Here is a 144,179-nt window from a genome sequence, read left to right as displayed (position 1 = left end):
TTCTTTTTTCAAAATTTATAAATTAACTTAAAATATTATTATATTTGGTGAGATTTTTCCAATGATATCCTAATATAAACCTCAATATGTAAAAATCTCCCCAGAAGTAGAAACCACACTACAAAAGATACGTTTTCTCACTTTCACGTACAAAAGCAAAAAAGAAAAGAATAGAAAAGAAAAAACTTAAACAGAACGTAGTGCAAAGATAGGAAACTGGCACACATGCAACATGCAAAATTGAAGAACTTGTGGCAAGCAAAAGTTCTCAAGCAGAGAGCACGCTTGATTCCCTTTCGACGGCTTTCTTGAAGAAGCTATCCTCTTCCAAAACCATCTGAACAGGCAAGAATCCCAGCCCATTTGCCATTGCAAGCATCATCTTCTTAGTCTCCGCCCGAAACTCTTCCAAGTCGACGGACCCGTTGCGGTCATGATCGAACTGGATGAAAAGGGAACGGTAGATGAGTGCAATCTCATCAGGATTCGATTCCACAACGTCAATGCCAAAGTGGGTCTCTAGGACCCTAAGACTCTTTAGCTCCTCCATCATCTCTGTGTAGGATAGGAGATCATCGTGGTCTGTGTCGAGGCTTCTGAAACGGTCATCAACGGAGACATTGAAGGCTTGCTCGTCCTCCACGAATGCGCGGATGGTGGCGCCATCTAACAGTTCTACACTCATCTTCTCTCTCTCTCTCTCTCTCTCTCTCTCTCTCTCTCTCTCTCTCTCTCTCTCTCTCTCTCAAATTGTAAGTTGATAGAAAACACTTAGCAAAGAAGATGGGAATGGAGATCTTTGTTTGAGAGAGGGGATTTTTGGTTTGTATTTATAAGTCTGTGTGTGTGTGTTGGAGAGAGAGAGAGAGAGAGAGAGAGAGAGAGAGAGAGAGAGAGAGAGAGAGAGATGTAAATCAGCTGGCTGGTTGCTAGTTGTTTGAACTTCTCAAATGGCCGCTTGTTTCGATCTTGGTCGGTACGTTATTACGGAAATTATAGGGTGGAGACGTTCATATCATAATATGGTATACAGATCCTTGTGCCATCTAACTGGAAGGGTCCACAGCCAATCCGGACTGTACATCTGGTGCACCCTACCATGGATGGCTCATGCGTAAAAAGGCCAAAAAAAAAAGAAAGAAAAGAGAGGATGTTTCCCGAACGTTTAATTGGTGGGCCTTCATATGCATAAGGAAAATTTGAGTAAGGGACGGCTCATATTTTTACAATAGTATGGTTTATGAGTCATAGGCATATAGTTGGACGGTCCTGATCCTTCATCTAACAGGCCAGGTGGATGGTAGATGGGGGATTTATAAACTTATTACGGTAGAAACGACTCTATCATAAGTCTTTTCAATTCAGTGGCAAAAAAGCGAACCGTGTTTTTACACCGTATGTTTCTTCCTTGTGTCACAGTAACATGGAAAATTACATGTATTTAGTCATTGATTCTTAAAACGCTCCTGTCTTGATAATTTGCGACAACATTATGGTGATGGTCATCTTATGTTGTTTAAACTATGGTGTCTCATCCATTCAACACACGTGGGAAACTTTAACGGCAATCCATGGCGTACAGTTGTGTGGTCCATTAATTGTTGATGGAGCAAATCCTGGAAGTGACTGATATGATAGATCAATCCCCACCATCCATCTGTGAGCTATCAATTGAAGAGTAGTTAAAAGTTAAATAATCACTATTTCAAATTCATCCTGTGAATCCATTGTCAATTTCGAGCTATGACCCATCCAAAGTGGGCCTCACAAAAGTCTGCCCTGCGTATGGTAGATGACACGTTGTGGCTTAAAATATGGTGGTGAAATATCACCATGGCCTAGCCCAATTATTTTGACCTCATCTTCAGAGAATATTTTGACCGAAGACCTCTATTATTAAAATCGGCTTATTAGCAACTTTTCTGTGGGTGTAAAATGGCTCATAGGACGCGTCTTAATTCTGGCTTAGAAACTAAGCTGATTCATTGCATAATGTCTGTATATCCTATTCTATGGGCCACCACTTGAATAAGCTCGAAACGGGCCACACCGGTTCTCCCCACTTGGAACGGCTGTTGGGCCGAACCATCCACAGAAATGGGTTGAGATCCGGGGAATGGCTTTTGGTGAAAATGGATAGCGATGGTCAAAGAATTCATATCGTTTGTTGGAGTGTTAAAGTCCCTTGATATACATTGATACACCATCCTCTAATGGCTCGAGCTTTTAGAGCAAGTCTGACATGGTAGCAAAGCAGAAGTTCTTGTGTTTGAATCCCAAGAATAATAAACATGCCTCAATTAATGTATCCTCTTCATATACAAGCATATCTTTAAGATTAAAAAAGAGAGAGACATTGGTAGCACAAATCCTTGCTAGATACTTGGTGAGTGTTGTTTATGTCTTAAATCTGTCAATTACAGAGTTTGTTTATGTCATTAACGGACCACTCGATGTCATTGATAGATACTCGATGTCATCGAAAAAATCAAAAAATCTAAAAATTTTATAGTAGTTACTGAAATATTCCAATGTTGCTACTCAATGTCATCACCGTAAGTTTGATGTCATTGATAGATTCGCAATACACAAACTTACGTAAGTATGAGACTTGGTTTCTATTCCAATTGTGATATTATATATATTAGGTATAATTAAGATTTTAGTGGTTAATATAACTAATGAGGATTTTTAATTTGTCCATCAGAGTTTGGAGTGCATATCTTAGGCTTGTGAAATATCTTTGAAGCTTGTTTGAAGGGCATACCTAGGACTTGTGAAGTGGATTGGAGGCTTGTTCGAATCAGTAACACTCTATCTCATTTAATTTATGCTTTCATAGTATATATCAGTCGCTTTATGCCATAGTTTTTTTCCGCAATGATTTTTCCACATAAAATTCAAATTGTTCTTGTTTGGACTTGATTGTGCAATTGTATCTACTTTGCTTGATTTGTTTCTTCATGCTGTCACGGTTCCTCAACAGTGAGTTGACACGTGGTGAGTGTCCACGTGTGTCTTGATCTTTATTTCTTGATTCTTGTGCTTCTATTTTCTAATGAATGAAAGGATAAGTGATAAAGGGTCGAAATTTAATGAATAACACGTCCGCTAATCACAGGTTAGGATCGTTTGATCATGAATTTTGAGTATAGGACCACTTTAAGGTGGGTCCACCAAACAGTTCCAGTTGGACCATCACCTGTTTCCTTATTTGATATTCTGTCAGTGGGATGAAAGATATGACAAAAATGTGTGGACAAGCCCTCGAGCAACCCAACACTTATTTCTCAAAGCATAGATTGAAATGGATACATATTATGAAAAATTAAAAATAAAAAACAAAAATGGAATTCCCTGAAGTAAAAGCGTTCAACACTAGTTTTGACTTAAGCAGCGACCATGTTAGATTCCCTTTCAACGGCTTTCTTGAGGAAGCTATCCTCTTCCAACACCATCTGAACAGGCAAGAATCCTAACCCATTCGCCATAGCAAGCATCATCTCTTTAGTCTCTGCCCGGAACTCTTCCAAGTCCACGGTCCCATTGTGGTCGTGATCGAACTGGAGGAAGAGGGAACGGTAGATGAGTGCAATCTCATCAGGACTCGACTCCACAAAGTCAATGCCGAAGTGGGTCTCTAGGACCCTAAGACTCTTTAGCTCTTTCATCATCTCTGTGTAGGATAGGAGACCGTCGTGGTCTATGTCGAGGCTTGCGAAATGGTTGTTGACGGAGACATTGAAGGCAAGCTCGTCCTCCACAAATGCACGGATGGTGGCGCCATCTAACACTTCTACACTCATCTTCTCTCTCTCTCTCTCTCTCTCTCTCTCTCTCTCTCTCTCTCTCTCTCTCTCTCTCCCCCAAATGTAAGTAGCTAAGAAGGTGAGAACGAAGATTTTGGTTTGAGGGAGGGGATTTTGGGTTCGTATTTATAAGGGGAGAGAGAGAGAGAGAGAGAGAGAGAGAGAGAGAGAGAGAGAGAGAGAGAGAGAGAGAGAGGACTCGGTACGTTGAAATCAGGTGGCACGTTGTTTAGATGGAGGTCGGTCTGGAGGTTCTTACAAATATTACAGGGTGCATGGTCATATCATAATATGGTAAACAGATCCTTGCATCATCTAAGTACAAGGTTCGACGGTTAATCAGGACTGTACACCTGGTGCATCCTTCCAATGATGGATTCTTCTTAAAAATTGACCATAAAAAGAATGTTTCCAACCCTTCGATTTGTGTCCTTAAGATGATTGGTTGAGAGAAATCTGAGAGAAAATGATGGGTTGGATATTCCTATTTATGGTTTCTAAATATCCATGTGGGCCGTCTAGTAAAATTCCACTATTGGACGGTCCAGGTCCTTGATATACCAGTCCATGTGGATTGTAGAAGGGAGAGCTGTACCTCTCTTACGATAGTGATGGCTCTATCATAAGTTTCTTCCCCTCAATTAAAGACAAGCAAACGGTCCCATGGAAAACCACACGCGTTGAGCTCCTGTGATAGTCAAAAGTCAAACAGCACTTCTCTCGCAGTTTGGTACACTACCACAACGATTGTCCGCGTATATTCTTTAAGCTGTGGTGTCTCATCCATTCTACACGTGCTAACCATTAACTTCAGCCCAAGGCGTCCTTTTATTGTAAGGTCCACTGTAGATGGAACACATCCGCAGATCACACTGATAGAAAAATCCTAACCATCCAATTGTTAGCTATCAATTGAAAAAGTTAAAAATAAAATAATCACTATTTCAAATTTAATTTGTGAATCAAGAGGACTACTTGCGTTTGATCATTGACGATTTCAGGCTGTGTTCCATCCATTGTGGGTTCCACAATTTGGGTGGACCGCATTGCCTTCAAAGTCTGCCCAGTGGTCAGTGGATGAGAAACATAACTTGAATAAATGGTGGCAAACTTTTACCATAGTCTACACGAACTATTTTGACCACAGATATTAATTGTTAATGGGCGTAATAGCATCCTGACCGTGCGTTTCTGTGGGCGTGAAATGGCCCAGTGGAGGCCATCTCATTCCTTGACAGAACCTATGTCGGTTCATTGCATAATCATTCCTTCCAATAATGGGCCTTAACCGGACACGAGGCACAAACCGTCTGATCGGTTGTAAAGGGCTATTGGACCCTACAGTCCCCTGTGTAAATTCATTTTATGACTCCTAATTTACTATTTGGATCAAACACTCAATGCAAATTTCATACAGGACATGTAATTCCTTTTTGTTGGTTATATTGTAGATGGATTATAATTCAGAATATTATAGAAGTACTGTCTTTACTCACCATGAACGCCGTCTAATCGTCAGTAAAAAGAAAAGCATCAAGAAGTCCAACCTCAAGAAACAAATGTCCATTAATCTAATATCAAGATGGTCTAGTCAATTTGATTTTGGTGGCATCACCTTATGTGCAACTGTCCCAATATTTAAATAATAGAATGTAATTCTAATTAACACCAGTAATGCAAATAAATTGAAACTTTTATAAAATAACAATACTTACTAAAAATAGAAAGTCCAAATAAGACTTCAGAAAAAAGAAAAAAGAAGCCCGTGATGGGCAAGTGGTCCATTCTTATGGACTATACAAATAGACACATCTCTGATTTGTTTGCTTTGCATATGCTTGGGTCAATTCCTACTCCTTGCACACGTGCCAACAATATATATGTGCAAGGGCCACAATGTCCATCAATTGGGCCCCACCATATGTGTGTTCTGCCAGAAGAATAGGCAAGTTTGGTCAGAAGGCAGCCCGTAAATGCTAACCATTCCAACACAAGAAGGAAAATAATCAAACACCTAAAATACAAGAGATACAATAACTTTTTAGGTGGAAAATCAAACACCTAAAATACGGGATGTGGTCCGCAAAATACACTACAATATAAGTAATGAAAATACAAGTTTTCTCTAGTCTTAATTAGAGAATTCCAATCATAAAAATTAAAAAAAATTTAAAAAAAACATTTTTTTGATACCCAAAATGCATCATCCAAAGATGAATTACAAATAACAATGTAGGAAAATATTTCTTGATCAACTAAAGATTGTATAAAACTCTCAACATAACTAGAGAAGATTGTACAAGGCTCTTGATCTTCTTCAAGAAAACCCATTCTCAAAATGTTGTAAGAATTCTCCAGGTCGAAAAAAAATAACTTTTGCTTAAAAAAAGAAGAAGATAAAACTAAAAGACCAAAATACACCCAGGGCCTCATGTGTTTCGCTCTTCAGGCCCACACGTGTGAGTCCCACCTTCACATGAGGAGGGAACCCCAACACTTCAAAGGATCTATTCTCAGCTTCCACTATTTATCACAGTTTTCTTTGCTTGGATAAAGGCATATTTTTAGGATGATAAGCCCCAAAACTTTATAAAGTGCCATTAGGATTTTCAGTTTACACAAGTTGGGGAAAGTGGGGTCCACGGCTCATTCATCCAAATAGAAATGGTCTCCACTGTGGATCGCATGCACCAATCATCCACCGGCCTGGAAGAATTGTAAACCTTCAATAGGTTGTCCACACATGGTGGTCGGGTTAAAATATGGCAGAGGTTTGCTCAACCAAACAAAAGGTTAATACAGCTAGGATCTGTATGATGGAATTTTGGTGTGTTGGCCATCCACTCTGCACATCGTCGTAGAAATGGGCTGGGATGGGCTTGGGCTTGGGCTTTCATTAAGAGCCCGTCAGTCTGTTCGTGTTGGATTTTTCAAGCTGGGATGGCCTTGGGCGTTGTTTAAGAGCCTGTCAGCCCAGCCTTTGTTAGATTCTAAGGGGATGTTTGGCGGATGGTATTAGATGGGATGAGGTAGGATAGAATTGCATTTGGTCCCAGCAAATTCCATTCAACATTTGGGGAGGATGAGAAAGGTTGGGATTAGGTGGGATGGAATTGCATTTGGTTCCATGCAAGATTTTCGTGAATTTTGAAATCCACAACACGTGGGCCCCATAGTGATTCATGCGTTTATCCATGTCGTTTATCCATATGCACCATTTACACGCGAAATTATGTTTATATATGTTTACAAGTGAACTACATCCGTTGTGAATTTGGCCTGTTAATTACAATTCCATGGTATACCAAACAGGATTTTTCTTAATCCATTGTTTATCCATGGCAAGAATTTTATCCCAAACATGGGATTGGATGGGTAAAATACCATGGTATTTCCAAACATGCAATCATTGTACAATAATGATGTTAATCCCATCTAATACAACTCAATACCATTTTATTCCATGGACCAAACACGCTCTAAGGGCATTTTTGTCATGTAACATGCATGATGTGGTATACTAAATGGACAGCCCAAATCTCCCACAAAAGTGAGCGACAGGTCTTGGGCTCAGACTTGCATAATCATCATGGGCCAGGCTAGGGCCTAGGTTTTACTTTGTGGGCAGGGCTTGGACAGACTTCAGCTGACTCCGCCCAGCACATTGACAGCCCTACTAAGAGCTGGAAAAATGAAAATCAAATTCCTGCGTCTATCTTTTTTTCTTCCTTTTTTTATTTAATCGAGGGTCACTACAATCCAAGCGTGAAATGACGGCCTACCCATTGCCAGCCCTGTCAATCCAACTGCTCTGCAATGATCATAACAACAATACCAATAAGTAAACAAAGGTTAGCTTTTATTTATTTATTGGGAGGTTTGCTAATGCCACGTGCATGTTGATGGCCGCCTACCCACATGCAAGCACATGTGCAATTATAGCACACGTTTTTTTTTTTTAGCTATAGCTAGCTAACCACATGAAAGGTTAAGTTGTCTTTGTTTTCTCCAGCCGCATGAGAACTAAAATGGGATAACATGTGGACAATGACATTACTTATATAAGCCTAACTAAACTTTTGCAGCAAGCAGATGATCTGTTACTCTTTCATGTCAAGTTTTCCTTTAATAAAGGCATTTTAAGAAAGTTCTGTGGGGGTAGGGAATCTGTGGGATCTACCGTGATGCATGCATTTTATACATATTGCTCATCCATTTTGAAAGATTATTTTAGAAGATGATTCCAAAAAGAAGGTAAATTGAAGGCTTAAGTAGACCATACCAAAGGAAACCCTGGGGATTGAACACCTATTGTTGAAAACTTCTTAGGGGGCCACAGAAGTTTCTGATCATGGATATTTATGTTTTTCCTTCTTCCATATCTATGTGACCTTAAGAAGCAGATTGGATTCAAATAAACATCACAATGGTCCTTGGAAGGATCGATGTAATGGTGGGCATCATTGTCACCTGATTCCTGTGTGGTCCACTTGAGCCTTTGATCTACCTACTTTTGAGCTCATCACCTAAAATGATCAGTCAAAATATACGGAGAACAACATGGATAAAACACATACATCACTATGGCCCCACATAGCCTCTTCTAGGACAGTCCATCTCTAGCTAGGTCTTGGTGGGGATAGTAATCAATCCCTGTTCATGTGGCACACACCACCGACCTTGGTGGTGTGTTAAAATGACAATTTTCTGTAAGCCCCACGGCATGTACACGTTCTACCTACACCATCCATGCATTCTACCATGTTAGGGAATGAACCCAAAAATAAGGTAAATCCAAATCCGCACCACATAAATCAGTGGGCGTCTACCACACCATGCAATCTGAGTCCTTACAATGGATCCATGTCATTTACTTCACACATGGCATGCCTGGTCTAGGTGAGAACCGTTCATTTGTAGGTCCAAAAGCGAACGGAGTGGAGATGAAAATAGCAATGGCTCACGTTCACATTCAATGGAAAAAAAAAAAAAACAGAAAAAAAGTCATGTATTTTAGATGGCTAGGTTGAGTTCCGTGAAGGTAAATTTTGGTTAATTTCCAATCGAATGGCAAAGCCCATGACATGTCTGGTTCAAATTATCACAAAGATATTGACTTGCTTTTATTGTTTTGTCCTTTTTGTGCCATGATTGCAGCTCCTTGTCTGTTGTCTTTATCTACTGCCTTCATTTAATATTATTTCTTACTTTTCTTTTTTTTAATTACTCCTCTTCCACGTGTTCGGAATGGCCATCCAATACATCCAAGCGATGTTTTGGATTGGTCGCATTCCGTGTTGTCTCTATTTCTCTTTATACCGTACCAGGGGAGGTGACATGTGCCACCAACACCAAAGCAAAAGACAAAAGGGTGGTCGACCCATCTTTATATTTTCCTAATCTATAGCATACTGGGACTTAAGACCTATCTCGTTTTTGGGTTAACATTTTAATATGAGCTGGAGTAACATATGGATAATATAAATTTCACACAATGATCGTTACAATGGGTCTCACAGAGCCTTTGTTTAAAACTCTCTATCGTGCAAGCTACATGCAAATTACTAATCTGTGACCTACTTAAGCTTCAAACCTATATCTCCTCAAAGAATGATACTTAATTACTATAAAATTTAAGCAATTTGTCGGCTTTTATAAGCGAAAAATAAACAATATGTCAGACAAATGCCTTTTCACAATTTTCATTTCTTAAAATTCTATTAATTTATTTTGAATATTCAATGTTTGCCACCCTATTAAATTAATTGGTGTAGCAAATAAAACAAAAAATTAGTACCATAGACGAGTCCGTACAATGTCTTTTTTTCTTCTTCGCTTAAAAACTTATCTGACCAAAACCAATTTTTAGGTTATGGACGTTGGTTTTCGAACGAAAATATCTCTGCTTGTTAGGGTAAAGCAACTGAAAAAAACAGGGGTATTTTTATTTTTCTGAATTCATTCATACAACTCGAGGTCTACTTTGATAATTAAGGTTTTTTTCCGTCCAATTGAAAAACATGAATGGTACCTTGGCTTTATATGACGCAAAATCCCCTAATAAAAATGTCCAAAAGCAAACAATGGGTGTAATATGTAGCATAGATTTATAATAGGGTGGCATATAATTGTTTGATATGTAAATGTGGATATACTAAGTTAATTAAACCAAGTTGTTGGAACTGCTAACACAAAATCTAAATGCCAAAACCAGATTGGTTGAATGATCCTAACTGCTAATTTGTTGACACTTTGATTTAATATGGACCATTCGATATTTCTCATTTTTAATTGTCCCATAAATGTCCACCAATCGGATAGCCAAATAATCAAATAAGCGTAAGTTTTAGATCATGATATATCTTAACTGGGAAAATCATAATTTGGACAGTTTAATTTGATTTACTTGATGCCACGTATGCAGTTTCAAAGTAATTTTTAAGTGCCTGTGCATTATCCATCGCACACTGTCAGAGTATTAAACTTTTTCTCATTTATTAAAGCTAAAAGAGAACTGGTGCGTCAGTGACCATATGTGGCATTATGCACCGACCACGCGTGGCATTCTGCATAATCATCCTCAAATGGGTAATTTAAAAGAACAAAAAAAAAAAGAATAAAAAAAAGAGTCTATATACTATATATAAAGAAAAAAATGGTCTATATACTATATGTAGTTGCCGTGCTCGTGCCTAATATTTAATTGTTTGGGATTGGCTTAATAACATGTCTTAATTAATCTGTAATGAGAAATGATCCATTACTTTTAGGAGACTATAATCTTGGTGGTGCAATTGATTAATCGGGACCGTCCATCCCATCAACATTTAATTTATCACCATGCAAAAATAATACCCATCGGAACGGTCTTAATCATTCAACCCATAGCCTATAAAATGGACGGCAGAAGTCATTTCCCTGGAAATATATATCCATTCTGAAATTTAAGCCATCTTGGATCACTTATGATTCTAATGAATCTCACTTATCAGGCAATCCTGATCATTCCATCCATGATCTAAAAACGATGGATATAATAATAATAATAATAATAATAATAATAATAAAAACCCACCTCAAGGATGGATTGGAGCATCAGATGGCTCTGATATTTGCATGGTGTGGGCTGGATAAAATGGATATAACCTGCATTAATCGATGGGACTGTCCAACTGTCCCTTTGCAATTAGGAGCACCAGATAGTTTGTCATCTGTAGTATATGTCGTTACTTCATTCCCAAATGACACAAGAAAAGAGAGTTAAAATATAGATAAAACCCTTGTGTCCTCCTAGACGTTTGCTAATGAAGGGTTATTTCTTAGGTTGGGACAGTCGCTAGTGGATCTGGTGCCCGTTTTCAAGGATCTAAACCGTTCATGTGATTGGATACACTATGGATGGATGATACACAGAATCTTCAAGATGAAAATCCAATAAATGACCCCCAAAACAACAGTCAAAGGAGAAAGGGGTTAAATAATCACAGGTTGAAGATATATATACTCATATTGAAGTTTTATGGGTGTCCCTCGTTCATGGTAGAGCCCATCATATGACGGTTTAGATCATTGAGAGTAGCTACAGTCGTCCCAACAAGAAATTGCAATACATCAGTGCATGTAAGGTAGCGAACCTCTTCATTAACGGAAGGGCTTATCTATAGTTTAATTCTCTTATTTAATAAACTTTATTTATGTTTTCATTAGGAAGGTTAGGCACACCAAAGTTTTGGGTGCGTCGTTTAAGGATAATAGTGACATTATATTATAGAGGAGAAACGATTCAGTGCTCTCATGGCACTCAAACTATACTATTCCTAATTGCATGGGACAGTTGGACGGCCCTGATTGTATCGATTGATGCAGTCTTTCCATAAAATCCAGCTCACATTTTTGTCCCGATGCAATTAGGAGATACACAAGTTATGAGAGCATTGCATCATTACTCGTCTGTAGTATATGTCATTTCCTCATCCTCATATGACAAAACGAAAATTAACCTGGTGTGCTTGGCCATCCTAATTAAAACACATGGAGTTATCTTAAAGAGAAATGTGATAATGCTCTCATAGAACTCCCGGGGAGAGTTCGCTGTCGGTTAAGCCTGGCATTTGTCTAGCACGGGAGAATTCGTTGTCGGTTAGGCCTGGCATTTGTCTAGAACTCCCGGGGAAAACAAAGCATAGGCAGCTTGGGTCTGGGACCCAAAAATTCATCCAAAATTATCTTTACTTACCTTGAAGATCATCTTTAAGGCCATTCCGGTGGATGCAAGGACCCAAGCCAAATGTATTCACATGGCTTCTAAATGTGAATGCTGTCGGGCCTTGTCCCGAGCCATGCATTATGAATCCATTGGCCACATCTTCTCCTCGGGAAGCTGTAGACACTGAAAATCGGGACCCACGCTAGTTTAAATTTTATGGTTTTGATGGTGGGGTGGTTAGGCTGATTTGTGGATATTGGAGTCGTCACTAGCCAATTAATCTCAAAATCCCGCAGTCGGCTAAAACCCACGGAATATATAAGATTGGAGAAATCCGAAGACTCTCCTACCTTAAATTGACTCCTGGTCTGGGATCTGTGATTCTAGGTAAGGGACCTCAGTTACAGAGAGGGAAAGTGTTAGGCACCCACTCTGCCCGTACAAATGTACGGTCTCTACTTAGTGTAGTAAAAATAATCTCAAGGGATAATGGATGCTGTGGTCGAGATGGGACTAGGCACACACACGGATTTCTGATGTAGCAAGATCCGAGATTTCGACAAGCCACAAAGCATACGTTCAACGGCATACTTAGAAAGCGGATGTGATGATGCTTATGTAAAAAAGGTAATGAAAAATGGACTAGATCACTAGAAATTTCTGATGTGACAGGATTCGGTGTACGGCAAGTCACAGAGCATACGTTCACGAGAGATCTATAGAAGCAGGGGGGTTGAGAAGGAAGTAGATGTCATGATGAATGCTTGTAGGATGATGGATCCTTGGCTTGATTTTTGAATAGGCTTAGACATAAACTGAACCATGACTAAATTTGGGTTAGGCTTATGGGTTGGAAAGGTTGAGAGGGTGGTTAGGGGGGTGGCTGAAAAATCAGAACTTTGAAGGTTTGAGAGCTCCTTCCCTTTCCCTCACTCTCTTCCTCACTTACTCTCTTACTCTCTCCCTTTCTCTCTCACTCTCTCCCTCTCTTGATTGTTGTGTTGAAATGAGAAGAGTAGAGGGCTATTTATAGCCTTCTCCAATGGCATTACTGTAATTTTTGGCTTTGGGAGGGGTAAATGTTGAGGTGGCAAGTAGTGGTTGGTGGAGAAGAGAGAGATGCCACATGGCATTCTCTCATTGGCTTATGGGGCTGGTAAATTGGTAAATAGTGAGGAGGGATAATTTTGAAGGAAAGTTGACTTTTGGACGCTGGGACAACTGTCCACACGCGGGCCGCGAGTGGCGGCAGTCGAAGTACTGCAAGAGGTAGTCAGGCTACCGCCTGCGATAGTCAGACTACCTCCTGGGCCACATTCGGGTCGGGCCCGAGCATGTGGGCTTTATGTGACGCGCTGGTTCGTCCGATGGTCCTTTCTGAGTTTTTTGCAGCTCGGATAAGTCGGTTTAGGTTCGGGTAAAGAGTTCTAACTAGGGCGTAGGGTAAAGGCAGGAGGTGGTTTGACCTGGATTGTCCAACACCTTGATTGGAAGTATAAGAGGTGGGCCACCAGATGAGCGGTCATGATCAACTTCAAGTCTCAAATCAGCTTCGATTTTCCTGATCTTGGCCCAGTTGTCTTCATCAGAGGGATTTGAACATTCTTGAGACTGATCCCAAATCCAATTAATGGGCCACAAACATCTCCCACTAAACGGACCAGCTACGAGAAGAAGATTCAAGAAGCCAACAATTTCAAATCTATCCAGAGACTTTCTTATCTGGAAAACATCACAGATATGCGAAGGATCCAAGATCAACAAGGAAACCCAATGAGGGTTTTTCCGCCTCGACAAGGTATAAAAGGAGCACATGAAGAAGAGCTCGATGCCCTACGCCAAACACATTTATCTATTTTTTAATTTATCTTAGTATAGCCTATCCTAGTTCTAACACATATCGCTATTACATAGTGGCTTCCACTACAATGCCTTAGGAGTAAATTAAATATTTACAACTTTAAGTTATTAGATCATGATTAACTGAGTTTCAATTTAGGTGATCATACCAATCTGGTCAGATTCTGCTAATTGATCGACTCAATCATCTATTCTGATTGTCGATTCAGGTATTTATTTCTCATTTATTTTATTTATTTTATGTGGTTGTTTGATACATTGTCTATTGTAATAGGTCATGCATTCAAATATTAATAAAATTGATTTTCTTTTATTTATTTGTTAATTCTTGGTCTTTTGAGAAATATTAAGCTAAAGTACTAATAAAAGAACTAGTCCTTAAGTCCATAAATGCAGGTCTATTGTCACAAGGCAAAAAGAATTCAATCGGAACGACTTACCCCTATACTTTCACAAATCGCCTGAACGTTGAGTACAACCGGTAGTTGAGAGGATAACTAGATCCTGTGTCCAGTTTCCAATTAGTCTGTTCAAAATAGGAAAACACTAACAGTTCAATCAAACCTTGAGTCGAGTAGACTCTGACACGCCCGCACATATCCACACACAAAAAATCGAATGCAAGCCTTCATTCACAAATATAGCCTTTTATTAGATTGAATTGGTAGCAATAAAGGCATTAAGCTCCACAGGGAGAGAGATAAAAAGAGAGGGAATTGTGGGTGACCAATCCTCACATTGTCCCTTAGTATGGTGCCCGATCCTTCTAATTGTTGAGTTGGTATCCTAGCTTGATCCAATACAATAAATGAATAGAGTTGATGACATGTAACCAACAGGCCTCTAGAGAGCCCTTGTTGCACAGTCCTTCATGCATACTACACTAGTGAAAGACTGTGGAGGAAATCTATACATTCCCTTGTGACCTTGTGCAGTAAAATCTCAGTCATTGGCAAGTAATTATATTTTTGTGACAAATTTACCCTCTCTTATCCAATGTTGTGAAGACTAATTGTAACTATACTCAGGGAGCACTTGATAGTTTGTGACGCAAGCACTCTCACGTGGAACCGACCGAATCACCTTCTCTAAGGTGAGGAAATGACATAGCCGTGCATGAAATCTACACCATCCATCAGGTACATCACCCTGTTGCTTATCCTTGGCTCAAAAAATGAAGCTGAAAATCAAGCTGATTCCACACTCCGGTGGGCCATCCCATAGAATTATACCTAAAAATATCTACATTCACAGGTATAGCTAGCCCACGTGAGTTTTGTAATACTGTGATTTGTTGGTAATTTTTTCATCCTAATGAGGCACATCAGATGAATGGATTAGATGAAAACTAATGGTTTGCATCCTCTCCTAACTTTTGTCCTAGGGTGTGCCTACCTAAGATCCGGATGATCTTGATTTTTCTTGCTCCAAGGTGAACATGAGGCAGCGACCCTGATGGATGGGGTGGATCTCATGAAAGTTCTTCCTGCATGGCCTGTTAGTGTGGCAGATGCTTAGGATAGGCTTATTCCAAAACTTAGGTGGGCCCTTGGATGTCTGCTCGTGCCTCACGAGAGCGGTGGAAGTAGACTTTAATATGAATTTTCAAAATCGTTTACACAAAAATAGGTCTAATCAACACTTTGATCCATCTATTTATAAAGACTTATCATAGATTGCACATGATTTTAAATAATCACTTTTGACAGGCAATCATAACCATCCCATATCCATGACTCTGAAAAGGGATGGCTACGGAAAATAAGGCCAAAGTAAAGATGGATCGGATCATTTGATGAGTGAAATTTTCACATGGCAGTCTATATAATGTGTTCTCGGGTGAATAGACAGTTCAGATCGACCCCTTGGAGTATCCAAGTGAATGGACGCAACTAAGAGCACAATAATGTTTAGTGCTACGTGAGCACTAGGGCATTTGTGTATGTTAACTGAGAGAATTAAACAATAGATAACCCTCCTACATCCAAATGCTTTGCTATATATTTCTAATGAGGGACAACAGCTAGTGGTTTTGGTGTCCGGTTTCAATGATCTAGTCTATCTATATGCGATGGTCTACACCGTAGATAGGTGATACTCAAAAGGTCTTCAAAGGCTGTAACTTGGAATAGTGCTAAGATGTTCAACCTCAAAAACCATCATGTACTTTGCACTCATGTGGGAAAGATTAATTACTTTTCTGCCTGCAACCCTACGGCTCAGTGGTAGACTTACACAAGTTTCAACACCAGGTCATTGGTTCAAACACTCATTATGGTGTGAGTATGTGGGCGTGTGGAATCTATTACCACGAGACTAGCGCGTTGTTTGTATTTCATTTTCTTCTAGCCCAATCCCTTCATCATTTATGGATCATTTACATGATCCCATGACCAGGTCATTGATACATATAATAACCAAATATCAAATCCATTCTCTCTTTGACCCATAATAAGGAGAAGAGGTTCTTTTGAAGATCAAAGAAAAAACTAGTTCTTCCTCTGTAAGTATTCCTCTTGCATGGGAAAAAGAAAATAAAAGTATTACTTTTCTAGTTATTCATTCATTTTCTATGCCATCAGGTGTGAAAACAGCCCCATTATTAGGCCAAAATATATTTTGAATATATGCGGAACATGCTCTAAAATAGAGGGAGAGCTGTCTACATCAATGGGTTAATATTCAATATTGTTCTACACTCTTGAAAAACTAATTAATTGCAAGGAATAATAATAATAAGTCCCCTGCTACTTAGTGTTATATATATATATATAGATGCATTTTTATTGAAGTGGTTGTAGTAGACCAAATCATGCAATTAATTGGGTGCAGAACCCACCATGGTTTGGGCAAACCACACAAAACCTCTAAAGTCACCTAGCGTTCATCTATGAATGTTCTGGATCTAACTAGTGGCATGAACTTTATGAAAAGCGAAAAGGGGCATCTAGAGTCTTGTCGTGCATTCATTGTGACAGCTAAAAGCAACTTATCGTTCTTATTTTCGCTCTTCAATAATCCTCTACAATGTAAGGAATAAGCTTAATTATCTAAAGCATGGTTTGTAGGGTCCACGGTGACATAGGGATAACATCTAATCCATCAAAAAGGTGTGCTCCATCGAGTTCTCCCTGAATCCCATATATCAGCGTAATCCAAAATGTAGTGGAGCTACACCAGCAGGAAGTGCTGAGATGGTGATGCGCACCTTTAAAAACTTCTAAATTGCATGTGGAGCCCATTGTCTTTCATATACATCGTACGTGAATCCAATTATAAGATTTGCCACACAAAAGAACCCAAAAAGCAGTCCACTCTAATAGGAAATATTAGCGTGCCTCACGTGAACTGAACAAGTCACCTTGTCTATGGTGGGGAAATGACCTAACGTACAATGACCCGTAATTTTGGAACGTATGCGTACCCGTGTATATGTATGCATTTGCATTTATCTAGACATTCATGCTTAATCTATATATTTATTTACCCAAGTATGCATGCTCGCATTCAATAAATTGCACTAGTATAGTACTCTCATGTATTGGCACCTCTAAATGAACTTCATTAGAACAGACTTTATCCTCCTTAGAAACCAAAATTTCAATATTGGTATGATAAAACATCTTTAGAGGAACCTATCTTATAGTTCGATCGTCAACTTAATCACCTTTCCTTATTCAATCTTGAACATTAAATCATAAATCAACCATGATATTCCATTTAGCAGATCGTCTAGGAGAGTAAATCTAACAGGGTGATTCTTTTTCATATCAAGCCTAATTCGATTGTTGACATCATGATTGCACACTTACATCGTCTTATAGGACACCCCTTAATTACATCAAGGGTGTAGATATACATGCACCTTGAAACCTTTCAAAAATATAGTTTCTAGACCTATGTTTTACCCAAAATTTTCTACCACGGCCTATCTAAACTAGACTAGCCACACATTATAATTTTTATCCCAAAATCATGTCATCTCATTGATTTTTATTTTTTTTTTAATTATGTTTTTAACCTGTGTGGTCCACTTATATGTGGAGGCCAATATTTTTAAAACAAATAATATTAATATCCCGACTTATCAATAGGATCTCATCTTAAAACGGGTCACACACAGAGTGTGGGGAACCATTGGCACATCAACTTAAAATTGGAGAAGATTTTCCTACACTTTCATCACCATTAATTTCCCTTCCTCACGATCAGATTGTATCCGTTTTTTAAATAGTAAATCCTTAGGTAGTATAGAACAATCATATGTATTTTCTTTTCGATAGACACTCTCATCATCGTCCATTGTATTTTTGGACCATGACTTTCAAGTGGGCCATCTTTTTTCAAAACTGACAGTCCATTTGCTAATCTATGTTTACCGGACATTTTAACCAGAAAATTTTGAAACCCAAATCATCAACCAAACTTGGAGACTTGATCAAAGTTCTATTTCTAGTCCCTAAATGTTAGTTCGTTTGTGATTTTTTAGAGAATTTATAACATGAGTCTCCCACCACTTTAGCACTATAATTGCATTGTCAATCATGATAGTTGGATAACCACTTTTTAATATTTATTTTTAAAAAATAAAAAATAAAGTCACACATCTGGAACATTTTGAGAATCATGCACACTACCCCTGGGTGGGGCCCACTTATAACATACACCACACACACGTTTCTCTAAAAAAGAAGTTTTTGAAAAAAAACAAATTTGAGAACAACCACGCTGCCCTCGAGGAGATATGGAGATCGGAGTTCACCTTGTAGGTCCGACCTAAAGAATGTAGGACCAATCAATAAAGGGATAATCAGACTATGTACACTTCAATTTTTAAGAATCTGATTAAGTATGATATTAAATGTATGATTTTATAATTCATTATCATTAATGGATCAATTAAATAATCATTGGTCTGATAAGGATTGATCGAGAAGGTACCACATTAGATTGTGAGATTATCAAGTGATGGAACTAAAGGAATCCAATTTGATTATGTCGTGGACCCCAACCATAATCTCCATCGATCAGATGTGGGGCCCACCATATGAATTAACATTAATTTGTCAAAAAAAAAAACAAAAAAAAAAAAAAAACAAAAACAAAAACATTGTTGTTGCGTATTGATTTTAGGAAATTCTTGAACCTTCTTAATTCGATTATTCTATATCAATAAATCTGACCAAATTCGAAGGTGAGTAATCCCAAGTTGTTTTTTCTTCATTAAGATTAAGATATGTTGCTCGTTACCTATTGTATTTGATTAATGTTCTGTCAAGATGCTTGTTTCATGTGATTGAAGTTAGAATTAGTGATTGTCTGTCAACCGATGTTTACATGTATAAATACTTGATTTATTAGGGTATTTGTACTATGATTTTCATACTTATATGTGCTAGGAAATACAATATAATGGTAAACCATTAACAAATGGTGAAACCTAATCATCATCCATCGCATAGTACATGCATAGTTTATCCCAGGGGACTTTCTTGGACGAAAAGTTTATCCCAGCATCTTTGCTTTTAGATGTGGGTCATGCCCATGCCTACTGAATGGTGGAAGCCTATCCAAGTGGTGATATGAGTTGATAATATTTCAACCCAAGTGGACGGATGTTAATCCCATCTGATGTACTGTTACATCTCATGCCTTAAACGAAACTAAGGAAAATTAAATGCACTCTGTATGTGGACCAACTAAGATGGGAACTCTCACTAGGCTTGGCTAGCTTACACTTTATTGGTGAAAAATAAATAGATGTAATGGAAGATGAGCCGTTGGCACACAAATGGAAAGATGCGGCTGAATAGGTAAACAATCCATAAGATATGTGGCCCTATTTGACTGAGGAAGAGCTTGATTTATTAGGCTAATTTTACTTCCATTCAATTTGCTTATTTAGGACGGGACAGTTTATGTTATTGGAGTAATTTCTGTTTTAGTTTGTTGATTTTTTATTTTTTTTTATATGACAATTGTTCATAATTTTGGGATGGTTATTTGTTTTATTTATTCCAGTACTTGGAGGCATGTTGTTGATTGAGATTTCGTTAGTTTGGTTTAGTGGACATGAAATTTACAGTCTTGACATGAGCGAGTAACATTGGTCATCCAATAGGCTATTTATGAGTAGGTTGCCAACAACCATGCTATGCAAATTACCCAATTACCCTTATCTTAAATCAAATGCCTTTTCCCTATCCTTTAAATATTCAATGTCCAGTACTTTCAAAAAACTAATTGCTTGGAAAAAATGCCCCCTACTACACCAGTTATATATAGAAATAGATGCGCAATTATGCATGCATTTTTAGTGAAGAGAGTCTCACAATTATCTGGCTCCGGTGGTAGACTCTCAGGAGTTTCAACACGGGGTCAAGGGTTCGAGTACCCATAGGTGTGGTGAAATTCCACTGCGGTGTGAGCGTGGGGGCGTGTGTGCATGCGTTAAAAATAGATAAAATCATGACATAGGTATAATATCTAATCCATCATAAAGGTGTGCCCCTTCAAGATCTCCCTGAATCCCAAATATCAGCGTAATCCATAATGTATCGAAGCTACACCATAGGGAACTGTTGAGATGATCACAGGCACCATTAAAACCTTTTAGATTGCATGCGGAGCACTTTATTTTTTGTACACATCATCACTCCAATTATAAGATGTGCCACACAAATAAAGGAACCTAAAAAAAAGTAGTCCACTAAAAAAGGTAAAAATTTGCATGCCTCACGTGGAACCGACCAAGTCACCATCTCCTAAGGTGTGGAAATGACCTGACATGCATGAAATCCACACCATCCAATCAGATGCATCACCCTGTTGTTTATCCTTGGTCCTAAAAATGGAGCTAAAAATGAAGTCGATTCAACACTTAGGTGGGCTACCCCATATAATTATATCTAAAAAGCTCTACATTCACATGGTATGGCCCACATGCGTTTTGAAATATTGTGATTTGTGGGTAATTCTTTCATCATATTGAGGTACATCAGACGAATGAATTGGATGGCATATAAACATCCCCGTTGGCTGAAAACTGACGGTTTTCATTCTCTCCATAGTTTTTGTCTACGGTGTGCCCTACCTAAGTTTTGGATGACCATGAGCTTCTGGTGCAAATGTGAATATGATGTAGCGTGCCTGATGGACGGGGTGGATCTCATGAAAGTTCTCCCCACATGGCCTCTTAGTGCGCCCAATATCTAGAATAGGCTCATTCCAAAACTTAGGTGGGCCCTTGGATGTCTGCTCGTGCTTCACGAGCAATATGGAATTGGACTTTAATATGGATTTTTAAGATTGTTTACACAAAAAAATAAGTCTAATCAACACTTTGATCCATCTATTTATGAGGACCCATCATAGATTGCTTATGATTTTAAATAATCATTTCAATCGTAACCACCCATCCATGAGTACAATTTTTGCATGGTAGTCTATATAATGTGTTCTGGGGTGAATAGATAATTCAGATAGATCGGTTGGACCGTCAAGTGAATGAATGCAAGGAGTAGCACTATAAATTTTATCGCTACATGAGCACTGCACCATTTGTCTACGTTAAATAAGAGAATTAAACATCAGATGACCCATGTTTCAGCTAGTGGATTCGGTGTCCGGTTTCAATGATCTAGGCTGTCTATGTGATGGGTCACACCCTTGATGGGTGATACCCAAAAGGTCTTCAAAGGCTGGAACTTCGAACAATGCGCGCTAAAATGTTCAAGGTGAGGAGCCATGTAGGAGGTACAAGTGATAGTTTTCTTGTTATTATTTTCTTTGATAAATGAGTAAAAGTGATTGTTAAGACATATAATACTTTTCTAGTTATTCATTCATTTTTCTATCCCGTGAGGCATGAAAACGGCCTTATTTTTAGGCCAAAATTAATAATGCATCCCTCCTGATGGAAAGATTTCATCAATATGTGGAATTAGATGAAACTTCTAAATTTTGAATTATTAATATATCGGGACAAAAAGTTGGACATCTAACTCTTACTTTTAAAAGGGATGTGGCACATGTAATGCTAAGCTTGGGAGGGGAAAAGGGTGCAGCAGAACATGCTGAATGAGAGAGAGAGAGAGGAGGAGGAGGACATAAAAAGGTGGAGCAACCCACGGGTCACAGCCTACTTACATGGAGTGATTGAGTGTTGGGGGACTTTAGAAGCACACATAGATGAATCAAGTGGAGTGATCTAATCACACTAAGCAAACACAACGCAAACACATCAAATTTAACGTAGAAAAAACCTCGCAGGAAAAAACCACAGCACAAAGCGACGGTTAACACTATGAAAGCATGAAATTATGAGAGATAGAATATCTTATTCGAACAAGTCTCAAATCTCCCTTACAAGCCTTTAAAACCCTATGTACGAATTAGAAAGCCCTAGATTATCTTTTAATCCCAATTACACCCAAATATATATCCTTCGGAAGAATTCCAATCAGATTTGAAAACAAATCATGCAAATTCGTAACTTTGCAAAAATTTACACGAAACTGAACATCCATTAATATTGAGCCGGTATAGTTCATCCATCAATGAGCTATTTAAGAGCAGCAAGTAGCCAATAGCAATGCTTTCCAAACTACCAAATTATCCTCATCCTAAATCAAATGTCTTTTCATATCTTTTAAATATTCAATGTTGAGTGATTTTGACCTGAGGAAAAAATATGTATCCTAGCATAATTATGCATACATTTTTAGTTGAGAAAGTAAATCATGCAATTAGATGGGTGTAGAACCCACCATGGCTTGGGCACTCAACCACACAAATCCTCTAAATTCACAGGGTCCATGTGATGAATGTTCATAATCTAACTAATGGAATGAGCGTTACCAAAAGTGAAAAGAGAACTCTAGAATCTAATCTCGCATCCATTACGGTAGGTACACGCAACCTATCGTTTTCCTTGGTACTCTTCAATAACCAAAAGTATAAAGAATAGCTACTCCGGGTAAGGGTTAAGCTTATTCTAAAATGTGGTGTGTAGGGCCCATACTAGTACAGGGAAAACATGTTAGCTGTCAAAAAGGTGTGGCTCTTCAAGTTATCCCTGAATTCCAAAAATGAGCCAGATCCAAAGTGCAATGGAGCTACATTAGACGTAACAGTCAGATGGTGACACCCACCATCAAAACCTTTTGAATTGCTTGTAAAGCTTATTTTTCTTTTGTATATATCATCACTCCATTTATATGACGCGTCACACCATGGCTAAAAGGAACCCAAAAAGAAGTTGCGTGGTTCACGTGAGCGACATATACATCACAATTATACATGGTTTGGTTGCCACATATTCACCACAATCTCATATAATTTAGAGGTCATTCACACATCACATATTCACACGATTAAAGGCCAAAAATACAATAAAAATCCATATAGGTAAACTGTCACACAAACGTTACAATCCCACATATATAAGTGGGCAACGTCGTATCACAAATTCACATGGTTAGGTGGGCCACACTATATCACAAAATCACTTGGTTAGGTAGGACCCACTGTCCAATGGACAATGGAAGCCAATCATAACATTAAGGTGGGTCCATTGTCCACTAGACAGCGCAGATGTCAAGTATACCCACAGCATATCCCACTATCCCCTGGACGGTAGGGATAATGTATACACATCAAGCTGGGTCCCACTGTAACGATTATGTGCCAATCCATACTATCCAAAAGTTCATTACATGTATGGAATCTACTCCATCCATCAGGTGCCTCACCCCCTTGTTTAGATTTGATCCAAAAATCAAGATGGTTCAACACTTGGGTGGGCCACTCTGTAAAATTATACCTTTAAAAAAAAAAAATCTAAATTCACATGGTATGGATCAACTCGAGTTTTGGAATACCTTGATTTTTAGGTAATTCTTTTATCCTGACAAGGCACATCAAATGAATAAATTGGTCCTTACTCTTGCTCCAGTGGTAGACTCTCAGGAGTTTCAACACCTGGTCAAGGGTTCGAGTACCCATAGGTGGGGAAATCCCACTAAGGTGTGAGTGTGTGGGGGTGTGTGGGCACGTTAAAAATAATAATAATAATAATAAATAAAAAATAAATGAATAGATTGGATGACATATAAACTATAGTTCTTATAGAAAACTAATGGGCAGCGTCGTCTCCCAACTTTTATCCTTGGGTGTGCCCTACCTAATTTCTAGACTATCATGATTTCTGGGTTCTGAGGTGAACATGAGGCAGCATCCCTGATGGATGGATGGATCTCATGAAAGTCCTACTCACATATTCTCTTAGTGCACTAAATACCTAGAACAGGCTCATTCCAAACTCAGTTGAGCCCTTGGACGTAAGTTGGTGCCTCACAAGCACTGTGAAAGTGGGTCAATAGGTCAGTTTCTTTTAATCATCCATTTTAAACGATTGTGTCCCACTCAATGTTTCAAATTTTGGCATATGTGTCGATTTGTTTTAGCAGTCCAATTTTTTTAAAATATAAAGGCCATTTAATGTTTTAAAAATTGGACAGGAGGCTTAAACTTCTCTTGTCATATTATTTTATATTATTTAGTTTGAGTTTAATTGTCGTTCCTTGGTTGAGGTCAAGTAATAATAACAAGAATATTTGTAGTGGACCATCTACTCCTTTTGTACCCTTTCCAGAACTTAGGCAAGTGAAATGTCTACTTCCAAGCCAGACGGACCCACAGGTCCATTTTATTTAAACACTAGGCCCACCACATGGGCTTTTTTTTTTTTCTTTTCTTAATTTTATTTTCTTTTGTAATCAAAGTATAATAGTCATAATCAACCTGGTAGAAGCGTAAGTACTACGGTGGGCCCTACACAATACTAATGGTGGGTGATGTGGCATTTTGAGCTGAAAATGAGGCAGTGTACCTGGTCGATCGACAGGTCGAATCACATGAAATTCCGCTGGCGTGGCTCTTGATGCACCGGCGGACCCACAGATCTTGTTGTTATTCTATAAATGCTCGTAAAAAGATGGCCGATCATTTAGCAACTAACTACTGCTCAGTTACAATGCCTTCGCTGCAAGGACGCGGATTGGATACTATCCCGGTCCCTAGCACAGAGGCTTTGAGGGGCCACCGTGATGTATGGGTTTCATCGACACCGTCCATCCATTTTTTTCATATCATTTTATGGAAAACCACTGAAAAAGAGACAGATCCAATGCTCAAATAGACCACACAATGGGGATTAAACACTTACTGTTGAAAACATTTTTGGGGGCCACAGAAGTTTTAGATCAGGCTGATATTTGATATTTGCGTTTATCCTTCATCCAGGTCCATGTGACCTTATGAACAGGTTGGATGGCAATTAACGATCATGGCGAGACCTAGAAAGGTTTCAACGGTGAGTGTCATTATCACTGCTGCTTCATGTGGTGTGGTACACTTCAGCCTTGGATCTGCCACATTTTGGGTATAAAGCCTAGAATGATATGGAAAAATGGATGGACGGTGTGGATAAAACCCATACATCACGGTGGTCTCTCTGTTCCTAGCTAGGGACCGGCGGGGTTGTACCCAATCCATGTTCACGCTACAAATCCCGCTAAACAGCATGAAAGCTCCGCATTCAAGGATTAGTAGCTACGGCTTTCGGCCATAGTACATAAATTCATTTTGGATTGATGACCGTCTAACCATGAGATTTTTGTTAAAGCTTGTGCACTCGATGGGGCACCATACAGCTAGAATAAGATGATCTGGATCGTTGGTCTTCTTGGCAATAGCGTGGTTGGGTGACCATCCAGGGAAGATGTGCTAAGAATATGATCGTCACCATTAATTGATGGTATGCAAGTCAGCATCCTACGGCATGGTGAAGAATCAATCTTCTTTATCTTCAAGTCCGTGATTTTATTTTATTTTTTATTTTTTGAATCATTTATTGCCAATGCAAGGCAGTGCGCTGCAAATGGATGGCCCCGATCATCCAATATAGGCTACAAGCATTCCCACCATGAAAATTTTCTTAGTGCATGTATACCAATCATCACAGTCCGCCACAGTATAATGACTCCTCCGAAACATATGCACGGCACAAGTAGCTTTTTTCAGTCACCCGTGGGGTCATCGGCCTTTAATTGGCACCTGCCATCACAATCTTCCTTCGAATCCTTGCTAGCAGTGCTCTGAGCTAGAGGCTCACCATATGACAATCCAGACCGTTCATCTAAAAGTCCCCACAGCAGATGGCTCAACTAGACATAATTCTCATTCATCGGAGAAATCTATCATCCACAAACTGGGACTTAGTAACAACGGTCGAGGAAAAAAGTTTCTAGTCATATTCGCATGAACAATGATGATCACCCATCAGGGAAATGCTATCCATGTCGAGCTACTGGATGAACGGCCTGGATTGTTGCGTGGTAGAATAGAAAGGGAGAGCAGATCCGAACATTAACAATGAGACTTTTAAATAATGGTTTGATCCAATTTCCCGTGCAACTAGCATTGGGACTGTTGGTACCAGCATCGCCAATCTATACCATCCATTAGGTTCAGTCTACTCATCATCCACTGGTGTGAAGTAAAATCACAGAAAATCTGATGGTCCAAAATATCTACAACTGGCCTATCTACAAACAATCTTGTCCATCCAATTTTGCATGGTTCAAATCTGCTCGCATGAGATATTTAAGGCCGTCTACAAAAATGTCAAAGAGTGCACTGAATGCGGTGGATGGTTCACATCGGTTATAAGGATGTCAAGTAAGCCTAGATTCATTTAGGTGCATGCAAAACTAGGAGGTTGTGAGTCTTATTCATTTTTATGGTGACATCCTTATATGAGGTGGCTTGATGTATGTAAAGAGTATCCACATTGTTTGGTCAATCCAATCTAACACGGGGCTATACGCCTGAGTAAGGGTTTAGATTTAATTCATGTTTATAAATAAGATGCATGGCCTACTATGGTCTACTCCACTCAAGAATTAATTGAATTATTGGTGTCTCCTTCTTCAAGATAAATAGATTAGAGATTTGGATTAAAGATTAAGAGTTCTCTCGACTACAAATATCGTGCTTTAGTAAGTGATTTTGTGGAAGTAAATGAGGCTAATCCTCTCAAATGAGTTCTTTTTCACTTTATGAAAATGAACATGAGTTTACGAACTTAAGAACTTGCTTTTTCAACTTGATTCGTAATCATAGTTCAACAAAAACAATAAAGGAAGAATAAGCTGAAAGTGTTGTTCTATTAATGATTTTTACAATAATGACATTTACGATTGACTTGAGAGACGACAATAAATAAATGGAACTAAGCTTCGTAGTAGGACGGTCGTGATGTACAGGATGACCATATGTCTATTGCTCGATCGGAATTAGGCATTGTGGCGAGGCAACTAATGAAGGATGAATTTGAACAATCTATTCATTACTCGATCAGAACTAGGCTTCATAGTGAGATGGCTAATGAGGTGACAACATGTTCGTGCTCATGGTGAGAACCGAACATGTGGCAAGCGGTCATGAATCGATTATCCGTTCATCGTCTAGCGTAGACCGGCGGAATCACCTAGCATGTGGCAAGAAAGCCCCGTAGTCTTCCGTTCGAAACTGATTAATCTTCTTTGCGATCCATTGGAATGACATGAATGAAGACTGGAGGAATAAAGTAAAAAGTAAAACAAACTACGGGTAACATGCTATGAGCAGCGATGGGGTTGAACTCAAATAAATAAATAAATAAAATAAAAGTCTACGATGAATAGGAAAATAAAATTGTGCTTTATTGTAATGGCGTTTGGCCTAGAGCTCTTCATCAATAGTTGCTTTTATAGGCTTTTGAGAGACAATAGTCTTAGGAAGCTTTGCTCCAGCGAAAGGAATTTTTTCAAATGCAAAATTTTAATAAGCTCAAAAGAAACTTGCAGAAGGCGAGAAAAGGATGCGAGAAATAAACAGAAATGTAATCTTCGAGAGGGGGAGGGTTGCAGGGACAAAGGTACACCTTCCCCTATCCCTAATAGATTGATAAACGTATGCGCGCTAGCACGTTTTACTAATAGACAGAAAAGTTGTTACTTACTTGTAGCATTTTTGCTCAAAGATTTTTTCACTCTACAAATAAGTTGGCATTGTGATGAGATAGGAAGCCCCGAAGGAGGATCCATATATCTTTCCTCTTCAAGATCACCATGAAACGAAGGTATGCATTCATCAACATAGTGGCAGGGTAGTCTTCATTATCGTGAAGGATCTAGATGTTTTGATATGCGAATCTCATTGATTCTCTCATGTAAGCGTATCCTATCGCATGCAGTCATGTGTACGGGAGAAAGACTCTCGCATGCATTAACCAAAATCCTAGCATCTTTGGACTCCTACATTGGAAAGTTGTTTTAGTCCTTATTTCACTTAGCTTTGAGTATGAGTTACTTTTTGCAAGGCTTCAACATTAAATGCTATCGTAGACATCTCATTTGATGATGAGAAAAAGTGTCTTTCTTTAATGAGATTCTTGAGTATTTTTGAATCCTCTTGTTGAACTTGATCTACACCACACATCGCACGGCTGCCACATGATGTCTTGTAAAGCCTTTAATCTTAGTGTGAATAGAATTTTACCTATTATTAAACGTGTAGTGCCCCATACATGGTGACATCTCATTAGTCCAAGCAAGTGTACCAAAAATAGATATATACGCTAACAGTCTACCATACCTCAACATCCTAATGTTGTTATGATGCGGGGGGGAAGAGCATCATACAGCTGTATCTTGTTTCTTTCAGTGGAAAAATTCAAAATAACAAAAATACCCCAAGTTGAAAGGCTCTCTTTTCTCTAAAATGTTTCTTGTTTAGGATCATCCCTACCATGAAAAGGTTGGGCTCGCCATGCAAATCACATGGGACAAAAAATGAGGCCAACGTACCCATCACTTGAGCCACTTTTTGGGAATTGATGGACAAGGGATGGTCTGACTTAATATACAGATGTGGCCCACGTAATGAGTGGATTAGCTCAATTTTCCAGGAAGACCATCTTCATGGTAGACCCTACCTTTTACATCGCACGGATGTTTTAAGGCAAGTGCCACATTAATGGAAAAGATGATGCGGTTCCACACAAGTTGTGGCATACTTCTCTATAGATCATCAGTTCCCTAACTAATCCAGCCCACACGTGGTGTACCTTTAGGAAAATCAGGACCGTGGAAACGACGAGACTCATTTCAGATGAAGCAGCTTCCAAAATTCCTTCATATTGAAGAATCCTAACCATTAAATCAGTGGCTAAAATCAAGATCCAAATTCAACCGGCAAAATCAGATGTGGGGTGATGTGATTCTTGGGCTAAAATCCAACAATAATGAGGTCCAGATCAGGATCTGCATACATAGATGATCACGTGTACGGTGGGTAACTGACTACCATTTTAAAAGGAGATCGTGCGAATCACTCAGCAATGAGAAATCATGTGATAAGTGGAGCTGAAAGTGGAAAATGAAGTGGATTTAGATAACATCTTTAATAACCCAAATAGCCTCTGGTCAGTGAGTTGCAGGATCTGCAAGCTTGTAAGATGGCCAGAAAGAGCAACGTAATCGTTCAATAGAGTGGGCCAGATCTCTTTTAGCATTTTAGCATTATTTTCTAGAAATGATCTGAATCAATACAGACATTTCCAGTCGGTCCTAAGCTAAACATTATAGATTATCTGATCCAACCGTGAAGATTGCTCGGTATTAAAGTCAGACTAATATACTCATTAAGTGGGTCATATCTATACACTGAAATAATTCCATTGCGTATCCTTATATCTTTTTGTGGCCCACACAACTAATCGGACATGTTAAACTTTATGTATGGCTCTAGTGATGAGAACTATTTATTATTTTTAAAAAGATAACATTTAAGTGGTGGGCCTCTTTAATAAATGAGCACATCTTTGACATGTGTTACAGAACTTGATATTGCGTGGTCTTTCATGAAAAGTCATTACATGTAAATAAAGAAAATTTCTTATTATTTAATGTACAACTAGTTAGATGAATTTAAAATGTTCAATTAATTATAAGAGCAATTCTTTTTTAAATTTTTTTATATTTTTATTAAGAATTTTATTTTAAAAAATTAATTATTATTATTATTAAAAATTTTACAAAAAACATAAAATTTACATTCTAGTATCTTTTTTAGAGAGATTAATAATAATCAATGAGTATTGGGGGTGGATAGTGTGAGCTAGGCTTGATGTGTGGACCGCATAATTAAATTTTGATGTGTCATCTAATCCTTGAGTATACTTCAAAATAGGCCCCAAAAAGTCAAGAGTGGTATCCCTCTTAATTTTTTTATTTTCTTTTTATTTTTTGGGCTAGCTTGTTAGCACACACCCTACTGTTAGCCACTCTCACTGGGGATTCGTTTTCTTTTTATTTTTTGGGCTAGCTTGTTAGCACACACCCTGCTGTTAGCCACTCTCACTGGGATTCGATACGATGAGCTCTGCGTTGAAACGAGGTATCTTCACTCAGCCTGCCACTTGTGTGTGGATCAGGGTGTTTGTCTCTTTCAAATTTAAAGGAACAGTGTGGAATGCCCATTCATGATTTTTTATAAGCCTACTATGATGTTTATGTGAGATCCACTCCATTCATTAGATTATATCCCGTTAGCCTTAGAGATATAAATATAAATAATAATAATAATAATAATAATAATAATAATAATAATAATAATAATGGTAGTAGTAGTAAGCATATTTGTTACTTTGATAGACCCACCAAAGAAAAAGGTTGAGAGAGATGTCCACCCTTACTTTTTACAATGCCCATCTCAATTATTATATAAATCTATTCTAACAATTAGATTGCCCAAAAATCTCATAAAATTTTCCAGCGACTAATTTTAAGATGTTTAACAATACCATTTTTCAATCTCCATTCTTAACCTTCTATTTGTAAGCCAGTAATCCGATGGATAAGATTGTTCTCCAGAGGATATTTTTAAGACGTCCCCCATCGATAGTGAGTCAAAACGTTACAATAGTCTTGATCATCTGTCCATGGCCCCAGTTGTGATAGTTGAAAGCTCGTGTATACCAGACATCGACAGGCCACTTTCTCCCAAACAGTCTTCTTCCCAAGCACATTAATGAGCGACTAACCCTCCTGAAGTCGTCCACGACGTGGATATGAATACACGTGCCACCGACCAATATCACTGCATCTCAATTCCGCGCGCATCCCGCCGGAATCGACCTGCGTGAACGTGGGGTTCACAATATATCCAGTCCGTCCATTCTTTGGCCGGCTCATTTTAGGACATCAGTTCAAACCCGAGCGAAATTTATAACTGTAGGCCAACCCCTTAACTAGCAAAAAAAAAAAATCTTTTTTCAACTATACGTTTTTTCTAGAAAAAGTTCGTAGAAGTGACTTGACGTTTAAAATTAAGAAAGATTTTAGGAGATCGGCTAAAAAAATTTTACGGTTTTTTTTTTTTCTAATTACATTAAACGTGTTTTTATTTTTTGTTAATTGCATTTTGTTCAAGAAAATTTTGTGGGGTCGATTTAAAAGTTGAAATTTAGTACAGAAAGATCAATTTATAAGCAAACTAGCAAAGAATCATATTAACCCAATAATTTAATTACTTACGAATGTGGAGATTTTAAGTGTTTTAATTAATGGTTTTTTAACATTAACCTTAATTAATATAATACACACATATATGCGTAGCCATTTTTTCATCCATTTGTTTAATTAAGAATGTTTTGAACTATCTTTTTGTTCTTGTATTTTTGATATATCACTAATGAAATTTTTACTCTCGTTCTAAGGATCTGGACAGCATGATACCTGAATTTGTGAGTTTTTTTTTTTTTTGGCCGTATGGTATTTTGCTAACTATCACAAAACAAGAAAGAAAAAGTAGGGATTAAAAGCCCACTTTTAAAACCTTCTTGGGCCACAGAAGTTTTGGATAGGATTAATATTTGTGTTTTTGCTTAATCTACTTTTGAGTAACCTTTTGAGCGGGTTAAGTGGCACATAAACATCAAGATGGGCCCAAAAAGGTTTCAGGGGTGGTACTTCCCAACCCCATTGTTTCCCATGGTGCGGACCATTTGAGTCTTGAACCTGCGTTACAGTTGAAATTTGGAGAAACGGATGAACATAGTGAATATATCACCTACATCACGGTGGGCCCACAAAGCTTGGAGTTTGAGGAGAAGTATACTGTGTATTATTTTTATTTTATTTTTTTAAAAAAGAAAAGAGCATTCGAAGTTGTAAGGATTACAAATGTTAAATTTTATCTCTATTAAATTTTAATATTTTGACCAACTTTTTACATGTTTAGATATGAATAATACAATCATAATTATTATAATGATTAACTTTTAAATTATTAAAATGTTGTATTAATAGGAAAATATACTTATTCTTCTGTTTGGACAGGAGATTTTCAATGAAATATAATATAAAATTTGTAGTGACTATTCAATCTTTTACACTTCTCCTTTTGCATAAGCAATTGACCATCGCATTATTAACAAACATTATAAATTTATAATGATTGCTCTTTTATATTTTTTTATTACTAAAAATGGTAATTCAAACACTCCATGAAGTGGCGTCCTTGCCACGCGACCCTCTTCCGCATAAGGTGGACATTTTCTCGGGGTTGTGAATGTCGCACGTGCACCTCAATCCAGACCGTACCATAAGTGCCATTGTCAATCGAAGACAGTAAATAAATAAATAAACATTGGATAAAGTAATCTCTATCATCCATTAGGAGGATTTGAAGTGGATGGTTCAAAGTCAATATTTAAGAGTCCACGTTATACAATCAGACGGTTAGGATTATTCCGTGGTGTTTCTGTGTGGCTCTTTCCCAATGGGGCCCACGATCTGCAAGTCGTGATTCCATGCAATACATGACATGTGAATGGCCCATCCTGCCAAGATAACCTTAAGTGGAGATTTCCGGAATCCTCTATCACACTTGAAAGCCTATTTTAAGCCGTGCGTGAAGCAAAAAAACGCCTGTGGTCAAAATACACTCTTTCTATCAGGTTTTATCCTTGATGTTTGTTTACGGTGTAAAAATCATCTAAATACACATCTCTTAGATGGGCCACACCACATGGAACGATGGGAATGGGATGCCAACCGTAGATTTTTATGCAGAGGCAGTCATGAATCTTTCATCAAACTCGTTGATCCAGTGTAACTCACCGAGATGAAGAGAAAATACAAAAATCAGCCTGATATAAGATTTAGGTGGGCCACACCATGTGAACTTAGCAAAGCCGTTTTGGTATTACATGGCTCCGCGGAGAAATTATATACTTAGCATAACTTAATTCAAATTAAATAATCTAAACCATGGGACGCAGTATCAACCCATCATCTGGAGATCATAATAATTGAACAATCCTAACCGCTGATTCTTAGACACGTGGACCCACACAGATATTGCCGTAAATTAGTACAAGAGACCGTTTATTTTATAAGAGAAAATTGGGATCGACCTTGATGTTTATATCCCTCCAAGCCGTTTATAAGGTCATTCCCACTTTTAGATGAAGTGATATCACAAAAAGAAAATTAAAAATTAATAATAAATTAGCCTATACAAAGGTTTTGTGACAGCATGAATATTTCAATGGTGGTCATTAAATCCTCACTGTTTCCTCTCGTGTGGCACACTCAAGTTTTTCATCCAACCCATTTTTGGTGGCATGCTCTAAAATGATCTCGCAAAATGTATGGACGGAGTGGATTTCTCCCTAACATCACGGTGGGCCCCACCTAGCATCCCAGCTCGCAGGAAACCCGCGTCCCTCTCGGAGGGATCACCACGTGTAGTGCCAACGTGGAGAAGGCCTTAGACTCCTTTGGCTCTGGATGCATTTAAAAACCGGTGGAGATTACCAAAAATAAAATAAATTAAAAATGGTGGAGACTTTTACTCCTCGTACATGACACCATCGTTCGACAACCCAGATTCGGATTCGAATCCGACTCGGACTGTTATCGGTTGGGGTTGACTCGGGACTCGGTGGGTTAACCAGGCGGGTCAAGAATTTAATCTTTAGTCTTATATTTATTATAAAATTCATGATTAACCAAAAAAATAAAAATGATCACGTACACCCAATAGTAAATCATATGATATGATCTTTAAATTGGTGATATTTTGAAATATAGGCCATTTCTAGTGAGGCCCACCAGATGGACGGTCCCCATAAACGCATCACCCTGCCAACTGTAACAGATGTCTCGATCACATTGTGGTCCTCCCAGCTCTACGTGTAATATGCCTCAAAGGAAAGACAAAAAAAAGGTTTTTTATATTCCCGCAGCCGGTGTTCGTCAACACATAGGCACTCAGGAATTGTATACGTGGCATAGATTATCAAATATCAAATCATCTAAATTTTTGGAACCAATGTGAATAAGTCATCAGTTCAAATTCTAACTTATTAAACTATTTTAATCTTTGATTAATTGACATTTTGGTTGCGTTTATCCTATCAGTCATTTTCATCTCAATCGTGCAGTCCGTGTACAATGTTCTTGTAGTCTAGATATTAAATAATCTTCGATATTTTCTGATAATCCATCCAAAAAGGGCCCCAAGTTTGGACGATTAAATTTGAGTAAGTTTCATGCCAAATGCATAAAATATTTAGTGACTGTGTATCAACTATCCCACTCTGCCAAGTAACAAAGGGTACGATGTGTCCGATCTTGTCCCCAAAATGTTTATTTTCCATCCAACCCGTCCATAAGGTCACAAAAACCTCGATGAAGGGACCAAACAAATATCAGCTTCATCCAAAACTTTTCTCGCCCACAATTAGCTTTTAATGGTAAATCACCAATGTTTCCTGTAGTGTGGTCCACCTCAGACTTGGATCTGCTTCACTTTTGACATCATACTCTAACATGATCTATCATAACGGATGGACAGCGTGGATGTATGACACATTCATCAAGGTGGGCCCAAAGTCTGGGATCCACCAACCTCCGTGGGTCCGGGGGTTTACCGAACCCGCTCCTATCTCTCACACCCGGCAGCGCATGTGATCCAATCAGCTCACCTGATGATGGGAGTGGGACACCAACACGTACAGACGTCTTTCCTGAAAAAAAGTCCATCCGGCCCATATGACCATCTGTTGGATCCCTTGTAAGGTTGGACGTATCTCCCCGATATGTACTACCCAACACATACCGTATTGGCTCCAAACAGCCCGATACGAATCCCGTGTCATGATTTAATATTAAACATTCACAACTACACTTAATCAATCTCATTACAATAACAACATTCATCAAATACAACCTTTAACTATTTCAGCCTAAACTCACTTCTAAATTCTTATTATACACATTTTTTGTCCATCGGTACAAATAAAAGATAAGTAAATTGATAATTGGATCTTCACTCCACTTTGCCCTTGACTAAACTCTGACGTCCTGAAACACTGATATTTTGGGTATAAGCATAATCGCTCGTGGGATCTTATCCAACCAAATCTGAAATTTCTAGATTTATATTAAACAAATAAATAATAAAATTACTTTCTTGAAATTCAAAATATTGAATATTAAATATGACATGAATGCGATGTTGGAAGCATAAAGACGTATTGAATGCTACACCATCATGAATTCAATAATAAAATTAAATAATCACCACATCTTACAATACCGTACTTAGGTGTATGGTTACGTTGCATTAATGCCCACACACTGGTACCTCGTGGTGAGGAACTCATTTATACGTTAGCTGACTACTGCTCCAGTTGTACCTCTGACGTATGTCCACGCACACAATTGTACTCATACGCCGTACATAAAAGAGACTCAGAAGGATCCAACGGGTTTCGGGTCTTTCACCCAAGGGACACAATTGCCCTACTTGCTAGCTTTAGGGTTTCTCACCCAAGGAACACGATTGCCCTACTTGCGGGTTTAGGGTCTTTCACCCGAGGACACGATTGCCCTACTTGCTAATACCACAATCATTTTCTCATTTTTCTTTCTTTTCCATAATTCCGTAATCAGTAGAGATGAATGCATGTCATGAATTATTCCAAAATCAATAGCGAAATAATTTAATTATTTAAATCCCGATACAACAATGCAAGTTCTATACAAATGTGCAGAAATTCGATGCCGTAAAATTTCAATTCTTAAAATTTACTGAAACATCAAGCTAGAATCAAATTAATTAATATTATTTTAAACCAATTAATTTAAATCAATTACTTTAACACAAATTTAAGGTCTAAATCTTAACACCAAATTTCAGAATAAAAGTTAGATTAAAATCTAACTCCACAAGTTAATCAGATTCAGTAAATGCTAAAATTCAGAAAAGTAGATATTAGGTATAAAGGAATTTGACAATATTAATTTAAAGTCATTATGTTAAATAAATAAATAAATAAATTTTCTAAAATACATAAAATTAGAAAGTTCATAAATGGAGGAGAATCACCCACCTGATATTTGGACTGTCGATTTCTGGACTAAACCATACGCTCACGACCTACTTAGCGTCGCATGCTAGACCTGACCCACGCTTACGCTCTTAACGAGTTTCTCCCACTGACGCAACACATAGCATTAACTTGCTGTCTACACTCGCTGGATGCGTGAGAAGTTGAGTTTCAGGACACCATCTACCAAAAGAAAATAACACCTAAGTGGTCTATTTAATGAATGGTTTGAATTTCAGCTTAGTCTATTTAACCGTGACTGTTTCCAATCAAAGTTTTCTACTGTCCGTGTTGTTGGGCTGATATGGTGTGTAAGATGAATCACTGTTTTACAATCGAAAATATTAACAATATAAATTTTTATTTCAAATTAATAATTCTAAATATCATTTTGTTAAAACTTTAATAATTTAAATACTTAAATAAAATATTATTTTTACTATTATTTAATTTAGGAATTACAATGAAATAATGTACAAGAAATTTTATTTAAATTCTAACTTTAATTAAATAATTTTTTTTTACTTAAATAATGTTAAATATTAGCATAAAAATATTTATTATTTTTATTCACTAAATTCTCAAAGTAAAATTTTTATTTTATTTATCACATCAACTTAACAAATACACACACGCGCGCGCGCGCGTACACACACATATTGAAATAACTTGATTATTTTATAACAAATTTTAATTTCTTTTTGATAATTCATTGAGAATGTATATTTAGGTTTAATCGATAAATTATTTAAATTTTAATTTAAACAAAAATTTTGAACTACAAGGAATATATATAAAATATATATATACATATATATATTTTAAGTTTAAAAATATAATATTATATTTTATTAAAATTTTAATTTAATAAAGTTTTAAATACACATTAATTACTAGAATTCCAAAATATAGAAATCTAATCAATTTAGTTTCAATTCCAAAATTTTAAAAATTTTCTTAAACTTAAGTTCATTTAAATTTAATTTAATTAACTCTTCAAATTTTAGAATTAAAATTTGGATTTTAATCTTTACAGAACAAAAATTATCACACTGATTTATATAATATAACATTAATAATGTAATTAAATTATTATTGATAATTTAAAATTTATTAATTTTTTTTATCTAACTATTTAAATCTAAATTCAGAATTTTATTATTATTTATTTTTAAATATAAATTGAATAAGGTTAAGGAAGATATTAATTTGGATTTTGAATACTATTATTATTATATAAATTATTTGTTACAACATTATGTCAGTATGATTAACCTTGTTTAATAAATTACTTTTGTTTGATACATTTAATATAATTATTATATTACTTTTATGTTAAATTGTTAATATCATTATTTATAAATTTTTTTTTTTTTAGAAATAATAAATTATATTTATTACAACTTTTATATATTATCAGATAAAACTTTTTACTTATAACATAATCATATAAATAATATTAAATACTTATGTATTAATTATGTAATATAATATTATCTTACACATGTTTACTTTAATTATGTTATATATTTTGTCATTATTATTATTATTTTTGTAACCTACAATTATATTGCATTACTACTATATTATTACGAAACATAATATTTATATTTTACTATACCTTAATGATCTTATAAACCCTTTTATTTTATTTTATTCTATTATATATCATATTAATACTGATTACATATTACAATTATATAATTTATAATTTGTTATTATTATTATATATTTTTATTTTATTTTCATAATCATATTTGCTTATATATACTTATCAATCTTACATCACTTATATACACAATTCTACGTAATGAATCATCAATTCTTTAAATAATTAATTATATATTCTGTTTGTACTGTAAAATATTGTAGGATATTATAATTTATTTGAAATTTAATTTAATAAATTTTTTTCTTAACAAAAACATTTAAGAATTAATAAAATAATTTTAAATAAATTATTTGTTTTATTCTGTAAATTTATTTTATTTCATTATTAAATATTTTTTAAAAAAAGGGAAAAATAGAAATTCCTAAATGAGTAGATTCCCTACAAAAAAAAAATATATTCAACTGACAATAATATTTCTACGAAAATTTGGATTAATTAAACATAATAAAACTGAAAATGATAAATTTCAGGTTAAGATCACCTACCTTAAAGTCTGACGATCCGGTCCCGCCTTAATCCCTCTCTTGATTTACAGCGCTCTCTCTCTCTCCCACTCTAATTTTTTTTTTTTTCATTTGATTGATTCCTTCGATTCTTTCTCTTTTTCTTTTTGTTTTCTTTTTTTTATAAATGATGCGTAATGGAATGGAGGAGTGGAATTATGAGACGGTTTCATTTAGTGGGAGGTTCGGCGGCCATTACTGTACAAAAAGGAAGAAAAGTGGAGAAAATGGTTTAGTCGTGCGGAAGATATAACTTTCATTTTTTTTTATTTTTTTATTTTTTAAGATATAGTAGGTCCCACTAACAATAATTTAAATCTAATCCGTCCATCATCTCGGCCTGGCCAAGAGAAGATATAAAGCAAAAAAAATGAGGCTGATCTGAAACTCAGGTGGGCCACACACAAGCGGACGGTGGGGTTGGTTCCCACAAAAAATGGGTTGTTCTCGATTTTTATTTTATTTTTAACAACAATCTAGTGGTTAAGATCAGATTAATCTCAGTGCACAGTCAATAGTTGATGTTGGCTAGATTTAGATTAGTTAATAATTAAACACGTGGTCTTAAGTATATGAATTGAGAGAGTGCATTATAAATAAACTTAAATATATTCTACCAAAATCATGTAATCATTAATGATATTAATTAATAGTTCGTACCAAGCAAAACGATCACACATCAACGGTCACAATTTACATGAGCCGATAGATGCATGTGTACATGGGTGCGTGGATGTATGCATAGGTCTATGTGTGTATACTCCAATGAAGGCAATTGTACATACATGTATGTGTACGTACGTGTACCAAAATTCTGCTTCATTGTATGTACTACCCAACACATACCGTATTGGCTCCAAACAGCCCGATACAACGCGGTATCGAAGGTCAATGATTCAATACGCATAAACTGATTGTTGTTAGAAGACTGATGTTTTCAATATTTTACACTCCTCGACCAGTCGAGGCCATCTCGACTCGAAGTCCAGCGAACACAGGTTTTGGGTGTCTGAGTTGCTCGACTAGTCGAGGGTCAGGCTCGACTAGTCAAGGTTACGCAGATTTTTGCGCGGATTTGGTGCAGACTGCGTAAATTTGAGGCGGTTTCGCAAGGGTACAAAAGGGAAGTTTCATAAACTATAAATAGGGGTCCCTAGGGCTATTCTAATGTATTTTAAGGCTTCGTAAAGGTATTCTAAAAGGTTCTACGGTTATCAAAGGGTGTACCAAGGGTGAAATTAAAGGTTGTTCGAATCGAGTAAGTTCTCTCTCTTTGTAATTTCTATTTTTATAGTAAAGATCTGTCGCTTTGTGCCATAGTTTTTTCCCGCAAAGGTTTTCCACGTTAAATCTACATGTTCTCTTGTGTGCTTGGTGCCATTGAATTGCTATCCTAGATCTAGATTTGTGTGATTCCGTAGGCCAAAATTTCAATAAGTGATATCAAAGTAATCGTTGAAGCACAGATCCGAATCTGCGGGATTAGTAATAATGGCAAGTACTAGGTATGATATTGAGAAATTCTCAAGGAAAAATAATTTTGAGTTATGGAAGATCAAGATGATCAGTTCCTTAATTAAGCAAGGCGAAGATGGTGCTCTTGAGAAGTGGAAGTCTACTATAACTAATGATGATTGGAATACTCTTGATAAGAAGGTTTTATCATCGATCCGTTTATGTCTCATGGATGAGGTTCTCAACAACGTCATGAGAGAGAAAACTGCGGCTAAACTGGAGGCTCACATCAGCAACTTTAATAAATTAGTTTGCAAATTACTATATATGGAGGAAGTGATGAAAGATGAAGAACAAGCATGTATGTTGTTAAATTCTCTCCTGACATATTATGAGTCGTTCAATAACACAATATGCTCCACAAATAAAACCCTAAGTATCGACACCGTTATCTCGGCCCTTCAAGGGAAGGTTATGAGAAAGCTTAACGTCGACATGGGGATATCTTCTGAAGCACTGCTTACAAGAGATAGGAATTCTAAACAAGGTACAAGTTCTTCAGATTCTAGATCCAAATCTAGGGGCAAGGGCAAAGAAAAGGTGAAGTACTGGAATTGTGGGATGGAAGGACATGTAAAGAAGGATTGTGAAAATCCTAAATCTAAGAGAGAAGATTCTGAGGCTTCGTATAGGGAGGTCAATGCTACCACGTCAAATGAATCGAGTGGATGTGATGGTAATGTTTTGTCTGTGTCTACTATCAGGCGGTCATACGATGATCGTAAGGACGAGTGGATGCTAGACACAGAGGCATCTTTTCACATGACTCCTCATCGAAGTTGGTTCACTAGCTACAGGGAGTACGATGGTGGACAAGTATTTATGGGCAATGACATTGCCTGTAATGTTGTGGCTGTTGGTACGGTGCGTATCAAGATGTTTGATGGGGTGGAGCGTACCTTGACTTATGTCAGACATGTTCCTAATTTAAAGCAGAATCTGATTTCTCTTGGTATACTTGAGGCAAAAGGATGCAAGTATACGGGTATTGATGGTGCTCTTAAAGTATCTAAGGGAGCATGGGTAATCATGAAAGCGCAACGACTCGATAACATGTACAGGTTGATCGGGAGCACTTCAAAAGGTGGAGCTGCATTGGATGTAGCGGATTTCACCTCTGCACATGTGTGGTATGTTAGGCATGGCCACATGAGCAGGCAGGGAAGGAAGGCTGAGACGTGCAGACAGGGATACAGAACAAGTGAAGCAGCCACCTGTGAGAAAAATCACACGGCATGATCGCAGGATATCAGTGAGATACATGGACGACTCCAATATGCAGGGGATTTATCTTCTATTCAGATGGCTCTAGGTGAGCCTGGTGCTGAGAAGTGAAAAGTGATTATGGGTGATGTAATGGATTCGTGGTACCAGACCGACATATGGGAGCGGGTAGAGCTTCCAGTGGGCCGGAGAGTGATTAGATGCAGGTAGATCTTCAAGAGGATACAGTATAGATACAGGGTGAGGTTGGTAGCAAAGGGTTATGCTCAAAGAGAAGGGATCAGCTTCTCAGAGATATTCGCACCGACCGTGTAGCAGGTGTCTATTAAATTCATGATTGGCGCTAGTTGGCCAATGTGATCTTGAGCTGGAAGGATGGATATAGAGTCTACACTTCTGTAAGGGAAAATGAAGAGCAGATCTACATGAAGCAACCAGAGCGGTTTGAAGTTAAAGGGGCTGAGAAAAGACTTTGCAGGAGGTTGTGGTTCGACCTGTCACCTAGGCAGTGGTTTGATTCCTTCATGATGAGTAAGGAATTGATGACATATAGATCGCCAAGTATGACATGTTTGAAATCAATGTACTGAAGACTCGATTAAAGTGGGACATTCAGGATGAATGATCGGGGGGTTGCAAAGATGATTCTCAGCATTGAGACTGAATGAGGAGTTGGTTTTAGTAATCACAGGAGGAATACCTTATATGTAGGTATTGATCAAGGATGTGATGGACCAGGTAAAGCCGGAGAGCGTTCCATAAGCGTCTCTTCTCAAATTTTCCTCAGGACATGTCCCAAAACAGATGAGGAAAAGCAAGATATCTCATGAGCCTTATTTGAATGCGGTTGGCAATGTATGCCGTGATCTGGATTAGACTGGTTATTGCACAAGCTATCGGTGTTATGAGCAAATACCCCGACAAGCAATATTGGTAGCAGTGAGATGGTAAGAAGACTACGTCTTTTTTTTTAAAACAGGGGCAAAGATGGTTGGACACGCGAATTTAGATCCGGCAGGCATGTTCACCTAGATCATTCTTATAGAGAAATTCAAGTTCTGTGCAACTTCTCTAGGCTTGGCGATGGCATAAAAGAAGGACGGAGTGTGTACGAGAAGCTATGATGTGATGCTGAGATAAGAGAGAGGTCAGAAAGGTACACATTTGAAGATTGAAGACATAGTGGAGCTTGTTGTCAGAAGACTAATGTCTTCAATGTTCTACACTGCTCGACCGGTCGAGGGACTGCCTCGACCAATCGAAGGTCCACTCGATCGGTCGAGGCCATCTCAACTCAAAGTCTAGCGAGCACCGGTTTTGGGTGTCCTAGCTGCTCGACCAGTCGAGGGTCAGGCTAGACCGGTCGAGGGTGCCCTTCGACCAGTCGAAGCCTCAGCTCGACTAGTCGAGGTTAGGCAGATTCTTGTGCGGATTTGGTGCAGACTGCGTAAATTTAAGGCGATTTTGCAAGGGTGCGAAAGGAAAGTTTTTTAAACTATAAATAGGGGTCCCTATGGCTATTCTAATGTATTCTAAGGCTTCCTAAAAGTATTCTAAAGAGTTCTTGGGTTATCAAAGGGTGTAGTAAAGGTGAGATTCAAGGTTGTTCGAATCAGGTGAGTCCTCTCTCTTTGTAATTTCTATTTTCATAGTGAAGATCTGTCGCTTTATGCCATGGTTTTTTCCCGCAAGGGTTTTCCACGTTAAATTTATGTGTTCTCTTGTGTGCTTTGTGCCATTGGATTGCTATCCTAAATCTAAATCTATGTGATTCCGCAGGCCAAAATCCCAACACTGATCCCTTGTGTACAAAGCAAAGGTGTAGTCAAAGAAATCGACGGATAGTCCTCATCAATTGGAGGGATGGAAACTAAACATTTCAGTCGGCGATAAAGTGGGGCCTAGGAAATTTTTATTGGTGAGCATTCAATCCTCACTATTTCCCATGGTATGGTCCACTTTGGTTCATGGAATTGAATAGTATTGAATTGTATTAGATGTGATTAACATCATTATTGTTCAATGATTGCATGTTCGGAGATACTATGGTATTGTAGCCATCCAATTCTATGTTTGGGATAAAAACTTTGCTACGGGAAAATGCAATATTAAGCAAAATCATATTTGGTGGACCATGGAATTGTACTCAATAGATCAAATTCACAATGGATGTTGATCACTTGTATACATATATAGCCAGAATGTTGCGTGTCAATGGTGTATTGGATGGATGGCATGGATAAACACATGCATCAATGTGGGGCCCACATGTGTAATGGATTTCAAAATCCACTAAAATACTGCATGGCACCTAATGAGGCACACTATTTGAACGGTTCGGATTCTAGGTTCATCTCACATGTACGGTGAGGATTTTATACCAGCAAACCAGTTGCCTTTAACATAAAGCTCTGTGGTACCAATTGAAATGTCTGCGTGACATCAACTCTGTACGTCAATTTCCCTATATTAAGTAATAAATAAATAAATTTATAAGTCTAAATGACCTGCACCACAGGAGATGGATTGGACACCTGACATTGAATCTTTTTTTCGGTCTAGCTTTGTGTTACACTGGTTGCACCCAACTGGCATTGTTATGTCAGAATCCAAATACGTTTCACCACATATCTCTTCGTCGTGTAGCACAGGTTGCACCCATCTGGCGTTGTTACGTCAGAATCCAAATACGTTTCACCACGTCTCTCTTCGTCCGAGCTTGCCAACGGCGACAGGAAGCAGAGATTTATTAATTATTATTATTTTTTGCTCCGGGAGTGTACGAGGCTTGATGGTCAGGCACTCGGAAATTCATGCGCTCTCAGTTTTTCGTGCTCCATTTCGTCCATCTAATTTTCTCGATCATTTAACGGTACGAGACCAAAAATGAGGTATATCCAAATCTCATGTGGACCACATCACAGAAACAGTGTTGAATGAACTTCGACCGTTACAAACTTTTTGGAGGACATAAAAGTTTTGGATAAGCTAATATTTGTTTTTTCCCTCATCTGGATTTGTATGACCTAATCAACAGATTGGATGTCAGATAAACAGTACAGTGGTCCTCCAGAGGATTTTAATGGTGGATATCCAATCACTATTGTTTTCCTGTAGTGTGGTCCACCTGAGATTCATATCCCTTTCATTTTTGGAATAACGCTCTAAAATGATCTGTAAAAATGGATTAACGGACTGGATGAGTACCGACCACCAGCCACCGGGCTGGTGGCATGGGAGTAGCCAATCCGTTTCCCAAAAAATCTATTAGAATCCAGACAAATTTCACCACGTGTCTCTGCATCCACGCTTGCTAAGATCGGTGGGAAGCAGAGTTTTTTGTATTCCGGGTGTGTATGAAACTTGATAGTCAGGCACTCAGAAATTCTACCACTAGATTCTAAAACTCCTTGTCACCGTCGCCCATTTGGATTAGTTGAACAATGTGATTTGTGGCCACTTATTTAAACAGTACCATTTGAAACTTTTCATTTTTAACCGTCCCTTAGTACCTGTTTGATTTTTCAATTCCTTTATAAGTAGGTTATAAATGAGTAATTGTTACTCTTTGGGCTTGTTCGAAAATGTGAGAGTATTTTCACCCCGAAAACTGATTCAAAAGTATTAACTTAAATTTTTGAGCCCACCAAGGTATATGTTGCATATCTATGCCATCTTCCATTTTACTAAAACATTTGGGGGCGTGAGCCAAAAAATGAGACATATCCAAAGCTCAAGCAGCTCACACCAAAGGAAATAATGACCTTAAAACATTTATTGTTAAAAATTATTTTCCATACGGGCTCACATTAATGTTTATTTGTCATCTAACCCATTTACAAGTTCATAAAGACAAATAAAGGAAAACATAAATTTCATGCTGATTCAAAATTTTTTTAGGGCCCAAAAAGTTTCTAACAGTATGTATTCAATTCTCATTATTTCCTATGATGTGGTCCACTTGACCTTTAGATTTACGTCAATTTAGGCTCATACCCTAAAATTAGTCCACATGGTGGATAGACGGTGTACATAAGCCACATACATCACACTTCGCCCCACATTTATTTTACACGTCTTCCATTTTAGTGATCAAAAAGCATATGTCAATCTCACCATTGAGAATAGTGCAGTAATTACTTAGGTAAGTAATTATTACCTATTTACAATATATTTACAAGGTATTTGGAAAATCAAACAAGCCATAGCTCCCGCTTGAGTGTATTTAAGTGCTTTTTAATTCTTAAAGTCATTTGACAATATGTATTTAAAATTAATGAGATTGAAGGAAAATGATATACATAACTTTGATATGTTTTGAATCTCACCATTTTGCTACAAATTTAGTAATTACAATGAAATTCTTTTTTCCTTTTAATCTTTGCTCCATTTTTTCAAGGTAGGAGAGCCATATAGGTATAACAACTGTGTCATTAGGCAATTATTACATACCTGGCATGCTGGTGATATACAAACAATCTAATTATTAGTTGCATTACCAAAATCACAACAATGGAATGATACAAAATATCTAAACATTGTCATATAAATCAATAGTTAAAAAACATAGGTGAGTGACTCGTTTGTAATCTTTATACCTATAGTCCACCCAAGACTTAGAATTTGGAGGTATATATCTCAATGGGCTCATTATGATTATTCAATCAAATATATACTTTAATTTAGAATATTAAAGTTGATTTACTAATCAAATTCGGATTCTTCTAAATATGCTTCGGAACTCCAATACATTTCTATTTTTCAATTTCAGTGCATTCTAAATATAACATGCCAAGCGCAACTAAACACTCGGATTCACCTCGATCATTGTATAATTGTGATTTTGATTTGAATACATTCCAGATACAAGCTTCCAAGCAAACCCTTAATGACATAGATTCAATAAAACGACGGAAGGTGGAATTTAATTGGGCCACGTGCCATTGTTAGAAATAAAGTGGGTAAAACATGTTTAAAAGTAGTACGGTCAAATGTATTGGCTTCAAGCTCCTCTATAACAGAGGCACATGACCCACTCAAATCTCACCATGATAGGAGCCATAGTGCCCATGGTTTTTTAAATCCACTAACTCCGCATCCATTTCTTAAAGGTCCACCGATCCAACAATATGATAATAAACTAATATGGATTTTGGTTTATAATAACTGACCAAACAGTTTCCAGAATGATTATGGATTATTTTGGGTTGATAATTAAAAGGAGCTTAGAGATCCAAAAAGACCCTGCGCATAGAATTCAAGGGAGGTGAAAGAAATGGTGACATGCTTTTGGACTTAAAATAGAAAAATCAATATACCACTCAAATTAAAAGAAATTTTCTATAAAATAACTAATTAAATTAACAATATTTGTGGGAACTTTGTGCAGTTAAGAACCAACATGTTAACCGGTTGAGCGAGTTGGAATGTGACGTTGAGATTAATGAGTAGGAACATAAGGTACAGATAAAAGAAGAGGCCAGAGAAAATCCGGTGAATGAAGGGAAGCTGGAGGTATTCCTTTGTTTGGCTGTCGAACATGTTCGGATGATGGACGTGTTGGGCTTTCATCTTTCCGTTTGCTGTCGTCTAGCGCATTATTAAACTATGTGAATGATCGATCACACGTGTCAGTAGATGATCTGCCTTTCATCGAGTGGGATCCGCAATTTTTGGCACGGCCGCCATCGCTTTTCTACGCACATGTGTGGAGAATGTCAGAGCTGGGGCTAGGTTTTCAGGACGCGGATCAGATATGACAGGTTAAGCAGTAAAATTCTACTGAAGTGACGCCAGTTACTTTCGTGGGCTCACCGTGATTTATGTTTTGTATCCACGCCCGTAAAGAGATCATTTTAGGGCATTATCCAAAGAATGAGTCAGATCCCAAACTAGAATGGACCCACTATAGAAAACAGTGGGGAGAGTGACGCCCACCCTTAAAAAGTTCTAAAGGTTACAAAAGTTTTCAATGGAGATGATATTTGTGTTTTTCCCCCATTTCATAACACATGACCTGATTGGATCTCAAATAGACATACTTTCGGAAGCTTTCAACACTGGGCGTCACTCTCTCCACTGTTTTCCGTGGCAGGGTCCACTCCCACCTTGAATCTGCCTCATACTTTGTATCATGCCAAGAACGGTCTCTGAAAAATGTATAGACAGTGTGGATTCAAAAACTTACATCATGGTCGGGTCACATAATTTGGTGGCGTCACTTTAATAGCAACTCTTGCTACTCAATCTGTCAGTGACCTTGTCAGTATACAGATAGCTACCAGCTACTGAAGTGACGTCACTAAACTCGGCAGACACATCATGTGTTGTAATCATTTTTAGATATCATTGTACAGAATTACAACAAAAAAAAATAAAAAAATAAAAAAAATTAGATAGATGTAAAGTTCGAGACGTCCCACCACAAAAAACCGCGAGAGCATTTATCCCTATAGTTGAAACATTATAGGGTCGCGTTTATACCTATAGTTGAAACATTACAGGGCTGATTGTGATGTATTTTTGAAATCCAATCTCTCCATGGGTTAACACTGGGATAGATGAAGTGAAAAAATATATATATAAGAAACTACTATAGCCCTTAAGAAGTTTTGAACGATGGATGTCATTATTCCCACTGTTTTCTACGGTGGGTCCAATTGAACTTTAGATCTATGTCATTCCTTTTTAAATGCCATAAAATTATCTCTCCAAATAGTTAGATGGTATGGATACAATACATGCATCATGGTGGGGTTTACAGAGCTTGGTGACCTCACTTCAGTAGGGATTTGGCCATTGAAGTGACATCACCAAGTTCTGTGAGCCACACCATGATGTATGTTTTGTATTTACACGGTCCATCCATTTGGAGAGATCATATTAGGGTATGATCCAAAAAAATGAATTAGATCGAAAGCTCGAGAGGATCCCACCACAAAAAACAACGGGCAAAGTGACGCCCACCGTTAAAAAGTTCTAAGGGCCACTAAAGTTTTCGATCAAGCTAATATTTGTGTTTTCCCTTCTTTCATGTTTGCTTTAACACATGACCAGGTGGGATCTCAAATAAGCATCATGGTGGACCTTCAGAAGGTTTCAACGGTGGGCGTCACTCTCACCACTGTTTCTTTGGTGGGGTCCACCCAAGTCTTAGATCTGCCTCGTTCTTTAGATCATGCTCTAAAATGATCTCTCCAAATGTATGGATAGTGTTGATACAACACATAAATCATAGTGGGACCCCATAGAAGTTGGTGACGTCACTTCACTAGCGAGTCTCGCTACTCAACCTATCAGTATCCAGTCTGACGTCCTTAATCGATACCCTGGTGTCCCTGGGCGCGAATTGGATACTGACAAGGTCAGTAGCCAAATCGCTATTGAAGTGATGTCACCAAGCTCTATGGACCCCACCATGATGCGTGTGTTGTATCCATACCGTCCAACCATTTTTAGAGATCTTTTTATGGCATTACAAAGAGAATGAGATAGATCTAAAGTTCAAGTGGACCCCACCATAGAAAATAGTGGGGACAGTGACATCCACTGTTTAAAACTTCTTAGGGGCCATAGTAGTTTCTGATGAAGCTAATTTTTTTGTTTTCACTTCATCTATCTCTATGTTAACTTATGAATAGGATGGATCTCAACAATACATCATTGTGGGCTCTATAAATGTTTCAACGGTGGGTGTGAAGGCTCCCACGGTTTTCTGTGGTGGGTCCACTTGAAATTTAAATCAATCTCATTCTCTTTGTAATGCCATAAAACCATCTTTACAAATGGTTGGACAGTATGAATACAACACATACATCATGGTGGGGTCCACAAAACTTGGTGACGTCACTTCAGTAGCGATTTGGCTACTGACCTTGTCAGTATCCAATCCGCGCCCGACGTCCCTAGCCACGAATGGACGGAGATGCTGAGGAGAGCGGATTAGGTGAAACCCCAGCTTCACCTAAGAGGGTGCGAACCTTATCGTGGGGTAACTGTGGGCCCAGCTTCATGTATATATTATGTATCCATGCCGTCCATCCGTTTTTTCAGATCATTGGAGTGAATTATCCCAAAAATGAAGTAGAAGCGGATCCAACTATATGATGGATTATACTATATGAAACCGTGGTGATTGACTGTCCTACTATTAAAAACTTTTTTGGTGGCTTAATGTTACCGTAGTGTTTATTTACCATTCAATCTGTTGATAAGGTCACATGAGCCGGGATGAAGGGAAACAACAAATATCAGCTTGATCCAAAACTTTCGTGGCTCATTAATGGTCAATCACCACTGTTTTTTAATGGTATCGTCCACCTGATAATTGGATATGCTTTATTTTTGGGACATTTCCCTAAAATAATCTGAAAAAATAGATGAACCGCGTGGATACATAATATATACATCAAGGGGGCCCACTTTATGTCTTGTTACCTAGGGCTTCGTTTAAAAAAAAAAAAAGGACAAACTAGTAAAAACCTAAATCGGGGAGTGACCTTAGAAACCAATCACCATTTTGAGAAAAGATCTCAATATTGTATTAGTCTAAAATTATGTTTTCATTGTGATCTGACTGAGAGACAATTGCTAAAATATGGCTATTGTGATGTATGGGTTTTATCCAGGTTGTCCATCCATTTTGCTATATCATTTCATGGTACTATCTCAAAGGTGAGGCAGATCCAATACTCTAGTGGACCACAAAACAAAAGGTTGTGGTGACAACGACAACCACTATTGAAACATTTCTACAGTCCACTGATGGTTAATTGCCATCGTATGTGTTCATAAGGTCACATAGACCTGGATGAAAGGAAAACGCATATATATATCAACTTGATCCAAAAGTTTTATGGCCCTCAAAAAAGTTTTCAATTGTAGGAGTTTAATCCTCACTATATAGTCCACTTGAGCCTTAGAATTGCCTCATTTTTTGGCTTGTACCCTGAAATGATACGTAAAAATGGATGGACGGTGAGGATAAAACCCACACATCATAGCGGCCCATCAGAACCCATATCCGTTCCTGGCTAGGACCTACGGGGTAGTATCCAATCCGCATCCATGGTACGAAGCTGTACCAAACAACGCTTTCAATGTGGGCGTGGCTTTGATGGATCCCTAACTGGGAGGCCTAACGGTGGATCCATCAGTTTTGAAAACTTATTTTAAGACATTATCTTATAGACACCCTAACCCGAACAAAGTAGACTGTTGGTTGTTCATTAGCAGACAGTCTCCGTGAATCTTTGCCTTGGAATTTCTGGCAGATTTCTAACATAACCTACATATAAAAAATTCGCCAAGTGTCTATTGACCACCCATTAGCTGATGGTTTCCAAACCTACATAAATTGCACTTCCCTGTCCAAAACAAGCCGAAACGTCTAAAAAATAGTATAGAAACTTTGTCAACTTTCCTTGCATTCCGTTCCTTAATAACAAAGAGATTCCGTCACTTAAGGTAGTATACAATAATGATACTTGCACCTAGGATCTGCCTCAACCAACTATAACAATCCAACTCAGCAAAACTAAGCTTGTCACATCAAGAGTAGAGTCAAAATTTGGGATGTTCGATTAGCCCTTTTCTGATTTAATGAAATGGTGTTTAACTTCTCTTTACTCTTTCTCACACCTCAATTAAACTCAAAACGCTATCCATTCCGCACATTCCCTTCTCAACAAACTATTTCTTTTCTTTTACTAGATTTGCTAATTTATCTCCTATTCTGCTCGCCTGCCCAAGGCATTGGCTTTACGAAGCAATGATAGGATCTTTTATTCTTCCTGCATATTTATTTCATTCTATTTGCCTGCAAATTACCTTTCGACTTTGCGAATCAAAGCTAGGATATGTTTACTCTTTTATTTTCCATGCCCAACCCTCTTGTAGGATTATGCAAAGCAAGGCCGTATGACTAACAATTTAATTAAAAATTATACATTCCTTAAAGTAGAGACCACACGTAAGTGCGAATGAAAAAATGTGCCTAACATTTTCTTCTCTAGTAACCGAGACCCTTACCCAAGTTGTAGGCCAAATATCAGGAGTCTTTTATGCTAGGGAATTCACAATTCTCTAGCCCAGGGCAGGCACACGAATTCTAATCGACCGTGGACACATCGCAACCTAATCGGTTAATAGTAACTCCAATCTTTTAAACACAACATCCATAGGCTGCCCTTTGGAAAATGTATTGCATGGCTAAGGAAGTCGAGACGAGCCGAACAAATCATATACACTGGGTCGTTGTCACCCCGAAAAAGAATCAACCAAACATAATCACGAAAACGTCATCTAGTGAAAGTCAATCTTCCACCGCATCGCACATTCAACCTACGCACACATGTCGTGAAAGGGCATTCACTGGGCTAAAAAATAAAAATAATCTTATACTTGGGTCCCACCTAGATTTGGATATGCTTCTTTTTTTTATCGAGCCCTAAAATGAGTTCTCAAAATGGATGGATGGCATGAATGTAAGGCATATACATCACGATGGGCCCTACTATCAAAAATCTATCCACCTAGGTGGATCGGGGGATCCAACGAAGCCGCGCCCTTTCAATGCAGGGCTTATACGGGGAGTTGCACCGAATTGGTGTAGGGTGCATTTCAATTTCCAAGTTATAAACTTTGTACAACCCATCATCATGAATGTATATTATTCATGTAGTTCTTCCATTTTCCCAGCTCATTTTATGACATGTAGTAGGAATTCAACAGCCTATTGACTATCGTTAAAAATCTCTTGGGCGTCACAGACGTTTTGAATCAAGTTTAAATTCTTGTTTTCCTTACATCCAAGTCTATGTGATAAATCCAATCAGGGCCTGTTTGGCTGGACGGATTAGATGGGTTTTGAAAGGATGGGATCACGCGATCCCATCCCTCCATCCCACGCGCGCATTTGGGCACACGGTATTTAGACAAACCACCATATCCCTCGGGTATTAGACGCACTCGTACGGGAGACTTGAGATAACCCATCCCATCCCTGATCCCTTCCTCGAGCCCATCCATCGAATCTAGCGGGATTTCTCTCCGATTTCCAGTAGGATTTCTCTCGTACGGGAGAGAAGAGATAAATGGCGTCTCTGCAGATGGCCCTATCACAGCGAGCCATACCTAGAGATAATATCTCTAGCGTGTGGTTGCGTCTTCTACAGGCGATCTAATCCGTCAGCTATATAGAGATAGCTTCATCTCTTCCTTGCGGCTGAGAAGTTGTAGTGGAGAAGGTAAGGTCTCTGCAGATTGTGAATGGGTTGGCAACGACAGGTATGTAATTTTTACATTTATGTTTTCTTCCCCAATTCCTCTCATGGATTTAGGGTTTAGTGGTAGATCTGGCTTTCTATGGTGAAGGACAGCGTCGGATGCCGGGTCTCTTTCATTCTCATGGGACATTGCCGGCATGCCTATTATAGCAAAGAGGGTATCGTGAAATGGGGTATCGAAACAGGAGTTTCGTTCTCCTGATGGTGGTTTTTAAGCTGCAAAGTGGGGATGAAATGGGTCAGATGCTTTTGTGGATATTCTTCTTTGATGAATGTTTGCCTGAAGTTTTCTTTCCTTTATCCCTGCATATGGCGACAGTACAGTGTTAAGTGCACATATCTTACTCACCAGTTACTTGTCTCTCTGTATATGGCATACATGCACATAATCTGGTTTTCTTTTGTTAGAATGTATTGTGGATGGGTTATGATTCATGTCTCCTTTAAGACAAAGGGCATAAAATGATCATAGTTGCCTACGGAAGCATTTTACCCTTCGAATGTCGAAGTCCATTACTCGGACTTCTTCCTTACCATCCATTTGAATTCCTAAAAATTCTATTATAATTGGTGGCAAGGATCACCCAAATGAATATAAAAAAGCAAGCACGTATGTTCTAAAGGCAGCTCATACTCGTACGGGAGACTTGAGATAACCCATCCCATCCCTGATCCCTTCCTCGAGCCCATCCACCGAATCCAGCAAGATTTCTCTCCGATTTCCAGTAGGATTTCTCTCGTACGGGAGAGAAGAGATAAATGGCGTCTCTGCAGATGGCCCTGTCACAGCGAGCCATACCTAGAGATAATATCTCTAGCGTGTGGTTGCGTCTTCTACAGGCGATCTAATCCGTCGGCTATATAGAGATAGCTTCATCTCTTCCTTGCGGCTGAGAAGTTGTAGTGGAGAAGGTAAGGTCTCTGCAGATTGTGAATGGGTTGGCAACGTCACCTGTATTACCTGTACGGTTGTATATTTGATGGATGAGTGGCCAACTCAGTGTAAATTTTCCTCAAGATTACACACCGCCGCATTAGGTAAGAAATAATATAAAATATCCAGACAACCAAAACAGAGTAAATGCAGTCTTATTAGGTGCATGGATGCATGAATGCAATCATCGACCCGGGTAAATCATCGAAGCTCCAGGAAAAACATCCAGACATGCAATGGGGTCGTCACCCAAAGATGTGAGTGGTCATCAGCGCACGCCGCGTAATCGTATGGGCATGAGTGATCCAAGTCATCATCTTAAAATGATCGGCCATAACACTCAGTGTAATCGCATGGGCATAATGATCCAAGCCGTCTAGTATGATGTATTCATGATTAGCCAAGTCATTATTAGTCCATTTACAACCCTCAATTTAGATAAGCTCAAAGGTCTCTACGGGGAGCACATGGCCCAGTGTAGGTCGACAATGTGGCTCATTACCACCATCCCAAGCTCATGAGGCTACCATCTTAAGATGTTTAATGGAAACCCATCGACTAGTGGCCAATCATATTACAATATATGAGGCTTACCATCGTATGGTTACACAGTATAAAACATCGAACCCATATAGGGAAAATATCAGAACAAAGCCACATAGGGCGATATCAAACAAGCCACATAGGGCAATTATCAAAATAGGCCTCATAGGGCGAGTGTCAAAACCATGCGATAAAAGACCATCCTTGAAAACCTTTTGGACATAATAACCCTGGATGGTAGGCCCACATCAATGATCCATTTAAACCACTACTCAATAACCACTAAGTCGAAGGTCCATTTTAATCACAACCAGTCGGGTTACATCCCAAGTATGGGTGTACATTTATAGGTGGGGGTTTCCCACTAATGTACCAGTTTAAAGTCCATAAGCAATACACAAATAATTTACAAGCGTGAACAAATATACAGGATAAACATTAAGCAGACAATATAGCAATTCAATTTCCACCAGCTAATACATGTGATTATAAGAGAGAGATATCAATTCTTTCCTCGAGCCCATCCACCGAATCCAGCAAGATTTCTCTCCGATTTCCAGTAGGATTTCTCTCGTACGGGAGAGAAGAGATAAATGGCGTCTCTGCAGATGGCCCTGTCACAGCGAGCCATACCTAGAGATAATATCTCTAGCGTGTGGTTGCGTCTTCTACAGGCGATCTAATCCGTCGGCTATATAGAGATAGCTTCATCTCTTCCTTGCGGCTGAGAAGTTGTAGTGGAGAAGGTAAGGTCTCTGCAGATTGTGAATGGGTTGGCAACGACAGGTATGTAATTTTTACATTTATGTTTTCTTCCCCAATTCCTCTCATGGATTTAGGGTTTAGTGGTAGATCTGGCTTTCTATGGTGAAGGATAGCGTCGGATGCCGGGTCTCTTTCGTTCTCATGGGACGTTGCCGGCTTGCCTATTATAGCAAAGAGGGTATCGTGAAATGGGGTATCGAAACAGGAGTTTCGTTCTCCTGATGGTGGTTTTTAAGCTGCAAAGTGGGGATGAAATGGGTCAGATGCTTTTGTGGATATTCTGCTTTGATGAATGTTTGCTTGAAGTTTTTTTTCCTTTATCCCTGCATATGGCGACAGTACAGTGTTAAGTGCACATATCTTACTCACCAGTTACTTGTCTATCTGTATATGGCATACATGCACATAATCTGGTTTTCTTTTGTTAGGATGTACTGTGGATGGGTTATGATTCATGTCTCCTTTAAGATAAAGGGCATAAAATGATCATAGTTGCCTACGGAAGCATTTTACCCTTCGAATGTCGAAGTCCATTACTCGGACTTCTTCCTTACCATCCATTTGAATTCCTAAAAAGTCTATTATAATTGGTGGCAAGGATCACCCAAATGAATATAAAAAAGCAAGCACGTATGTTCTAAAGGCAGCTCATGTACATGAGAAACATCTGTCAACACAGCAAATTGTTATGAGAACCAATCCCCATTCATTTTGAAGTGAAAAACTGTAGGCAGCAAATATCTACCAGCACAGCAAATTGTTAAGATGTGCATTTCATCCGATTTGGACATGGCATGAATATGCATCAATCCAGTCTGTCCAACATGTTGCCTCATCGTGAATGGAACATAGCCCAAAAGTTGCATTGATCAAAAGATCACCGACTAGCTAAAAGGGCTGTCAAAGGGGGTGCCCCATTTGAAAGGGCTGTCAAAGGGAAGATATTATGGTTCTTAAAACCTGTATATTGGATTTTGCTTTGGCTGCTTTGGGATGATCCGTCATCATTCCTTATTGTTTCTGTTGTTGTTGTTGTTTTCCTTCTTTTATTCTCTCTCTCTATCTACATCCGAATCGTATAAAGCAAGATTTGTTATGATTTCATCCTCTCTACCAAATTTTGGTTTAGAAACTTGAATATTGATTTCTTCCAAAAAAGAAAAGTGTTAAGAGTCAATTTTCATAACCGAGAGATATCATTTCGTTGTTACAGTGTTGGCTTTTTAACATCCGTTATATAAGCTAATATTAAAGCCTTCTACTTCCACTTGTATACATAGGTGATAGATAGATTATAGAAGATGAAGATGAGGAAGAGATGGCCGATTCCATTGTTGTTCTTTCAATGGTTGCATGCATTGCAGCTGTTAAGGAATATTGTCGACACTACATGTTTAGAGAGCCGGCTCGAATAAGGGATGATGCGCGGGCCAGATTTATCAATTCTATTATTCGTACAGGTGATAGGAACTGCATTACTCAATTTAGGATGAAACATAATGCATTTTTTCATCTATGTGAAGTAGTGCGTGAGAAGACGACCCTACGTGATACATGTAATGTTAGTTTGGAGGAACAACTAGTCGTTTTCCTGCATACAGTCAGGCATAATGTGCGTAATCGTGTAATAGGACAAAGATTCTGTCGCTCAGGTGAAACTATAAAGCCGTCACTTTTACCGAGTTCTAGATGTGGTTGTCTCCCTATACGCTGATTATGTTAAGCAAGCCGGCGCAGAAATTCCGAATGAGATTTAATCAAATACACATTGGGCCAACATTTTTAGGTACCATTATCGACCAACGGTTCGTTCATGAATCTAAAGGTTAAATTTTGCATCATTCATACTAATCTTATGGGCTCGAAAACTCCACCACTATAGGATTGTGTAGGTGCAATAGATGGGACACATATTCCTTCACATATACCGGCATCAAAGCATGCAAGCTTTCGCAACCGAAAGGGTATCTTGTCTCAGAATGTACTTGTTGCTTGTTCGTTTGATATGTCAATATTATACGTGTTAGCCGGATGGGAAGATTCAGCGTCAGATGCAAGGGTCCTACATAACGCCTTGACATAAAATGATGATCCTCTGATTGTGCCTCATGGTAAATAATCTTCACCATCATTCGCTCATCATTTACTGCGTATTATCATATTGCTACAAGACTGAAAGAATCATTCCTGCAATTATGTAGGAAAATACTTCATCGTCGATGCAGGTTATGCTTATTCACCAGGGTTCATGGCCCCTTATCGTGGAGTTCGATACCATCTATAAGAGTATTGTACCGGGAGAGCTCCCATGAATATGAAAGAATTACTTAACTATCAACATGCGCAATTGCGAAATGCAATTGAGCGATGTTTCGGTGTGATGAAAGGGAGATTTTCAATTTTAAAGACGGTTATGCAATATCCTTTTGATACACAGGTCAAAATTGTTGTTGTTTGTTGTGTGCTACATAATTTCATATGAAAAGAAGATGGATCGGACCAAGATTTGCGTAATATCGGTGTACTTGTGGGTAACGTTGAGGCTAATCCTATCCCAAATGAGGTATCATCAATTGATGAAAGGCAATGGCTAGTCCAAGTCACTCAACGAGAGAAAGAAGAGTGGATCAGAACTCGTGACAGGATTGCAGAGCGCATGTAGGCAGACGTCTAAAACAATAGTAGGATTCGATAAGCCTACTCAGTTTCTTAAGTACTTTGACAGTTGATGGCAAACATAATAGATATGTTACTATTTGGTATTTGTATTTAGGTTTGATAAATTACCATGAAACATTAGTTACTATTTATTTCACTCTCATTGACATATACTCTGTTTGAATGATACTGTACCCACATGATTTTCTTTTATAACTGCTTTCACATGTATACATAGGTGAGATGTCGGACATTTGGGGAGGTTCTACACCGACTCCAACGCAATCACCGTTGAGAACCCCGGTCTTATCGACGCGTTATTCACCCCGTGAGAAGTCCATAAAATCCCTCGCAAAGCCTTCTTCTCGCACCGCCAAGATCAAATAGACCAGAACTATAGATCAAATATTGTTCAACACATTGATTGAGCAAATTGCGCTAGGTCGAAAGGCTGATAATGGCTTCAAAAGAAAAGCCTATCAAGTGGTCGCCGACGAGGTCCATAAACGTACTCAAATCCTTGTCAGCTGGCAAAATGTCCAGAACAGATTGAGGTATCATAAGAGGGAGTACAACGATGTAAGGGACATGCTGGCTGCAAGCGGCTTTGGTTGAGAAAGTGAGCGCATGGTCGTGACGGTACCAGACGAACTTTGGGAGGAGTATTTAAAGGTAACAATCCCTCGAACTATGGTTTAACAATGTTGAAGGCCAACTAATACACCTTCTATATTTATGATTTAAAACCGGTGTGTCAAATCTAATTGTCAAATTCTTCATTGTTTGTAGTCTCATTCGAGAGCTGAGAGGTTGCGTGGCAAGCGAATTGAACGAATGGATGATTTAGCGGTGATTGTAGGGTCTGACTAAGCTACTGGACGATATGCGCAAGGAAGTAGGAACATGGACGCATCCTCGTCTTATGTTTATAAAGACTTGAACGAATCATGGAAAGAGCTCGACGATGATACTGATGTTACCATGGACCTCTCTGAAGAAAATCTCCATGAATCACCTGGAAATTATGGCCATTCAACTGAAAGCCAATCAAGAGAAAATAGGCCATTTCAGAACACTCCTAGTCGTAGAACCAAATCCGATAGTAGTCGTGGTGGGAGTGCAACAACAAAAAGGATGCGACCTGCTTGTCCCTGCGATGTCCTAGGCATGTCTCTCACGACTGTAGCAGAGGCTATGCGTAACTTAGGACTTAAGAAAGAGGTCAACTGAACAAGTAGGGTCTTAGACATACTTGAAGAGGTTCAAGGGCTAACCAATTCTGAGTTTACTGAGGTTGGTCAGCTCCTAAATAGGGATGAGAAGCTTGCATCATTTTTTGTTGCTCTACAGCCCGAATGTCGTGCTGATTGGCTGAAAAGAACTCTATCTAATTTGAAGGGTAATGATGGTAGTACTTCTAATTGATGGCAGAGGATTAAAAGGGTTTAGAAACTTTGAAATTTACATTACAGTTTGGATAATATTTGGGGAGGGGGAAGATTTGCTATAATAGACTTTATTTCTTTTGATGAATTTCTGAACATGTAATAACTTTTTGTCTCTCTTTCTGGTTTTTTTTTTTTTTTTTAGATTACTCATATTTTGTATACAGTGTTATCCACTAACCTTAGATTACTCCTAAGATGACTTCTGGTTATGTAATATCTTAATTTCATGTCGATCAAATGTTTTTTGTATGCACATTTTTATAGATAGGATCACACACTTCGAATGGAGAAAGTGTACGTACTCACAACTTTTTCATTATGTTTGATCAAAGACAATTTCTTTTTTATCGATTGGATATGCCTCATAATTTTTAAATGCATTTGATTCGAAATATGTTAGTATACATTCCGATAATGGACATGTCTTTACAGATGGCCAAAGAAAAATACTACATTATCTTTGTTGGGCATCGACCAGGCATTTATCTTACATGGGATGATGCGCGACTAGAAGTCGAGGGGTACAGTGGAGGCCGAGATTGAGCATTCAAGAATTGGACGGAAGCTACGACATGTTGGGACAGTTTTTTCAGTCTTACCAGTGCACCGACGGGACATGGACGGGGATCTCCTTCGGGATATGTGGCCACATCAGTGGACGAGGTTGATATCCATCATTCATCAACTTCGTCTATCCAACAGACGACCCGGGCCATGGTTTTTAGGCCCGCGTCTACTGATGGTCTCGCCTCTGTAGCAGGAGAGAGATTCTTGGCACTGATGATTGTCATTCTAGTTTTTTTTTTTTGCTTTATATATTACTTTTAAATTATAGGTATTATTAGTTGTGTACAGGAGAGTACTTACTTTGAACTGCTTGTTTATGGTGGATGATTTCACGACATGGGTATATTCAATTCGTAGGTGCTACATTATTATGTGTGCTTCACCTTGATTGTGATATTAATTGGATGATTAGTCGGTAAGTGTGGTCCACTGGTCCACTGGATATGTGGACTTGCACATGAGTTGATTTGGGTGATTGCATTTCATGGGTGGGCTTCCATAAAAGATAGGTTTTGAAAATAAGAAGCTAGATTTACATAGGCTTTCATGTGAATAATTTTCATGTATCATTTGCTTGAAATCGATCTGAACCGTTCAGTTACCTGAGAAGGCTGTGATTGAATTAATACAAAAAGAAATTTATGTGGAAAGATGGACGAACATCAAATGAATGATGACACGTTCATTTTGCAGTCACCAGTTAGGATTATCCGTTCGATCTGATTCTCTTTGGGGTGTTAATCTAAAGTAGTCCCTATAATTTGTCTGGTTGGATTTGCGTTATAGTACAGCCACATGTGTAATGACTATACCTGCATGCATGTAGCCCTGACCGTCCAACGAACCACAAAGGCAACAATTCTTTAATTTCTCTGCTTCCAATTCTGCTTCCCTTATCCCTGTATCCAAATAGGAAGAGTATCATAGCCCAGTGGATTCATTAAATCCCATGTCACGTCCAAACACCATGACAGCCATGGTCCTAGGATATGCCAAACGTGCCAAATGGACTCGGTGTACTTGTCCCGGGATATAGCAGTCCATGGATCTTAAACCAATCCACTGACACCACCATCATTGCCTTAAAATCCATCCCATCACTCCTAATCCCATGGGATCCGTCCGGCCAAACAGGCTCTCGAGGGACAATACATTATACATGTATTTATTGTAACAATTCCATCCACCTAAATCCCACCTTACCTGGGTAACACTAATCTGCTCCCCGCGTGTGGCGTTTGGGATCGTCAGCACAACGCAAGTGTGCTAGACAGCAGTTCGAGCATTTCCTACACAAAACAGCTGCCAACCACACGTGTGGTACGTGAGTCATTTTTCAACCGTCCAATTATCTCAAACAAATGTCCGATCTTACAAAAAAGAAGACCCATTCATTTTTACGCAAGGAAATCATCACAGTATTCCTACACAGTGAATGGTCCCGATCCCACACAAGTGTACCATTTTCGCACGCGTGACGAGAGGTAATCTCACGCGAGCAAGAGTAAGCTAAAAATGGTGGTGACCCTGCTGTTTATAATGCTTCTCTTTCTCGTCGCAATTTTCATGCTTCTCTCTCCCTTCCCCCATCGAAAAAACGTGTCTGCTTTCTCTACTCACGGAGGGAGATAAATCCACCATAAAAAGATTTTCCCATTGCTTCCTTTTTTTCAAGAAATTCGTATTCTCGTTGTTTTTCTTTTCCTTTTCCTTCTTTCGAGAAAAAACAGAGCAATTCTGGAAGAAGAGATTGGATTCAATTTCGATTCCAAATCGTTTGAATCGATTTCTGGTAGCCAGAGAATTTCGGTAAGTCAGTCCCGACACGGTTGATTCATCGGAGCTTCTGCTCCGATCTGAATTCCGATTGAATTGAGGTTTGCTGCTCAGAGAAAGCTGTCGAAGTTGGAAAACTCAGATAATCAAGTGGATTGATCGAGGTATTTTTGAATCATTGCTTCTTTCTTGTCTTCGATTTAGATTTTTCTTCTTTTATTTGTTTGAATCGATTTCTTTTTCTTTTTTTCGAATTGGAGGTAGGAATACACGCAACAGATGGAAATTTGATAGATCTATCCACGATTTCTTCATTTTTCGCTTGTGATTTTCGTTCTCTGCAGGCGTTTGGATATTTGAAACCGAAGTTACGCTGAAATTACTGATATCTGATATTAGTCCAGATTCCATTCATTTACGTGATTTTTTTCTAACTTTTGCTAGTTTTCTACTGGAAATTTCTCTCAATTTCTTCGACTTTAAGTCTCGTATATTCTGGTTTTTTCGAGCTTCACTATCGATTTCTCGCTGAAATTGTGGAAGTTGATAGTTTTCTATTATCAATTTGTGGTAGTTCTTCACAACCGATAGGAAACTTTTCATTATATTATCCGTTTTTTTATTTTTTTGTTCTTTCCCTTTTGATAATTTTCAACTTTTTATCGTGGATATTTCTTGAATTGTCATTTGATGTTTCTTTATTGAGGCGGCCGTAGGCCAGTTATTTAAAACGGTTTAATGCAGTAGCTGCGTGTGGGGCCCACTGAGTTGTGTGGCATCAAACCCGTCTAGCAGGTTTGTCCCATCATGAAAATGGAACGCCCCAAAAATAGACGGATAACAACCTCCTCCCGTCAGCTTCTCCACTCTTTAAATTACAACCGATCTTCTACTGGAATTTGGGAAAGACAAATTGACGAGAGGAGCGGATTACGTGTTGCCCGGGTAACACCGTAGTGGGTGTTTCGCTGACTGTGGGGCCCACCTTGATGTATGTGTTTTATATCCATTCCGTCCATCAGTTTTTTCAGCTCATTTTAGGCTTTTTCCCAAAAATAAAGCAGATCCAAATCTCAAGTGGACCACACAGAAGGGGTTGAATTTCTACCATTCAAAACTTCCTAGGGCCCACAGTAATGTTTATTTTCCATCCCACCTGTTGATAAGGTCACACAGGCCAGCTTGATCCAAAAATTTTGTGCCCCCACGAAGTTTTTCAATGTGGACATTCAATCCTTATGGTGTGGTCCACCTGAGATTTGGATCTATTGCTTGAGCGGGCTGGATAGGTGTTCGTCGGTAAATATCAAATATCTGTCACGTGATAGTAGGGCAATGGATCTGAAGCGTCCAAATAGTGGATCTTTCAATAGATGATCACATCGACTGGATCATCCTATCCACGTGAACGGTGTCTTTGGAATGGACAGTCAGTGTCAAAATATTCAAACAGGAGACACCGATAGAAACTGATGGTTAGGATCGGTAATCAAGGGCCACTGGTTGGACGGCTCAGGTGCATTCCCAGCAGCCACATGAGCAAACAGGCCTGAGGCGAATGCCTATTCCGGGGATGCGGTTTGGCTTGTTACGCTGCGACTAGCCACGTGGTTAGTGGTCTGTGGTCTGTGGGCCGCACCATGATGTATGTGTTTTACCCATGCCGTCCATCTATTTTTTTCATGTCATTCTATTGCTTAATCCCAAAAATGAGGTGATATAAATCTCAGGTGGACCACACCACAAAAAACAGTAAGAATTGAATCTTCACCGTTAAAAACCTTCTAGGGCCCATTGTAAAGTTTATTTGACATTCATCGTGTTGATTAGTTGATACACACCTGGATGAAGGGAATAAACAAATATCTGCTTGATCCAAAACTTTCGTGCCCTAATAAGTTTTTAACAAATATCTGCTTGATCCAAAACTTTCGTGCCCTAATAAGTTTTTAATGGTGGGTGTTCAATCCACACTGTTTTCTGTGATGTGGCCCACTTGAGATTTAGAGATACATCATTTTTGGGATCATACCATAAAATGATATGAAAAAATAGATGGACGGTGTGGATGAAAGACATACATTATGGTGGGGCCGACAGATCACCGACCACTAGCCATATGGTAGTGGCAGGGTCACTGGCCAAACCGCCTCCCTCTTCCGGACCGGAGATGAGAACAAATGGACAAATGGCAATAAAAAATGAAAAAAATAGAGAAACGTATTTTCTTTGAGTCCAGATCCTCTATTTTGTTAGAAGTAGTCATGTCCTGTCCTTCATTGGTAGTCAGCGATGATGTGACCAATCACAGTGCTGTCAAAAAGGAAATCTCTTCCTTTTTTTCACAAAGAGAGGATGCGGAATCATTTTCTTCTATTTGTGTTTTCCTTGTTTAGTGGACATCTAAAATACGTTCATCTTAGTTTAACTTTCATAATTGTGCATTAGAGAGTTCGTCTCATTTTCGAAAGTTATTATGCATTAGAGATCACCATTAGCGTTGACTGAAGTGAGATTATTTCTCTAATGCATTAAAAAAAATGCGGCGAACTCATTTTGAGGCGTTTGCCTCCCGAGTATTCCTCCAAATGAGGAACGTTCACATGTATCCATGTATGTCAATCTGTCATACATGTGTTGGACAATCAAGCTGTGCAAAAATGGGTCTCACCAGGAGATCACTGGATGTGAAAATCGGGATTGATCAGGTGGGCTACAAGGTAACAAACAATGGATGGCCAGAAATCTAATACAAAATACACTTGCTGTTGCCGACTAGATGAGTGGATTGTATTAGTTTTTGCACCTGATGATCTTCATGGCGGGACCGACCTTTGAACGGGCTGGATGTAAAACATTCTATTGAGATTCGTGTCAAAGTTTTACATCCATCAGAATATATATGTGATCCTTTCTTGTAAGCACTATTAATCTATTTGCCATACGATACGGAGGTCTAATCATCTACTTTCTTGTTTTCTCTTGCACGGTTGTGGATAAGTTCAAGAATATTGCACGGAGTCAGTCTTCTTTGCAATCCAGATAGCTGTAAACATCATCAAGACAATACCAATTGTTTGTCCATAGATTCTTCCCACCCAAACTAAGAAAACCCATTATTTGTAGGCCTGGAATAATTTGAATGAGTCCAGCACCTTTAGCGTACCAGTATGGCACACGTGCTACATTTGACTCATTCATCAGGCTGGGGCATATGAATGTTCCTCGAATAAAAAACGGGCCAGCCCACTAATCATGCAGGTTACACCTATTTGACCAATGCAGCCCACGTGGTCGACAGGTGGACATAGGTTATATATATATATATATATATATATGTGTGTGTGTGTGTGTGTGGAAGTTCCCATGACGTCGACCTGATAGTACCATTTCCCATTAATGGGTGCGTGAACCTGACTAACATCCAGGACCTCTCACTTTGCAAACTTATTAATACCATCCTCTCATTTTAAATTAGAGTCGACAACAGATCTTGGCTCGTTTGCACTTGCTCTGGTTTTTATTCTGTTATTATCTGCTGAGGGTATGTAACTGGGTATTTCTTGTTTTACTTTTCTTTTTCATTTATTTCTCCCAGAGAAAGAAGATGAGCGACGGACGGAATATAGAAGCTGGGAGGAATCTCAACGTTTCCTTAATCGCAGGTCTTTCTCTTTATCCTTCGTTGTTGAATTACTATTTATTCAGGCTAGAATTCTTTGTTCTGTTACTGGAGAAAAACTTTGATAGTCTGGCGAAGTGTGATGGTGATACGCATGACCTTATCTGATTGCTAGTCGACGTTTATTGGACGGTTAAAAATGGAAAATATCCAATGGTCCTGCTTACACAAGCATCCACTAATCAGAGGTTAGGATTGTTGAACCGATCTGATTTTGAGACAGTTGAGTTAATGTGTGCTGCGTGTACAAGTTCTGAGTGCCTGCGTATCAAGCGTCGTGCGCAAGCCCGAGTATCACAGACTCCTGTTCCTGATACACCCAACGGGAGTAGTGTCTCTGATATGCCGATCCGTACAATTAGGGGCTTCTATTTTGATGATCCAGACCGTTGGTCTGATGGTCCCTCCCTTGGATGAGGTATGCCCGGAAGAATCTCTTAGACGCCTGTAAATAAGAGGGATAAAGGAAACGATACGTACCGTCAGTGGTTTGTATGGCTAGAATCATATAGCGTGGAAGATCTTTCCTAGGCTTCGTATCAAAGACTGCCAAGGAAGGACAATTTCGAACTCCCAGTTTCAGTCTACGACTGGATCCCTCATCACTTCAATTCCCTTTGGGCGATGATACGGTAGAGCAGGATAGGGAACATATTGGCTACTCCCCCTGACACCAGCCATTGGCTGGTGGTCGGTGCTCTTTGGGGCCCACCATAATGTATGTGTGTCATCCATGCTGTCCATCTATTTTTATATATCATTTTATGATATGATAAAATAAAGTATATCTCAATCTCAAGTGGACCACATCGCAGGAAACAGTGTTGAATGAATTTTGACCATTAAAAATGCTTTGGGGGCCATAAAAGTTTTGGATCAAGCTGATATTTATTTTTTTTTCCCTTCACCTGTGTCTTTTTGACCAAATCAACAGATTGGATGTCAAATAAACAGTACAGTGGGCCTTGGGAGGATTTTAATTGTGAATATCCAATCATTATTTTTGTCCTGTGGTGTGGCCCACCTAAAATTTATGTCCCTATCATTTTCCGAATAAAGCCATAAAATGATCTATAAAAATGGATTAATGGAATGGATGAAACACGTACATCATGGCGGGGCCCACAGAGCACCGACCATCAGCCACGGGGCTGGTGTCAGGGGGAGTAGCCAATCCGTTCCCAGCAGGATAGTATAGTGCAGGGTGATGCGTCAATGAGGACCGTCCATCTTTTGCATCCAATTGTAGATGGCAAAAGATTAAGTAACTATGAAATGAAGAAAAGCGATGGCTATGATTGCCCGATAGGTGTGATTTTGAAAGATATAACCAAATTGATAGTTTGATACATCAGCAGAGAGGTGAGGATTACTCTGCCTTTTATCTTACATTCTCTCCCGGCTTGGCATAGCTACTTGAGAAGAGATGAGCCTTATTTTTTAGATTTATGGTGGCACGCTCAACCGGATCTAAATGGACTGTCGCTGGAGCTGCGCTCTTATCGAGTTTCGATTGTTATCATTTCCATTTAAATGAGAAATTCGATGGTGATGTGCCCTTTGTGAAACTGGCGAACGGTACTTGACTGCTGCTCCGAACCCAGCGATGTGGGTGAGACCCTGACTCTGAGAGTAAGGCCCACCTTGCATTGTATAGCCATGCCATCTATCTGTTTTTACCACTTATTTTAGGGCATGGTACCAAAAAAAAATGAAGAAACCAATTTCAGATGGACCACACCACGGTAAACAGGGGTTATTAACCATAAATAATAAATAAATAAATAATTGTCAGCCCCCAAAAGTTTTGGAACAAGCTCGTATTTGATTTTTTCTTTTCATCCATGAATGCGTGAACTTATCAACAGGTTGGATGGTAAAAAAAACATTACGGTGAAAACTAGGAAGTTTTCAACGGTGGACATTCAACAACTATTATTAACTATTATTTCATATGGTGTGGTCCACCTAAATTTTGTATCTGCTTCATTTTTTTGTTCCATGCCATGAAATAAGATGGAAAAAAGATGGACGGCATTGATATAAATGAATACACAGCCCTATGGGTCTCACCGACATTGCTGGTCCGGCGTAGCAGCAAAGTCCGCGCTCATCCCGACTCCACATCTTCGCAATGCGTGATGATTGGTACCTTGATCTGGTATACCACTTCGGAAAGTGGATTGGCTGGTGTACCACAACCAGCTATATAGCTAGTGTATTAACGTCCGCAAGTTCTGTGGGTCCCATCATGAGTTATGTGTTATATCCAAACGTTTCATTCATTTGGAGAGCTCATCTTATAAGCTGGAAAATAAGACAGATCTAAATATCAATTGAATCACACTGAAAATTGCAGTCGGGATTGAACGTCTACCATTGAAACCCTTTTTGGGTTAGAGAAGTTTCGGATCAATATGAATTTTTTCTTTTTTCCTTTTCATCCAAGTATTTGTGACCTTATCAACAGATTGGATGGAAAATAAACGTTATGGTGGGCCCTATGAATTTTTTAACGGTGAAAATCATTCTCCTAGCTGCTATTATTGGTGTGGACCATTTGAGATTTGGATATGATTCATTTGTTGTATAATCTCTAAAATAATCTCAAAAAATGGATGAAAGGTGTGGATATGATAAATACATCATTGTGGGGTGCATGTAACTTTGATCTCCTTTGAACCGTTGGTACAACTCGGAGCTTGAGGAGTGCTCGTCTTCGCACGACGCGTATCTACACCAGCCATATAGCTGGTGTGTGCTACACCAGCCAATCCGCTTCGAAACGGAGTGGTGGTCCGTGCTCTGTGGGCCTCACCATGATGTATGTGTTTCATTCATACTGTCCATCTATTTTTACATATCATTTTACGGTATGAGACAAAAAATGAGGTATATGCCAATATCAAGTGGACTATATTACAGGAAACAGTGTTGAATGAGCGTCGACCATTAAAAACTTTTTGGGGGCCATAAAAGTTTTGGATCAAGCTGATTTATGTTTTTTCCCTTCAACTGGGCGTGTATGACCTAATCAACATATTGGATGTTAAATAAACAGTATGGTGGGCATTAGGAGGATTTTAATGGTGGATATCCAATCACTATTGTTTTCATGTGGTGTGGTCCTCATGAGATTTATATCCCTCTCATTTTTGTAACTAGGCCCTAAAATGATATGTAAACATGGATGAAAGGAATGGATGAAACACATATATCATGGTGGGGCCTACAGAGCACTGACCACGAGCCACAGGGTTGGTGGCAGGGGGAGTAGCCAATCCGTTTCCGTACGGTAGGATTGGCTACTCCCCCTGCCACCGGCCGGCCAATGGCTGGTTAGTGCTATGTGGGCCCCAACATGACGTGTATGTTTTATCCATGCGGTCTGTCTATTTTTCTAGATCATTTTATAGTGTGAGACCAAAAAAAAAGTTATATCCTAAACTAAAGTAGACCACATTACAGAACTAGTGTTGAATGAACGTCGACCATTAAAAACTTCTTGGGGGCCATACAAGTTTTGGATCAAGCTGATCTTTGTTCTTTCCATTAATCTGAGTCTGTATGACCTAATAAATAGATTGGATGTCAAATAAAAAGTATAGGAGTATTTTAATGGTGGATATCCAATCACTATTGTTTTCCTGTGGTGTGGTCTACCTGAGATTTTTATTCCTCTCATTTTTGGCATTGAGTCTAAAATGATATGTAAAAATGGATGAACCGAATGGATGAAACACATACATCATGGTGGGGCACACGGAGCACCGACCACCAGCCAGGGACTCGCTGGTGGCAAGGGTCGTAGCCAATCCGCTCTCCTACCGTACACTAGGATCATTCATCCTTTCTTTCTTTTTCTCGAGTTCCCATCATCGGGCGCAGCTTGGTTGGATCCGGAGTGGTTGGATCCCTTACTGTGGGGCACTCTTTAGGTATATGCCTTTAATCCATGCCGTCCAGTACTTTTTTACAGGTCATTTTAGGGTACGATCAAAAAATGAAGCAGATCCAAATCTCTCATGGACCACAACACAGGAAACAGTAGTGACTAACTATTAAAAACTTCTTGTGGGCTACAAAAGCTTTGGATCAAGTAGATATTTATGTGGACCTTTCATCCAGGTCTTTGTGACCTTATCAACAGATTGGATGGTAAATAAACATTCCAGTGATCCCCAAGATTATTTTAATGGTGGGTATTCAATCACTACTTTTTCCTGTGGTGTGCCTCACCTAAGATTTGGATCCACTTAATTTTTAGGATCATGCAGTAAAATGATCTATAAAAACATATGGATGGCAGGGATTTAAGGAACAGAAATCAAGGTGGGCCCACATTCAAGGGATCGACCAACCTTGTTGGATCTAAGTAAATTCTGTGAGGCCCACCATGATTTATGTATTTTATCCGCTCCGTCCATCCATTTTAAAAGATAATCTTAAGGCTTTATCCAAAAAATGAAGCATAGTCAAGCTCAAGTGGACCACACCAAAGGAAACATTGTGAATTGAACATCTACTGTTGACAAATTCTTGGGGGCCGAAGTTTTGGATCAAGATGATATTTTTATTTTCCCTCCATTCGTGTCAATGTGATGATTAAAAATAAACATCACTGTAGGTCTTAGGAAGGTTTCAAGGGTGAAAATCATTATTCCCACTGTTTCTTGTGGTATGGTCCATTGAACTTTGGATAGCAATAAGCTGTAAAAACGGATGGACCGCGTGGATAAACCACATACATTCCCAATAGGCCCGACAGAGCTTAATCAGTAAGATAAGAATACTAATTGACTCGGTAGGCAATCCGATTTTTTTCGACAGCCCTTTTGTGAACATAGACCTAAAGATAGATCCGACATCGAAAGATCCGACATCCACGATATAAAGTGTTATTATTGGGAGTACTTTTTGATACTCCAGGAAGCACGCGTCACGGTGAGATGACTGCTAATCGATTAGTAGGAGTGGGTCAGCCAGTAGAGCTTTGCTAAGGCCACACGCGTGTAGAAGTCAGATAATGCACAATATCCAAGCCATCCATCAGAAGGGTACCACTGCCTAGATTCCCTATGGCGAGAATCAGATTGGTCCACCTGTTAGGTCCACTACAATTAACTGAATGCATATAGGATTAGTGAAGTTTTCTAAACCATCTAATTAGAGTTTTTGGCATCCGGCTGCTTGCCTTTTTAGGCCATCTGGACATCAAAGATAGGAAATGGAAAGCTATTTAAGTTAATTTTATCATTATTACATCAAAAGATGATTTTACCTAGAGTTGGGCACGGGACAACTCGGCTGGGCAGACTCGACTCTTCGACTCATTTAGACCCGACTCAATCAAACCCGAACTGAATGAGTGTCAATCTGATCTAAGTAGACTTTGTCCGATCTAAATTCAAGTAAAATAGAGTTTGAGTCATCCAGTAACTGGCTTGACTCAACTTGACCTGAAATACAACTCGATATTGACTCAACTAGAGTCAAAATTTGACTCACATGTGTGTGTATAACCCTAGATTAGACATTTCAGATCTTAGATGTCATGTAGTTGATGGAGAAGTTACAACTGTGAACCGTGCGCCTATGTTTTGAGTTGTGATTTCAGCCCGTGGATACCCTTTGCACCCGACCTAACTTAGTGCCGACTCGACTCAATACCTGTGATCAAGTCGGACTCGGAGCATATTAGTCCAAGCCAGTTTTATACTCAAATCAGGTCAAGCATGATGGACATGGTACTAAGCCGGGTCAAGTTCAGGTTAGGTCTATTTCAAAATCAGATCGAGTTAAGTCAACCCTAACACCGTCCACCTCAACTCTACGCCCAGCTCTAAGTTTACCCTTAATTTTATACTAAACAACTAAGAATTGAAGTTTGATGGAATCTACCGGCATTGTTGATGTCATCTTTGCAGTCCATTCATTTTCTTGGCTCATTTTAAGGGGTGGCCACAAAAATGAACCACATTCTTAGCTCAAGTGAACCACAACATAGGAAACAGTGGAAATTGAGTGCATACTATTGAAAGCTTCCTAAGCACCAAAGTCTTGGATTTGATGATATTTGTGTTTTCCCTTCATTCAGGTCTAAGTCTGTGCAACCTTATGAACGGGTTGGACGGCAAATTAATGTCAGTTCCATAATTTAAATAGCTTAATTTAAATTAATATATGCTACATGCATGTTTCTATCATCCACAACAATTTCTGCTAAAGTATTAACTAACTACTTTGTGTGTACATGGCCTACTAACCCTGATGACCCGGTATACCCCTTCCACGGGCATGGTCGGGACAGGCCTTCATGAATAGAAGCATACTCTCTCAAGTCAGGTGATGGACTTATGTCAGGTTGTAACGTGACATCATTTCCTTGAACTGCCAAACACCTGCCAAGATGAGCTCACCAACTTTCAAAAGGTTATCAGGTGGAGCAGATGCGGATTAAACAGTAACTCACCCTAATATAAGATAGTGAGTAAACCCCATTAGCCCAGCATTGTATATGTACGATCACCTCTCTCGTTTTCCAACTCATTTCAAGATGTGAGCCTAAAATTGAAACATATCTAAAGCACAAAAAAACCCACCACGTAAGAAGATCATCCTCTATGGAAACCTTCCTCTAAAAGGAAAAACACATATATCAGCTTATCAAAAACTTGCTGTAGCCTTAAGAAGTTTTAACCGTAGATGTTCAATTCCCCATGTTTCCCGTCGTGAGGTACACTCGAGCTTTGGATGTGTTTCATTTTTGGGTTCATGCTATAAAATGAGCTGGAGAAATGGATGGACGGCGTGGATAATGACACATACATCACGGTGAGCTCCACAGAGTTACTACTCTCTGATTCCATCGAGTACATTCTCGACCGTATCTGATGGGCTGATGAGATAGTGACATCTAACCATATCCGTCTGACAGGCCCCACCAAATCCGCTCACTCCGTGCCGGGCTACGAAAGCGTATATTTCTTGAAAAGGAAAGAGTATCTCCGCGAGCAATAGAAAAGGGAAGAGTATCTACTAATAGGAAATTCGGGTTATTTATTGCAGGTTTAAGGTCTTAAATTGAGAAAAGTTAAAAGGAAATTCCACCCGTGTCTATATCAGCTCTTGAAGCTGTGTGGCGACGGAAAGAAGAGAATTGAGAAGGACATTGAGCGCCATGGATCGAGATACGAATGACATCGTGTACGAGGGATCCGATGGGAAGGAGATGGGGAGGAACGGTTCTGGTTTCTCGGACAAGGAGATAACGATCAGAGAGCCGCTCCTGCTGAAGAGGAGGATAAACACGACCTCTCAGATCGCCATGGTTGGAGCTAACGTCTGCCCTATCGAGAGCTTGGACTACGAGTAAGCCTCCCACTTTTCATTTGCGCTTATGTTTATCAGATCCTGACCGTTCATCTCGCAGGCCTACTAATTGGCTGATCCTAACCTTCTGTCGAGGGGTTGCCAAATGAACAACGATCTAAATGTGATTGGCAACAGTCCTCGGACGACGGAGTTGTGATCATCAGATTGGTGCGTTTGTTGGGCTGTAGACGATCTATTGTGTGGCCCATGGGGTGAACGTTTCTGATCTTGCACACGTGTGCCACGTAGATCTTTGTAGTTTATTTTTCAAGGGATGTTATTGATAGAAGAGTTGTTTTGAAAAGGTTGCTACTCTTTGTGAGAAATCCATCCCGTCCATCCGTTTTGCCTGTTTATTTTAGGACATGAGGCTAACAATGAGGTGGGTCCAAAACTGTGGTAGGCCAGACGACTGGGAAATGTGGGGAATGAAATACCTACCGTTGAAACCTTCCTAGTCCATCTTGATGTTTATATGCCATCCAGATCATTTATAAGTTCATTTCCACTAGGATGAGCTGAAAACACAGAAAGGTTAGCATGATACAAAACTTCTTTGGCCATACAAATGTTTCGATGGTGGTCATTCAAACTCCACTGTTTCCTCTCATGTGACCCACTTGAATTTTGGATCCGCCTCGTTTTTTGGTCTGATGTCCTAAAATGATCTGAAAAAAACGGATGAACGGGCCAGATTTATCACAAACATCATGGAGGACCCCATCTAGCTTCCCAGCGCAGGAACTTCCTGCCAGAGCCTTTCGCGGGCAATCCCCGTTCTATTTGCCCCCATCCTGACACTACGATTCCCGTGCAAAAAATATAGCGGCGGATCCACAAAGCTTTTTAGAAAAGCAAAGGGAAAAGAAAATGAAAAAAAAAAAAAAGAAGTACATTTTATACAAATATAAATAGGGAGGGATCTCATTATAAAGCTTTGCAGAAAAAGCATTTTCTACCCAACATTTTGTTGGGTACTGCCCAAATGTTTCAACGACATCCAATCCATTTATCATGCCAATAACCACAAGGAAGAGTAATTGAAAAGCTAAAAAGTGGAAGGAAAAATTTATGGAACTGAAAATGGGCGTGTGCAAGGGCGTCTAAATGGCGGATGCCAAAATAAGAAGCATCTTTATTGAGTTTCAATATCTATCTTTTATGTCACATTTTCATTCCCATTAATGGCATTAATTATGAGAAGAATTTATTTTGCAACTCAGGATTAGAGTTGGGCATCGGTCCGGGTCGGATCGGATTACGTCCAACCCAATCCGATCCGAAATCCCAAGGGCTTAACTCGAACTCGATCCTATCCGAGACCCAATCTGGGTCACCAGACTCAGACCGATCCGATGTATGGTTTGCTTGACCCGAACTGAGTCCGACTCGGTCAGGGAAACCAAGTCGGATCAAATTGGGTACGATTTGGATCATATAAACTCTAATTCAACTGTTTCATGTGGTGTGGTCCCCTTCAGCCTTTAATATACCGACTTTTTGTGCTTATGGTCTAAAATAATATATCAAAATGGATAAATGGCTTAGATAAAATACATACATCAAGGTGGGCCCCACATGGCTCTGGAAAACTTTCAATATACCGTATACCTGTTTTTACTGGACCTGGACTTGCACGGTGCACTGCACAAAATGCAGTGGCTTGCTTTTCACGCAAGCAAGCACAGCGTCACATGATGACTTCTTTACGGACGTTTGTGACTTCTGTGGGTCTGATCATGGGGTATGTGTTATATCCAAACCGTCCATTCATTTGGCAAGCTCGTCTTAAGGCTTGAGACGAAAAATAAGACAGATCTAACTATCAAGTGGACCACACGAATTGTTTAACGGTGAAAATAATTCTCTGCTGTTATTTGTAGTGTGGTCCAGATGATCTTTGGATATTGTTTATTTTTTAGATAATTCTCTATAATTTTCTCTAAAAATATATGAACAGTGTAGATATAATAAATACATCACTGTGGGGCCCATATAACTTTGATTTCCTTTGAACCATTCATACAACTCAGAGCTCGAGGGGTGCCGGGAGCTTGAGGAGCGCCAGACGCCAATACCTGTACTAGAAACGCTGGCTACTCCCCTTGCCACAGGCCACTGGCTGGTGGTCGGTGCTCCGTGGGCCCCACCATGATGTATATGTTTCATCCATGCCCTCTATCTATTTTTATAGATCATTTTATTTATGAGAAAAAAAAATGAGGTATATCGAAATCTCAAGTGAACCACATTATAGGAAACAGTATTGAATGAAGGTTGACCATTAAAAATGTTTTGGAGGTCATAAAAGTTTTTGATCAAACTGATATTTATTGTTTCCCTTCATCTGGGTCCTTATGACCTAATCAACAGATTAGATGTCAAATAAACATACAGTGGGCCTTAGGAGGATTATAATGGTGGATATCCAATCATTATTGTTTTCCTGTGGTGTGGTCCACCTGGGAGTTATATCCCTATCGTTTTTCTGTATAAAGCCCTGGAATAATCTGTAAAATGGATGAATGGAATGGATGAAACACATACATCTCCGGATCGGGTCGGATCAGATCGAATCGGATCGGATTACGGATCGAGTTGGTCCAGGTAGGTATGGATCCGAACTCGACCCGAAATACTTTCGGTTCTGGACTATCCTACTCGATCCGCACCGATCTACGCGGTCGAATCGAGTCGGATCGGGTCAAGATTGCCCAACTCTACTTAGGATCAAGCGTCTGTCCCGAACGCGGATTGGGTACTACCCCCTCCCATCCCTAGTTACATGGGCTTTGAGGGGCCACCATGATGTATGGGTTTTATCCACACCGTCCATCCATTTTTTTCATATTATTTTAGTGTATAAGCCCAAAAATCGGCTAGATTAAAGGCTTAAATATACCACACAGTGAGGATTAAACACTTACCATTGAAAACTTCTTGAGGGCTACAAGAGTTTTAGATTAAGCTGATCTTCTGTTTTCCCTTCATCCAAGTCTATATGACCTTATCAGCAGGTTGGATGGCAAGTAACCATCAAAGTGTGCCATAAGAAGATTTCAATGGTAACTATTATTAACTGCGGTGTGGTCCACTTGAGCTTTGGATCTACTTCATTTTTGGGCTTGTACCATAAAATAACCTAGCCCATCCCAATGCCACCTGAAGATAGGACAAGCATGAAAAAGTAACAAGAAAGATTATCATCTTCCTTAAGTGATCAAAATTTTGAATTTATAAGAAATTATAAGGAAAAAAAAAAGACTCAATTATTTTATTGAATAGTGTATAATATATTATTTTTCAATTAAAATTATTGGGGGAAAAATTGGACAAGTCGATAAGTCGGTCTATGGAATGGACCAACTCTACGGACATAACATTGGCCCATCGGGCGCCGAGCCTAAACGAGGCCCAAGGGCCGCCGAGCCCAGACAAGGCCCAAGCGTTCATAGAGGGAAGCCTCTAAGGAAGTCGATGCAACCTTAAAGACACTCAAAGAGCCCTTCAATGGCCATGTACTACCGACCTAGCCCTTAAGTCGGTTATAGGTCAATTATGGATCGACCATATCCTGGCCCGACCCCAGCCCGACCTAATCCATAGGTCGGCCATAGGTTGGTAATAGGTCGATTATGGATCGACCATACCTTAGCCGATAAGTCGATTAAGGATCGGCCAGCATCGATCGGTCGTAATATGATCAACGTAAACGGTATCCCTAACAAAATCAAAAGGCTTCAATCAAAGGGAAGCATGAGCCTTCTAACACGACCAACGCTTCTAGCTCAGCCGACAGTCGAGAATAGTGAATATCGATCTGTCAAACGAAACAATCACCTCAAGATCCAACCTAGAGCCGAGCTAATACAGACTCGGTTAAATCTTAAAGATGCCTTCCGTTATCTTTGGAAGATAATATCAAATCCCGAGAATCACGAAGATCTATAATCTCGGGATTATATTGGATTACAATAAATCCTCACAATATAAGGAGAGGATCCCCATACCATGGGACCTTCTCTCCTCTATAAATAGAAGAAACCCTAAAGGTGAAAGGTACGCACATTCTCTCACCCAATTCCTGAACACCATTAGACCCAGATTTCAGGCCTGACTTTGGCATCGAAGGGTCCCCTGTGTTAGCCAGGGTCTCCCTTGTCCTTTTCCTATGCAGGTACTTGAAAGTAGCAAAAAGGGGTGAGCCAGATTCTGCATCAACAAAAATAAATAAATAAAACCCTAATTCAAAGTCCTAATTCAATTAGAATAGCACTTACCTAAAATAGTAAATTTTAAAAAAAAAAAAAAAATACAAGGTCCTAAATTAACCTTACTGGAGCATTCCTGATATGATTACAATTAATCTCTAAAAAATGCAAAATTATAAAATTCTAAAAATAAGAAAATATGACAAAAATTAGAATGGCTAAAAATTGTAATTTTTTTGTTTTCTAAAATCATGATTTTGAACTAAAAGCATGTGTTTCTCACGAAATGGACAAACGCGACCCACAAAGTGGGTTGGTGACCCCGGACTATTACAATAAAGAATATTGATAGTTGGTAAGTCCCATAAGGATCCCCGAATCAAAAGTTATGGACAATTTATGAGTCACACTTCAAATGACAATTTCTCCCCATCTAGAATGAAATTCTTCAAACCGGACGTGCCTAGGACCTAGTTACATCATGCCCTATGAAAAAGGATTGGGCCCAAATTTGATGGATTATTTCCGGTTCCTTTTAACCATCTTTTAATTGATCAAGCCATGTTAAGAATATATCCATGCCACGTCCTGCATCACACCCCTGTTGGTGAGTGAGAGGGAGCATGCTTATTTGCGACATGGGATCCCTCAAACAAGAGACGTGCGTGGGATCCTCACCATCATCAGTGAGAGCCACCCTGAGTCCCAAAAATCAAGGTGATGCACTCCTTGTGTGGTCCATACGGGCATGTCCCAAAAATCAAGGTTGTCCTCCTTACAATCTTGCCCTTTCTCATACATTGTGGCCTGTGGCCCACCAGATGAGTGGACGGGCCTGACTTTTTGGCCAGGGCATATTTACATTGGCCCAGGCCTGATGAATCCTCAGTTCTGGGTCATGTGTATCTCTTCTCGCGTGAATTGCCGCGCACTTCTCCTAGAGGAAATACGGTAGTTCTGAACCGTTACAATTACGATGCATGGTTGTTTCATCAGAATTACCAGGTTCTTTCTTCGATTCAGTTCGGGGGTTCGACTTGTGTGGCATCTCATGAACCCAGTTTGCTGAATTTGCTTCCTCATCAGTTCATTCAAATTGTAGCATCAAGTAGCTAGTTTTGGATGCTTAACATGTAATTCCATTTTGTAGTTCATAAGGTTTAACTTCATAGTAATAAGTATCTTGTATTGAAGTTTTCTCAAGCTCAATGTCTGACCATGATGAACTCAAGCCATTCTATCTCTGAATTAACTAGCATATTTTGGTGAAATAAGGATTCAGACCTCTGAATCAACAAGGAAACCTTGGCAATCAAAAGTAAGGAATTCACTCAAATTTGAACAAATTAGTGAAATGGTCATATTCAAATTTTGATTCACAGAATTAGTAGCATTTGGCAGTTCAGTGAAATCGGTGACTATGCACCAGATTAGAATCTGGCGGTGAAACTGTGCTGGTTGGTGTCGTGCCCACTATCATTAGATCGTATTGAGAATGTGGTCAGCTCCAATTTCTGAACATGTTCTGGCAGTTTGAATGTTGGTATAATACTATTGAATTGGTTAAATTGAATAGTTTGTGTTGGTATTATTATGTTCAGATGTTAGCATTTGATTTTTCATGTTGCCACGTCAAAAACCTTGTGTATATGTTGAACCCCCCACGTCTAAGTTCTCTTCTATGACTTTCTTCTTTTATGTTTCTGTTTTTTAAGGATTGTGGAAAACGATCTATTCAAGCAGGACTGGAGATCAAGGAAGAAGGTTCAGATATTTCAATACATTTTCCTGAAGTGGACTTTTGCACTCCTTATAGGATTGGCCACAGGGCTGGTCGGTTTTTTCAATAACCTCGCAGTTGAGAACATTGCCGGATTCAAATTGCTGCTGACCAGCGATCTCATGCTTCAGCATAAGTAAGCTTTGTCACCAGTACTGCTTAGCAGATTATTAAGGCTTGCACTGAGCAGGCAATGCCTTCATGTCTTAATGTCTGGCAGATTTTCTTTGGCAATTTAGCTAGGACTGTTCTATAGAATCAGAAAAGACAAGTAGAATCATACATATTTTAGTAAATACCCTGTTGATTTTCCACTGGTTTTGGAATACAAGCATGTGTTTTTCTCATTCTAAAGAGAAAGGTACACGATTCAACTAACTACTAATCTGATTTTGCAAGTTGATTCAACTTGGGCTCCTATTTAATCCAAATCTATTCTAGATTTAAAACCAAAATGTTTACAACTATCATAAATTAACAAATAAATACTTATTCCACAGTTACAAATGCCCAATCATACTTCGCATGTTTATGTTATGCAGTCCTGTTTTGGTAAATTTTGTATATATGTTCCAAGCAATTCCATGTAACTGTTTGTGATTGTGGTTCCAGTGCAGGTTCTACCAGGCATTTGTAGCGTATGCTGGTTGCAATATGGCTTTGGCAGCAGCATCTGCAGCCCTCTGCGCTTACATTGCTCCTGCAGCTGCAGGTTCTGGTATACCAGAAGTGAAAGCATATCTCAATGGCGTGGATGCTTATTCCATTTTGGCTCCCAGCACCCTCTTTGTCAAGGTGAGGCCAACTCATATTCATAGCTGTAGTAAAGCAAAGGATTAGCAAGTTCAGTTCCATATAGTAGCTGAATAAATACCATTTTTCCTCCATGATGGACTGTCAATTCAAAATGATCTCCACCTTTCATTTCTATGACTTAATTAATGATGTACTAAAGCTGGTCTCCACCTTTCATTTCTATGACTTAGTTATTCAACTCAGTTTAGATTGGCCCTGAGGGGCATCGAGTTCTTATTTGAGTTGACTCAGCTGAATTTTTACAAAATTGGCGAGTCTGTCATTGATTTTAATTAGTCAAAAGTTGGAAATGGAAAGACTGTTTTCAACTCGAGTCCTTGTTTTTTTAAAGTTGGAATGGAAAGATATGTCTGGAATTTAAAATTTGAATTGCCCTATGGAAACTAGGAAATTATTTTTTAGCTGTTTTGACCATTTTTTGGATAACACTGACAGATTTTTGGTTCCATTGGTGGAGTTTCTGCTGGACTTGTTTTGGGTAAGGAGGGGCCTATGGTACACACAGGAGCATGCATAGCTTCATTACTCGGGCAAGGAGGTTCACGCAAGTATCACCTGACATGGACATGGCTCAGATATTTCAAAAATGACCGGGACCGGCGGGACCTGATCACTTGTGGGGCTGCTGCTGGAGTTGCTGCAGCTTTCCGGGCCCCAGTGGGTGGGGTTCTCTTTGCCCTTGAAGAAGCGACTTCATGGTATCTCTCTCTCTCTCTCTCTCTCTCTCTCTCTCTCTCTCTCTCTCTCTCAAGTTACAAGACATGGACACACACTGGAATGTGTTGCAATTGAACTCAGAACAGCCAACAAAATAAACCATGACTTCAATTTGAAGTTCCATTCACTGGAAAAAAAAAAAAAAAAAAAGATGGAGTCAACATGATTTCAAATCAAGCATTGAAAAGCATGCAAATTCCATCTGAGAAGATCAAGGCTGAGTCGTATTGTAATTGGGATTTTATAAAATTAGAGAGAACTCACTCAAGTGATAAGAATAACTCAAAAGCCATACAATATAACCCTTCTAACTAAGGTCAAAGTTCAAAACTGGACTAAGGGACTTATCAAGTACTAGTTTGAGTTCTCATGCCTCAAAAAACAAATGGTTAAACAAGACCTTTTATTGTTCACTTAAAATGAGGATCCAGGCCATCATTATCTCTGGGTTATGAACTCTTAAACCTTGACGGTTAATTTCCATGACCATCAGGATTCAGTTTTGAATTCTTTTATTTCTTTTTTGTTTTTGTTTTTCTTTATTTGGTGCATACCTCAGGTGGAGAAGTGCTCTTCTTTGGAGGACTTTTTTCACTACAGCCATAGTCGCTGTGGTATTGAGAGCTCTAATACAATATTGCCGGAGTGGGAAATGTGGTCTATTTGGGCAAGGAGGCTTGATCATGTTTGACGTTAGCTCGTCCATAACCACATATAGCACTCAAGATCTGCTAGCAGTCATAGTCCTTGGAATCATAGGCGGCGTTTTTGGAGGCCTTTACAACTATCTATTAGACAAAACCCTTCGCACTTACAGCATCATTAACGAGTAAGCTCCCATAAACTGTATGATGATTATAAACAATGGAATTGACTTCCAGTGCTTTTTCTAATGATGATACTAATTGCTACATGCATTGTTGTTGTTGTTGCGACATTACTGTTGTCGTCATTGCTATCAATTCATTGTTGCTGCTGCTAATACACAAATGTGATTGAAGGAGAGGAGCTCCACTCAAAATCCTCCTCGCTATCACCATCTCCCTCCTTACTTCATGTTGCTCTTATGGCCTTCCGTGGCTCGCCAAGTGCACCCCCTGCCCCACGGGCTTGAAGGAGCAATGCCCTACAATAGGCCGCTCCGGCAACTTCAAAAACTTCCAGTGCCCTGCAGGCCATTACAATGACCTTGCTTCCCTCTTCCTCAACACTAACGATGATGGCATCCGAAACCTTTTCAGCTCTGGCACAGACTCTGAATTCCACATTTCCACTCTCTTCATCTTCTTTGCCGGCGTCTACTGCCTTGGCATTCTAACATACGGCATTGCTGTCCCCTCTGGCCTCTTCATCCCAGTCATAATTGCTGGTGCTTCCTACGGCCGTATTGTGGGAACCCTCCTCGAGTCCGTCTCCGATCTTGATGCGGGCCTCTTTGCGCTCCTCGGAGCAGCCTCCTTCCTTGGTGGCAGCATGAGGATGACGGTGTCAGTCTGCATCATACTGCTGGAACTCACCAACGACCTCCTGATGCTCCCACTAGTCATGCTAGTCCTCCTCATATCTAAAACCGTAGCTGACTGCTTCAATAAGGGTGTCTATGATCAAATTGTGAAAATGAAGGGGCTGCCTTACCTGGAGGCCCATGCAGAGCCCTATATGAGGCAACTAGTTGCCGGCGATGTCGTGTCCGGCCCGTTAGTGAGCTTCTCTGGCGTGGAGAAGGTGGAGAATATATTACATGCATTGAAGATGACTGGGCACAACGGGTTTCCTGTGGTCGACGAGCCACCTTTCTCAGCCGCACCAGAGTTATGTGGGCTTGTGCTGAGATCTCATTTGCTGGTGTTGCTCAAGGCGAGGAGTTTCTCAAAGGAGCGAGTGGAGACCGGGCAGGAGATCCTTCGAAGATTTGGTGCATTTGACTTTGCCAAGGCGGGGTTGGGGAAGGGAGTAAAACTGGAGGACTTGGAGATAGATGTGGAGGAGATGGATATGTATGTGGATCTACATCCTATCACTAATTCATCTCCATACACAGTGGTTGAGACCATGTCTCTGGCCAAGGCTAAACTGCTCTTTCGAGAACTCGGGCTCAGACATTTGTGCGTGGTGCCTAAGACTCCAGGGGTAAGAACTCTATACAAACATACATACACTGTATGCATGCACTTACACAAGAAATCAAATGCTGCTGAGGTGGTTTGGTTAAGAGATTTAAGAGCGCGTGCACATGTGGGGGTATCCGTGACATTCATTAGGGTAGGGACTATCTAAACATGCCCATTCATATGCCATACACTTGTGGCCATGCAGTTGAGTGGACTGGCTTGGTTTCTTAGCCACGGTATGTTCACAGTGGGACCCACATCATAAATCTGAATGTCGTTCTCATGTAGGCTGACACCGCCGTATCGTATCTGTATTGGCATGATATGATACGCGCTACGAGACTGTTTTGGCCTGATACCAAAAAAACAAAAAAAAAAAACTTATCAGTATGGACCCATGCGACGCATATCAACGTGAACACCAAGCTGATATGCTTTTAAAAGTCCAATTTTAAATTCTTTTCGAAATTTACTCATATATCCACATTTTTTTCATTTAAACTATAGAGAAAAGCTTAATAAAATTTATACTTATTTTGACATTAAAATAAATGATTTGAATGGGATTCAACAAATCGAAGTCAAGTGGACCCTTATAGAAAAAATTGATAAAGAAAAATAAACATTTACTTTCTTTTTTATTTTTTTCATCTTTTTTATTGTATTTTGATATAATGGAGCCCTAATTCACCAAATCATGTTTGATTTGTGTTCAATTAAAACCAATTTATTTGACCTTCAACATGTCAAACTAACTAACGACATTCTCATCAAAGAATAATTTGATACATTATCTTATACATATCTAAAATAAAAATAAAATAAAAAATATATTGAATATTTTATTTATTTTTTTATATTTTTCTTAATTCTTTAGTTTAAAAAAAATAAATAAATAAATAAATCGACCAATATAAACCAATATCAATACGCAATGCTCATGTCGCCGTATCATTTTTTAATCGGGTTGATATGCTCCATGATACCGATATTTAGAACCACAACCTACATGATGAATAGTCTGGATCGCGCTCACGTGAGCTGTGCCCATTTTCATGCGACACTCACTCACATAAGTGCTGCAAATTCCCTCTTAAATCGCCTCGTACTGATTCACCTCAGCACCTCTCTGAACGGGCATAGATTTGGAATGTAGAGAACACAAAGAACTGACATTTGTACCCTTGCAGAGGTCTCCAATCGTCGGGATTTTGACACGCCACGACTTCATGCCAGAGCACATCCAAGATCTCTACCCTCATTTCAAATCCCCCAAGTAGAGCAAGCTAGCGACTTGGATGCAGGTTTGATGTGCTCTACTTTTTATTATCATTACCATTTCTCCATCTTTCTTCTGGTTTCAGAAATCAATGAAGGGTTGGTTAGCCTATATGTGGTCAGGGTTAAGGAGGCTTGAAATGCCATCCATATTGTGCATCGGGAACTAGTGAAAGTTTAGTGAGTGTTTCAACATCAGGGTTGTTGCATTTATACATAAGTGGTGGGAGAAAAGTGATATTATCTTGTTATGAGCTTTAGACAAATATTATAACAGGAACGATTAACCATCTTGTCTTGGTTAAGCAATTTTGTTTGATTTACTTTAATCTTTTTTATTTCCTTAGCCTGATAGAAGCTATGAATTTCACGATTGTTGTTCAAAACGTGGCTGCGTATTTTTGGTTTATATGGGATCTATGATCACAACCTTATTATGGTTGAATTTGTATGTGGGGGCTAACTTGGCCCGCATGTATGTTTGACAATGGAGCAGATTAGGTGCGGCCTTTACTGTGGGCCCATCTTGATGCATGTATTCTATACCCACATTGTCCATTCGTTTTGCTAGATCATTTTAGTATATGTGCTGAAAAATAAAGTAGATCCAAATCTAAGGTATACCATGCCATAGGAAATATTGGTGATTGAGCCGGGTTTATGTGACCTTATCGACAGGTTGGATGGAAAATAAACATTAGGAAAACATTACGGTATCCCTATGAGGTTTTTAATAGTGGGATGTTCAATCAACACTGTTTTCTAAAGTATGGTCTACCTAAGATTTGGATATGCTTCATTTTTTTGTGCTCATGCCCTTAAATGATCTGGAAAAAAATGGATGGAGAACATGGATATAGAAAACATACATAAAGGTGGGCCTCATGATAAGGGCAGCACCTAATCTGCTCCCATTTATCAAAGGCCGTTTGGATGGTAGGGATCCACAGTAGATTGCACATGCATGACCCAAAATATAAGCATGTTTTGGATCCTAGTCCGAAAACTTACTGAAATTACTTGAAAGTCAGCCGTGTGATATTTCAAAATGAGTCACTGGGAACCTTGGTCCTAGGTCTGACTCGGACTCGACATGATTCGTAGCTGTCATTTGAACTGAGTCACTTAATCAGTCTGGTTATTGTGTTTTAAAACCATGGCTTGGATAGTCCCACCCACACAATTATGGGCTTGTAAGGTGGATATGAGTCCATTTTTCTGTCCCTGATGATCGATATACCTCCTATCTAATGGCCCACCATGATTAAGGAGCGTAAATAAATAAATAAATAAAAATCGAGCTTTGGTCATGATTCCTGAGGTTAATACCATACTTAGCAAGACACAGGTCCTTTTGGTATCCGATTTCAAAAGAGCGACATTGGAATCCAATGCCTTCTTTATCTTGATGTGATTATACGTTGGTGCTTAAGGCGTCCCACCGGAAATAACAACTTCATCTTGTGATGATGCAATATGATCATCTTCTCAAAGCTTGAGTAGCTCTTCCATCTTTACATATGCTAAATGGCACGTATGTTGGAGATCTTCCCCTGCATAAGGTGGACCCAACCATGCAGACAACCTGGTGAAATAATAATGACAGGTTGGTCATCCCTCTACAGAATGGGCGCGACTTGGTTGAAACCCTGGAACCAGCAATGTGGACCGTGGTGCCCACCTTGATGTGTGCCTAGATATACAACACATACATCAAGGTGGGCCATCCCAGCCAAGTCACGCCCCTACCAAATTCAGTGGCTGTGTATACCGCCTGAAGAGTGGACGGGCCTGTTCTTTTGTGTGCAGGCATCTGCGTGGTGGACCCAACTCATCCACGGTTCAGGTCATGTCCACACATGCATGCTAGGTTGGCAGATGTGGCACGTGTTAGCTTGCATTTGCGGTTAGCAAATCTGCATTGTAAACATAAGAGGAAAGTAATATTTTGTTTGACCGTAATTTTACTTGTTTTGAGCTTTATTCATCTTTTTGCAGGGTCGTTTATATAGAGCTTACAAAGGCTGTTTGTGGAGAAAATGAGAGATCACCATCTTATTCCCTATAATAATTGTTCAATCTACAATGAGAGAAATTTCTAAAATTGAGAGTAAAAGGCTGATATTAATGAATGAATTGTATTTTAAAATGTGATTGATGTGTTTATATAATCAAAGGTACCCTAAACTCATAATTCACTTCAAAATAAATATTAAAAAATTTAAATAAAAAAAAACTTCTATAAATTAATAAACCTCAGTGAAAAGTACTAAAATTCCCAAATTAACTCAAAACTCATAAACCACTCTTAACTAATCCAAACAAGGACTTTGACATAAGGCTGGATTCTGACTCTGGCCCATCACGGGCCTAGAGTGCAGGCCCATACCCAAGCCCATAAAAATTTTGGTTACACAAAGGCCCGACCCGACCCGACCTGCACAGCCCGAAATTTGAATGTCGTGTTTGGGCTGTGCTGGGTGGGGCCGAGTAGAGCTAAAGTGACTTGAACCCGAGCCCTGATTTAGCCATGAATATAAGGCTCAAGACCGGCCCATTAGCCACGCTGGTAGGTCCACGCCCGGCCCAAAGCCAGGTCAGGCAGGCTACCCGGGCCAAATTTAGTTGTATCATTAAACAGAAACCTAAGTTGATTTGATTATCAAATTAGTGCATTTTTATTGGACGGTCAAAAGTGAAAAGAATCCACTATCTTATCTCAACAAACGAGTGTCCATGAATCAGCCTCAATTGTGTCTAAGTCAGTCCTAAAAGCAGATTGATTGAACAATCCCCCATTGTGTCTAACAGTCCTAAAATCATTTTAGCTAAACAATCCTAACCGCTGATTCATCAACACTCGTTTGTTAAGATAAGACAGTGGATTCTTTTCACTTTTAACCGTCCAATAAAAGTGCACTAATTTAATAATTGAGTAAGCATATCTTCTCCTTTTTGTCACAATATATCTAAACAGGATTCAATAATTTGGACGGTTAAATTTAAATTACTCGTTCGCCGTGAACGAAATTTCCAAGTAATTTCTAAGTGCCTGTGTATCATACATCACACTTCTCCAGAGTATAAAAGTTTTTTTTTTTTTTTAAATCTCAATGCAAAAGGGCATCTATTCTCATCTCATACATCCAAATGTGTGGAGGCTTGGAGATTAATGGAATTGATTTGCATGGCCTTTTGCCAGTGTCTTGATCTTAGCCAGAAAGGCCAAATGCCACCGCCACCTTTTCTTAGTCTTATTTCCGTACATTCAGATGCCTGATTATTATGCTTGCTTTATTAGATAAATAAAGTTGATGCTGTGATTGCAAAGGCTTCTTTAGTAATTTTCTCAACTTTTCAACGGTCGTGAATGGACGCCGCTTCTGTGGAGCATAATTGGATTTATTTTTATTATATCAACGCCGTCCATTCATCTCACCAGATCATTTGAGGACATGATGCGAAAACTGCTGAAGATCCAAATCTCAGGTGGACTACATCCCAGGAAACTGTAGTGATTGAACGCCCGCTATTAAAAACTTCTTGTGGGCCACCGGAATGTTTATTTGCCATCAAACATGTTGATAAGGTCAAAAAGACCTGGATGAAGGGACATACAAATATCAGCTTGATCCAAAACTTTCGTGGCCTACAAGAAGTGTTTAATAGTTAATCACCACTGATTACTGTGGTGTGGTCCACCTGAGATTTGGAACTGCTTTATTCTTGTGCTTTTGTCCTGAAATGAGCTGTAGAATCGGATGGACGGCGTGGATATAAGAAAAATACATCACGGTGAGCCCCACAGTCAGGGATCTGGTGATCCACCAAAGCCTCATGAACAGTGCAAGTGTGACTAGAGAGTACACGTGTGGGGTTATCCAAATTAAACTAGCACACGCGAGGATTAACCAAAAAGAATAAAACTACTGGCACGTGTGGAGATTATCGGAGCAATGCAATCAACAGTGGACCTGCCTTTTAAGCCACCTAGCCTTAAATTAGGGCCACCATGATGTTTATTTTCCACCCAACATGTTAACAAGGTCACACAGACTTGAATGAAGGGAAAACATAAATATTAACTGGATCCAACACTTCTAGCCCCCAAGAAGTTTCCAAAGGTAGGCATTCAATCCCCACCGTTTCTTGTGGCGTAGTTCACTTGACCTTTGGATCTCTTCATCTTTGGGCTTGTGTCTTAGATAGAACTGGACATCAAACCGAGTCAGATCGAATTTGGTCCAACTCGACCAGGTTTGAAATTTGTAGGTCCCGACCCGAACCCGATCCAATTAGAGACCGAATCCGTGTCATTTAACTCGAACAAACCCGAACTCCTACCAGCTTGAATCGATCCGAGTCCGATTCAGAAAAACAAAGTCGGATCGAATTAAGTAAGGTTTGGATAAAAATTAATGAACGGTGTGGATAAACCAAAAGAGATCCAAGATGAGCCCGCATAATTTACTCGGTATGAAAAAATCGGACGGTTAGCTTCCTGGAGAAGCTTGGTAGATAGCTTCTTGAAGAAGCTTTACACCGGTTAGCTTCGTGGAGAAGCTTGGTAGATAGCTTCTTGAAGAAGCTTTACACCACAACAATAGCTTCTTGAAGAAGCTTTGTATGGCTAGTGGTCGGTGTTCTGTGGGGCCCACCATGATGTATGTGTGTCATCCATGCCATCCATCTATTTTTATATATTATTTTATGATATGAGAAAAAGAATTAAGTATATCTCAATCTTAAGTGGACCACATTACAGGAAACGGTGTTGAATTAATTTTGACCATTAAAAATGTTTCGAGGACAATAAAAGTTTTGGATCAAGCTGATATTTATTGTTTCCCTTCATATGGGTCTTTATGACCAAATCAATCGATTGGATTTCAAATAAACAGTACAGTGGGCCTTCTGAGGATTTTAATGGTGAATATCCATTCATTATTGTTTTTCTGTGGTGTGGCCCACCTAAGATTTATATCCCTATAATTTTTTTTTTCAAGCCCTATAATGATCTATAAAAATGGATGAACGGAATGGATGAAACACGTACATCGTGGTGGGGCCCATAGAGCACTGACCATTAGCCAGGTGTCATTATTGCTGTCTTGCTATCTGTAGCTGCAGCCTAGCACCAGCTATAGGGTACGTGTCGTGCGAAGACGTGCACCGACGCTCCTTGAGCTCCGAGTTGTACGAACGGTTCAAAGGAGATCCGCATTACATGGCCACATAGTGACGTATTTACTATATCTACACCGTTCATCTATTTTTAGATATCATTTTAGAGCATTGTTCAAAAAATGAATCATATCCAAAGATCATCTGGACCACACCATAAATAGCAATGGAGATAATGATTTTCACCGTTAAAAAATTTGCAAGGCCCACCGTAACGTTTATTTTACATCCAATCTGTCCATAAGGTTACAAGTACCTGAAAAAAACATATTTCATAAGGTTAGAGGAAAAAAAAATTTCATATTGATCCAAAACTTCTGTTATCCTAAAAAGGGTTTCAATGGTAGACGTTCAATCTCCCTCTTAGTTTTTGCAGTGTGGTCCAGTTGATGGTTAGATCTGTCTTATTTTTTGTCTCAAGCCTTAAAATGAGCTCGCCAACTGGATGGACAGTTTGGATATAATACATACCTTGTGATCATACCCACAAAATATGCTAACGGTACCTGAGTCCATCCGCTTCGTACCCGATCAAAGCAGGGTCTCTCTTTCCCTCCTTCTTTGTAAATCTCTCTCCAGCAGGTAAATCCAAGCTCCAGAACCTTCTTCTCACCTTCTTCTTCAATAGTAATAGAGTAGCAGATATGGAGAGAGAATCACAAATATAGAAAGAAGGAGAGAGATAGAGCGATAGGAAAGGCCAAAGTATTAATTGCGCAGGATTTTTTGGCGCTCGAACGTAAAAGGTAAAAGTAAAAAGAAATATATATATACACACACACACACACACACAAAAATATATATATATGCGGTCCGGATCGGGTTGGTCCGAATCGGATCCAATCGGATCGGGTCGGGTCGGAACAGGGCCTATCCGGATTCGACCCAAAAATAATTCGGATTTAGATTACGATGCCCGATCCTGACTATCGGTTCTGTTCGAATCGAGTCGGATCGGGTCTGATCGGGCCGGATCCACCAGTTCTAATATGAAATGCTCAGCTCTAGTCTTAGAATAAGTTGGCAAAATGAATAGACAACATGGATAAAACATACATCACCGTGAGCCCAAAAGAGTCAGGTCATCAGGATAGTGGACTCGAATTGCCAGTTCAGCTGGCAGCATGAAGTTCCTGTGGTCGCAATCTATGTGAGCCCAAAAGACCATCAATTTCTCAAGATTAGGACAGAAATAAAAAAAATGAAGCATATCCAAAACTTAGGTTAGCCACACAACACCACAAGTCGGTTTGGATGGCATATAAACAACATGGTCGGCTCCAGAAAAGTTTCAACGGTGGATGTTTCAGTTTTCCCTGTTTCATGTGCGGATCCGCCTGATTTTTTTATTCATGTCCTATTTTGATTTTGAGAAAATGATGGACGCAGTGGATATGTAAGTGAATCTCTGTAGGCCTTACATATCTTCGGACCTCAGTAACTTCATGTGGCCGGATCACAAGGGATTCGCATCCATCTCCAGGCAATCCGAGTCTAAATTAGGCTACATTCATATTAAATGTGGACCGTTGGCCTATCTTTCCTGAACCATAGGAATGCAACAAAAGGTCCATTTTCCTGAACCATAGCTCAGGTGGGCGTTATTATCCCCACTATTGAGTTACTCTACGCAATTACAGATACAAAGGTCAAGTAACTCCAAAACTAATGTAAGTTACATGATGTGAATTTAGAGATTTTAACACCCTAATGCACAGCTCAAGTGGTAGACTGAGTGAAAGATGACTGGTTTGAACGCTGAGGTCTTGGTATGGCTAACAGTGATGTATGAACTGTCAGTGGGTGTACTAACAAGCTAACAAAAAAAATTTAGAGATTTTAAGCATTATTTTATTCCTTGTCCTTGTGTGGCCCACCTGAGCTATGGATGCCAAACACAGAATGGGGCACCTGATGGATGGGACAGATCACGTGCACATTAAGTCATACTCCACTTTAGCAGTAGGCACACCCCATATACCAAAGATATGGGCAATCTTTGGCTCCATTTCATTGAAAATGGACCATTTGTTGCATTCCTTATCAACCAACTGCTTACAGGACACCAATCCAACGGACAGGTATGTTCCTTCGTGGGCATTTTAGCCAACATCCTCTATCTACAATGGGGCCTATCAGATCAACGGTCTGGATCACATAGACAGGGCCCCAACTTGTATAACTCCGGCTCGAGGATCCTGTCGTTAGCTTTGCTAAGCCAACGTGCGAGTACAAGTCATCTATTGCACACGCCACCACAGATGATAGTGTGGTGGACGGGTACAATATCCAAGCCATTCATCAGAATGATACAACTACGTAGATTAACTATCCAAAAAATTAGGTCTGTCTACTAGTCAGGTGGGCCATGGATTGTCAAAATTTATTTAAACCGTCTACTTATTTCTAATATCATGGCCCACGTATCGAATGGACCACCTTTATCTTTGCGAAATAAAATCTGCACGTGTAGTCTACTTGATAGATGGATTGAAATTTTGTGTCTGATGATCTGGCATATGCGGTGGAGTGTGCATTAGCTGACCTGTACATCCGTGTATCCTTAGCAAAGCCGTATGTCAGAGAACAGTAAACTGTAGTTCACCGTTTTAACGGTTAAGAACTGAACGAGTAATGTATTCCACGCGCCCCTATCTTCAAGCGCCAAACACAAGCGCACCAAACGTGAGAATCCAAATCATCTACACAAAATCTGAGACGTTCATCAGATTTTGCCTTCATTTATTATATCCCATCATAAGATTAGGTCAGTAAGCTTATCAACGAACCTGTAAAAATTCACGCCAGCGCATAGACTCTGTTATTGTTCCGTAACCACTAATCCTTCAAACCTACATTTCTAACATCACCAATGAACCACAATACTTTTGGACAACGTACTTTTTTAAACCGTCCAGATCACTTGAATATGATAGTTCTGCACGTATGGTGTGCCTATATTAAGCACTTAAAGCTGTGCATTCAAAACTAATTAGCGTTCATCCATATGCGTTGCATTTCACGATTGCTTGCGAGAGAAGAGAAAAACTTTGATACTCTGTAAAGCGTGATGGATGATACGCAGGCACTTATAAATTACTTAGAAATTACACACATAGCATATAAGCAATTGAAAATAAACTGTCCTAAATTAAGGTTAGGATGTATCACGAAGCTTATTCGATTATCTGAAAATCAGACTGGTTGACACTATGGTACTATTCGGACGAACAAGTGTTGACGAATCAGCGGTCAGGATCATTTGACTAATTTGATTTTGGAGGCGACTTCATGACAGCGAGAGTTTCCCTACTTGGTAGGCTTCAATAGAAATTTTGAGTGCCTGCGTATCAAGCGTGATACGATGCCAGAGTATCATATAAAAAAGAAAGAGAGTGTATCTTTACTTTCCAGCCGCGCGAGAAGAAGGCAAGGTAGTCAAAGATAGGGTTGTTTGAGGTCAATGTCCCGCGAAAAGATTCCCGACAACGCGATCTGAAGATCTCCTACTTTTCTCTTTCTCTCAATCTCAGACACGGACAGACGACAGCTGCAGCGCTTAGACGTCGAACGCCTTTCCCTTCCCTTTTCCATTCTCTCCCTTTAAACATCGAACATTTCTCCTCTCTTTCTCTCTCTCTTTCTTCCTTCTGCTTTAAACATCGAACATTTCTCCTCTCTCTCTCTCTTTCTTCCTTCTTCTGCTGCTGCTGCTGCGTGTACTTATTCAGGGCAGGGATCGAGTTGAGTGAGGGAGAGAGGGCTCTTTGAAATCTTGGCTGGCCGATTTTCGTTATCACGGGCAGGCGGACAAGCATGGGAGAGGCTCCATTGATTCACGTACTGGCCGTTGATGACTGCCCCATTGATCGAAAAATCGTGGAGAAGTTGCTTATTAAGGCTTCCTCCTTCAAAGGTAAAATTGGTTTTCATCATCATCATCTCTCTCTCTCCTTTTTCTTTTTTTAAATTCGTTTGGGAATTTTAGGGTTTTTGCGGATTAATATCTTGGGCTGTATGTTTGGTTGGTTTTGATTCTTTCATTTAGAAAAAAGGGAAAAAATGATGGATTTTTTCATTTATGCTTTACGAAATTTTTGGGTAGTGTTGAGCGTTGTTTTCACCTCTGAATATCTGCTTCTTGGTGAATCCTCTGTATTAATTCCGGAAAGATTGATGGTTGTCACAGTTACTGCTGTTGATAGTGGAAAGAAAGCACTGGAGGTTCTTCTTGGTTTGAATGAAGAGGACGTTGAATGTCCAGGCGTTAACGTAAGTTGATTTTGGATTAGTTTTGTTTCTTGAATTTTTCAAATTCCTGTTCTAGAGTTTATGTAAGTCGATTTTGGATTAGTTCGTTTCTTGAAATTTTCAAATTCCTGTTTCACGTATTGTTCTCAAAAAATTTTTGGATCTTAGAATTTGAAGAGTGCCAGATAGCATTTTAAGAATAGACATCCATAATCTAACTTCTGATGTGGAATATTTGTGATATTTTTGAGGAATTATATGAAATATGATCCGTGTCGTTTTAGGTTCAGGCAAGGGGCATCTCAATAAGACTGACCCTTCGATTGGACGGTTTAGTTGAAAATACAACAATGGTCCACATTTTTGTTTTAGTCTGGTTAATGTGACATTCCAATTTGTTAGAATTTTGGGGCACAGTCCATCAACATGGGACACATTATGTGAAGCCGTGGGTTGCTTTTCATATAATTTCTTGTTTTTTGAGGATTAATTGACTTGTAATATTTATTAGATTTAGTGTTCCATGAAGTAATGAGTTGTGTTGAAAACTTGATTCAATTAGATACGAGAAGGAGATCTTAGTATGTTACCTGCAATCCTGTTCCACCACCCTTCAATAGAAGATAAAAACTACCTCAAAAATCATTAACAACCACAAAACCGCACTCAATTCAATTTTTCAATGAATTCTGTGATTCACATATGGATTTTGTGAAATATGATTTTGATTTAACAAGGATCGTTAATCTTTACTCTAGATGGAATTTCAATAGAACCATAAGACTTTGATGACTTGGGTGTAATGGGTTTCATGGTATGAGTGATAGGTTTTTTTTTTCTTTAGTCTTTTCCATTGTTTCCAATGAGCTCAGCGATGCCGTGGGAAATCTATATTTACAAACATTTGCTGTTGCACCACAAAGGCTGCTGAATGCATCATTGATTGACCAAAAAGTCGCTAAGAATCTACCAGGCCAGTGGTGTTCGTTTATTAAAAATACCTTTGATCCATGAAACAATCTCCCCATCTAGTCATTGCTGTTAAGCTACATTACCTGGATGTGGATATGTCATTGGATATGAGGTGTCTGATGTGGATGTTGTGAAATGGAAGATACAAGGATACCTGTGTGGTGGACAGTGTACTTGAGTTCAAAGATAAAAAAAGAAAATAAGATAAGCATTTCTATGATATTATTCATAGATGTACAGGACATGCTACGATCACATGTCATATTGTACAGTATCATATGCCATATGCAAGATGTACTAGTTTTGGAGCATTGAGATGATTTGCTGCCAAGCATGCCCTGCTTTTCCTTGTCACCTTGCATTACTTTTCACCCGCATATATGCCAATGCTTTCATGAACTAATTTCTCTTGGTTTGTCTTAAAATTTTTGGATTGAATTTCTTTTTTTAGTTTTTCATATGCATCTTTTTGTAGTAACTTAATGAATAGGTACTGTGCAGGACTGCAGAATTGACGTAATCCTTACTGACTATTGTATGCCAGAAATGAGCGGCCATGACCTTCTTAAGGTTGTGAAGGTATGAAGCCTCATATCCAGATCATTCTCTGCCTCTCTCTCTTTTTAATCTTGTTTTCAACATATTCCGGAATGCAATTAGTCCACATTCCAGAACTTGCATATTTAGTTTGTTTCTTTTTCTGAAACCTCAGGAGCACAACTGCCTGAAATCTATTCCTGTTGTGGTAATGTCATCAGAAAAAGAGCCACAAAGAATCAGCGGGTACTGCTACTCAGATTCTATCCCCATTTTCCTTTTAGCTGCTTCATGTTGTTTGTCTGGTAAAAAAAGCATGAAAACAATCCACCCGTCAAGGAGAAAAGTTAACAATATATATGATTGAACCAGCTCAATAGTGCCATGTCAGTTGCACCATGGTCTTCGTGGCATGTGCCTTTGTTTGGATGAAGTGCTCAGTCGAATTGCAATAATTAGTTTGGTAGAGAGGAAATGACTAAATCATAATGACGCTTCCTACTGTCCGTAATGAGGCTGCGGCCCTGAAATTGCAGTTGCAAGCCTTCCAAGTCCAACTGGAAACTAATGGGTCATTTGGCAACTTGGATATGGATTCTTGCTTAAGAATTCAAATCCTCGTGATTTGGATTCAATCATGTGGAATTTAGAAATTGTGTTTGGCAACTAGAGGGAAAGTTTGTACACCAACCATTAACAAACTTCCAGATTCCCTGTGGGGCCGACCTTTTTTTTTATTGCAATCCAATCCATTCAGTAGATGATTTGACTAGGATGCATGGAAACTCTAAAAATCAGACAATTCCAAAAGTTGGGTGAGCCCACCAAAGGAACGGTTCAAAAAAATAGTTAGGTTGGATTTGAAATGCTTGGATTTGAAATCCTTGGATTTGCAACCCAGCTTTTAGAAAGGAAGCAAAAGTGGCTTGACGTTAGGATTTGAAATCCTAATCCAGACAAAAAAAGAGGCTGCCAAATGTAGAAAGTGAGGTCTTTTGGATTAGGAATGCAAATCCAGCCCCAAATCCAGGGTGCCAAACAGCCCCACACAATTGTGACTGGTCATGAAGCCTGGCTCCTTGGTATGAATGCTACAGTAGGTAATCACAATTAGACCATTCCTCAATATATAGTTTATTGAACTAATTATTGCAATTTAATTTGATAGTGGCACCAAACGCAGGCTTAGCTCTCCAAGAATCTTTTCTTTTCTCTTTTTTTAAACAATTAACGAATAGCATTCAGAAATCCTTTGTAATCAAGCATATGCCCTACTGCTGCATCACCCATTCCGCGAGACCCTCACACTGGTGGATGGGGCCATCCCTTTTTAGACCCCTATCTATTAGAAAGAAGAGTCATAGAATATAAATGAATAACTGAGGAAAAGGAAAACCTGGACAGCTTGATAACATACTTGGGTGGGCCAACAGTGTGGTCATGATGGATTTAGCATGCATGTACATGAAATCTGATACAAGCATACATTTCTGTCCTAGTTCTGATTATATGTGATTATAGGTGTATTGCCATGGGAGCTGAGGATTTCATCCTAAAGCCTCTTCATCTAAGAGACATACAGGGTTTGCGAAACCATGTAAAACCCATGGCACCAATATCCAAAACAGGCACGAAGAGAAAAATGCCACACGATGTAATGCCGGATACTAATGATTCAGAACGGCGGCCCTGCTTTACTGGAGTGGCTGTTGCATGATCAGAAAACTGCCAGTCCAGACAACACCACAACTTGCATTTTTGTAAGGCTTCCTTTGGGTAATGTGTGCCCAGCAGATCTTGTTTCATGCTCTCATGAGTTGGGTGGGGTTTTGTTTTTTGGGAGAAATGGGTATTGTGGTTGTTACTCTCTATGTGGGCTTTGTTGTTGATGTTGTTTTCTGAGGTGGAGTTTATGCGCTGATGTTGTATCAGTGTGAAGTTGAACTTGTGAATGTGTTGTGAATAATATTAGTCTTTTTGAAGGATGAAATTTTCTATGCCAATTCTCAGCCTTTTTTTTTTGAGGAGCTTGACCATAATTACTATTTTTCACAATTTTGTAAATCGCCGCAAGTCATCTACAGTACATGTGGCATGTGTTTACCAATCTAGACCGCCCCAATTGTGGGCCCCATAGAGGATGGGGCACAAATTGAAACTCATATCAATTGGTCAGTATAACCAATGGATTTCACTCACCGTGATGTTTATTTGGGTCACTACTCATGGCTCAGTGGTAGACCCAGTGGATTTCAACACTCAGGTCATTGGTTCAAGTACCCATGAGGCGTATGTGGGTGTGAGGGTGAGGGTGTGGGTGTAAAAGAAAAAAAAAAAACCAATGGTTTTCACCGGTTTTACTTGGACGACCGGTTTTATTTTTATTGCTCAATCTATAGAACTCATCTATACACACAATGATCCAATTAATAATAATAACCAAGGGAAGTGGCATGTGAAGACAGTAATGGAGAAATTTTCGGAGGGAGAGAAAAAAAAAAAACATAGAAAACGAAGGAATGGATGTGGCTACAAGTACATGCAGAGGGAGAAAGAGATCATTCACGGTGGAAGACCTGTACCCACTTTTTTTAAGTTTTGTGGAGCACTAGAAGGTTTAGATCCGACTCTTGTGTGGGCTGACATCCTAACAAGACGCAACACAATAGATTTATAGATGGATGTTACACAGTCATCACAGTGGGCCCCACAGAGCGTTTGCTGGATGGCCTCCCTGATAGGATTGTCGTGCAGGCTACAAACAAATGAAAGGGAATTGGCAACTCGTGCAGAAAAAGGAGTGAGAGGAGCGGGTAAAATCCAAGTTGTTCATTGGGGTAGCTAAAATCCAACTGTTGGTTTAATAAGCACACACATTTTCAAAATTCCACAAATGCTCCAAATTTTCATTTAATGTTCCATAAAATCTCACTTTCTGCTAATTGCATGGACAAAAATGTCAGTTTGCTCCTCACATTATATATAGTAGAGATGATGATGATGATGATTATAGTAATAGCAATAGTAATAATAGATTATTGAACCCATCTGATGTAAATAGTCCTACATTGCAGATGAGGGCCATTTGATGTAAAATGGTCCTACATTTTGGATAAAAAAATGCTAATCAATCAACCACAGGGGCCTTTTGGATCCTTGTATTGGTTGATCAATATTCATTTTGAACTAATTCTTTTGTACCAATCCAGTGAAAAAATGCATGTATCAGCAAATCCTGGATCGACCAATACAATGATCCAAACAGGCCGTGGAGATCTTCATTGAAAGGTCTGTGAAGTTATATTTACTAGGTAATTCGAAGTCCACCGGCGAAATTCTGTGAGAGAATAGTGAGGTCAGGTGAAAATGCAAATCTTCAATTGCCCACAAGAACTCAGGGTTTTTTTTTTAATTTTTTTGTTAGCTTGTTAGTACACCCACTGTTGAAACGAGGTATCTTTCACTCAGTCTACCACTTCAGCTATGGATCTGGGTGTGCTTTAGGGTTGTATATGAGGCCATAAGGCCGCATTCAAACACACTTATGCAGAAGGGTTTTCCACAAATTGGGTATTAAACTGATTTTTGGGTCAACTCAAATTGGTTTTTATCGAGTTGGCATTTTGGTACCTACTTTATTGGGTTGCATTTTAGTACCTACTTTATTGAGCGGGATGGTGAAACTAGGGTTTGCAAAAGTGCATCCAAACTCACAAGAGTTTCAACACGAGGTCAAGGGTTAGAGCACCCATTGTGGTGTGAGTGTGCAGGCGTGTGTGGGGTGTGTGAGTGCGTGGAAAAAAAAAAAAACAAACAACGCACATCAGCACCTTGGTTTGGTTTGGAAGGGTGTTTATGCATAAAACGCCCTTCAAATGGCCCCCAATGCACATCTAAAACCCTGATTTGGCTCAAAAAGGGGATTTATACCTCAAACACCTATTTGGAAGGTGCATCCAAACGGGCCCTAAGCTAGGTCACATCTAAACTCATCATCATCATCATCTAAGCTTTATCCCGATCAGCTACATAAATCTTACTCTGCTATCCCACTCCATCAAAGGACTTGAATGGTCCACGTCCATGACTGGACCTATCCTTAATGAATGATTTTGCCCATCAATTTCTGCAAGCCACTGACTAAATGGTTCGGATCATCCTATTAGTGAGATTTTTACATGGGTTGCCTAAAAAGAGGACGGTCCAAATAGGTGATGTGGATGCAAACGAGTCCAAATGCAACTATGTGCATGGTACGGTTCCCATACACAGAGCCCACTAGATCCTTAATCATCTTTCTTTACGTGGGAGTCTTGCCTTACCCAGCTTGCCTGCCAAGAAATTCAAGAAACTGACTCATCAGAACACTACTCTTCTAATCATCAATGCATCCTTTATACATAGCACCATCAGAGATCTGTATCATTCATCCAGTGCCTTCCATTGAGGATGGGCCATAGCATAAAAATAATCTGCACCATCCAATTACAGCTGCGAACATAAGAACTGACCCACAGTCAACACCCATTGGGTGTAAGACATCCCTTCAGACGGCTAGCATTATCCAATCAGTGTGATTTATGGGCTATGGCCCATCTTACAAAGGACCAGAATAGTCTGCATCTCTCACAATGCCATTCTTGTGAAATTAGAATTAGATCAATGTGATTTACAGGCTATGACCCATCCTACAGCGGGATTCACTGGCCGAATTGTATACATCTCATACACATTACTGCTAACCAGAAGAAAAGAACCCAAGGGCCTGTTTGATTGCATTAAAAACAAAAACGAAAAATAAAAATTAAAAAAAAACAGAAGAAGAAGAAGAAGAAGAAAAGAAAACATAGACGCAATTATTCAATTAGTACCTCTTCGGACACTACTTGACAGCAGATTCCAGAAAGACTGGTACATCTGATTCAAGAGTGGAAATCCTATATTCATCAAGACAACGGTCTTCTCAAATCATGTGCCAGAGAAATGTCATCCATGTTAAGGCTAATGATGATTGTGTGGAATCCACATAATCAAACGAAATATCTATCAGACTTCCAATTCAGAAGAAAACAGAATTGTCTCTCTACTGGTGTTGTGCCCATTGAATTTCTTCAGGAAAGAAGAAGGGAAGCTTCAATACTCTGGTAGACTATGATGATCCATACGCATGCACACAAGAAAAGTAGCACGGCAACATGCATCTTGAATTGAACCCATTTGAACCATGGCCCCGCTACAGATGGGTCATAATCCAAGAATCGTGCTGAATGCACAAACCTAGGTGGCCACATTGATAAACCTCAGCAGATAAAATGAAAAATAGTCTAAAGATCTGATTTCAACAGATAAATGTTCTAATCAATTTGATCTTGGGGCCCATACCTCATCTAAAGTGGGTCCCACAATTTGGGAAGTTTGGATTTTACTCACGTCACGTGCATGTCCTGATTGCGTGACTATACTCTGTATCAATCATATCTTGACAAAAGAAATTTCCCGCACAATTTATAAATGATTCAGCGATTCTTTTGATTTTTGAAATAATTTCAGTTGCTTCATGAAATGTAGAAAGGTCAGGAAATTCTTGAATATATATGCACATAAAATTGCATTTTTGCATAAATAGCACGACCCCATTTCATAAAACTTACTCCTATATACAAGCTCTGAAAGGTAACAATGATCTTTCCTTATTGTATGCCTTCCTTAAATGGTCCAGAATCATGCAGTAACTTTATAACATGCTTAACCTGCAAGAAATGAATTAATACATATAAGAGAACTATGCAAAAGGTAAAAATTGCAAGAATCAAAATGAAGCTTTTGGAAGGGGGAAAAGAGTAGCATTTGTGGAATGTCAATGAAGGAAAAGAACTCTAGTTCGCATCAATTTCCAAAAGGAAGCCATGTGTGCATTCTCTCCTCTTTTTTTTCTTTTTCTTCTTTTACTATCTTTTTTTTTTTTTTTAATCTGAAGAAATATCTGAAATGCTTTGAGCATAGCATGATCAGATTTCTTGCAAACTTATGATGAAAGCAGCTACTTACAAGTCATGAAATGCAGATGCTGCACTGTCCTACTAGGGCTCAAACAACTAGAAGTGTGATGGGAGGCAAAACATGGAATTAGAGACTCATGGTAGTGTTTTGTTTTGAATATATTTTCACCAATTTTATTAGAATCCTTATATTTTTCCCATCAAATCTGGATTCAAGTTGTATGCAACTCACCATTCAAACTTAATCTCTTCGATAAACAAAGTCCATGAATCATAAGATTCACTAAAATACAAAACAAAGTGGAATTACACGATTTCAAATGATTATAAAGTAGGTTTAATCTTGGAGAGATGTTAGTATGCGCTCTCCCCTAATGATAAATGAGGCAAAATTGTGGGGTTACTGGGAATGTGCATCTGGTGGGGGCCGTGTGGTAGGCCACATTCCAAAAGGCAAGGCTCCAGTAGCCATCCAATCAGTGGCTTGCAAAAGGAATGGTTAAAGCAAAGATCCACATTCAACCTTCAAAACTCACAATAAATGGATGATCAAAGTTGTCCAACCACCGCAAGTTTTGGCCTATGGCCCACCTAAGCAGCAACCAACCAGGAAGAAACTCAACACACTGTGATAAAGACTTAGGAGGAAAAAAAAAAGCCACTAAAACTACACAAAAAGATGATGAAATCATTTGGTGGAATCACAGAAAAACTTGTGGCCCGTGGGCACTTGCAATCATGTCTTGGAAACAGCAAATGCTACAAATCATGTCCTGGTCCAGTACCCCTAAAACAAGTGTAATACCCATACCTCATATTAAAACATCACGTTAATATATATAGAACTAGTTCCATGAAAAAGTTTCAGTTCTGCTGCAAAGAATCAAACTGATGCTACAATTTAAACTGGACAAATATAGAGGACAACGACTGAAACACGGCCAATATATGAACTCCCTACCAGATTCTGATTTTAAAATATTGAAGTATCACGTATGCTAAGTAGCAGAAATGTCTAATAGTGGTGGAATCTAATGGATACTAATGATATACCTGATCAGTCTCACGCACTAGAAATTCCTCTATGGCTTTTCTAAAAGCATTGTCTTGAATGTAGTGGCAGCTGTATGTTGTCACCGGCAGATAACCCCTCTGAATTTTGTGCTCTCCTTGAGCTCCAGCCTCTACTTTATTTAGGTTTAATTCAATAGCTGCTTCTATTGCCTGGAAGATGGTTAAATGGATGTTACATGAAACTGTTCTTGTTTTGCAATTACAAATGGACTATATGTAAGTTGGCAGGAGGATATTGTTGCTTAGGTTGAAGTTGTTTCCTCATAAAGCAGCCAATAACATATCATTGTCATCAGCATGGCCTAATCCCAGCTATTTGGGATTGCCTTTACGAATCACGTTTTGCCAATCAATATCATACAAAGTGCTCAAGTACAACTAACCAGAGACAGCTACCATCCAACTACCACAATAATGCTAGTGCATCAGAGGAATATGGCATCCAATCTGTCCAACAGCCAGGCCCCACCATGAAGATCACCTGACACAAAAGTCTAGCTGATCCACTTGTCAGGAGAGCAAGTGGATCAGCCTTTTGGACGGTTGAAGTTTGATAATGCTCGACTTTCCGGTCCAACTGGTTGAATTTGAGCACTCATATCACCATCACCATCATCATAGGCTTGCCCCAGCTATTTGGGGTTAGCTGAGAAGTCCTAATATTATACATCACACATGTAGGAATAAACAAATGCAATTATGGACTCCATGAAGAACCAGTTATATAAAAAGTGTTACAACAATGAAGTGGTGTGAAGAACGGGGGCTACAAAAAGCTATAACATGTGATGTATCAACAGGCTTAGATCTTGTGCATTGCCTTCACTAACCAATTTTAAGAAGAACATGGACTATCTTGCATTCAGTGTTAATTGTAAATGAAACAATGAAAACAAAGCAATACAAATAGAACAAAAAGAAAGGGAAAAAAAACCAGCAAACAAGTCCCTGTACTTATCCTGATTCAAACACAAAAATTCACAAACCTGGTAATAACATGCTTCAAAATGCAAACTTGGATAATAGGCTTCCGGGAGACATCCCCACAAGCGCCCATAAAGAGTATCTCCACCAATAAGATTAAGAGCTCCTGCAACGAGTTCGTCCCCATCTTCAGCGACTACAAGCAGCACACGATCTCCCATCTTTGATCCCATGTTGTGAAAGAAGTCCCTTGTCAAGAAAGCTCTACCCCACCTACAAATGAACCAGTGACCAGAGATTAGTTCTATAAAAAAAAAAACAATAGACTGACATCATAAAATCCCTTCAGAGAGTAAAAAAGAAATAATCATTGATGCCATAAGACATCAGCATCAAAGCATGAAATTCTAAGACATCCTACCATTTGGTGCATGAGAATATACTGTTGATCTGACTTGTGGCAATTAAACAATTCCCACAGAGAATTTTCCTTGTCATTTGGTGGGTAAGCTGATATTGAGTGCATGCAATCAACAAAGCCACCCATACATGCAAACCACTGTCCACCAGATGCTTCCCAAATTTCTTTGCTAAGTTACCATAATAAAAGAAACCAAACGACTCTATAAAATAACTTTGATTACCAAACATATTCCCCACATATTAGGGACTTGTTCAGCCTAATCAAATTGAATTATCTGAACATAATTTTGAGTTTCAATAATTTGGACAAGCTAGTTCCAACAATTTGATTGGTAATGCCTAGAGGAAACAAATTGTGGAATGTAAGGTGGAAGGACAGAGGGACAAATGACTGAGATCTCTTCACGACAACAACTAGAGTGGAGACTTACCACACAAGTAGAAGCATCTCACTTCTTTTTCCAGTCATAGGAATAGGAAGAAAACAGAGGCTTCTGTCACTCATATACTCATAAAAGAGCCTTTTGCATGTTTATATACTTTTTTTTTCAGAAGGCAACGAATTTTATTGAAAAGCCGCCTTAGAAAACTAAGACAGAAAAGAATACAAAGCAATTACAGCCCTATAAGAGCAAAGAGAACGCTAGCGTCCAAATCCTTAAAACCAGACGCCCACTCAACAGCCCAAGATACAATCATACTTAAAACCTCGCCCACAGACCCGGACCAGTTGTCAAAACAATAGTTGTTCCCCTTGCCCCAAATAGCCCATAGGCCAGCCATCAACACCAACTGCAAAACCGTCTTCCCAACTTTACCCACTCCACCCCTGTGCCATGCCGCAAAGAAGTCTTGAATAGACCCGTACCTATTTATATACTTTTCTCAAAGCCAAAAAAAAGAAGAAGAAGAAGAAGAGGAAAAGAAAAGAAAAGAAAAGAAAAGGAAAAGAAGAAGAAGAAGAAACCCAAATTCAATCCTAACCATTCAAGTCCAATTTAACCATCTTCCTAACAACATATTTATGACAAAAGTACCCCAACAACTAATCGACCACTCATGTGGGGCCTGCGGACTGATTAGACCACCATCAGGGACTTAGAAAACTGTCCAGACATATTGTGGGGCCTAGATCACTGATCAAACTGATCATGGGGCCTAGTTCTGTGATCAAATAGATCATGGGATCCACCCTTGGGTTGAATCACCAAGCTGTTTAGGGTTGGCTTTACAAATCTTGTTTGGCCAATCATTCATAAGGCCCTATCTCGATAAGTTAACGAGCCTTCATAATCCTTCTCGCCACCTTGCTAAGTCCTTTTAGGTCTTCCTCCCATCCTCTTTTCAAGCCCTTCACCTAATCAAAGTTCCCCTCTTGTCAGAGCCATGTGACCCATGTCCAAACCTTAGCTAGCATGAAAACATGAGCAACTTTGAATTTCTTCATCATGTGGCCAAAAAAAGTCACCAGCATTCTGAAAACTAATATGGAACCTTGAGGGGCCAATCCTCATACAAACCTCTGTGAAGGGTGACCCATACCATTAGCATTCTCAATTTCCTTGTCAAGAGAGAGATGCCCTGATTCGGGACAATCAGCCACTTTTGGATTCTCATTAAGGTTCGAAGCTTATGGTCATCTTCTTATAAGTAAATATAAATGCGGTCAAAATCCTACAATTTACAATATATGATTTGAGTTGAATCTTAAGCATGATGATTTGAATCCGGCCTAGAATCGCTTTTTAGATGAATCCTGTGATTCTATGATTTGAATCCTACGATTTACGATTCAAATTAAACTTGTTCTTTTCTATTTTAAGCTTTAGTTGGCTTTCATTTTATGTTTTTAAATTGGTTGGGGCTTTAAGAATCGTTTAGAGGAGGTCAATTACTTTATTTTGTTCTTTACAAGAGATTACATGATAGATATTCTCTTCGGCTTTAAATCATTTTGCATTTTTTTATGATTTCTTACTTCTTAATTGATTGAAACACCAAATTGATATGGTATTCAATAATGGTATTGGTGGCAAGAATATATCATAGAATCCTTTAACTGATGAGCTGGTAGAACACAAAATATCTTTTTCTGCCAGTCTACAAAGTCAAATGCCACTTTTCCAATGTGATTCTACAGTTAGGAAAGGTAAAAATAACACAAATTATTAAAGGATTCTTGTATGCTTTTTAAGGTAAATTTCTTGGATGACAAAAAAAGAAACAGAAAGACAAGAATCCTCTATACTATCATGGTATGGTGGTATTGCTTAGTGCATATTGATGGAAAATGGATTATTGATGAGTTTCTAATATTTTTCTGATTTATTTATATTTTACAGAAATTTTTTTTCAATTCTTAAGAAAGTCATAAAAAAAAAAAAATCTTACAATTTGGGATTAATACGATTAAACTCTTATTGTGATTTTTGATATGATAACGATTTTGACAACATTGATCATACCAAGTACCGCATAAATTTCCTCCCAAGGACGCCAAGAAAAATCCTATATATAAAGAACATTGGAAATATGGGTCCTGCTATCAAGAAACATACAACTTGCTCATGCACAGAATTTCCCCACATGTAGGGCCAATGGTTTAGTAATCTAAATCATCAACCTGATGGATCTCACAGAAGATAATGAATGCCCTAGAAATCTCACAAATTTAAAATGAATCGAGCATTGTTTATTTTCAAGTTGGTGAGAAATTACGCACAATTGATCATTCAATTGGCTTAGAGAGAAAGCTGGAGAAAAACCCGGAATGTTATGTCTGTGAAGCCAGAGAAAAACCTGGGATGGTTGATGCAAGACGGATGATCTAATCTAGAATGATGCAAAGAGATTAAATAAAATATTAATTAGAACAATTTAAAGCAAAAAATAATGCTAATCAATTACAAGCTTAATGAATTCAAGTATTTAACTATGCTCAGATTCAAGACTAAATCACGACCTGTCAGTTAGATCCTATAAAACATGATTAGATAGGACCGATGGAAGGTAGGACTTCCATCTAGCATAGGAATTGATCTAATTCTAAAGGGAATCTCTTGGTTTGTTAAAGGGTTTAAGAACTAGGGTTTTAAGATTTGGGGATTTTTTATTTGGGAATTAGGGTTTGAGGTTTTAGGGATTTAGGGTTAGGATTTTAGGAAACTAGGTTTGAGATTTGGGAATTTATGATTTTGACATTTAGGACGATTTAGGGTTAGGGTTTAAGATTAGGGTTTTGGGAAATTTAGGTTGTAGGATTGGACTTGAGGGTTTTAGGCTTAAGGTTATGGATTTTAGAGAGAAATAAGGAGGAGATTGGTTGGCCGTACGGACGGATGTACTGTCTTGTCCGTACGGTCGTACGGTCACATGTGGAGGTTCGAACGGGGGAAAACAAACAAACAAAAAAAAAAAAAGAGTAGAGAAAGATTGAGAGAGATTAAGTAGAGAGAGAGAGAGAGAGAGAGAGAGAGAGAGAGATAAGAAAAGAAAATTATAAATAAAATATTGCCTTGAAAGAAGAAAATAAGAGAGATAGATATGATGGAATTACTCCACGGCTTCGCACCACTCCAATCACAGGACGTTTTACTTCATCGCAAAGCAAAGAAAGAATTTTTATTTTTTTTTCATATGCAATAATGGGCTAGGGTTGGACGTCCAAGCCTTATATAGTCTTAAGAAAGACTTTTTACAAAAAAAAAAGGCTCTCAGATAAAAAGTTTCAAATAAAGACGCTCAATAAAATAAAATTTATTCCTAACTCCCTACTTTCAGCAAAAATATATGTTAAACCAACAAATAACAAAACATATAAACAACTAAATAAACTAAACTATTTTGTGGCCCACGATCAAAATGTCCAATGACAATGATCCAACGGTGTAAATGGTCCAACTAGGTAGCCCACATGCATCTTCCCAATGTGGGGCCTTCAAAGATGCATAATCATGCATGTGGGGTCTTCAACGGGCTAGGCACTCAAATTGGGCCCATGGGGGCCCCATGTATGCATCACCTAACCATAAAGAAACAGAAGTTCTCCTCCTCCTCTTGTATACTCCGACTGGTGCTCGAATGTCCTCATCAATGGTTTAAAGTTGTCTGTGTTTTTCAAAATAGAGAATTTTGTTAGGATCACCTTAAATAGCAGTTCGAGAACCATCAGTTGATTGGCGAACCGGTAGTTCCATTTCCAACTCCTTAGGAAATGTTACCCGAGTGGTACTTCTTTCTGGTATTTCAAACGTCCGTACAGTAACCAATAATCTATTAAGTGTTCTTTTAATGGTCTCAGCACCGCGGGATTACGGACAGTACCCTTTTTGGATAATGTTAATAATTTAAAATTTGGCTATTTTTTCATTGAATTCACACCTTTTATTGGAAAGCATTGTATGTTCACCATGTTTGTACTTTCCTCTACTTTCCTCTAAATGGTTAGGATAGTACAATCTGGGAGACCTCTGGGGAATCCCTTACCAACAGTGAGGATCATCATTCATCAGATTAGTGGTTTGGATCTCTAAAACCATGGGCCACCCATGCATGGAGTCCTGTGCCTCAGCAAACTGTACATTTACTGATGAACAGAACCCTATAATTCCTCTAAATAATAATCCATGAAAATGTTTGTTTAACTGAAGTGTGCATCAGTTGCCTGCATCCATAGGAACATTCTGGATTATGATGTTACTTCATCTAGTCTTAACTCCTAACTGAAATTATACTGTATATGGCGTCTTGTTCTCATGGCCATCTTGTGGGTTACTTGGCTAGGACGCAACAACAGGATGTTTAATGGGAAAAAAAAAAAAAACACTTCTCCAATTCAACTTTTCCACAAGGCCGAGTGGTTGGACATGGAGTGGGCCAGGGCTTCTAATGTTTTTAAAGGTAATGCGGGTGAAATTTCTCAGGGTAGCTGGGGGATTTCCTCTTCATTGTATTAACCAGATGATCTCTCATCATCTTTTTTCATATCTTTTCTCCCCTTATTTCTAAATAAAATTTTCTTACCCCAGCAAAAAAAATGAAGTGTTCATCGGTCGTCCACATCCACAGGAACATTCAGGATTGTGATGTTAGTTCATCTTGTCCTAACTGAAAATAAAACTGTATCCCATGAATAATTAGAAACAATGCATTGTCTCCTTACATCTCCACCTTAAATGATAGTTTCCTAAGTCTGTAGGTACTGATAACATACAAGAACTGTGAAAGACAAGGACGGACCTACATAAAGGCATGTCACATACACCTTACTGAACTACAATGCTCATTGTGAGAAAGAACAGGGTTGTATTGACATCAGTAGGAGCAGAGAGTTCACTGAGAAATGATAGATACCAAAGACAGGGTGTAAAAATTACTGAAAGATACAAAAACAATATAAAAAGGTATAAAGAAATGGCCGAACTTGTTATCTGTTGTGTTCCGATAGAACTTGTAGAAGGAATCCCAATGCTTAGCCTGCCATCACATGAGCATAAAAGATTGCCATAAGAACTCTATGCTTGAGAACTTGTCACAGTATGATGAAAGAAGAAAAATGTAGATCATGTGTTCAACTTGCCTAGATCCTTAGAACTGCTGACATAACAAAATATGGGTAAAATGTTACAGCACACAATCATGTGCACTTGAATTGCGAGTGAGAAAACCTCTATATGCTATTAAATCTCAGACAGAATCTCAGACAAGCATTGGTATCTAGAGTGGTCCAAGAGACTAAAATCAGTGACACTATCTACTAGTAAAAGATTCCAACATGGAAAGCCAGAATTCACAGCACTGTTCTTTATATAAGTCCAATTTAACTTCAATCTATATAAGCACAAGGAATATTAGAAATGTGATGTGTCTAGAATGCGACGTTTGGAGAAAATGAAAATTAGTTAAGAAAGGGGGTTAATCAGATAATGGTTTCAGTAATCAGGAGGCTCAACACTCAACAGTAAAGATGTTAAGCCTTGCTCTCCCCAATATCGTAGGCAGAAAACATCATTAGAGGTTGACACTAGTACCCTAATTATGTTACATATATATGGGTTAGTGAATGTTGTGACCCCACACAACCAAACCCCTACTAATGGATTGGGAATAGTAGCCCAAAAGGCATAGATGACCATCAACCAGCAATTGCAGATATTAGCACTCTCTATAGCTAATTGCAATATGCATGTCAAGTGCAGGAACATATAGCTAATGGTATATGCATTGAGCCACTTGCAATGGTTAGAGAAAGCATCTAATTCTAAACTGACATACAGACCCTCAACCTACAAATCAATCTCATTAATGATGGCATTGATTTAAGTTATAATACACAGGCCTCAACTCACAGAGCAATCACATGATGAGGGCATTGATTTTAGTTATACCATCCCACAATTGCTAGTACTTTATGCTGTGAGACAGCCATCATCTTTCTACCCTTGACAGTCATCTATGTGCTTCACCTGGTAGAGGACTTCTGTTAGAAGCTGTAAGCAGCATATTTCAATTCATTGGCTTGAAAATTGAAACAGTCTTCTTGATGATGATAGGATTCACTCTCCAAAAGGGTTAGGATCTTGCACAAGGAAGAATCAGTAAATTACATCAAGAAGCTGACATCTTAGATTTTGCACAAATTGCCTCAATAGACTAACATAATTTGGAATATCCAATTATTTCATGTTTAAATATCCCACTTCAGCCATTCCTTTTCTCAGGTCACCAACTCACTCTCCTGAACAATGAATTCTAAGGGGGTTTCTGCATCAATAATTACAAGGCTTAAACCCTGTTTTATGTGGTTTGGTGAAGATTCTGTGAGCACACATTCTCTGAGACACATTACCGATTATTGTAAATGAGTTGATATTCATGAGCTTGGAGCATGCTAGAGGCAATACATTGCTGTGTTGAAATGTTATCATCCACACACTGAGAATTGACAAGCACTACCAATGACTTCTTTACAAGTGTTGAGAATACAAACTTCACATCCTCCTTAGTTATTATATTGCGTGTTCGTTGGCCGGTGTTATGATATTGCTATCCTGGTTTATTCCCACATCGGATAGTGCAGAATAGTCTCATGTGACTCCTATCTATATAAAGGGCTGTACTTTGTTTGTTAGTATTCAAGATAGAAAGGGTGTAGAGATTTGTGCTCCGGTAATCAAGTATGGGTGTCAGCCCTTCTATTAATATAAATATTTTGTTTTCTTTTAGATTAGTTTACATGGTATTAGAGTGTGTCAGCACATGTAGACCACTGGACATTGTCAAATCATCATTGTTCTGCACCATCAAATGGGTTAATCGAGCTCTTTCATGGATGTGCTTGAGGTGCTAATCCAGATCCACTTACTGCATGAGAATCTTTTACTCTCCATGGCTTCCAAGAGTGGGAGAAGACATGAATGATGATCAGGAGAACACTTCAGAGCCTCAGTTACCTTGGTACATAACTTCTCAATTTCAAAGTTTTCCATTTCATGAGTATTCCATGTTGGTTTTCCATGTCCACACTTAAACTTCTCTCTATCCAAAAGTTCAGCTTATAACAAGAAAGGTTATGCAATTTGGACAGGGAAACACATGTCAGACCAAACAAGGAGGTTTTTACAAGCTAGGTTCATGGGCACATCTGAACAAACATGTAAAATAACAAACATTACACTTCAAGCATATTGTATTTATCAATATGTAAATGATAATAAAAAGTCCAATCAATTATGTACTTATATTTAGAAAATGTATATAAAACATAATAATAATTAAAGCATAAAATTGGTTTTTGAGTTGTATCCAAGATTGTCCGTCAGAAGGACGCCCGACACCTATTGACATGGCATGGCTGCAAAAAAGAGGTGCCGTTGTTACATAGGAACATGGTAACTTCAGTTTTTTCCCTAATAAAGCCACACTATGCTTCCCATGATGCAGGAGAAAGGATTGGTTCAGAACTCACTAAAAGCACCATAGTAGGTGATCATCCTTAGGATAAGAGCTTGCGAAAATGATAGATAAACTTATCTATATTAGTTCTTGGTGAAAAAGGTTTCTTCATAATTGAAAATGCTCATGTAGACCTCTCGGTGACAAGTATTTGATTGATGCCTCTCAAGAGGGTGGGGAAGGTAAGTATTTAATTGGCATGTTCTGCTCTTCCGCTTGTATTTAATTTTGTATTTGCCTTTCCCTTAGGTACCTGGATAGGTTGCAAATACCATCCTTGTGAAATGATTTTATCACATATAACTGAGGGGAAATTTTATAGGATAGCTATAAGATCAGCCATGCTTTATGGAACAGATGTTGGGCAAGTCAAGGAACAACCTCCATAGGAAGAGCTTAGCTGAAATGAAGATATTGATATGGATGACTTGCAAGATAAGAAAGGATAGAATTAGAAGTGAATGAATTCAAGGTAACTTAGCCACTTCGGAGTAGCACCAATTGGTAAGAAGATGAGGGAAGGTAGAGTTTAGATGGTTTGGCCATGTGCAATGGAGACCAAGAACTGTGCCAGTTAGGAATGAGTTGGTTCAAGTTGAAGGCTCTAAAGGGGCAAGGGGAAGGGTCAAGGCCCAAAAGGACGTGGGTTGAGGTAGTAAGAAAAGACCTAATGACCTATGGTTTAATTGAGGATATGGTATATAATAGAGTGCAATGGTAGGATAGGATTCATGTGGCCAACCCCAATTAGTTGGGAACTTGGGATAAGGCTTAAGTGATGTCATGATGAGGACAATGATGATGATGATGATAAACTTTAGGAGCAGGGAACAGGGCTTGGAGGGATTGGAAATGGCGTTGTAGGCTGAACAAACCATGAAGGAGCCCTTTTCGTTGGACTCGATGGTTGTCTGCCGTGAGCTGGATTGAGTGAGGCATAAGCTTGCATGGTTTGATATTCTTCCCTGAAGAAAGGAGCAGGGTTTGGAGCAGCAAAAGAATTAAAAGATTGACGATGATGTTACCAATAGAACTAGAGCTGGACGGGTGAAGTATAGATTTGTATCTAGAGTGTTGTTTGCTCACCACAAGCCAATGAAACTTAAGACAGTATGCTATATGGGGCAAAGTGTTGGGCAAATTAAAGGCAATATGAGCGTAGGATGACTTTGTACTTCCCAGAGCTGCAAGTGTTGAGGCAGATGTGTCGGAAGACTTGAATGGTCAGAATCAACATGGACGTCATTCAGAAGCAACCTAGGAGTGGCACTAAATAGTAGATAAAATGTTAAGCTGATTGGAATGGCTTGACCACATTCTAAGAAAACAGCAAATGGGCCATGTAAGGAAAAAAATTTGGTTACAGTTGGATGAAAATGCCTAAAAGAACTTCAATCGAGGTGGTGAGAAAGCAAAAAGGTTTTTCACTTACCAAAGATACAACTTTATGAATTTTTGGTGAAACAGGACTCATAAAGGTGACACCAAATTGTTGGGATAGAGGCCATGATGAAGATGATATCCTTTTGTTGAATAGGGTGAGAAGCAACTTCATCAAAGTCCCAGGTTAATGGAGAAAAGGGAAGGATGAAAATTATAATGAGGTCAGGAGATACTATTTAAGGAGCAAATGTCCAAATGGGATGAGGAGGAGGACCTATATTTGGATCATTATTACTATAATGTATCAATTTGGACATAGTTCCTTATCTGGCTGACAAAATGAATTGGGTGTTTGAGACATTGATATAGAGAAGGATATTGGTATAAAAGCCATACATGCTATAGGCCGTATATGAGAAAATAGTACCCTTTATAAGCTATCGATGTTTGATGCAGGAAAATTGCCATTCCATGTAAGGCAATTAATAAGAGAATAAATTACAAAGAAGATTCTAGAGAAATATTATCAGCAGGTAAATGGTAAGTCATTTTCTAATTCCTCCAAAATCAAGACTACTTACCTCGAACATTCATATTTCATCATCAACATCCGAGCCTTTGCCCAACTAATTGGGGTCTGCTACATGAATCCCTGTAATCAACTCATTGATTGAAATCTACCTACGTTGTAGACTAGTAGATAGCACTTGATTATAATCGATCTATGTAATGGTTTATTGCGTAGCCCGTGTGGGAGTTTTGTGCTCTCATTGCAGATCCCAGACCCAGATAAACGATGGTTGCGTCAGGTCGGCAGCCAGCATCAAACTTATGCCATAACTTCCATCATGAATTCAGACAATATGTCATTCCATATATGTCAGCTTAAATAAAATCTCACCACAGATTGAATATGAAGGTTACAACCATATGATTTTGAATAACAGCTGAATGTAATATCATGATCTAGAGAATAGCACAAATAATTTAAATATCAACAACTAAATACCTTTATTTCATCTCCACGGAGGCGTTTCATTGTTAAATTTTGAGTTGAAATCTGCACGATTAAAGTTCATTCTGGTTACTTACATTCTGATTAATCCATACAGTAACCCAAATGATTTCTGAAAGCTAAGTTGAGAAAGAAGATTCCAGAAAACCTCAATCAATTCCACTGGCACAACAGGTGAGAAATATCTCTTCTCAGACATGGAAACATTAACTAAACATGAAAAAAATAATAATAATAACAACAACAACAAAGATGTCTCAAGTATAGTGGGCATTCAAAGAATAAGAAAAATTAAATAAAAAATCTTCTCAGAGATGGAAAAAGAAGGAAATAGTGAGCATAAGGTTATGAATAAAAATCAACATAGTAATCTCTCTAGTGGATTATACAAGATCATCCAACTTCCCAAGTGTGAGTAAACTTATTGGAAATATGATGAAATAAGGAAATTCTATGAAATAGCATAGTTAAGGATATTTTCCCCTAGTTGCATTCTACTTTGTTGTTGACCCTGAACTAGGTCCTGCTTGCTCTCAAAAGTTGTTATTTCCCTTCCATGTAGTGAACAGTGTATTATTAGGATTAGAAAGTAGATGCAATCTGCTTCAAATTTGTCCACTAGCAAAAGAATTTTTACTTCAATCTTATTAAGAATTGAAATAGTAACATGCAATAGATAGTGGATATATTTAGATGTAAACTGCAAAGGAAAAGTAGGCATCCAAGTTACAAGCAATAGAAACAAAGGTGGGTTTGAGAAGCAGTGGGTCATGTGGACAGGCTCATGGGAGTGATGTTTAGGAATTATGATGAGGATTACATTGCACTCTTCATATTAATAGCAGAAAGAGGTCTCATCATTATAGTAGATGGCATTCCTGTGGTTTATCCTTCGCGTCTAGCCCAACCGAATAGGGAACTCCTAAACTTGGGGGCAATGCCTACAGGTCTTTTGGAAACCATTCCAAGAGAAAATAGAAAAGGGAGGGGAACGGCAAAAGTTTTGCAATGAAAATTCTTTCCTGGAATGTTAGAGGGCTGGGATGCCCCCATAAACGATCCCAGGTTAAGGATATGTGCAATAGATCTAAAGCCAAAGTTATCGTCTTGCAGGAAACAAAGCTCCAAGGTATGGATGGAGGTCTAGTTAATTCTCTCTGGTGCCGTAGAGGTAAGGACTGGCTGGTCCTTAATGCAATCTGCTCTGCGGGAGGTATCTTGTTTACGTGGGATACCTCTGGCAGATCAGTTGAGGACTGCTAGATTGGTCTTTTTTCTGTCAACGTTGTGTTTAAGGAATTTGGGTCGGGCTTCCATTGGAAGTTTTTGGGGATTTATGGCCCTACCAATCCTTCGTCCCACCCTTCTTTCTGGCTTGAGCTTTCCTATTTCCAACATAATTAAAGTCCCATAGGTGGTGGGAGGAGTTTTTAATGTTATTCGTTTCTCCTTTGAGGGATCCAAGGGGTCGTCGATCACTTCTTCCATGAGACAATTTTTGGACTGGGTGGCCAGACATGGGAGATGGACATTCCCCTGGGAGGAGTTAAGTTTTCTTGGTCTAATAGAAGAAATCTCCCTCCCATGTCTCTTCTTGATAGATTCCTATTATCCCATGATTGGGTCACTCGTTTCTCATTTGCGAGACAAACAGGCTTGCCAAAACCTGTTTCTGATCATTGCCCCATTCTTTTAGAAACCAAAGAATTGAATTGGGGCCCCATACCTTTTCGATTTGAATTAGCTTGGATGGAAATGGAGAGTTTTCAAGAAATGATATTTGGTCGGTGGAATTCTTGTGATTGCGAGGGAAAACTCGGTTTCGTTCTATTGGAATTCTTGTGATTGCAAGGGAAAACCCAGTTTCATTCAGTTTTAAAAACTGCAATTTCTGGAGGTGAACCTCAAGTCTTGGCATAAAGCGATCTTCGGTAAGAGAGAAATTGAGATTACTGCCTTACTGGCTGAAATCCAAGCTCTGGACATTAAGGAAGAGGCCCAACTTCTCTTTGAGGAAGAGATTTCTCTTAGACTCCAGTTATCCCATGATTACAGTAGTAGGCTGTAGGAGGAGGAGATCAACTGGAGGCAACGCTCTAGGGCCCTTTAGCTTAAGGAGGGTGACCGAAATACCAAATTCGTTCACAAATTTGCTAATGCTTAGGCGCAGGTTAATGCTATTGCCTCTCTATCTATTGATAATAGGGTGAGTACTGATAAGGCCACTGTTTGTGACTCTATAGTTTAAAAAAATTCTGACTTGCTAACTGCTGATTCTATTGAGCATCCCAAGTTGGATGGTCTGCCTTTCCAATCCTTATCTGAGGAGGAAGCAAATCATCTTGAGAGGGATGTAGATTTGGAAGGGATTAAGTTGGTTGTTTGGGATCTAGGAAGAGTCAAAGCCCCGGGACCTAATGGATTTCCTCTGGCTTTCTTTCAATCTTTTTCGGATATCATTAAACATGACCTTTTTGCTTTTGTCCAGGAATTCTTTGCTCACTATAGGCTTTCAACTAAGCTAAGTAGTACGTTCATAGCTTTGATCCTTAAGTTGGAAGGAGCCCAGGAATTGATTGACTTTCATCTGATTAGCTTACTTGGTAGCCCTTATAAAATCCTGTCAAAAGTGCTAGCCCAGAGACTTAAACTAGCCATATCCAGGATTGTGTCTCCCTTCCAGTTTGCATTTATGGAGGGTTAGCAAATCCTAGATTGTGCCCTCATAGCTAATGAATGCCTCGACTTGTGTCAAGGAGAAAAGAAAATGAATTATTTACAAACTTGACATTCAAAAAGCTTATGACCACGTGGATCGGTCATTCCTGGATTATATTTTGGAAAGAATGGGTTTGGGTTTCAAATGGCGATCCTGGATTCACATATGCATATCCTCCCCCAAATATTCGGTTTTAATTAATGGCTCTCCATTTGGTTACTTTTGTGTCTAAAGGCCTTCGTCAAGGAGAACCCTTGTCCCTCATCCAATTTTTCCTAGCCTCTGAAGCCTTGAGCAGTACGATATCTCGAGGGCAGGATTTGGGCTTATTCAGAGGCTTTTCTATTCCTAATTTTCCAACTTATATTAATCATTTGCAGTTTGCTAATGATACGCTCCTCCTCTATGATGCAGATGATTTGATGATCACCTTTCTTAGTATGACCCTTTGTTGGTTCCAAGTGGTTTCGGGATTCAAGGTTAATATGTCTAAATCAGAGGTGTATGGGATTAATACCCCCATCGAAGTTTGTAACTCTATCACTGGTATCCTAGGCTGTAAGGTTGGTACCCTCCCTACTCTGTACCTTAGTCTACCTCTTTTTGTTGGTAAGCCTCCGCTCTTTCCGTCGGATAAGATTTTGGAAAAAAAATGGAAAAAATTTAATTTAATTTAAAAATAAAAATAACTATCTTCTTGGATGTTGAACACTCTCTCTAGGAGGGAGCATTAATTTGATCAAGGCTTTCTTATCCAGCATGCCTATTTACTTCTTATCTTTGTTCATTTGCCCCAAGTCTATGATTTCTAAGATAGATAAGTTGCGGTGGAAATTTCTGTGGCAGGTAGAGGTGTACACGAGTCGAGTTAGCTCACTCGGATCGACTCGGAAAAGCTTGACTCGACTCAGATCAAAACTGTGTACGAACCAAGTCAAGCCAATTTTAATGAGCTCGAAACACTTCGAGTCGAGTCCGAGTTGGACCTAGCTCGACTCAACTCGACTCGGTGTTGAGCTCGACTCGATTCGATATTTCACTCGACTCGAATCGGTTAGGCTCGGATTGAGTTTTGAGTCGAGTGTATATAGGTTTCTATATATATATATATATATATATATATATATATATATATATATATATATATATATATATATATAGGTTTCTATATATATATATATATAACCCTTACCCGTTCCGCCAAACCTAACCCCAGCGGCCAGCGCCCAAATCCTAACCCGTTCGCCCAACCCTAACCCGTTCGCCCAAATCCTCTCGGTCGTTCGCCCAAATCCTCTCAGTCGTCCGTTCGCCCAAATCCTCTCGGTCGTCCGTTCGCCCAAATCGAAACCAACTATTTGATGAAATGACCCAACCAAGTGTCGGCTGATGGCAAGGAAGGTATGTAAGTGAAACAAATACCCCTTTTTCTTGATTTTCATGTTGCCTATGACATGTTTGATGAAATACCTGTAAAAATCGCTGCCGCTATTTTACAAACAATGAGAATTTGAGATGCAATCCATGTGTCTGTGAAAATGCCGCAGAGGCGTACTCGGCTCGATCTTGGCTTGAACTCAGCTCAAACTGGCCTGAGCTACTGACCAAACCGAGCCGAGCCGAGTTCGAGCTGGGGTTGGCAAGTGGCCGAGCCGAGTCGAGCTGTGCCAAGCTCGACTTGGATCGACTCGTGTACACCTCCAGTGGCAGGGGAACTTTGAGTCTTTTAAGTTCCCTTTTCTCCAATGGAAGGAGGTATGCTCCCCTTATAACGAAGGAGGTGCTAATATCAAAGATCTTCACATTATGAATAAGCCCTCCTTGGTAAATGGATTTGGCATTTCAGTGTTGAGCCTGACAGCTTATGGAGAAGAATTATAGTGGCTAAATATGGCTCTTCTCCTTTTGATTGGTGGATTAAGGATTCGTCTGTGTACCGATCCTCCTTTATGTGCAAAGGGATTGCTAAATTTCCCCCATTGTTCGTGATAGAATATCTTTTTCCCTGGGCAATGGTTGAAGGATCAGATTCTGGTTGGATGTTTGGTCTGGGAATTCCACCTTAGCTGAAGACTTTCCTCTTTTATTTGCTTTACCCCCAGATTGCAACACCATTGTCTCTGATCGCTTTGTCGCTAATGACTCTAGAGGATCTTGGATCCCACCTCTTAGAAGACATCTTTATGACGATGAGTTCCAGGAGTTCTTACTTTGCCGGTGCGCTTGCAGGCTCTTGCTTTGTATCCTGCAAAGGAAGACTTGTTACGTTGGAGGCCATCCAATTCAGGAGCATTCACAGTTAGATCTGTTAGTAGGATAGACAACAAACATACCATATATTGTTGTACCATATATTGCTGTAATTAAGGGCTGTAATTAGGGGATATAGATGCCGTAATTAGGGGATATAGATGCTGTTGTTATGCTGTAATTAAAGGTTGTAATTAGGGCATATAGATGCTACTGTTATGCTGTAATTAAGGGCTGTAATTAGGGGATATAGATGTTGTTGTTATGCTGTAATTAGGGGATATAGATGTTGTTGTTATACTGTAATTAAGGGCTGTAATTAGGGGATATAGAGGTTGCTGTTATGCTGTAATTAAGGGATATATTGTAAGTAGGAAAAATGATAGATGCTGCTGTTATACTGTAATTAAGGGCTGTAATTAGGGGATATAGAGGTTGCTGTTATGCTGTAATTAAGGGATATATTGTAAGTAGGAAAAATGATTTCTATATAAGAAAAGGACCACTCAATTGAGGGTCATTGAGCAAATCTGACATGGTATCAGTGCCACTCTCTGCAACCTTGTCTTTGGTCCAATCTTCGTGGTTCTAGGCTCTGGTTTTCTGGTTTCTTGGGTGCGGGTTTTGGTTTGCAATTTTTTGGTGCATTTCGAGAGATTCTAGTTATGGCTAACAACTCCAACTCAGAAGTCTTTCAAACTCGGTTTACAGGGAAGAATTATGCTACCTGGGAGTTTCAGTTTCAACTTTTTGTCATAGGAAAGGATTTGTGGGGTCATGTTGATGGGAGTGATCCAGTGCCTACCGATCCTACGATGTTGGTTCAATGGAAGGTGAAAGATGCTCGCGTGATGACTTGGATTCTTGGATCTATTGATCCACTGCTTATACTCAATTTAAGGCCGCACAAGACGGCTAAATCGATGTGGGAATACTTGAAAAAGGTCTATCATCACAATCATTCCGCCCGGCGATTTCAGTTGGAAACTGATCTTGCTTCCTATTCCCAAGGTACACTCTGTTCAGGAATATTTTTGTGGTTTTCAGAATCTTTGGGCTGAGTTTTCCGACATTGTGTATGCCGACGTGTCGACCAAGTCCCTCTCTGTTGTTCAAGCAGTTCATGAAGTTAGCAAAAGAGACCAGTTTTTAATAAAACTAAGGCCAGAATTCAAGTCTATTCGCTCCAACCTGATGCACAGGGATCCTTCACCATCTCTTGACGTGTGTTTTGGAGCACTTATTCGAGAGGAACAACGTCTTCTTACTCAGTCTTTGCTTCCACAAGAGAATGTTGTCGCATACGCTGCTCAAGGTAAAGGGAGGATTCGAAACATGCATACAGTTCAGTGCTACAGTTGCAAAGATTATGGGCATATTGTTACCCATTGTGCTAAAAAGTTCTATAACTACTGTAAACAGAAGGGGCACATCATCAAAGAATGCCCAACACGTCCTCAAAACCGACCCATGAATGCTTATCATGCTACTGCTACTGGCCACACTTCAGATGGGGTAACCAGCACTCAAAATCTCACTCCAGTGTCATCTTCCACTGCTGCTACACCTACCCTTACACCAGAAATGGTGCAGCAAATGATTGTATCGGCATTTTCACTTTAGGGCTGCAAGGTAAGGGTACTATACGTACTATACCCTCTCAATCTTGGCTTGTTGACTCCGCTGCATCCAATCACATGACCAGTTCTCCTGATATGCTTAGCAATGTTCGTAAGTACACTGGTTCTTCTGATATTCAAGTTGCTAATGGCCATCGTTTACCGATTACTGGGGTTGGTGATATCGCACCATCACTTACTAATATTTTTGTATCACCTGGGCTTTCTACGAGTCTTATCTCGATTGGATAATTAGTGGATGATAATTACAATGTTCAATTTTCTCGTGATAGTTGTCATGCGAAGGATCCGGTGTCGGGAAGGACAATAGCGAAGGGGCCTAAAGTTGGGAGACTGTTTCCATTATACTTTTCCATTCCTAGTATCATTTCTTTGGCTTGTACTACTGTCTCCAATAATTGTGAAGTATGGCACAAACGTTTAGGCCATCTAAACAATGTTGTTTTATCTCATTTGCTGAATTCTGGTTCGTTGGGAAAAAAAGATTCTTCTTTGCCTCATGCTTTGTCTTTTGATTGTTCTACGTGTAAAATCGGAAAAAGTAAGATTCTTTCCTTCCCTTCTTCCGGGAGTAGGGCAAAGAATTGATGTGACCTTGTTCATAGTAATGTATGGGGCATTACTTCTGTCATTTCTCATGCTCATTATAAATATTTTGTGACATTCATAGATGACCATAGTCGGCATACTTGTGTATATTTTCTGCACTATAAGTCTGAAGTCTTTGCTGTTTTCAAATCGTTTCTAGCATATGTTGAGAATCAATTTACCACTAGAATTAAGACTTTACGATCTGATTCTGGTGGAGAATGTCTCATGAATTTCTTAAGTTTCTTCGTCACAAAGGAATTATTTCTCACCGCTCGTGTCCTTATACGCCTCAACAGAATGGCGTGGCTGAGCGCAAAAATCGACATTTGTTAGATGTTGCTAGGACCTTGTTACTTGCATCTTCTGTTCCTCCTAAATTTTGAGTTGAAGCTTTAGCTACAGCGGTATACTTGATTAATAGGTTGCCTTCTAAAGTGCTAAATTTCGACTCTCCATTCTATCGTCTGCATAAACAACACCCTAGCTTTCTTGACTAGCTTTCTTGACTTACACACTTTTGGTTGTGTCTGTTTTGTGCATCTACCTCCGCCTCTCTGCGCAATCTGTGAAATGTGTCTTTATGAGATATAACTTATCTCAAAAAGGATTTGTGTGCTATGATGCTTCTCCAATAAATTTCATACATCTCGTGATGTTGTTTTCTTTGAGCATCAATATTTCTTTCCTAGTTCTATTACATCATCTCCTACAGTTACTGTTCTTCCTCACTTTGATGATTTGATGTGCCCTCCTAAACGCTTCAAGCCTGGTTTTGTGTATGAACGCCGTCGACCAACTCTACCCCTTCCTGAGTCTGATCTACCACCTGATCCCGTTTTGCACCCTCCTCGACGATCTGGCCGTACTTCTCATCAACCGGATAGGTATGGTTTCCCTCATACCTCCTTCACGGCTACCTTATCAACTGTGTCGATTCCTAATTCTTACTCACAAGCTGATAAACATGAGTGTTGGAGAAAGGCTATGCAGGAAGAACTTCAAGCTCTTCAAGAAAATCAGACTTGGGACATGGTCCCTTGTCCTTCTCATGTCAAGCTAATTGGGTGTAAGTGGGTTTTTTCTGTGAAACTTCGGCCTGATGGGTCTGTGGACCGTTATAAGGCTCGTTTGGTTGCCCTTGGTAACCACCAGGAGTATGGGGTTGACTATGAGGAGACCTTTGCTCTTGTCGCTAAAATGACAACTGTGCGTACTATTATTGCCATCGCAGCCTCTCAGGGATTGTCCCTTTGCCAGATAGATGTGAAGAACGCATTTCTTCACGGTGATTTACAGGAAGATGTTTACATGACAACTCCTCCTGGCCTCTGCTCGTCATCAACGTCAAATGTGTGTAAGCTGAAGCACTCTCTATATGGTTTGAAACAGGCTCCCCGAGCTTGGTTTGATAAGTTCCGGGCTACCTTACTTCGATTTTCTTTCATCCAAAGCCAGTATGATTCTTCGTTGTTTCTTCGAACAACTTCTGTTGGTATCGTTCTTCTTCTAGTTTATGTCGACGACATTGTCATCACTGGGACTAATTCTGCCCTCATTGATCAACTCAAGCAAAATCTTCATGATTCATTCCATATGAAGGATCTTGGTCCTCTCCGGTATTTCCTCGGTTTGGAGGTTCAGTCCGATTCCTCTGGGGTTTTCCTGCATCAACATAAATACACGGAGGACTTGATTTCCTTGTCTAGTTAGCAAGACTCCTCTTCAGTGGATACCCCTTTGGAAGTGAATGTCAAGTATCGACGTGAGGAGGGGGATCACCTTCCTGATCCCATGGTGTTTCGACAGTTAGTTGGTAGTCTTAATTATCTCACTATTACACGGCCTGACATGTCCTTTACTGTCCAGCAAGTCAGTCAATTTTTGCAATCTCCTCGCCACCTTCATCTTGCCGCAGTCCGCCGAATTATTCGATATCTCCGGGGTTCCTCTCACCGTGGCTTGTTCTTCTCTATTGGTACTCCTCTTCGCCTTGTGGCTTTTAGTGATGCTGATTGGGCAGGATGTCCTAATACTCGCCGGTCTGTCACCGGGTGGTTTATGTTTCTTGGTGATTCACTTATCTCTTGGAAGAGTAAGAAACAGGATCGTGTTTCCAAATCTTCGACCGAGTTCGAGTACGGTGCCATGTCGGCAGCCTGCTCAGAGATTATGTGGCTCCGTGGCTTACTTGCTGAAATAGGTTTTCCTCAGTCTTCTCCCACTCCTCTTCATGCTGATAATACGAGTGCTATTTAGATCGCTACCAATCCCGTCTATCACGAGCGTACCAAACATATTGAGGTGGACTGCCATTCTATTCGGGAAGCTGTTGATACTTGGGTTATCTCTCTTCCACATGTCTCAAGCGATCTTCAAATAGCAGACGTCTTCACCAAAGCTATGACACGACTACGTCATCAATTTCTTGTTAGCAAATTAATGCTTCTTGATCGACCAGCATCAATTTGAGAGGGGATGTTAGTAGGATAGACAACAAACATACCATATATTGTTGTACCATATATTGCTGTAATTAAGGGCTGTAATTAGGGGATATAGATGCTGCTGTTATGCTGTAATTAAAGGCTGTAATTAGGGGATATAGATGCTGTAATTAGGGGATATAAATGCTGCTGTTATGCTGTAATTAAGGGTTGTAATTAGGGGATATAGATGCTACTGTTATGTTGTAATTAAGGGTTGTAATTAGGGGATATAGATGTTGCTGTTATGCTGTAATTAAGGGCTGTAATTAGGGGATATAGATGCTGCTGTTATGCTGTAATTAAGGGCTATAATTAGGGGATATAGAGGTTGCTGTTATGCTGTAATTAAGGGATATATTGTAAGTAGGAAAAATGATTTCTATATAAGAAAAGGACCACTCGATTGAGGGTCATTGAGCAAATCTGACAAGATCTTTGTACAGTCATCTTCAAACCTAGGTGAATCCTTCTTCCTGCTGCCACACAAGTGCCCAGTGGTCCTATGGTCTTCCCCCAAAGGTGGCAGCCTTTGGATGGCTCGCTGCTAGGAACCGCATTCTCATGGTGGACAATCTGAAAAAGAGAGGCTTTGTGATGCCAAATGTTTCTCCTTTGCCTCCAACAGGAAGAATTGGTGGACCTTCTCATGCACTGCAAGTTTTTTGTTGACCTGTGGTGGAGTGTGCTGCGTTTAGCGGGTGTTTCTTGGTCCATGCCCTCCTTTATTGACGATTTATTCTGCTGCTGGCATGGGGAGTCGGGAGGTGGCAGGCTGTCTTCTTTGTCGTTCTCTAGGCAGTGTGGGCCGAACATAATAACCTTTGTTTCAGGAATCTCTTCTCTTTGGCGGTTGTCGTGTTCTCTAGGGTTCTACTGTTGTTTAGGGATTAGGCCCCATGAGGCTGGGGTGGATTTGTTATGTTGCTTTCTTGGGTTCTCTTTTCTTTTTCTTTCCTTTTTTTCTTCTTTTTGGGCTTAACCTGGTACTTTCTTGTTGCTTTTTTGTTTTTGTCCCTGTAGCCTTGTCGTTTTGGCTCTTTTAATAAATTTTCTTACCTCTAAAAAAATCCCTCATTTCATAAGAACTTCAGAATTCAAAATAATGAAGTCAATCAAGGTTCACAATTAAGGATAACACTAGAAGAAATAATAAAGTGGAATGAATATTTCTATCTAGAATTCTATAAATGCGGAAACTTGTGCACTCACTCACTTCCCTCAATGGGCTAACCTCAATTTAAGTAATGAATATCAGGCATTTCTATTTTGTCCCAAAGCCACCATGCTAATTTACATGTTTTAGCCTGCAGGCCCAACCTTTTGTACTTACAATTACGTGAAGGTGTGCTTTTGTTTGATGAATGATTCCATCATTGCTTTTATAGCAACAGAACGAGATTAAAAGGAACACAGGAGGAGAGAAGTGATTTCAATTTTTTTTAAGACAAGAATTTTATTAATCAAAGGGAAAGCAAAAACAAAGAAGAAGACAAACAGAAAGGAAAACAGAAAAGAAAAAGGACAAATACAAACAGCCAGCCCCACAACTAGTAACCCCCCCAAACAAAAACAAATCAAGGAGCCCAATCCCTGAACAAAACTAAGACCCTCGAAAACACACCCGCCAAGGTGGAGCTCTAGTTCCAGAGACAGCGATTATTCCTTTCGTACCACACAGCCCAAAAAATAGCCAAGAGGATGACATGCCACTTCCTTTTTTTCCAAAAGCTCCTCCCAAATCCGCATGCCAAGTACAAATGAGATGGTCCACTGATTTGGGCACAACCCATGACACTCCAGCTAAATGAAGCACTCTCTACCATAATTCCAAGGAGAAAGAGCAATGGATGAACAGATGATCCACTGTTTCCTCTGCCTTTAGGTAGAGAAGACACATTTGGGAGAAGTAATCCTCTTTTCCTTAAATTGTCAATTGTTAAAATTTTCTGACAACAATTAAGAATTTTTATTTTTTTTCCAAATGGCTACAAATATTTTAAAAAAGAAGGGCCACAGAAAGAAACCCAACAATTAAGAATTTTTATATACCGCATAAAACTGATCCCCGGTCCATTATTGATGCCCATTCGAACAATAAAAATCCCTCTTGAATGCATATTGGAAACGATCTACTGCTCACAATCTCTTGAATCATAATTTGAGTGGATCTACACTGCCAAAATTATACAAATACAATACTAAAAGCAAGATATGGGAATAAACGATGCATTGTCATTCTATAAATGTTAAGAAGAACCCCAATTGTTTGAAAATGGAGAAAAAAAAAAAAAAAAGGTTCTTCTTCAGACACTCTGGATGCCCACAGATCATTTTTGCTGTATAAACGTGTGTTAATGGAGACAAGTCATCTATTTTGTTATTGCATTAAATATTCATTTAAGTAGAAATTCAATGAACTTCATCAGAATTTCCATCATTCAATAATAAAAAACTTTATTAAAAAATAAAAAAGATCTACAAAAGACTTCAAGAGGATTAACAGTATGAGTAGAACGTGACATATAATGCAGTCAACTATTGAAATCTTACGGCAAACGGTCACTAGATCATGATACAAGCATGTGAACTTCAGTGAAGTGTTAGGAAATGATTATAATGCATGACCAATAATGCCAGCTTGGTCTGATGATTAATCTTGAAAGTCAAACCATTTCAAGAAGTACTTAGACTGGACTAACCTTTTTCCGCTCTTGACGAACATTTTTCCGTTTGCTTTGCCTCATATCCATCAAGAATTCATCAAAACTGTGGCATAAAATGAATAGTTTGTAAACTCAATATAAATTATAGACCCTAGATTACATTAAAATATATACTTAAAATATTTATGCAAAGCAGTCTTCTTTAGGAGACAATCTAGTTACCAACATGAAACTCTAGGCCTAAAGCAACTAGTAAAAGCGTAAGAAAACCATCCCTACTACACTAGACCGACACATGCCATGTCTATGTTGGTGATAGAGTGCAAACCCGAGGAGAGTCATTAGCACTGCCAGTTTATTTTTAACAAAATTTAATCTAAGACGATAAAAGCCAGATGTAAGCCATATTTTATAAACAAGAGAATAATTAGAAAATTTATGTTTACCACAAGAATTATGAGGAGAAACAAAGTTCTAGATACCATGACGTGATTACCAGTGGGCTTGTGTGCATGCACATGTGAGAGAGAGACACAAAGGTAGCTAATGTGAAGCAACGACTGAGTAATATCAGTTGTGTGACAGGAAAGCCATTTTGATATGGGTCAGAAAAAGGGAAATGGAAAAACAGAATCCTTATTAATTCAGTTTCCATTTTCTACACCATCTCAAAGGCCAGGCAGATTTTTTTGTCCTCAAAGACCACGCAGATTTATCCTTTAAAATAGTCAAACCATCCACTATACATGGGTACATCCAAACAGGCCCTTATATTTTCTGTGAACACCCAGGTTATCTGAAATATATATCACAAAAAAGAAAAGAAAAGAAACAGTAGAAGAAAATATGCCCGTATAGAGATTTCATTCAGAAACAGCAAATGTTTCCGGAAGTCCCAAATAAGCATCCACATAGTATCATTTATGTTATGATTTTTAAATAGGAGAGTGCCATTGGCATCCTCTCTGACTCCTAAATATACCCATCTTTCCACTTTTGGTTATACAGTAGTGAGAAGTTTGTACTATTGCATAACCAAAAGTAGCAGGGATAGGCGCAAATGGTGGCTCCATAATATACCAAGTGGATGGAGCATAAAGAAAAATGCACGAAACAGCTACTGACCAGTGACCACCTATATAAAAATAGTAATCACAAAATATCTGACCAGCTATATGTTGCATGCCCAACAGATTCAAAGTGCACTCGAAAACCTAAAATTGAATGAATTGAACAATAAATTAAACATACATGCCATGTCATGACAACCAAACCATACCTATAAAAATGACCAAGAGAATGAGTTTGTTATCACTCACTTCTTATAATTACGATTTTTCCAATGGTATTGCATGCCTATTCTCTGCAGAAATCCATTTTCCTTCATTTTGTGCCACTCATTTTCAGATGGAAAGGTCACATGCAATGATGAGACCTGGAACTATCACAAGATACAACAACCATGGTAAACATTTACAAAACAGTGCCAATTAAAGCATTCAAGTCTATGTGGGATCTGGGCAAAATAAAGGATAGTGACAATAGAGAACTCCCATTTAAGCATGTAGACAAAACCAGAAAAATGGTAGCATTTCTATAGGAAAAAGAAACTATGGAAATTTTAACAGTTCTAATAAAGGAATGTTAAGGGGAAAAAGAAAAAAAAAAAAACTCCACTGAGCATAATACATGCTTCAAAGGAAAATGGTAAATAAAATCATATTATGCACATGCACTCACAAACCCAGACGTACATACATACATAGGAACATAAAGTAAAATCCATTTAGTTGTATGGGTACTTCCAACCGTATGATGCATGATGTGTGTGTGTGTGTTTTGGAAAGGTATGATACATCATGAAATACATCACTAAAAGAGAAAACCCACTGCAAAATGGAAGTCTGCACAATAAGTGTCACAAGAGACTGCATAGGAGTCATAGTAATCTGGATGCGCCCCTGCTCATGCAGTTCTTGTTGAGAAAGAACATGTGGCAACAATGCACAGCCTCGCTTTCCAGTTTGGGGGACAGCCTGTTGATTTTCTAATATATTTCCATGCATGAATTTTAGAGTAGTTGAAAAGCATGGATAATCGTTTGTGGAAGGATGACCCCCAATCTGGTAGAAACTGGATAACCACATCACACTGGTTCTTTCTCAGCTTGAGAAGGAAGACTGCTCGGCAAGCTCCATCCAGGCTACTTTTGTTATTCAGAACAGATTCTCTGATTAGAGTAATTAATTGCTATGAAGATCATTGATATCAAAGAATGTATGGGGAGGAATGAGCAACTACAACCTGTTATAGGCAAGTCAGACATTCCAGTGTGTGGACAAGATCACAGATATGCATAAGGAGGATCCCACAGTGAATATCCCCTAGCAGGCTAGCACAAAATCAAACCAGTCCACTCGTCAGGAAGGGTCCCTGACATAAAAATGCAGTTTAAATCAGTGTTTTAAATATCGATGATACCAGCCGATATATCCCACGATATATCTTGTATCCCACTTGTGTGATACGAAACGCACAGGCAGTGCCAATATATCCCACCTATTCAATCCAGTGAGCATTTTCAATTTTTGATCCATGTTTTTGTTGTAAATCACATTAAACCAGTGTCAAATGGATGCAAATCTATGATTCTTCATGTTTTCCATGAAAAAATATGGATTGGAACTTCAATTTCGAGATTTGGCGGAGATGGGTCAAGTTGTGAAAATTTGAGAAAAAAAATAAAAAAAATTCTCAATTTCTCACAAAGCAGTTGTAATCTTTGTATCCAAACACAAAATTAAACATGTATGTAACATGATCTAGTGATTGTTCTTTTGCTTTTGAATGTACTGATTGTGTTTCCATACATGTCTTCTTATGTTTATAAATTATATGAATATACTTGCGTCAGTTCAGTTGAAAAGCACATATATTAGGACCCCATACAAATAAAACCCCTATTATGTGCACTATTTTTGTAATGTTTTTATTTCTAAGTGTGTATTGATGTCTTTTACAACAATCCATGAAGTTTCATTGAAACATTCAACCAATTTTTCAACATTCCCATGTTTCCCAACAACAACGATACATTACGCGATACAACCGATATATCCCATGCAATAACCGATATTTATCCATATCCCAAGGGTATGATACATTATGCGATAACAATATTTAAAACGTCGGTTTACCTTAATGGTTTGATAACGTGTGGGCCATCTGATGAGTGGACTGGCCCAACTTCTGAACCAAGTGACCTTCATGAGGGGGACCACCTTATGCTAACCCAAGGTGGCACATACAATGGCTGTATGTTAAGCTAACTTACAACCAGTTATAGGTGATCATTCCTCATGGCAGGTTTGACCAAATTTTATGCCATTGAATGTACATTTTTCTATAGGTCCACTGGGCGCAAACCTGAGAACTTAATCTTGAAACATGCCCTGTCTACCATTAAGCTACAGTGTTGAACCCAATAACACGTACAATATTATGAGCAAGACTAAAAGGCATGATGTACATTTAGAGGTTATTTCTCATTGAACATAGTGTAAATCAACTGTTCCCTAGCAGTAGAGAACGAAAGAATTCACCGGTGATATCATGAATATTCATAATATAAATAGAAGCTTTGTCATTTTTCAACTAGCTAAAGTAAAAATTATATAATAAAAAATTTTGTAGAAACTTCACACTGGTTCTAAAGTTCTTTATAATCAAACTACAATCTACAAATGGCCATAAACAATACAACAATGGTTCTTCTAGACTGCAATGGAGACGTTAGATTAGCCATAAACTGTAAAAGTAGGAACAAAAGGGAAGTTTTGATAAAAAGATGAGATCAACGAAAACTGGAGATTCATGGGCAAACTCAAAGTTCTCCAGGATCAGATGTGATGGAACAACTCATGGACATCAACGAAATAGTGATTCTGTAAAGCATGCCAGACAATTTGAGCTACCTAGGTCTTGATGTAACATTTGAGATGTGTGCACAAATTTCAAGCCATCTGTACTGAGTTTTCTTTCCACATCTGAGTGCAATAATGTAAGGTATACAAGAAATCATTACTGACCATTCAGATTTCAACACAACGGATTCGCAAAGGATTCCTCTTTTCTTGACAAAATCCTCAATTTTACATTATTTATAACTTCTATTTTGTAGATTCTCTGCAGTAGAGCACTCTAACAAGACACAATAAAATCAGTAGATACTCTGCATGCAAAAGATGAACAGGAAGACCAATGGCAATATTCTGTCCCATCACGGCCTTGTCCCAGCTATTTGGGGCCAACTATCTGAATTCTGTTTCGACCATCATACCTAAGACCCTATCCCTAGTAAGTGAATGGGCCTTCATAATATCCATCTTGTCCAAGTAAATGAATAAATAACAAATGAAAGTCCTCAGATATCAACCCATTTATTTCAAGAGGCTTTTTACCATTCCTAAGTCCATGTGCAGAAAGACAAGATGGACCAGAAAAAATATGTGAGAAACAATAATCAATCTGAAAGAAGCTTGATTCAGTCCGCGCAATACCTCAGCAGTAAGATCCTTCATTGCTGATACTAACTTGTCAAAGACTTGATCCCGATACCAAGTGTTCCGGACTAATATCCTGTGACCTGTTACTGGAGTAAAAGGAACACAACATTGCAACTTTGGATAATATTGAGCGCCGTAGCTGTAGTAGGCATCAGCCCAAGAATAGTCAAAGACGAATTCTCCATACGAGTGACTGCAATTCAAATTAACTAAAATAGTTTAGCTGCTATCAAACAGAAGCAACTAAAAGCTGATTGTAAAAGTTAAAGATGACCATTTAAACAAGAAAAAGGAACAAGGACAGAACATGGACAGCATTGCAGATGCTAAACCTTTTAAGATAAAGTGGAACAACACCTACGATATTTTCGTATTCATCCTGGGCAATAAGATGCCGAGGCACCCATCCTGTTTCCTGAAATAGTTTCAGATAAGATATCAAAAAAAAGGTCTGAGGGTACAGGTTGATGCTGGTAACTATATGATATACATAAGAACGCTCATTTGTCATGTATTCATGGAAGACCATCTAAAGAGAAGAACAGCTCCAAGTGCTTAAAAACTCATGACAATATGATATGATCCGAGTCATAAAATAAAATTTATTATCAGATATTTGTGAAATAACACCTATCTCATGGTCATTTCTCCAAACAGAAGTTCAAGCAACCTTCAAGAAGGGCCACAGAATTTCAAGACGTAACATATACAACTAATCCAGGAAGTGTGATGATGATGATGATGATGTGCATCAAGGAAAATAGAAGTAGCAGGTACAGCTCGATTGCAAGCACTAAGGCTCCAAATAGAATATCTAGAACATGGATGAAATAAATGGAGCATGAAGTGAAAAGTAGTGTTTTAAGTATTGATGATATCAAGCGATATATCCCACGATATATCTTGTATCCCACCTATGCGATACGAAACACACAAGTAGTGGGATATATCCCACATGTTCGATCTGGTGAGCATTTTTTATCCTTTTTTCTATAAATCATTGTCAAATTGTTACAAATCCATGATTTTTCATGTTTCGCATGAAAAATCATGGATTGGGAGCTTCAATTTCGAGATTTGGAGGAGATGGACCAAGTTGTGTAAAATTTAAAAAAAAAAAAAAAAAAACAAAATTTCCCAATTTCTCGCAAATTGGTTGCAATCTATGTCCAAACATAAAATCAAACATGCATGTAACCTGATCTAGTTATTCTTCTTTTGCTTTTGAATGTATTGCTTGTGTTTCCACACGTCTTCTTACATTTATAAATTATATGAATAGACTTTGAATATACTTGCATCAATTTAGTTAGACAATGCTTAGATTAGGACCGCATACAAAGAAAACCTATTATGTGCACTTGTTTTGTAATATTTTGATTTATAAGTGTGTATTGATGTCCTTTTTAACAATCACTGAAGTTTCATTTTATAAAATTTAAAAAAAAAAATCGACTAATTTCCCAATGTTTCCCCATGTTTCCAACAACAACAATACATTACGCGATACAATCGATATATCCCATGCGATAACCGATATGTATCCATATCCCAAGGGTGCGATACATAACACGATACCAATATTTCAACACTGGCAAAAAGAATATGCAGTTGATAATAGCTAACCTTCACGGCACATCCAGTTTCCTCTAAGCTTGAAAGAAAACCATGGGTAAGAAATGGATTCAGTTTTTCAAGGCCGGCTGCATCCATTACACATGCATCCCAGTCCTTTGACGAGATCTCGGAAATTGATGAAACCACTGAAAGGGATATTTTCTGATGCTTTATCTCATTGGATGAGAGTTCCTATATATATAAGTGCAACTAGTGTCACCTTCAGCAAAAGAAATCACCTCGGAAAACCAAATCTGTAGAAAGTACCATAAAAAAACACCTCTAGGGCTGACCCAGTCAAAGTAAATGGCTCAAGGGAAACATCCATTTCATGCGGCTCGAGAGTCTTCCTAGGCCCCCAAAAGATTGCACTAATTTTAGATGAAGGAGCCGAGCTTTGGAAACTTTGTCTAGAATGGCATTTTCCCTGCCATTCAATAAAAAATAAAAATAAAAACATGTCAATAGATTGAAAGAACAGCAATCCACTATCAAAACGGTGTAAAAAGTATACTAAGAAGCAAAGGAATGAGAATGCCCATTCAATCAATTATTTCAACTTTCAACAAACATCAGTGTTTTCTAAACCTAAATATAGCTAAGAAAGCAGAAAGGAAAATATTGCATAATGTCTCACCAACATCAAGCTATGGGAGTCACTCAGATGGTTTGGCTCAGATGGGATTAATCCGGGCCTCTCAAGTTACAATCATGCTCGTGACTCATACGGCATGATTCTACTATCTTATCTGAGCATGGTGGGTTCTGCATTGACCAAGATGAAAGCATTGAGGATGGGCCTAAAATCACACTTGATGTGTTACATGGGAATTGCCGGTGAAATGTCAAGGATGGCACTCTCTATGTCATCAATTGAGCAAACATAAATCTGATGTACTGTGAAGATAGCTGTTCCTGATTTTTCTAAATTTAGTTTGAGAGTTTGCAGAAATCTTGGTTTGTTCGTACCAACCACAAAGGCAATGTAATGGAAGATAATATAGCTACTGAAGCGCGCTTTGTATTCCAGATTTTAGAGAAAACAAAAAGTTCAAATAAAAGTCTCCCGTGTAAACCAAAATCCCCATCATTGTCATCGTAGCCTTGTCCCAACTATTGGGGTCATCTTCATGAATCCTGTTATTCCAATCAAAACAGGCATTCAAATGGTAGCTTAGCAAAAGTTTGATGACTGGCTGCGTAACTCACATCAACCCTCCTCATTTACCGCCGCCGGGGACCGGCTGGTGCAATTACGACGACATGGAGTCCCATTCCCATCCTATATAAACCAAAATGAGAAAAGATGAAGGAATACAAAATAAAATGTTTTCCGGAGGGCGTGTTTGGATGTGCCAGCAAATTCAATTGCATCAGTTAGTCCAACGTAAATGGAAATTACCAAAATCTAGTTACCTTCGTTAGCATTCATATCAAGGGTACGAAACACCAGTTTGCAATTACATCACTTTCAAGCTAGACTCGAAAGAAACGTGACTGCAATTTGTACGCTACAAATCACTACAAAAACTCAAAAACATCGTTGCTTTTTACATTTCCTTTTGATTAAACTGAAATTTCACAATCCAATTCACTTGCTTGTCCAAACGCAACCTAGAGGAATACCAAGATGAAACATTGACTCAACTCTCATTCATCATAATCCAAACTCTATAAGACAGTATACCAAGAATCTACAATTAGAATTCCATGATGTTAAAAAAATTAATTAATTAATTAATTAATTAATAAAGGAGAACAGATCCCCTAAAGCTGGCTGCATGATAACCTCGCACGCAACCCCATCTTTCCTGCAAACACGCCACTTGTGTAGGACATCCATAGCATGCCAACGGTGGGTTTCGTCATGAAGATCAGCCTTTTTGAACATCAGGCTGATTAACTCATCATGTGGCCCACAACTGAATGCTTGTTCAGATTGTCGGTTGTCCGTTATTCTAAAAGCAGCGCCCACCTGATAAGCGAACCGGCCTGATTTTTGTGTCAGGTGATTTTCAGTTGGGGCCTACCGTTTGCATGGTGCAGATTTCGTACATAAGTTGCAAATTGGCGGGAAAGATGGGGCTGCATGAGAAGTTAGGATACTGCCGGCTGTAGCTGATTAGTTCTCGAAAATAGGAAAAGTAGAGATAATAAAATGGGTGATAGAGGAAGTAGTTACGAGAGAGCGAGGGATGTGTCCGAGGAAGGGCGAAGGCCCGTGTATGGGGAGGTCTCTGCCAGAGTAACAATAGCAGGCCGCCATGGCAGTTTGGGAGTGGGGACTTCCGACGACACGAACTCCCCCCGTCGAAGCAGAGGATCTCTAGAGACATGAGGGCCGCGCTTTTAAATGGGGAGGTCTCGCATGCAACTAGTTGGACAATAACTTACTGTCCAACTAGCACATAAGTGTCCACGTGTCAAATTCCTACAAAATCCAACCGTCCAAAATATTGGACCGACTATGATCGTACAAAATCAGGGAAATACGCTCATCATAGGGATCACTCTTTAGAGAATATCGAAATATGGAAAATAATACAAAGTACACTGTAGCCTAAATTAGAAAAGGATTGGCCCATCTATTGCATTGGATGATCTTAATGGTGGGGAAAACCTTTTGGACGGTTGGATTTCGCTAAAAAAAATGATGCGATGGCAACTATGAAGTAGTTGGTTTGCATGTGATGCCAGTTCTTGGAATGGGGCGTATTTGTAGGATCCTACTGGCTACGTAACGGTCCATCACGTCCTGAAAATGGTGATGACTGATCAGCTTAGCATGCATGTGGGGTCATCTAAACCGTCCAAATCATGGGCCTCACTGTGTATGGAATGACTTGAAATAGCAATGATATAACTACTCTAACCATCAAATACCTGGGTACCAATTGGATGGATAAAATAAAATTATCAACATTCAAAATTGATAGGAAAAATCAGACGATTGAGATAGTCCGATCAGTGTGATTTTCATCCATGTGTGCCACGTGTGCGGTGGATTTGTTACCAGCATTCTCAAAATGAAGGAGTATGGCAGTGGGAGCCCTCTCTTCTTTTATTTCTTCGGCTGGAAAATACGTAGCTCCTGAACCCGACAGTAGCGAGTCTGGCTACTGAAGTTACGTCACCACGTTATTTGGGCCCAACTATTACGCATGTGTTGTATCCACACCATCCATCCATTCGGAGAGATTATTTTAGTGCATGAGACGAATAATAAGGCAGATCCGAAGTTCAAGGGGACCCCACTATAGAAAAGAGTGGGACACTAATGCGCACCGTTGAAACCTTCCTAAGGCCCACTATGATTTTTATTTGAGATTCAACCTGTTTATAAGTTAATACAGACATGAAATAAGGTAAAACATAAATATCATCTTGATCAAAAACTTTTATGGCCCAAAGAAATTTTTAATGATAGTCGTCAATCCCCCACTGTTTTCTGTAGCGGGGTCCACTTGAGATTTTGATCTGCCCCATTCTTTGGATCAGGTCTTAAAATGATAATAGATAAACCGTATGGATACAGCACATACATCATGATAGGGTCACATAACGTAGTGACGTCACCTCAGTACTGAGACTGCTGCGATCGAGTTCAGTAGTTAATCCGCGTCCAAGATACATAAAGTCACGTGGCACGTTGCTGACCAGAGTATGCAGTCTGAACCCAAATATCTAGGAGGTATTACGATGTTCGACCCTGTACAATGCACATGACGTTCAGACTTTCAGCTTGGTCAAGTGAGGCCATTGTTAATTAATCCAAAACGTTGGTAAGGCGGGCACATGGTGAATCGTGTTGATGAAAAAATTTGGTGTATGCTCCTCCGTCCTACCACCTGCACAAGAAAGAGATAAAGGAGACCATGGCTAGAGCGGGGGATCTTCCGTTGCTAAAGCCAAGGATAAAATAGTGTGAGAGGGTTGTTTAGAATAGTATCTACGTACCTTTCACTTTGGAGGTCTCATGTATTTATAGGAATGGGAGGGTCCCATCATACAGGAATTCTTTTCCTGATATCTCGGAGATTCGATATCAATACGTTTTTTGTCTCCATCCAATCTTGAGATCTTCGGGATCGGAGATCCTGTTACTAGATTTCCAGGACGGTATTTTCATTTACACCATCTTTTCCTTTCTTGGCTCGGTCTTAACCGACTCTAGTGATGAGTGAGTCTCAGGTAGCTACAAGGATAAAACTGTTTGCATTCTATCGGATGAAATGGAACCAATTTGTAATCGATATTCTCTCTTAATCCGATAGCCGACTCTATAACCGACCTAAATATGGGTCGATTTTACGGTCGATCAGGTGGCTTCTGAGCTTTTGGCCTTAATCGGCCTTTCTGGATGTTATTGCCTCGTTTACCGAGTCAACTTTATGCATCTTATATACTTCGCCTTGTGGCTCATGACTTTGCAAGTCTCAGTCAGGATTCATTTCCTACAATCTGAGCTAAGCCTCTCCTTTAGGCGTTTAGTTTACTTGCCTCAGTCAGACTTGTTGCCTTAGATTCCCGGGCGGTGTCAGTAGAGTTGGTCCATTCCATAACCGAGTCTCTGTACTTGTTCTATTTTTTCACCTAACAGTAAGCCCCCTCACTCCTTGCGTCAACCATATTAAGGCTAAGGAGTAAAGAGTTTTTTAGTCGATTTGAACTAGGGCCGACGTTATGATGAAACATTTAATGCCCGCAGAAGTCATGCGTCATCTAGAACATGTGTCGATTCGTTGATCGAGGCCGCACGAGTGGGAAGCCGTCAGAGTGTTCTTTCAGCTTATGAGCGCTGGATGCATGGCGAGGGTGACGTCTGCGTCATCCTGCATGTGCCACGTGTCGGGGGGAGTCGAAGCGGCAGTCGATTCGACTCCTCCTTAAATGCCCTTGCCACGTGACAGGGCTATAAAAGGAGGAGCGGGACGCTCCTCTCCCATTTTCGTATGCATTCTTCTCCTCCCGATTTTCGTTTTCACTGCTCTCTCATTTTTCGCTATTTTCGTCCTTCCTCTCTGATTTCTGCTTCCACGTTCGCCTCTTTTTCGGTTCTTCTTGCTATCTCTGATGAGTTTCAAACTCTATCCCTCCCTTTCATTTTCAATTGCAATGGTAATGCACAGCTCCTCAAGCCCCTGGGAGGGAGTTTTCGATGACGAGGGTGAATCGAGGTGTCTATGGGACGTCTCGGAATCACCTTCGTTGCTGGAGGAGATGGCCACAGGCGCCAATGCGGCTTTCCAGCACTCTAAGGGTGGCTGGGTTCTCGGCGAAGCGCCCTATTTCTGCTGGTCCCTCTCGTGGAGGGGCGTCACTGGCGACTGCCCCCTTGCAAACATAATCCTCCTGAGGAGGAAGAGGATGAGGAGACCGAAGGGGCCAGTGAGCCGGTCTCCACCCGGAGATCGGCAAAGGCTACTGAGTCGGCGGCTAAGGGAGGGGAGGCCGGTGATGAGCAGAAGGGTCCGGTTCCCTCGGTTTTAGCTGAGGTAGATCTGGACAGGATTGGGGCCGGATATCATGTCCCGGACTCAGTCACTCTTCGCCTTCCTCTTCCTAGTGAGTTACCCGACCATCCTCCTGCTAGGATGGTCGCAATTTTTCAAATCGCTTTGCAGTGTAGTTTGCATCTGTCCCTCCAAGGAATTGTTCAGGATCTGCTTTCCCGACTCCGGATTGCACCTAGGCAGATAGTTCCAAACGGGTGAAGGAACTTGTTCGGATGCACGGTGTTGTAGGCTGAGACAAAACAGCCCCCACTGACTATCGATGAGTTTCTCCATCTGTTTTAAGTACAACCGAACCTGTAGCAGCCCGGCTGGTACTTTTTGTGTGCTTGGCGTAACAAGGGTGGACCTTTAATAACCAATCCACCTACCTCCAACAAGTACTATAGAGATAGATAGTTATGGGCGTGTGGTCGCTGGGAGACTGCCAAGCCATGGCCCATCATATCTCCTGTTCCTCGGGTGTTCTCCCAAGCAAGTGACTCGGCATATCTTTTTCCTCTATCTTCTCGAACCATTATGTCTCTAAGTCTGACTGAATGTGTTTCGCAGATATCCCCGAGTGAAGGCCAAAACTTAAAGCCGGCGCTTTAGCTCGGATTAAGGATCTAAAGGCGCTGAGTTCAGAGTAGCGGTCTTGGAAGAGACTTCTCCAGCCGGAGCGTCTTTTTTACTTAGGTTTGGACTTTGCCTTAACAGGTACTTTCTAGTTGTCTTGTCGCATTTCCTTTGAATTTTGTTTAATTCATCTTACTTTTTCTAATGCAGAGATGGCTGAGGCAAGGCCCTTCCTTTATCCGCCTTCCAAGATGAAGGCCCCTCCGAGGTCAGAGCATTGACTTCCGAAGAAGCCGAATACGGTCTCGAAGGCTAAGGGGCAAGCCACCCCGGCCATCCCGACCATGACAATCACCAACCCGGAAGAAGGGGCGGAAGTGGCGGACATGGTGGCTCTCAAGCCTCAAGCGGCTCCTGAGCCAGGACCTATTGCCGAGCAAGTTTCGGAGCAGAGGAAAGGAGAGCCCTCAGAAGGGGAGACAACTCAACAGGAGACGTCGATCTTCCAACAAGCCCTGTCAGACATGGTCCCCTGGGCAATTTCTCATAGGAGCGAAAAAGAGTTCGCCGCCCTCTTCGAAGCTCCCCAAAGGCGAACTATCTCTCATGTGGCGAAGATACTTCTCGAGGTAAGACTTGAACTTCGCGCTTGTCTTGCCGATTTCCTCGAGCTTAATCTGACTTCACATTTTCCTTTTGCAGTTTACTCCTTATGTGCTCAGGTTTAGATCGAATCTGGTCGATACTCAGAAACGGGCAGCGGAGGCGGAAGCGCAACTCGCTGCTGCCGTGACTCGGCTCAATATAATGACTGGCGACTTAGGGCTCGCCAGGAAGGCCGTTGATGAGGCTAGGGCTAAGGGTGCTCGTTTGGCCTCGCAATTGCAAGAGGCCTGGGAAGAGAGTCAACGAAGTCACCAGGCCCTATCTTCTTTGGAAGAGAAGCTGTCTCGACTCAAGATTGAGACTAAGACTGTCATTGAACAAGCCAATGTCCAGGCCGTAAAGGCCTTTCTTGAATCCCGCGAGTATTTGGAGGAGTGGGATCACTTATATCAGAATGGTTACGTCAAATGTATCAAATTGATGAAGCAATCTTTCCTCGACCTTAACCTCTCAGGATTTGATGAAAGTGTCTCTGGGTCTGAGGGTCCGGAGACCAAGGCAGCTAGGTTTGTTGATGCTGCGGCTGATCCTGAGGTCGCTTCTGAGGCTGCTCCTGGGGTGACGCCAGAGGTTGCTTCAAGTGATGGCAGCAGCTGAGTCTGAGTCACCTCCTGTGTTAACTCCTGATGGACCTTGGAGCTTCATTTTGGATTGTAAAGTGTGTCAAGCACTTCAATCACACCGAGCTTCAAGGCGGGCTCGAGAGCATCTGCAACCGAGAGGGGACATTGCGTGTCGCAGCCGACTCTTTTCGCTTTTATCTTTGTTATTCCATCATTATAATTTCAAAGTAGAAACTAATGTGATGTAAAACTCATACTAATGAATGAATATATTCGGTTTTCTTATTCATTTGACTCAGCTTACATGTTTCTTATTCTTTGCTTGATCGAATTTTTTCAATTGCTCAACAGCCGACTTAGGAATAATAGATTTTTAGATGCTCAGCATTCCAAGGATGGAGAAGTAACTGCCAGTTAGATCCTCCAACCGATACGTTCCAGGTCAGATAGTACTTGAGACTACATAAGGTCCTTCCCAATTGGGTCCTAGTGTGCCCACACCAACCTTCTTGGTGTTTATGAACATTTTTTCGAAGGACCATGTCTCCTACTAAGAACGTATAACCTTGACTCGGGCATTGTAGAACCGAGCTATCTGTCATTGTCGAGCCATCATCCACAACCAAGCTCTTTCCCTTTGTTCTTCAAAGAATTCAAGTCCGAGAGCTAGAAGATCTTCATTGTCTTGCTCATTAAACGAGCTGACCCGAGCTGAAGGCAGTCCAATCTCGACCGGGGTGACGACCTCCAATCCGTATGCAAGGGAGAAGGGAGTTTCTCCCATGGCAGTTCGAGCGGTGATTCGGTATGCCCATAGTATTTTAAGAAACTCTTCGGCCCATGCCCCTTTAGCTTGGTTGAGTTTGGTTCGGAGGTACTGTTTAATGACCTTACTGACTGCCTCAACCTGTCCGTTCGTTTGAGGATGATGGGGGGATGAGTAGACATTTCTGATTCCGAGATTATTGCACATCTCCCGGTACTGCCTGTTGTCGAACTGTTTCCCGTTGTCGGTAACAATTGTGCGAGGTATCCCAAATCGACAGACAATATTTTTCCAAACAAAGTCCGTAATCTTTTGTTTAGTTATCCTAGCCAATGGCTCGGCTTCGGCCCACTTTGTGAAGTAATCAACCGCAACAACGGCGAACTTGGTCTGGCCTTTCCCTAAATGGAGTGGTCTGTTGATGTCGATTCCTCACTGCGCTAAGGGCTAAGGACCAACCATAGGGGTCAGCTCCTCAGGTGGTTGTTTCGGAACGGCTACAAATCATTGGCATTTGTCGCAACTCTGGATGAGCTTCCGCGCGTCGTGTTGAACAGTCGGCCAATAATACCCTTGTCGTAAGACCTTGTGTGCAAGTGATCGACCTCCCGAGTGATTTCTGCAAATCCCTTTGTGGATCTCCTACAGTACATAATCGGCTTCAGCACGATTTAGGCAGCGTAGCAAATGAGCGAAAAATCCTTTCTTATATAACATCCCGTTAAGTATGGTGTAACGAGAGGCTCGGATCGTCATTCGTCGGGCTTCGGTAGGATCCCCAGGAAACTTTCCACTGTCAAGATACTGGACGATCGGGTCGAGCCAAGTAGGTTCCGAGTCGATTGAATGTACGGTCGAGCTAAGCGGGTCGTTAATACTCGGCTTAACAACATACTCGATCGGGACGGACCTGGGTATATTATCTTCGTCGATAGAGGCAAGCTTCGCCAATAGGTTGGCCTTGGCATTTTTTGTTCAAGGGATCCAAGCGACGATACATAGTTGAAAACCATCGATCAATTCTTTAGCTTTATTCATGTATGCTTTTAGTTGATCTTTACGTGTTTGATACACGCTAGTAACTTGATTGACGACCAATTGCGAGTCGCTGAATACGTTGAGATGAGTAACACCCAAACTGGCTGCTAGTCGGAGGTCGAGCAACAAGGCTTCGTATTCTGTTGTATTGTTTAAAGCTTGAATCCGAGTCTTAAGGCATATTGCATGTAAATTTGATCGGGAGTTTCCAGGACGACCCCTGCTCCGCTTGCCTTAGAATTGGATAAGCCGTCGACATTAAGCTTCCAAGGGGTTGGGTAGAGCGATGTCTTGGGAGAAGTAGTGGTCGATTGATTGAATGGCTTGTCTGTAAGCTCGGTAAATGAATTGGTTTGTGGTGTAACTTCAGCTATGAAGTTGGCTACAACCTGTCCTTTAACCATTACTCTCGACTTATATTGAATGTCGAACTCACTGAGTTCGATCGCCCACTTCGTGAGTCAGTCGGAAGCTTTTGGTTTCTGAAGAATCTGACGTAGTGGGAGGTCGGTCATGATGATGATAATGCGAGCTTGAAAGAATGGCCGAAGTCGTCGTGAGGAGACAACTAGGACTAGGGTCACCTTCTCTAGAGGCAGATATCTTGTTTCTTACAGTAATAACACTTTGCTGACGTAATACACCGGCAATTACTTTCCTTCATGCTCGCGTATCAAAGCCAGGCTTACGGCTGCGTCAGAGACCGCTATGTACAACAACAAAGCTTCTTCAGGCTCAGGTTTTGATAAGAGAAGTGGAGATCCGAAATACAACTTCAACTGCTGGAATGCTGCTTCACACTCTTCCGTCCAATTTACCGTTTGTCGTCCCTTTAGTTGTTTAAAGAACTGAAGGCACTTGTCGGTAGCTCGGGAGAGGAAACGGTTAAGTGCGACTACTCGTCCAGTCAGCCTTTGTATATCTTTGATCGTTTTCGGCGATTCCAAGTCGAGCAATGTTTTGATTCTCTCCGGATTCGCTTCGATCCCTCACTGGCTGACCAAGAATTCGAGAAACTTACCCGAGCTTACCCCAAAGGCACACTTGCTCATGTTCAACTTCATCTAGTATTTGCGAAGGATAAGAAACGTCTCCTCTAAGTCGGCAATATGATCGGCCGCGTGTATACTCTTGACGAGCATGTCGTCAATGTATACTTCCATGGTTCGGCCGATCTGCCGAGCAAATATTTTGTTTCCTAGTCGTTAATAGGTCGCTCCTGCATTCTTTAGACCACATGGTAACAGTAAAGTCCTTTGTCAGTGACAAAAGTAGTCTTAGATTTATCTGATTGATGCATTACAATTTGATTGTATCCAGAATAAGCATCCATAAAACTAAAAAGTTCATGTCCTGCCGTGCTATCCACTAACTGATCGATCCTCATAAGAGGGAAGCTGTCATTTAAGTAGGCTTTGTTTAAGTCAGTGTAGTTAATACAGACTCGTCATTTCCTGTTGGCTTTCTTGACGAGTACGACATTAGCCGCTCATTTCGGATGGTATATCTCCTCGATGAATTTAACCTTGAGGAGCTTACTAACCTCTTATTCAATGATGGCGTACCTTTAGGGGCCAAGCGGTCGTCGCTTCTATCAGATCGGTCGGATCGATGTTGAGGCGATGAGTCATCACCGAGGGATCGATTCCAGGCATATCTCCATAGTTCCATGCAAACACATTAGCATATCATCAGAGTATGGATACCAACCTGTCTTTCAGGGGTGACCGTAGAGACGAGCCAATTCGAACTGTCTTAAACTCGTCTTTATCGACCAGAGGTACCGAGATAAGGTCTTCTACTAGTTGTCCTCGCTCGTGGGTCTTGGCCCGACGGTCTAACGATTCAATTATAGTTACCTCGGTTGGAGCTTTTATGGCTGTAGCATAGCAGCGTCTTGCATCCTGTTGGTCACCTTTGACGATTCCTACTCCCGATTCGATCGAAAATTTCATAGAGAGATGGTATGTTGATACTACAGCTTAGAGAAGGCATAGAAAGGGTCAGCTGAGTATAGCATTGTAGACCGATGGTTGGTTGACTATCAGAAAGTCGACCATTACTGTCACCTAATGTAGAGAGTTTCTAACAGTAAGTGGCAACGAGATGACTCATTCGGGGAGTATTTGTCCACCCGAAAATCCGATCAATAGGGTATGAACTCGCCATAATGTCGATCGTTCGACACCCATTTTATCGAATGTTTAAGTGAATAGTACGTCTACGAAAGACCCTGTATCAACCAGAATGTGGAATACCTTGTGGTTCGCTATAATGAGGGTGACGACTAATGCATCATCATGCGGATGATGAATGTCCTGAGCGTCTTCATCGGTGAACGATATACAGTACTTCTACCTCGTCTTCTCTTTGGAAGGCCGAGCTAAGATCAAGATTTCGGATTCCGGTCGACTGATGCTTCTGGCGTGATTTTTCTGAGCATTGTTTGAGTCGCCTCCGCCTCGGGGACCACCAACAATGGTCTAAATTTCCTCCGCGGGTCAGTTGTCACCAGAATGTTCTTCCATTGTCCCGGTTCTTTCGACATGCTCCCTGAGACGGCCTTCTCAGATGAGTTTTTCGATTTCTTCTTTCAAGTGATATAATCACTTGTATTGTGCCTATGATCGCGATGATAGTGACAGTATTTGTTCTTACTCCGCTGGTTTGGATTGCTTCGAAGTCTATCTAGCCAGTTAACAAACCATTCACCCTTAATTTCCATCAAAACTTGCTCTTACGGTTTATTGAGCGGGGTATACGTCAAAAATTTGGGGTCAGGTCGTTTACCTGACCTACGCTCATCACATGCACGATCATTTTTATGCTTCTTTCCACTAGCCGAGTCAACTTCTTTTTTTGCTAACTCTTTGGCTGAAACTTTTGCGTTCTGGGCAGCTTCGCGTATGATTCGGGTTTCTTCAGCATCCGCGTACTTATCTGACTGGGCCATAAATTCAGCCAGAGTGATAGGCGGGTTCTCGTCCAAGGTTGCCAGAAATGGTTTATCTCTAACGCCTTGTATAATCGAGTTGAGCGTTGTTTCATTTGAATGTTTTCGGACCTGGAGCGACTCGAAATTGAAGCGTTTGATATAATCTTTTAACAGCTCTCCCTTCTTTTAAACTATGTTGTTCAGGTGAGCAGGTGACTTCAACTTTTTCTTCCCACCAATGAAATTAGTAAGGAAGGCATCGCTGAACTTTATGAACGAGCTAATGGACTTTCGTTTCAACTATTTGAACTGAAGTCGAGCCACGTCGGCTAAAGTGATGGAGAAAGCTCGGCACATCACAACATCTGAGGCGTCGTACAATTCTATATACATCTGAAAGGATTCGATGTGATCAGTTTTACCTGTGAAGGGTGTAATCTGCGGAAGACGGAATCGTTCCGATAACCAAAATTACATTGTCTCTTCTATAAATAAAGATGTTTTTGCCTCGGGCCTTGTCTGATGTACATCACGGCCTTGCTTCATGTCAACGATCTCTTCTTGCACTTCCTTCCTAAAGTCCTGGAGGTCGGCTTTCCAGGTTCATCACTCTCTGTCATCCCCTCAACCGGGGGCCTGTTGTGTCTTCTCTG

General features: G+C 39.5%; 5 protein-coding genes across 14 annotated transcripts in view; 2 read left to right on the top strand and 3 right to left on the bottom strand.

Annotated features, from left to right (window-relative positions):
• The window catches only part of LOC131227594 (uncharacterized), an 811-nt gene extending 10 nt beyond the window's left edge, over nt 1-801 (bottom strand). Inside the window, exon 1 of the mRNA XM_058223402.1 lies at nt 1-801. This exon is cut by the window's left edge and continues 10 nt beyond it. Coding sequence (XP_058079385.1) covers nt 269-685 — 417 coding nt within the window. The 5' untranslated portion in view covers nt 686-801 and the 3' untranslated portion in view covers nt 1-268.
• Nucleotides 802-3,081: 2,280 nt separating this feature from the next.
• On the bottom strand, nt 3,082-3,889 carry LOC131227586 (uncharacterized). Its single transcript, XM_058223395.1, has one exon. The coding sequence runs from the start codon at nt 3,804-3,806 to the stop codon at nt 3,390-3,392; it is 417 nt and encodes a 138-aa protein (XP_058079378.1). The 5' UTR covers nt 3,807-3,889; the 3' UTR covers nt 3,082-3,389.
• Nucleotides 3,890-64,768: 60,879 nt separating this feature from the next.
• LOC131236699 (chloride channel protein CLC-c-like) lies at nt 64,769-83,686 on the top strand. Of its 3 annotated transcripts, XM_058234059.1 has the most exons (8): nt 64,769-64,937; nt 72,023-72,325; nt 78,255-78,455; nt 78,937-79,114; nt 79,571-79,833; nt 80,412-80,681; nt 80,854-81,982; nt 83,154-83,686. In XM_058234059.1, the coding sequence occupies exons 2-8, from the start codon at nt 72,135-72,137 to the stop codon at nt 83,241-83,243; spliced, it is 2,322 nt and encodes a 773-aa protein (XP_058090042.1). In that variant the 5' UTR covers nt 64,769-64,937; nt 72,023-72,134; the 3' UTR covers nt 83,244-83,686. The 3 variants fall into 3 exon arrangements, with proteins under 3 accessions (XP_058090042.1, XP_058090043.1, XP_058090044.1); XM_058234060.1 differs by lacking the exon at nt 72,023-72,325 and having other exon boundaries at nt 64,855-64,937; XM_058234061.1 differs by lacking the exon at nt 72,023-72,325 and having other exon boundaries at nt 64,855-64,937; nt 78,932-79,114.
• An 8,145-nt stretch (nt 83,687-91,831) lies between these two features.
• On the top strand, nt 91,832-96,188 carry LOC131236698 (two-component response regulator ORR1-like). Its single transcript, XM_058234058.1, has 5 exons — nt 91,832-92,341; nt 92,615-92,697; nt 94,150-94,227; nt 94,361-94,431; nt 95,707-96,188. Exons 1-5 carry the CDS (start codon nt 92,242-92,244, stop codon nt 95,900-95,902), a joined length of 528 nt encoding a protein of 175 aa, XP_058090041.1. The 5' UTR covers nt 91,832-92,241; the 3' UTR covers nt 95,903-96,188.
• A 2,830-nt stretch (nt 96,189-99,018) lies between these two features.
• LOC131236697 (uncharacterized) lies at nt 99,019-133,827 on the bottom strand. 8 transcript variants are annotated; one of them, XR_009166838.1, is made up of 14 exons: nt 133,670-133,827; nt 131,768-131,914; nt 131,497-131,679; nt 130,203-130,285; nt 129,865-130,063; nt 126,625-126,746; nt 125,342-125,408; nt 112,951-113,001; nt 108,028-108,080; nt 102,245-102,455; nt 101,238-101,408; nt 99,837-99,935; nt 99,568-99,738; nt 99,019-99,462 (listed from the first exon to the last, which is right to left on the bottom strand). XR_009166838.1 is itself a non-coding variant. In XM_058234056.1 (13 exons), the coding sequence occupies exons 1-12, from the start codon at nt 133,751-133,753 to the stop codon at nt 99,876-99,878; spliced, it is 1,431 nt and encodes a 476-aa protein (XP_058090039.1). In that variant the 5' UTR covers nt 133,754-133,827; the 3' UTR covers nt 99,019-99,663; nt 99,837-99,875. The 8 variants fall into 8 exon arrangements, 3 of the variants coding, with proteins under 3 accessions (XP_058090039.1, XP_058090040.1, XP_058090038.1); XR_009166837.1 differs by having other exon boundaries at nt 99,568-99,663; XR_009166839.1 differs by having other exon boundaries at nt 99,568-99,629.
• Between the last annotated feature and the right edge of the window lie 10,352 nt (nt 133,828-144,179).

This window comes from Magnolia sinica, chromosome 2 (assembly GCF_029962835.1).
Source record: "Magnolia sinica isolate HGM2019 chromosome 2, MsV1, whole genome shotgun sequence".
NCBI lineage: Eukaryota > Viridiplantae > Streptophyta > Magnoliopsida > Magnoliales > Magnoliaceae > Magnolia > Magnolia sinica.
This window is presented reverse-complemented; position numbering and strand designations above follow the sequence as displayed.

Bases quoted from the DNA above. Each gene is read 5' to 3' on its own strand.
- LOC131227586 (XM_058223395.1), bottom strand. From the start codon at position 3,806: ATGAGTGTAGAAGTGTTAGATGGCGCCACCATCCGTGCATTTGTGGAG.
- LOC131236699 (XM_058234059.1), top strand. From the start codon at position 72,135: ATGGATCGAGATACGAATGACATCGTGTACGAGGGATCCGATGGGAAG. The intron at 79,115-79,570 runs GTGAGGCCAACT...TAACACTGACAG, and splicing joins CCAGCACCCTCTTTGTCAAG to ATTTTTGGTTCCATTGGTGG. The intron at 79,834-80,411 runs GTATCTCTCTCT...TGCATACCTCAG, and splicing joins CTTGAAGAAGCGACTTCATG to GTGGAGAAGTGCTCTTCTTT.
- LOC131236698 (XM_058234058.1), top strand. From the start codon at position 92,242: ATGGGAGAGGCTCCATTGATTCACGTACTGGCCGTTGATGACTGCCCC. The intron at 92,342-92,614 runs GTAAAATTGGTT...TGGTTGTCACAG, and splicing joins TAAGGCTTCCTCCTTCAAAG to TTACTGCTGTTGATAGTGGA. The intron at 94,432-95,706 runs GTACTGCTACTC...ATGTGATTATAG, and splicing joins GAGCCACAAAGAATCAGCGG to GTGTATTGCCATGGGAGCTG.
- LOC131236697 (XM_058234055.1), bottom strand. From the start codon at position 133,753: ATGGCGGCCTGCTATTGTTACTCTGGCAGAGACCTCCCCATACACGGG. The intron at 108,081-112,950 runs GTATTTAGTTGT...ATGTGATGGCAG, and splicing joins TCCGTGGAGATGAAATAAAG to GCTAAGCATTGGGATTCCTT. The intron at 99,936-101,237 runs GTATATCATTAG...CATTTCTTGCAG, and splicing joins TAGTGCGTGAGACTGATCAG to GTTAAGCATGTTATAAAGTT.